Source organism: Fistularia commersonii, chromosome 25 (assembly GCF_037954325.1).
Source record: "Fistularia commersonii isolate RoL2024-O1a breed Wild chromosome 25, RoL_Fcom_v1.0, whole genome shotgun sequence".
In the NCBI taxonomy this organism is placed as follows: Eukaryota; Metazoa; Chordata; class Actinopteri; order Syngnathiformes; family Fistulariidae; genus Fistularia; species Fistularia commersonii.
The window spans coordinates 2,648,744-2,792,922 of NC_141308.1; the positions used below are offsets into that span (position 1 = coordinate 2,648,744).

At 39.2% G+C, this 144,179-nt stretch overlaps 5 protein-coding genes and 1 long non-coding RNA gene across 6 annotated transcripts; 1 reads left to right on the top strand and 5 right to left on the bottom strand.

Moving 5' to 3' along the window:
- Window positions 1-5,158: 5,158 nt before the first annotated feature.
- ptch2 (patched 2) lies at window positions 5,159-33,720 on the bottom strand. The gene is made up of 23 exons (XM_086173169.1): window positions 33,244-33,720; window positions 31,582-31,774; window positions 22,998-23,187; window positions 22,797-22,866; window positions 22,608-22,699; window positions 20,256-20,364; window positions 20,084-20,170; window positions 19,759-19,880; window positions 18,672-18,819; window positions 17,255-17,386; window positions 17,012-17,167; window positions 16,763-16,855; window positions 16,546-16,671; window positions 15,400-15,787; window positions 14,735-15,259; window positions 14,063-14,205; window positions 13,771-13,951; window positions 13,385-13,665; window positions 11,765-11,902; window positions 11,231-11,373; window positions 8,005-8,410; window positions 7,375-7,915; window positions 5,159-7,241 (listed from the first exon to the last, which is right to left on the bottom strand). Exons 1-23 carry the CDS (start codon window positions 33,391-33,393, stop codon window positions 7,207-7,209), a joined length of 4,449 nt encoding a protein of 1,482 aa, XP_086029295.1. The 5' UTR covers window positions 33,394-33,720; the 3' UTR covers window positions 5,159-7,206.
- A 7,173-nt stretch (window positions 33,721-40,893) lies between these two features.
- Window positions 40,894-71,425, bottom strand: eif2b3 (eukaryotic translation initiation factor 2B, subunit 3 gamma). Its single transcript, XM_086172546.1, has 12 exons — window positions 71,128-71,425; window positions 69,768-69,933; window positions 68,821-68,960; window positions 62,977-63,136; window positions 62,331-62,442; window positions 56,648-56,737; window positions 51,093-51,226; window positions 50,689-50,879; window positions 49,008-49,070; window positions 48,777-48,925; window positions 45,398-45,501; window positions 40,894-41,108 (listed from the first exon to the last, which is right to left on the bottom strand). The coding sequence occupies exons 2-12, from the start codon at window positions 69,913-69,915 to the stop codon at window positions 41,056-41,058; spliced, it is 1,344 nt and encodes a 447-aa protein (XP_086028672.1). The 5' UTR covers window positions 69,916-69,933; window positions 71,128-71,425; the 3' UTR covers window positions 40,894-41,055.
- Window positions 71,426-83,063: 11,638 nt separating this feature from the next.
- On the top strand, window positions 83,064-84,437 carry LOC147218823 (uncharacterized). The gene is made up of 3 exons (XR_015108741.1): window positions 83,064-83,261; window positions 83,689-83,795; window positions 83,934-84,437. It is a non-coding gene; the product is annotated as an uncharacterized LOC147218823 (long non-coding RNA).
- Window positions 84,438-121,160: 36,723 nt separating this feature from the next.
- Window positions 121,161-129,317, bottom strand: plk3 (polo-like kinase 3 (Drosophila)). Its single transcript, XM_086171950.1, has 15 exons — window positions 128,988-129,317; window positions 127,998-128,105; window positions 127,760-127,876; window positions 127,343-127,472; window positions 127,153-127,240; window positions 126,602-126,697; window positions 126,270-126,465; window positions 125,906-126,032; window positions 125,578-125,693; window positions 125,104-125,224; window positions 124,928-125,011; window positions 124,320-124,482; window positions 123,868-123,997; window positions 123,553-123,663; window positions 121,161-123,148 (listed from the first exon to the last, which is right to left on the bottom strand). The coding sequence occupies exons 1-15, from the start codon at window positions 129,198-129,200 to the stop codon at window positions 122,954-122,956; spliced, it is 1,995 nt and encodes a 664-aa protein (XP_086028076.1). The 5' UTR covers window positions 129,201-129,317; the 3' UTR covers window positions 121,161-122,953.
- Window positions 129,318-130,832: 1,515 nt separating this feature from the next.
- Window positions 130,833-136,483, bottom strand: cacybp (calcyclin binding protein). The gene is made up of 6 exons (XM_086172836.1): window positions 136,365-136,483; window positions 135,459-135,669; window positions 135,265-135,361; window positions 133,555-133,654; window positions 131,903-131,997; window positions 130,833-131,651 (listed from the first exon to the last, which is right to left on the bottom strand). The coding sequence occupies exons 1-6, from the start codon at window positions 136,380-136,382 to the stop codon at window positions 131,489-131,491; spliced, it is 684 nt and encodes a 227-aa protein (XP_086028962.1). The 5' UTR covers window positions 136,383-136,483; the 3' UTR covers window positions 130,833-131,488.
- Window positions 136,484-138,753: 2,270 nt separating this feature from the next.
- mrps14 (mitochondrial ribosomal protein S14) lies at window positions 138,754-140,984 on the bottom strand. Its single transcript, XM_086172394.1, has 3 exons — window positions 140,899-140,984; window positions 139,831-139,995; window positions 138,754-139,284 (listed from the first exon to the last, which is right to left on the bottom strand). The coding sequence occupies exons 1-3, from the start codon at window positions 140,965-140,967 to the stop codon at window positions 139,102-139,104; spliced, it is 417 nt and encodes a 138-aa protein (XP_086028520.1). The 5' UTR covers window positions 140,968-140,984; the 3' UTR covers window positions 138,754-139,101.
- Between the last annotated feature and the right edge of the window lie 3,195 nt (window positions 140,985-144,179).

The following is a 144,179-nucleotide window of genomic DNA, read 5'->3' on the forward strand; positions in this document are numbered from 1 at the left end:
ACACACACACACATATGGACACTAACACACATATGCACACATACAAAGAGGGTAATGAAGAGAAAGATCATGAAAAAGAAGAAATAAAGGCATTTTTCAAAGTACTACAGCACAATACGCCACATACGATACACCGTCGCGTCTGGTGCTCAAACTGTTATTCTTTGAACTAAACAAACCACTTATAAACATAAGGCCTTTGCCTTACGAGGCTCATATTTAGTCCCTTCTGTAAACAGCAAAGCACAGAATGAATCAATTAAAAGGGCATTACGCTGGTTCCTGTTTATTTAAAACATGTTTACACTATACAGGCCCTCCTGCCTGTCTGCATGATTGCTGTATTTCTCCTTCTCCTGCCACCCCTCAATGGGCCTGGTCACGGCCAAGGTATATCCAGTCCCTCAGACACACACACACACACACACACACACACACACACACACACACGGTAACGCATACACACAGGGCATAGATTACAAACACATTTGTTATATTGAAGAGCTCTTTCAGTAAATATTGATTTCGCTCTTCCTATGTTTTGTTGTGAAAGATGATTAGAAGAATGCAGCAGAGTAAAACTCTGGAGCAGAGCGCAATAAGAGTTTGGAGGACCTTTTCAGTTTGCATAAATGTGGATATGAAAGCTAAGGCCAGGGTTGTAATAAAACACACATATACTGTGTCTTTGTATAGATATAAAACATTTCAGTGATCACCCCATTCAGTACAGTATGTGCCACTCTTCGCTCCCCATTGACGTCTGAAAAACAGACTGTAATGATTTGCAAAAAGCCTTTTCATTGAATTTATGTATCAAAATGTTTGACTCAATTATTAGTAATCTTTGGCGCCAGCATCCCCTGCGATCCTGAGTGCAGGATAAGCGGAAGAAGATGGATGGATGGGAGAATGATTATGAATCTCTGTTATCAGTGCATTGTAGATGAAAGATAATCATCTCATGAGATTTGAGTGAAAAAAAAACTCATCAGATTTGTGTGTGGTCAACCTGAAGCTTTGATTGGTTTTTCGTCTTTTTCTGATTTTACAGTTGTCACACAGCTATTACAAGACAGTACTGTGCTCATCATGACTGTATCTACACATATGTCATCACTTCTTCACACAGACATACATACCGGCGCACTTTTCAAAAATCTGTCTCTCTCTGTCTCTCTTTCTTTATCTCTCTATCTCTCTATCCCTCCCTCACACACACAGACACACACACACACGAGAAAGCACACACTTTCTTTACTAATCAGCTCTATTGAATTCCAGCAACAATGGGTGCTCATCCTTGGGCCACCCAAGCAGTGCACACACATAAACATGCATGCATACCATTATCACGAGTTCAGCCCTTTGTTCTTTCAATGTGTTTTCTTTTCTTCAATTGATCTCACCTCCACACTCACAGGTCAGGAGTTGGCACACTGGGATCGTGCTATCTGGAGTATCAGCTGCCGTCAAGGCCCACACACAGCACTCACACTGAGGATCGAGGATCACACTGCAGAGGAAGCAGATGTAAGACATAAGTTATAGACCAGATTTTTCCCCCCATGGATGTATAATTCATTCAAAATAAAACTTTTTTTTCTGTCATCTTTTTTTATTTAGTTTTATTTACCCACTTGAAATGTTGATGAATTACTCCGATGATATATCGCCAGAACTTGAAAACTGTGAGAACCCACACAAAAAAAAAAATCCCAGTGAGATGTTAAAAAATGGAACAAACCCCAAGATAAATAACATGTCAATAAAATGCAATTTATGCCTTGAACATGTCACAGGAGTTTATTGTGTCCTTGGTTCACCTTTGGAGCGTTTCTGCATAAGCTCACTTTGCTACACTTATATCATCTACATCATAATAACAAAGCTGTTAAGATTAAAAGGAAAACATAATATAATAATATACAAGCCTTTTCATTTACATGATGTGGGATGGAGTGTATGAAAAATAATGAATAGAAAACAAGATTTGTGTATGTTTAGAAAATGTTGGTATTCCATTGTGTGGAGTGTACTGGAGAAGAACGAGGTAAAGCACTGATGAGCAGCCACTGGTGGTTTGATCTGTTTTTGTGAAGCAGATTTTGGCCAGTTTAATAATCTCCATATCTGTGACCAGGAAATGAAAGAAAGGGACATGGAAATCCAAATCCCCTCTACTAATAGACAAATTATCTTTGGAAATAGGCAGCTTCTTTCCTCTTAAACATCTATGAACAGAACACACCTCTTATCCTAAAATTTGGCTGCCTCCTCTTGTTTGAACAAAAGCAAACACACAACTGGAACGTCAACTTTGGGATGTAAACATATCCGATTGCCCATTAAAGGCATTTAATGTGTCAGTAAAATGCTTCATCTTATGCACCAACTTTAATTTCCCGTCTTCTTTTTAGATTAGTTTCCATGGTTAGGAGATCAGTTTTAGTTTTCATGCATTGTTTTGTACATTTTGAATGTGCCCGTGGTCATGATTTAATCAAAGGAATATGAACAGCAGGAGAACTTAACAAAATAAACTAAACACTATTTCCACCACTGCATGTATGTATAGTTGTCTGGTGTCACTCACAGAGGACCATCACCTGACTGCTGCTCCGGTTAGTGTTTAAATGCTTTATAAGTCTCACATCATTGTTTAGTTTAGCACCAGTGATTTATCTGTTTTACGTCAAACTTACACTAGGCAGAGTGTTTTCAGCCGCACCGAGCAGCTGTTTTCAGGGGAAATCTGTAAAATCCACTGTACACAGCCTGCTAAGACACAAAACAGACAGTTTGGGACTTGGTTGTGAACATAGTGAAACATCCAGGTGCTAAAAGGGCTGGACTTTACTGCCAGAATTTAGACAGCAAAAGCAGTGCTGATGGAAAGTGACTGTTAGACTTAGTCATTTAGCTTCATATTGCAGAATGCGTGAATACGCAAATGTTTGCTTTTTAGCTTAATATGACAATTGACTACACATTCATGTGTCACATTCATGGCACATGAATATGTGTTTTACTGTATGTGCAAACTATTTTTTCCTGCTGCCCCTCATCTAAAAAACAACTAAATACCAGTTTGGTATTAAAATGGCTTGCGTTTTTCTTTCTCTCCAAAGATCTATGCTGATTTGGCTATTCTGTCTTTAACATGGTTAAAAAGTCAGGTTTACGCATGCAGTTCAGATACGGTGGTCATGTTACCTTGCTCAAATCATCTTAGATTGTTACTTTCTCTTTTAGTCTGTGCGAGCCCAGCTGGGCTGCTCCCCCATGACCCACAATCGGAGAGAATGTTTTCATTTTCTTGCCACTGAGCCATATCAGTAAATGTGCTCCCTGAATGACTTTACTCAGCGGGCAATTTTATTCCAAAGAGTTTACAAATGTAATAATGAAATAATCGAACTATTTCTTATCAACTGTTTGGGTCTTTTGAGTAAAACTACATGTAAAAATAAAACCAAAGTCATTGACGATGAAGCGGATTTGGCTTTAAAATACCTCCACTTCTGCTACAAAGTTTTTTTTTTTGTCAGATATTGTTTGTTTCCATGGGGAGAGATGTGCACGACAGCAACTTCAAAAGCCTCCAAGTATCAGATTCAGACATGAGCGGCTTTGCTTGGGCTGACAATTGAGGTGCTGTTGTGTGGCAAGCAAAGGAATTTACAACATCCACCTTTTATCTACACAGGTGGGCCTGTTGAATGTGACTGCGCATGTGAGGGTGTATATTTGAGTATCGTTCGAGGGAAGTATGTGCATTTATACTCAAAAGTTTGATGTAGTTTTAAACATTTTGTCATTGACTTTTATGAGAAAATGTAGTGTATATAAAACAATACGGGAATACACAGGCTTATGTTCGTGTGCGTTTCTGTGTGTTTTATTCTTTGTGTATTTGTGTGTGAAAAATAAGATCAAGGCAGACCGATTTCAATATGTCATCCAGAGATTCATTAATCTGAGGGCCAAGTGGGTCAATTTCCAAGACTCTCACCACTAATTTGTGGCATATGATGAATTAAGAGTTGAAAAGTAACATACTGTTCAATATGCAGTCACCAAGTTCTTGAATCAATTTTCATGAAATGTCAAGAGATACATTTACAATAAATTCAATCTCTACAGAAAAATCGGATCCAAGTGTAAAATCTGGACAGCTCAGTATTGGTCTGAAAGGGATTTCATGGTGCACTTGTATTTGCAAAACACACACAAATGAAAAATGTGCAACATCTGATTAACATCCATTTCTGCAATGTAATAATGGAGAACCCCAGATTGGAAGGGAAAAGCAACAGTAAATATCTAATCATGCTCTTTGGCTTATATACAATGCAGAGCAGATCCATCAAGATAGCAAATAGCACCAAATGGTCAATTCGATCAACTGACTGAATGAAGACTTCTTGTTGGTACACACATCAGTCGCAAAGCCTGCTCTTTTATTTGGAACAGTGACCGCATTGTGAATTTCCATTTATGGAAAAGACTTGAATAAATTTGCAGGAAAATTGTGGGAACATTTGATGACAGTGGCATTTGTGATTTGAATAAGTCAAAATACATAACTCAATGCAGATGAAAATAAAAAATAGCTTGGAGACTCACACGGAAAGCTCTTATAATGCAGAGTCACTTCCAAAAGACGAATGCAAGTATGATTGTTGAGTTTATCGTTCGAAATTTTTTTTATTCATTGACGTTTTTACCCGATGAATAATGCCATCTACGGGCCACGAGAAATCTGTACTTGGTATTTTGCTTTGGTTTATTGGCTTTACTGGATCATCCTCTACTCTAAACATGATCGGGACAATTAATTTCCAATTGCTCCAATAGGGTTTATTTGCATGAACCAATGCTTCTTTTTAGTATTCAGATTTTTGAGACCAGAGGAGGCCAATTTTCTAAAAAAAAAAGAAACAAACAAAAAAAAAAAAAAAAACTGTAAATGCAGCTTGTGATTAGTCCACTACTAATGCAGTTATTTGGTGTGTCTTGCATATTCATCCAGCAACACTATCAGTTTGAAAGTCGGTGCATATCCTTTTGTGTTGGCCTCGATGATGTTTTCATTTTGCGCTTGATAACACAAAAAAAAAAAATTATCAGGAAAGACTGGCAAAGACCACATGAGCAGTTTTTTCATTCAATTTATTTTGTTAGTTAATTTTCTATAGCAGGTGAGAAAAAATAATGGTCACATGGGTTTTCTTGAGCATAGTTTTCAGAAGTCACAGTGTTTTAGACATGAAGGAGAACGTTTAAAAATGACGAAGAAGAAGGAAGGGCCAAGAGGAAAATGAGGTGTAACAGTGAGACATTCCTACACTCCTTCTACCTATCATCCTCCAACTGTCCCCAAAAAAAAACGAACAAATTAACAAAAACAAAACAAAAAACAAAGAAACAAACAAAAATCATGCCCCCATCCCTAAAACAAACAGAACAAATCAACAACACATCAAACTCAGCAACAAATAGATATATTTATATATATATATATATATAATATATATATTTACTCTTTAAAAATAGAACTTCAGTCTAGATACTAACATCTGTACAAACTACAAAAATAAAATTTTAATATAAATAATTTATATGGCATGAAATTTCATTAAACTTGAAGTAAACTACAAAACAATGCATGAGCTCCCCTCAACCTCCTCCCTATAAACAATTAACTGACAACACCTTCTGGCCATTGGGCCAGGTCAAACTGTAAAGGGTGCTTGTCCATTTTGCTTTATATTATTCACAACTGCGCAATAGCTATTTAACTTTTCTGTCATTGTTAGAAAAGACACTAAAGCTGCCACTTTTAAGAGGATATGAAAAAAATAGATCTGCAAGCTTTTTCCCTGCATTTTCACCTGGCAGTGATGAGACCATTTCTGAGGAACAACCTAAAGTCTAATGAAGAAAACGAAATGGAAATTTCAAGAATATTGAATGTGAAGGGTGAATTTTGAAACACTAGAAAGTGAGCAGAATCACTGAAAGAGACAAATTAACTGTCGAGAAGAGCTTAATTGTATTTTTTTGTAATGAAGGCAAATAATATGTTAGAGTTAATTGCACAGGGTCACAACAGCAACAAAGCAGCACAACCCTAAAGCAGCTAGCAAAGAAAAAAAAACAACTCCCTTTGCACTGGATATTATGATTCCCTTTCAAAATTATACAAGGTGATGACAAACAATAAACTTCACCTGCGGTAGCTTACGACGACAGCAAGAAAATGAAGAAGGAGAAGTTAGCGCGAGTCTTTCAAGTAAATTCAAATGCAGAAAAACTGGGGGAGGCATACCGTATGAACAAGTTGTGGAGCTCCCGAGACGTAGGCAAACCGATCACAGTAAACTGCATACAGGTGACAATCGTAGCAAATAACAAAACAGGTTAACTATTGCTCTGAGGCAAACATTGTGTCTGGCCAAGACTGTGACCAAAACAATAATACTGAGCTCTTAATGCTGTGATGTCAAGGGAAGGGGGACATGTTGAAGGCACTGTGGTTACTGCTGTTAAGAAAACAGTATTGGGGGGTTTCATTCTCTAGTTTTTTTGCAATGTACACTGAAAGAGGATGATTTCATATACAAAAAGTAAAAGAGTTTGTCAGATGCAAAAGATCTCACAGTATGATATTGTGTATAAAGTTTAAAGGTGTAGAGATGTAAGGGGAGGAAGGGGGGTTACTGCATTATTAAGGCAAATCACTTATAATGACTTTGAAGTGTAGCAGCAAGAAGAACACATACAGAAATAACACTGACATGTATGTTCATTAGCCTAATATCTTAATAAGATCTTACTTTCTGTGAACAGTTTTTACATATAGAACATTTTTTATTCTATACACTGCAAGGTGGGGGGAATCAACCAACCCACAAAAATAATCTTTTACATCTGAACTTTTACACAAGAGTATATATCCAAGTCATACAGTACTCTTTTAAATAGCTTCCCTCTTTTTTTAGTATTAAAATATATACTCATAGATTTACATGTTTTAAAAAAAAGGAATTAATGAGTCCATGAAATAAATCCTCCTTTTTTTGTGTGAACTTTATGTACAGTTATGAGTTCAAGACGTGATGTGACAGACACTATGTGAGAATCAAGGTGCTCCGGGTAGCAGCCAAAGGCTCAAAGAATGAAGGCACACGGTGTGAGAGTCTAGCAATCTTTGCCCCCCTGGACCTTCAACCCACCTGCAGCAGACAAAGAGAGAAGAGTATTACTGATTCCTAATCTGACAAAACAAAAAAACGAAACTAGAAAGTGTTTCATTTCTTGAATTGAAATATCACAATGTCTGTTTTCCATGAAGCCTTGTGGTCTCACCTTGTGTTTTGCTGAGCTCGTGCTCTGTCTGTCCCTGTGGTGCTTCCATGTCCTGGAGCTCTTGAGAGTCTCTCTTAAAGGAGGAAAACTTTGTTTTGTCCCCACAAGTCCTCTTAGCAGCCTCAAAACAGTCCAACTCGCTGTCTGTATCAAAACCTTCATGCATATAGCCTTGGTACGCTGCTCCAGGCAATGTCGGATGCAGAGCCACAGTCACTGAAGCGGTGGCAGTAACCATGGTAACGGGCCCATTGGAGCCTTGTTGCATTGGGTTAGGCATTGGGTTGCTGCTGATAAAGCTCGGCCCTTTAGTCCTGTTTGGCTGGGGTCCTCTGCCTTTTTGAAATCTATGGCTGCTTTGATATGTCCTTCCTGTAAACAGTTGGCTGGGCCTTGGTTGGCCCTGCTGCTTGTCCCGCTTGGGTCCATCCCAGCATGTAACCTGGGCGGCTTGAGGTGACTGTACATTATGTGAAGATTCGCTTGACGGTACTATCGTTCCACCAGTTCCTGATGCATTTTCTCTGAATGGCTTCACCACCTGAACACATAAAATTTGTTTCATTAACAAAGACACACAAGACACACAGCTTTATAGATTTAGATGAAAACGAAAATGTTTCTGCGTACCGTGAGCTTTGGAAAGCTGGGGCTTTTGCTGGCTTCCAGTAGGATGTGAGATGTTGCCGGCGGAGCGTTGTTATGTAATGCAACGTATGAATTCCGATCACAGTATTTATAGTCCTCCTCAGTAATCCCTGATGCAGTGGTCATCTCAGAATAATACTCGGAGTCTGATGACTCTGAAAAAGCTTGTTGGCGGGCAGAGCAAGGGTTGTGATGGCCTGCGAAGTAGCCATGGTGGGCCATGGGTGGAGGCAGTGGTGGTTCTGGGGAAGGTGTTGGCAGGCGGCTGGCATTGTCAACTGGGGTGACCTCGGCTGGCGGGCCCATCATGGACAGAAGGACCGGAAGTAGGACCAAGCCATTCAGCATCCCCAAAACAGTCAGGATAGCCAGGACAGCGAAAAAATACCTAAAGGGAGTAAGAAGTGACGAGGATTACCTGACTGAAAAATGGTTCCATTAAAATCACAAGTACATAAAATCATACATCTTGCCATGTTTGGGATGAAACTCATCAATGACTCGATTTTTTTACGTGAGAACAAGACAAGGTGAAATTACGGATGGCTAGAAAGGAACATTACTGACAGCTATTATTTGGTCCATCCGATGCTGACTAATCAAATTTGACTGACATCAGGCACTTTAATGTGTAATAATCTTGCAGCAGAGGTTAAAGTAGATTCATAGCATCCGCTGTGAGAATTTCACACAATGTGCATAATATGTGGGAAACAGTCGAGTTTTTTTGTAAAATAATTTTCACAACGACCGGGTTTGTCATACAGACATAAATACAAATAGATACACGTCTGTGCACAATGCCAAAAGTTGGCACATGAGAAAGGGAAGTAGCTCAAGGGAAGAAGTCGAGGAAAGCCCAGTGTTTGTGTTTTAAAGGCAGGGGGCAAATCTGATTCCTGCTCAGTCCAACGAAAACATGCTTTGATGCCTTTGCTGTTGCTACAGGACTTTCGTTCTGTTTTTCGCTGTGTGCGTGAGTGTGTGTGTGTGTTTTTTTGCATGTGCATGCATTGCAGTAGAGTTCTGAAGTGGCCAGGGGTGGAGGCAGGCCACAAGAAAGACCTTCCCAAGAAAATTAGAGAGGACTCCACTTAAACACTAACAGAAAGCAGAGAGAGAGAGGGAGACAGTGAGATGCAAACCACCAGCCAGACTTAAAGAGGTAAAAGATTGTTGGAATGAAGAAAAAAAAACAACAAGGACAAGGATAATAGCTGTGGCGTGTTCTCAAAGCATGCCTCTTCTCTGAATGGACTACTACAATGATTATTACTACTACTACTTAAATTGACAAAGGTCACTCTTTAGAACAAAAACAACTTAATGCTCTTTATATAGGAGTTGATTTAATTCTCTAGGATCACCACTCTAATTTGCATTTTCACCTGAGCACTGGCATATTCCTTCTCACTTTTCATGTACTTATTCTAACCCTAAATTCCTTTCTTCAGATGGTTAAAAAACAAGAGAAGACGGAGACAGAAATAAAGTGGCTGAGACATTAGTGGGACCTCCAACAGTGTCTCAGCTTTAGGAATTCTGTTGTTTATATAAACTGTAATCTTTTCCATTCGTTGCTTGGCCCTGGGGAGTTGTGTGTGTATGTGTGCTTCAGAAGGGTGTTTACATGCCTCTACATATGTGAATTTCTCCTTGTGAGTCTGTGTGTGTGCATATTTACCCACCATGTGTGTGCATCCATGCTATGTAAACGTGTGTAAGGGGACTCTATCTTGGATTAAGGGTGCTGTTTATTCAGTGCATTACAAGGCCGGGAGATGTTTACAGCAGTTTATTTATGTTTCTCCCTTGCTAGCTGACTCTGACGTGCCCCATACACCCAACCACAAGACCTCCACAACAAATAGTGGGACCCTCGTACTGTCTTTCTCAACCCTTCGTTCAAAAATTACATCTGTTCAAATGATAGAATGGACACAGCATGCTGAAGTTGTCCTCTTTGAGCATCTTAATTAAAGTCCAACTTCCCACTGGCTGATGGGAACTGATCATTATTTCAACATACCCAAAACCATCTTGTTCAATATTGTGAAGAACCCATTCATCCCATCTAGCTTCCCACCCAGTAGGGCTTCATGTCATAACAAGGAAGCCACCCTGAGAGTACTTCTCCCTCTCCACTTCTGTCTCTGTTTCGGCTGAAAAATTGTATTCTTTATGTCACGGAAGCCTGTTGCAGTCTGTGAGCTCAAGGTTGTGGTTTTTGGTTTGGGACCACATTCAGATGAAAAACATCACACTATTTGCCTTTTTTCCACTCTGACCATGAAAAAGTGGTTGAAAACACGCACACGGGATATATACACAATCCATGAACGAACATACACACACACACACACACACAAAGAGTAGCAAAGACTGTTGGTGGGCTTATGATCATCTAACTGGCTGACCAGTTCAATTTTAACTATTTTTATTAGGGCACCCAAAATGGAGGGAGAATGCCAAACAGATGACAGGATTTTTTACAGATTCCGGGGCTTGTGTGCGTGTAAGTGTATGTCTATGTATGAGTGTGTGGTAGGGAACGTGCATGCTTTTGTGTGAGTATGAATGTGAGTGTGTGTATGTGTGTGTGTGTGTGTGTGTGTGCATATGTGTATGTGTGTGTTTGTGCAGACGGAGGGAGCAAGAGTTAGGGGGGGAGACGGGGGACACACACCACCCAGTGGGTAGCAGAACACTTCAATGTTTACAAGCAGCTGCTACACACCCTTGATGTTTTCCCCATTTGTTGTAGACTTAGGTTGGGGAGACGGATGTGTGTGTGTGCCTAGAGTGACAGAACCAGGTGCATTTTTGTGATTAAGCGTTTGTGTAGGTGTGTGTAAGTGGGTGGGTGAGCATAAATAGGCTATGGTATGGCCACCTGCACACTCCTCTGACCCCCCACTTCTCCCTGCCTCCTTCCTCCCATCACAAAGGGAAGCTAGACAACTGTCTCCACACAATATAAAGAAGATGACACATGCTCAGACACCAGTGGTGTAAAACAGCAACAGTGTATTGTGTGAAGATAACATTTTGGCTGCAGAGGAAGTCAACGCTATTATAGCCAGAGTGTAAAAAAATGCTGACTTTGTGTACACGAGCTCCTAAGTCAGCATTTCATCTGACTTTTGAAACGCACATAAAGAACGCCCCTTGCCACACACACACACAGACACACACTACTGCGTCTCACCTCATGATGAAGTCAAATTCAGATCCTGCCAGCATAAGAACGCCCAACAGCGTGGAAATCGCTCCATCAACTACTGGGGCAAACATGTGCTCTAGAGCCACTGTCGAACGCTTGTTTCTGTTGCCAATCGCTGTCAGGAAGCCCTGCAGCAGAGGGAAAAGGTGGAAAAGGAGAAATGAGTTGGAAATCTGCCGATCACGCAAAACTTGCTCGTGGTGAGGTTTGGCATGCTTCAGAATGCCTGTATTTGGATTTGTTGCAGATCACTGCATTGCACTTTTTGAGAATATATAAAAGGCATTAAAGGTAGTTTAAAACTGCCAACATGGATCAAGACGTCAGAGTTATAAAACATTCATAGAACATCTTTAATCACATTTATTTAAAAACGACCACTTTCTGTTTTAAGCCATAGGAGCTAGTGTTTTTCACTGGATTTAAGGGAACTTAACATTAACATGTATGTTGGTGGATAACAAATAACTGAGAAAAATACATATCAGACCAAAAGCACGAAGTTTCAGTCTCACTTACAAGTGCGATGTGAACAGTGAACTCCACTCCGATGCCCACGGACGCAATTAGGATGACCACAGGGATGGCACTCAGCTTGATGCCAATTAGACCCATGATACCAAACAACTCCACAGTCATCATGGCCAAGATAAACACCTGGTGAGAGGAAGAAGTAAAACCCATGTTCAACATTGAGCATTTCTCATTCAGAAATAACAAAAGAAAGTCAGAGGAAACAAAAAAAAAAAAAAAGCTTCCATATGTTCAGGTATGTCCTTACTCTGTAACTGAGTGCAACATATTTTGCCTTTTCACCCCGCAAAATCTTTGAACCCTTGCTTGGGGTCTAAAGCAGTTGGCATCAAATTTCTTACCCTAAGGCTCATACCATCCCCTTCTCCAGTCAACTATCCTTCTCTTTCTCTTCCTCCCTCTCAAAGGTGGTCATAATGACTGTGTTCCATTCCACCTCTTTCATGTCTGTCTGTTTCAGGTCACCAGATTCTGTATTTTTCTAAGGTACATGCCCTTAATTCTACTTATCAGGGTTTATTACATAGTAAAAAAACCTCTAAATGATAGATTGTCATCATTTCGTGAGGTCTTAATGGAAAATCTGCGTCAGGGGCAGCATGGCTCAGGGTGGTTAGCGCTCCATGTCCATGGAACCAAACATTTCTGTTTTGATTCCTGGTTCAACTCCTAGCCAGTTGAAGTGTTGTTGAGCAACACACCGAAGCCCTGGTGCTGCTCCTTAGCTGCCTGTTGCTCATGGTTCATTCATGGGTCAAATGCAGTGGTCAAGTTGTGCCGTATATATAACTGAATATGACAGTAAATGTATTTCTTTATTTGTATAAACTGCTGTACAAACACTAACAAGTCTTAGAAAACACAAAGGAGATCCCGATGGGAGCACCACGGTTAACCAGGGAATGATAAAAGTTGTTTTACTGCTCAAGACTGAAAACCTCATAGGCAAGTTGATGGAAACTATATCTCTCTCTTTCTAAGAAGATTGTGTTGTGCTTCTGTCTCAATCAGTGCTGCTTGGGACCGCTACTTAAATTAAACACATTCCAACTGAAACTGGAACTGTTGTTGTGCTACCCTACAGTCTCCCCAGTGGTTGGGGATACCCATTTGTGGGGGCGGAGGTACTTGTTTCTCCAGCATGTGTGAAATGTTACACACACACACACTCACACACACACACGCACACACATCCCTGATGGATGGGTTGAGCAGGCCAAGGTCATGACTGGGCAAATCTGTCCTGTCCCCAAGTCTCTCCCTTTCCCTCTGACAGAAGCAGTGATGGACTTGGAGGTAGAGGCTTCAGGAGGGCAAAGCCTTTCTTGCTCCCTTGCATTTCCTTTTCTAAGGCCAGCCCAACCCACATTAAAATGACAAAGCGTCTTGTGTTAACGTGTGTGTGTGTGTGCCCGCGCCCACTGGCCCTCCATGGAGAAAAAGGGGCCCCCTAGTCTGTGTTATTGAGCTGTGCTGAGAGGGTTGACCAGAAAGTGAGAGGAAAACCAGAGAAAGAGGCTAATGATGTTGAAGAAGGATGAGGAAAGAAATATAACACAAATAGGCAAAGATGGAAAAAGAAGAGCAAGTTAACACTTGACTCACAATGATGCCAGCCGTCCAGGGATTGAGCAGGAGAATTGCGCACACCAGGAATGTGCACGCTAAAACCACACTGATTGACAGCAGGAACCAGTGCCTAAGTCCAATGTACTGCTCCCAGAACAAGAAGGGGTAGCCGTTAGGGTAGTTCAATACACCCTTTCGGTTAAATTCATCACAAATGGCTCGTATGCTCTCGATGGCCTCCACAAAGTCGCTGGCCTGCCGAAGACCGTTCAGGTAGAAAGGGAACTGAGCGAATTCCAAGGGTTCTGCGGCAGGAACTGTAAGGAGGAAAAGAAAAAGGAGATTTGATTCATCTGCATGGAGTGGAATGGTGCATTGGTGATAACTCAAGAGAGATATTTGAATATAATTGAGACTCTTACTGCGTAGATTCTCCCCTGTGGTGTCATACTTGTCATGGATCCACTCTCGGGGATGTGGATAGAAATTGGCTTGGGAGGCAGCATAGCCCAAGGGGTCATTACTGACCCAAACTGTCAAGTAAATGTAAAACACCTCTGGGGGGATGATTCCTTCTCCGTCCACCAGCCGGCGTGAGGTCAGCTAGAGGAGAGTGATTCATTCACAGAGTTAAAGAGACTAAAATTGCAGAAGCCCACACAAGCATGACATGTGGGTTCTTTTTTTAAAGGGATTTGTAGCTATTTGGCATACCTGGCTATAGTTAAAAGGTTCTTTCTTGGAGCCAGTCTGGATGAGAAGCTTGTAAGCCAGAGCTCCATCCTCTGTGCCATTGCGATAGCTGTCAGATGTAATCCTCCCTGCCAGCCAGTCAGCGTCAAAAGCAGCCTGAAGGCCTGTGTCAGGGGCAGAAAACAGAAATGACATAACGTGAGTCATTTATAATTATAATAATTCAGTAAACAAAAAATTACAAGACCTTTGTATTTGTGAAATGACGAAACAACACATTTCCTTTTCGGTCTCATTTTTACAGCTGGTTTTGATTGCCCTGTATGATACCACTTCCTCTTAACTGAGCCTCTAAGGTGTCCTAGCCTGAGGCCACACACACAAATACACACAGACACACACACACACACACACACACTCAGAAACACAAGCGCACAAAAAAGATAACCTATGACCCCACCCTAATCTGTCTACCCTACCACCCAAAGCCCAGGTGAACGGGGGTAAAAACCATGACTGAACTTTCACTCACCCTTAACACATTCTCATCAACACATGCACATTCTAGCCCATGATTCCTTAAACTACACCCGCCTGAATAAATAGGCTACACCATTGTCTTGAAATCCGTCAGCAATTTCAGGTTTTCCTTGCATGATCGGTAAACCAACATTATTAATCCTTAAGTCTTACCTCTAAGCCAGTCCTGGAAGTAATGCAGCCACATACGTGGCAATTTGTTGTTTCCATCTTGGACTACATATTTGACAGAGTTAAAGGCATTGTGCAGCTGTATCAGCAGCCTCTGTGACCAGGCATAATCAAATCCATCCATTGTCACCAGGTACATGTTGTAGAAGGAGAAATATGTGAACTGGGCATCAATGAAATCATACTCCTTGGTGTCACGTGGGACAATGTCAGTCAAGTAGAGGCCATCGTGCACCATTGTGGTTCCATATAAGCTGAGGCCCAGGAGGCCCAGGAAGATGACGACCACAACGGCTTTGCTCTTGGGTTTGAGTAGCATTGGGGCATATTTCTCTCGGGCAAAGTTGGACAGGTTCCATTGGAGGAATGGGAGTGGGACACACTTCTTTCCCGATTTGGAGTCCTCTACCTGGGCTAGAAGGTCCCGTGTAGAGCTGGAGGTAGGAGTGAATAGCTGGGAGCCATAGGGATCAAGTACAGAGGAAGTGGTGGGTGGTGGAGTGATGGCTGAGGGAACAAAAATATAAAAAGAGTCGATGAATAAAACCGGTAGTAAAAAATTGGTTGTTTTGAATTCAACTTCTGATAGTTACGAAAAACAATATGCATACAAGCAACTGTCAAAAGCTTCGGACAGCTTAAATCACCTTGTGGTTGGGAAGTTGGGCAAAGGATGATGGAAGGAGGACTAGTGGAGATCTGAGAGGTAGGTGGCAGAATCGTGACAATATGCTGGCCGGCTGCGTCACACTGTGTAAATGCCTGCACAGTGGTAGTGATTTGGGTGCTGGTGGTGATGGTCGATCCCGTAGTGTACTGGTGTGTGTGAGCTGTTGCTGCTGTTGGTGTATGTGGCTGCTCCCCAGAATCGGACAGCTCATGAGGAGAAAGGTGAATCACACGGTCAGAGCACGGGCTATACAGGCAGCAGAGTACATCCAAACGCTTGTCTTCACGCCGGTGGAGATCTAAACTGAGGATGGCTGGGAAGATGAGCAGCACCATGGCGAAGTTAAACACAACCACAATGGCCGCCTAGAGGGAGAAATAAAGACAGAAGGAAAGAAAAAAAAAAAGTGAGAAGAGACAGAGAACAGCATGTGAAATTACAGCCACCCTACCCCAGCTGGGGAGAGTCCATTTTTTTAGTATCACAGACCACAGCCCAGAAAGTAAGGAAAAGCTCTAAATCATCTGCCAGGAATCCTTAGCAAGCCAGGCAGAAACTGAGAGAAGAGGAAGAAAAGTGCCAGCTTAAAAAAAAAAAAAAACAACTAGAAAGAGTAAGAGAAAGAAGCAGGGGGCAAAATATATGTTGCGAATCCGAGCAAAATTATCAGCCTTCACCACCATCTCCCAATTCACCTTATCCCCTGAAGCTGACATTCTTACTGGCTGTGGTTTCCAATGTGTGTTTGACTGTCTGTGTGTATTTGTGTGTGTTCCTGTGTGTTGTGGACCACCCACAGTTAGTCACAGATTAGAGCAAACCGCCTTGACGGGGCAGTGATATACTGATCCACTCCTCCCTCCCTTTCCTTTCTAGTTCTCTCTCTGTCTGTTCATCATTCTCCTTGCTCTGATTATTTCACATTGCACAGACACTCAGACATGCACGTGCAAAAATGTTGGCTCTGTAGGTGCAGAGATAAAACTTGGAACAAAGGCTTTCCATGCTCTGAACAAACGTCACCTATCTGAAGCTATTTCTTTGATATTCAAAGTATCCTCTTGGTTTGCAATTGTACTTGAGCCTATTTCTACAATTGTACATGTGGGAGTACAAAAAATACCTGCAGGGAGAAAGCTCGTAAGGCTGGGATGGGCACAAGAGCAGCCATGAAGAAGGCAATCATGTTGTTGATAGAGGTCAGAGCAACGCTGGTGCCTGTGCGACGCAAACAATCTCCTGTGCGCTCCTTTAAAGAGAAGAGAAATACATGTTAATAGAGAAAGTGAAGGAGAGACATACATGTAGTAGACAGAAGACGGACAGTGTTGTAAAAGTACCTTGAGAGGGATGTTATTTCCAGCTTCTGTGAAGGAATGAGCCAAAAGAAACATGTCATCCACACCAATCCCAAGTGCCAGGAAAGGAAGCACCTGTGATGGGAGAAGAATCAGAACAGAGGGTCAGTTTTGCATTGAGTGTCTCGAACCAAACTCTGAGATTTAAATCAAAGACGATCCCCTTAAACGATGTGTGTCGTGTCATAATAATGTATGTCGTACAATTTATGTGTTTCCTTCGTGTCGTACCTGCGTAGTAGCAGCATTGAAGGAGAGTCCAAGCAGGGAGCAGAGTCCCAATCCAGCGGCTACTGACAGAGCCACCAGAAGCACTCCGGCCAGCCCCACTGCCCCCTGGGACTTAGCACAATCCCATCGAAGCATAGTCACACAGGCATAGGCCAGCTAAAGAAAACACAAGAAAAAAAAACATTATTAAAATAACAAATCATGAATGTTTTCATTGATTTGTCCATCAACTGCGATGCATACCATGAGCAAGTATCCTCCAGCCACTCGAATAACACTGACATCGGAGAAGGACTTCATGATGTCATTGAGGGTAGTGGTAGAGAAAGCATGAATAGACTGGCTGGAGTTAGTGGGTATACTCTGATGGACCACCTGAGGGATAAAAACAATAATTATTAAACATACTCCTAAGTAAGAGGAAATGTCACAACATCAGCGAATATTTGACCACTGCATTTATCCCATCATGGGTAAACCATGAGCAGAAGGCAGCTAAGGTCTAAGGTACAGTGACAAGGGAGCAGTGTCTTGCTCAATTTCCCTTCGGCGAGCTAGGAGGTACCGGGAATCGAACCAGGAATGTTAACTTCCTCGGACAACCGCCATGCGCCATGCCGCCTCATTAAATAAAGTAAAATGACTGCGTAAAATAAAATATCTGCAAATGATTGCATCTCAAACAGGTCAGTCACTCAAACAGCCATTCATTAGGTGTTCCATGCTAATACACCTTTTTTTCCTATCACTCAGAAATTGAAGATCTAGTGAAGCAAAAAATCTCAATATGTAAGTTTCACAACACCTCCCTTGTTCATTTTGACGAACCTTCAATATCCTCAGGCTTAAAAATGCCACATTCCCCTTGAAATATGGTAGCATATATGAAAAAAGTGTGTGAATGTTTTTATGTGTTTGCATGTGCATGTGTTTGCATGCATGTATGTATGACAACCAGGGAGTAATGAGCACAGATGCCAGAGGTTGTAATGTCAAAGGTGAAATAGGTGGGATCACATGGCTTTGGAGGCAGCTTTCTCCCTTCGGTGCTATGAATGGATGAAATCTCTTTACCTGAGGACATTTTGGTATCATTTTCACTCACCAATAGATTCCTTCTTGTTCCCTACAGTGTCTCAGGGAGTTTGTTCTCTGTCAGTTTATGTCTGAGTCTGATATCCTTCCTTTCCACTTATCCTTCCTTTCCTCCCTCCCTCCCTCCCTCTTCCCTTATCCCTACCATGGTGGGTGTCAGCTATCACAGCAACAGCTTGTTCCTATAACTAGGGCTCTGACAGAGAGACTGGCTTACCACACACAAACATATACTTGAGCACATGCACACACATGCATGCATGCACGTAAACATTAGCATGCACACCCTTTACAAAGAAGCTGAAAACTGAGGGAAGTCAGTCCAGCAAAGCATATGCAGATGTATGCATGTGTACATGTGTGTGTCTGTGTAGGGGTGCATATATGTATATAAATGTGTGTCTAAGTGTGGACACAAAGTGATGCCACGTAGAATCAAGGAAATCCCTGCTAATATTCCTAGTTCCCTCTGATTGTTTACAGTGGTTACGGTTTCTAAACTGCTGTCTAATTCTCCACCAAAGCGTAGGAATATAAGTATACATTGAATACATGATATTTGTACCTCCACAAACTTCCTTTGCCACGACTCCAGGATGGCAGTTGCTTTTTCTTCATTCCAGTTGATGTCATGGATTTCATAGTCATCTTTAAAGTGCTCATACAACTGCTTCGGACTCATCAACAGGAACATGGTTTGTAGAGCTTCCGCACTGCAAAAAATCAGATACATTCAAATTAGGGAAAAAGTTAGACAGACTTAAAACGTCGTGTTTGTATTCTGAGCATATTCTTTTAAAAACATCCAGAGTCATTATTCATAACATAGCTTTCTCTGAACGGCTAAGGATAGGTGTCATTCCTTCTAGGATTTTTCAGTCTGCCTGCCTCCCAGTCTGCCAATATAAACATCTAAAAGCAGGCGTTATCTTGTCTGTCTGTTGGTCTCTAGGCTGTGATCCCAGATGTCCAAAGGTTTTCTTGGCACCGGCAGAGTGAGCAGCAGTACATCTCAAAATGTGGAAGAAATGTTTATAAATCTCAAAAGGGAGTAAATGTGGCTCTAGCAGATGGGATGGAAATCTTATTTCATTCAAGATTCTGTTAGAACTTTGCTCGTCATAATCCAGGCTGTGACCCAGTACTGTGACTGACTTTGTATTGGTTGTGCTTTTAAATCAAATTAAATGAAATGACAAATATAAAGGTCAAAACACACAAAATATGGAAAACATCTTATCACAAGATTTGGGTCTGTTTAAAAAAAATGTGAATATAAGTGTTTTTCCTCTTTTTTTTTTTTTTCTTCCTTCTGCTTTAGTTCTTATGTGTAACAGGGGAGCTTTACATGGCTGTAAGTCATCTTTAATTGGCCAATCCTAGACTCGAGTCATGCAGGAAACTGATCCCTCTGGGTACAATGCATTCCTAGCATGTGTCTTTTGGGTTATTAGGGGTTACACAGATTCCACAGTCATGGTGGTTCCCAAGTTGATGGACTGACTGGATGCCAGCTTGGCCCGGCATTAATAACGCTTGCACTTTATACATTTTAGAAATCAATACCAATACCAAAAAAAAAGGAAACCTTTAAATTTTTATTTTTAATAATCATTCCCGATATATCTTACAACTTTTCAATACATACACACCTAAGCAGAGTGTCTTGCGTGGTTTTTGCTCGCCCTCCCAGAATCAGCTCTTCCTGCCAGTGCATGAATTTACGGCTGAAACCATGGCAACCACCCTGAAGGGTCCCAGCAATATCAAGACTCTGAAGCAAATGATAATGAAACAGACAGAAATATGATGAGTTAATTTGTCATTTTCATCCACTTCTTCAAACTATTTGCATAGACTCTTTATATAGATTTGTGTTTTATATGCATGTGCATATGTGAATATGTGAGTGTGTGCATGTGCATGTTTGAGTGTGTGTGTGTGTGTGTGTGTGTGTGTGTGTGTGTGTAAACTCACCTTTCCTTGTTCCTTGTTGGGTGCACTAGTTGGGCAGTCGGTATCTGAGGGGTCAAGACAAGGCCTGTTCATGTAAGCATGGCCCACCTACAGAGTCAAACAATATCAAAATGTGATTAGAGTCCAATAAATAATAAAATGAATCAACTGCATAATTCTATGACTGGCCAACCTGTGCTTTGTCCAACATCTCCTTAAATCCTTCCAGTGAAGTGAACTGACTCAGTTCCTCCATTAGCTTGACCGGATCTAAATTCATCCACTGAATATCTGGCATCCCGCTGGAAAGCAAACACATACAAATGATAAGCATCAAGCCAAACATACTCTTAAAGAAAATGTACTTGATGAAGTAGAAACTTTATGCCACGGGTACTCGGCTGTCGCTGTGTTCTAAGGAAGGCTTCCCACCATTGGCTATCTTAATGTGTGAAAGCTCTGATTCTTTCACTTTCATTTAATTCCGTCTCTAGGCAGGAGAGTAACAGCAGATACAGGATAATATAGCGTTTATTATCCTATTTCACGCTGCCACAATGCCCCGGGAATAGGCACGGTAGTTGGCTGCTCGCTCTCATTTCTCAATGTCCTGCACTGAGTCATAACAATTACCTCTGCCTCCTAAACATCTTGATAAGGAGGGAGGGAAGGCGGGATGTTAAGGCAGTGAAGGTAACAGGTAAATGTGAGGAGAACAAAACTGGGTATTTTATGGGTCATTTTTAGTCATTTTAACTGAAAAGAGATAGATTTAGCTTTTTATATTAAGTTATTGTATTTGCTGACTTATCGGAACAACCATCTACGCTGTTCCCAGGATAAATTAACAAGTTTGATGTCGTACTTTAAACCCAAGCCCTTGTTATTATTGTTTCTACTGATCTCCTGATGTTTTCTGAAACTGAATCTCTGTATTAGGCAGCCAAAAGTACCTTGGCATAGAAAACTTCAAATCTGAATGGGCCACAAAGTTTAAATTTTTACTGCTTTTTCACTACGACTTAACGCTGAAATAGATTTAATATATCCATTGAAAGGCTTCTAATTATAAGTGAGAGAGTTGTTATCACAAGTACAATTATTACTATTGAAGCACACAAAACCACTTATGGACCGCTGGAGAGAGGGAAATAAAAGAATTCCAATGTTTCTCAACTTAAGGCTCAATCTTCCCTCCAATGGCTCATGAAGGGAGCTCCTCTTCTATTCTCACATACCAGAGTCTTTTTTGCTGCTGCTTGCAAAGACACACTCCTTTATCAGCTACTTTTTGCTTGACTGAATCAGGCCTTGGCCCCTTTTGTTTTTTCATAGATTGCTGCTCTTTGTTCTCCAAAGTTTTCTTTTGGTTTCCCTCGCTCTTCCTCGGTCTCTTTCCCAATCTGCCTCTCTCCCCTTGCCCCATTATCCCTCTATCTCATTCCTTTTTTTAACATCTAAAACCAGCGCTGAAGTGAAGCGGAAGATGTCTAGAGGGACACTGGCCCCGGTGACCAAACCTCCTCTTCTTTGTGGGGAGTGCAATGACAGTAAATAAATAATGACAGATGTTTATCACTCTGTACAATTTAAATCAAGATATGAAACTCATCATAGACTCCGTTCACTGCTGTCATTCTATGGTCACATAAGTAAAGTGGAAGGTGTGGAAGGGTCTGTCCCTGTCTCTGTAGGGGTTGAAGTGTCAGGGAGCACAGTACGGTCCACTCTTGACAAAAATATAAACAGTTACTTTACTTGCAAAGAAACATCTGCTATGGTCTAAACAATCTTTTATAAACCAAGCACTCAATTGAAATATCACTTCTGACGACAAAAAACTCTTTCAGTGACTCAATTTCTCAAGAGAATGTTGTCCAAAAAAGGAGAAGGGAAAAATTTGAATCCCCAAAAGCCCAAATACGCCCCGACTCCACTTTTAACTGTCTTGTAGCCTCTTTCTGTCTTTCTTGGGGGACTTGATACTTGAATACTGCCCATTTTATTTGTTGGACAACTTGGGAGCTGAGGGCCCGAGGCATTACCATGAGAATGCTGAGTGTTAGCCGTGAGCTGACAAAGCCGGCCCCCCTCCTTCCTCCGGGGCCCCTGCACTGATGGACACTCACTCGTAAACTAAAAGAATGCTTACCATTGTCTGACCCAAAGGCCTCCCCTGCCACCACCACCACCGCCACCTCCCCGCCCTCCTTTCTACCAACTCACCACCTAGTTGCAGTTCTATCTCTTCCACACTGGCTGGATCTCTACCTCACTTTCTCTCTTTGAATTTTTCTGTCAGGACACCTCCCTCCAGTCCCTCTCTGGGCCCGAAAAGAACTCTATTACTGACCACCGCTGTCAGTCACGGCACCTAGTGACAGACTACTGAAAGCCCAACTGTATGTCTCCATTGAGCTTGCGTTAAAAATTGCAAACTCCCCGTCTTAAAGCAATTCAAATTGACACATGACAACAAAGGGAGAGCTCTATGAAATGTTTCAATATGAAAAAAGAAGTTGGGATTAAATTTTCCAAGACTTACGGTAAATACGCTGAGCCTCCCTGTAGTTTGGCTCCTTCCCAAAAACAGTCCAAAGGGGTGATTATCATACAGGGGAACAGCTTGTCAATCATCTAGGAGCAGGAAAAAGAAAGTGCGCCTGATTAACAATCAAAGAAATCATTAACATGAGTAAAGTGACAAGTTTATATGAAAAAAGTGATAACCTACCCTTTCGATCATTACGTTTTCTATAATAGGAACTCCAGACTTGTAGCATATTTTGTTTAGATCCCACGATCTATGAGAGAAAACAATAACACCAATATTTTCAATGTGAGGCATAAACACCAGGCATTTTTTGGAACAAATGTATAGTATCAATCTTTATTTTTCTTATGTAAGCCCTAAAAACATCCATTCTCCACTTACTTTCCATAAAGTGAAACCTGGACCTTGCTGGCCGACAGGGCGGCTTCCATGTGAACTAGCAAAGCCTCCTGGGTGAGAACATTGGTGCCTTCTTCTTTGGGGGTCTGTATGAGCATCTGTGAGGTAAAAACTGACTCTTCTCCCTGTTTCTCTCTGGTGTAGTGAAGTTCTTGGCTCACACGACTGCCAGCTGAAAAAGGAAAAAGAATCATACTGTAAAACAGGACAGACAGGATTGATGAATCGATAAAATGATGAATCGGTCGATAGCTAGGTATCTAGCTAGCTAGCTATCTAGCTAGCTAGCTAAATAGATAGATAGATAGATAGATAGATAGATAGATAGATAGATAGATAGATAGATAGATAGATAGATAGAGTAACCATGGCTACGCTCAAAAAGAAACACACGCATTGAATATGGTAGCAGAGTGTGTACATACGCGCGCACACTTACACAGGAACACACACATATATCGACCAACGCCCTTGGCCCCCGCCAGTGTTGGTTTTGAAGGCACTTCACACAAGCTAGCATCTCGCCAAAAGAAATGAGTAATACAGCTTCTCGTTGGCTCCTTCTGTGAAACAGATGTGCCCTGTTACAAAAAACAGTCTTCTGATGCACCAAAACCCTTCACCAGTCCACACAGGGTAGTAGATAATGCAGCCCTTCCTCTAGATGCTTCCTTTACCTTCGATGAAGTTCAGATGCCAAAGGGGATTCATTAACAACATTATTGAAGTCGATTTTTTGCGAATAGGAGGAAAGAGGAGAGGAGAGGACGACAAGTTACTGGAGGCGCAGGAGTGTTGATGTGGTGTGCAGTGTTTCGAAGTGACTTCAAGAACAACAAAGCACTTAGGGATGGGGGGAAAAGATTAAGTGATAAATATGGATGTAGACAATGATAATGAAGAGAGAGAGTAAGAGAGAAAGAGGATGAAAAAATAACAGAGAGTAAGTTATGTTGTGCTGTGCGGTAGACTCCAGCCCCCTAATTACACAAGGTTGCCCTGAAAAGGGTTTGCCAGCCGGGGGGATCTGTGCCTATGCCAAGTGGACATGAAACATGCCGCGTTGGATCACAGAGGGCCCGTCTGCCCCTTTTGCTGTCCCACTACATGACAATCTCTGAGAGAAAGAGGGGTGGCGGTGGCGGTGAGGGGAGGAGGGAGGGAGTGGATGAAGTTTAGAAACAAGACCTACCTCATTCTTAATTGTAACTCTTGTCACTCTTCTACTCACTTTTACTGCGCTGCACTCAATCCTGGCTTCACTTCTTTTGGCATCCATCTCTGTCTTCCTCTTAGTCTGTTTATCTCTCTCTCTCTCTCTCTCTCTCTGTCTCTCTCTCGCTCCTCATGCACTCTGCACCTCCCCCCAGCCCAAAGCAGGCTCTTATAATTGATGGGGAGAAAAGAAAAAACAAACTATTCAGCCTACGCTGCGAAAGTGTGAGATCAGGTTGGAACTCTGGGCCTTGGAGACACGTCCAATATTTCTAGGGTTTGGTTTCAAGGCTTTAATTACGTTCACTCCGTAGAGGCTTGAGGATATCAATTCACCTAGTTTATTTACACTTGTGGCACTCTTTGGCGCATTCTTATAGTAACTCAATTTTTTTTCAAGAGAAATTGTCATTTTGGCGACATAATACCATTAATTTGCTTCGTGTTTTTGGAGAACTTTGTATTTGAGAGACAATTAAGAGACAATTCTCAAAACCTTTGTAAGCTCAGAATGTCCTGCTGGACAAAGAACGCGATTAGATGCGGAGAGAGCTTTTAAGACAAGCGGTCCCCAACAATTCCTCTTAGTTTCAATGTCACACTGTTTTCCGATCGAAAACAGCCACTACAAAATAAAACCCCTTCCGGTCTTGGACCTCGTTGACATCTGTTAAACCTTTCTTGACATTTTGTATGTTAACCTCGGCAGCATGGGGTTTTGATCCCTACAGGAACTGGGTGGCTCAGAGAGACTCTGGCTCTGTAATTACAGGCCTCCTGGAGTAAATTACAGCTATTTGTGTCTCGTTCCTCCCATCTGGACCACCCAGGCAGCCAATCCTCTCTTTTCCCTCTCTTTCTCGCCTTCTCTCCTCAACCCCTGGTCCGGCCCCAAACACCCAACACGGAGGTTCACGGCTACTTTGCACGGCACTATTCCTGCTCCAGACATGAGAACGTGTCCTTTTTGTTTTGCCCTTCTTTACGTCCCTTGCTATTCCTTAACATTTTAGCCTTCTTTTTCTGTTTTTGCCTCTCGCGTTTTCTTTCCCCACACTTTTTCAGATACCCCTACTCACTCCTTGTGCACTCAGCCTGTGCTCCTCAGCCGCAGTCTTAAAGAGACAGTTCTTGGAAATGTTTCCAACCCGGGAAGAAAGCGCCTTTGAGTGAGGAAACCAGGGCTTTAACACCCAAGTGTCTGGTAATTTTATTGCACGAATTGCTTTGTAGAATTAAATATTAGTCCACCATGCTTTGCCAAATTATTAAAATACAGCAAAAAGAAATGAAGAAATGATTAAAAGTCATTCTAAATCACAGAAATGAGCATTACTGTGATTTGGCGAAACATGCAGATTCATTTACCCGTCATTACAACTAAACCAACATGTGATAAAAAGCCTTTGCTGTACAAGGACATGTATAAATACGAGTGTGTGTATCCACATGTGAATGCATAAACACTGAATGAACCTCTCCAACATGTCATTTCCTCTCCTAACCTTTTCATCTTCGATAACGCGGTGCTCTGAATTCCATAACGTGGGAGAAATATGCATGGCTCCTCACCTCAAGTGCCTGAGTCTCAGCCACGACCCCCTTCAAAACATGTCGGTTCTATTCTATTCTGTTTTTATGGTTTACAGACCTAGTCCCAGTTCAGAACATGCTAGGTCAGACCAGGCCACCTTCAAAGTTCAGCATGGTAGATTAGCTGGATTAGAGAGCCTCTTAAAGCCCCCATGCTGCGATGGAGGAAGACTGAGGATGACGAGGGTTGACAGTGACATGTATACTTTTTACCTACGTAGGCTGGCACTGCCAAGCAAATTGGAAGCTCCCTCTCACACAAAAAGACAATAAGGGGTTGAATGCGGGCTACACCTCTACACCTAAACTCGTTTCATCAGAGGTAGATTTAAGAGAGGCATTTAACAGCCGCAGAATAGCATTCACCCTAAAAAAGAATATCCTCTGGTTGTTATTTTCAATCCATCATGTTCTTTTTCTCTTCACAGTTTTCCCCCGACAATGCTCTGCCATAGCAGTTAGTTCTTTTCATTTTCAGCAAATGGACCAAATGAGGACTTCATTCCCTTGGCCTGGCATCCGGCATTACAAAAAACCTCTTAGTCCTTTTGTCATATGTGGACCCACCAGAATCAGGACTGTGCCCCACTTTGGGTCCACAGCCCTGCCCTGCCCTATGGCATTCCTTAGCCAAGGCACCTCTTAAAGCGGGCTGCCCCCAGCAGATGGGCTGTTCCACCATACAATCTTTCAGAGCAGCTTCAGACTGAATGCCCACCCTTTTGTGATTCAACCCTTCAATTTCTTTCAGATGTTTCCCAACAAACAGAGGAATAAAATAAAGAGGGAACGTTTCTTCACAACAAAAGCAAATGGACCAAAACTTTCCCAGCCTATAAAACAATGCTGGAGTTGCCTGTGGGAGTGTGTGGCTGGCGACAAGAAAAAGAAGCTGGCACTGTGGTATCTTACCTATAGAAATACAGTGTGTGCCTGTGTGTGTGTGGGGGGGTTGTCACTATGTTTGTGTATATATGTGTGTGTGTGTGTGTGTGTGTGTTTGTTTGTGTGTGTGTGTGTGCGTGTCTGATCTTGCGCGTCCGTGTTCATATTTCTGTTTGTGTATTTGTCATCATGTATATTTTCATCAATGCTCACCGACAGCTGGATTATATTAGTAGAAGGAAATCCTAATCAACAAGTAATTCAAGGAAATGATCATGTTCAGCGAGTTCCAATCCTGTAACTCTTGTCATTAGAAAAAAAAAAAAAACAGCCAGTCTGACATCACACCATACACCAGTATAAAACTTTGAAAACAACATTAAAAAAAAAAGAAAAACAGTTGCACTTACACTCTATGTGCCAGCGGTGTTAGCCACCACACATAAATTTCCACCAGGGCTGGCATTTAGGCACTTTCTATTTCCATATGTATAGGCTTGCCTCTGCTAATTATGCTAATCATGGGCAGTGTTGGCCACTGTGAAAAATAGTCACATTAGACACTCCACTGACCGCTAATACTGCTTAATGTGTGGTTGAAACATACATTCATCCCTCCCTGAAAGGCAAAATTTTTCCACGTTGCTGGTCTCATTCAGATGAGAAATGAATTTATTGAGACCAAGAACCATTTCTTCTTTTTCTCGCAAGTACCAAGAAAATGTTCTCCTTCACTTTTTTCCCTTTTTTTTTTTTTTTTTTTTTTTTTTACACTTTCATGGTGTAGTGTAACGACAGAGGCTAAGAGTGCAAATTCTAAGGTGAGTGTGTCACTTTATTTTGTAAACAACAAAATAAAAAAGGTTACTCCTTCACAAATGGGGATGATGGGGCCCCGCAATATTGATTGTGATTTTATCATCTCATTTTCAAATGCTTTATGGGTTTTGTCAGGATGATAGAGCTAATGTTGCAAAGAGTCGGACAGTTTGCCGCTCCAAGCCAATAGAGTGTTACATCTCTGATGATATCACTGTAACTATGACTGTAACATAAATACAATGAAGGCTTTCATTGTATAGCTATACAGTACAAAATTAAAAATGAAAGGCTGCAAGGTTCTAACCGATGCCTAATCATGGCAACAAAATCAATGTCCTGGTCACACATGTAAAGATGTTCTAAGTATGTTTTGTCTTTTTTTTTTTTTGTTGGGGGTTGTCCCGGCCTGCCTCTCGAGAGCGTGTGTGTGTGTGTGTGTGCGCCTGCAGAGGGGTGTGGGGTATCGAGAAAGGAAATGGAATGAAGGAGACTTGGATTTGAGGACGGAGAAAAGGGGTTGAAATAAACATTTAGAAGTGACCCAGGTTGACTCTGGTCTTGTTTGTTCTCTCTACCGGTGAGGTCCCAGGCCCTGAGCACTGGGAGTTTATTTATCTAGCTGGGGCACCACCGCGCACTATTCACCTCCAATAATGCCTCATAGAGCTCCCTTTCTCTGTCTGAACTGGGGCGCTGTGTGCGCTCCAATGAATTATAGCATTTACCTGCTGTGCCGCTCTGACGTTTGTTTGGAGAGACCGCTCCAAACACCAAAATGCCCATGTGTGCATTTGCTTATTTGTGAAAACTTTGTGAAGATTTTTCTCTCATTCAGAGTCAATAACATGATTATTAGTCCCTTTAGATCTAATTTCTCACTATTCTGCAATAAGAACACTTTGCTATTAAAGATATGTTTTTTTAAACTCGGTTTTCTTTTACACCCCTCATTTTCAGGACGTTTGGAGTGTCTGTCGTTTCCAGCTGAGTTTTTGGACAGCGTGTATTTTAGTTGTACCTCGGAAAGGTTCCGCTAGGACAGAATAATTGCATTGACATAAAGGTACACAAACATATTTATACGTAGAACATGTTTTCCTTTCTTTTAAACTTTACAATCTGAAATAACACGATCTTTCTGAGGAGGACGAGTGGGATACTAAAATGATGCTGGCAAAAAAAAAATGGTCAATGAGTGTCAGTAAGCCATAAACTTTCCTCCTGGTTCCTGGCCCAACCCCCAGTGTCAACTCCTATCACTCTCTTCTTCCTGAACCTCTTTTTACGATATCTCTTTTCTGCTGCTGGACAATACAGAACAGATCACACGTTGACTGGCTCTCACCGACTTTTACGCTTTTAATGATGGGAGGCTGGATGATTGAGACTGACTCATGTTTACATCATGACACTTTGTTCATATTCAAATGTGACTAATAATAAATTCAGTAACTTCAAATGTAAAAAGAAAAAGGAAAGTATCTACATATATTTGTCATGGGTCACCTTTTGGTTTATTGGCCTGTATTGGACTTTTTTTTTCTTGCCTTTATCTGTGGCACGAAATAATATATTGCCGAACAAGATCTTTACGAGCAATTCAGGGGTCGGTGAGTGATGCCTGACTCGAATTTTATTCGACAGAAAACCAGAATGGTCTTTAATCCCATTGTCAGACTAAACACCCTGAAACTGAGTCTTTTATTCTCACCTCCACAGGTGTGAGGACTGGAGGCCCTATTAACCCTCCCAATGCCAAACTGCATCGCCTCCTTGGAAATGCACACAATGGAGGGTCTAACGCTGAAACAAACATGGCAGGACAATTTAACCCCCCCCTCCAACCACCACTCTGCCTACTCTTCGTAGAAACTGACTGTGCTACGATACCCTGAAGGATGAAGGAAACATTTTTTAACAAGCCCTTGTGGCCTGACATAACAGGACTAGACAGAGAGACAGGTAGAAATATAAACAGAGACAGAGAAAGCATAAATTGGCACACAGACAGGAAATTCAGGCAGACAGACAGTCAGGCAGACTATACACACCAAAGCTGGCAAGTGCGTGTGTTTGTGTATGTGTGTCTGTGTGTGTGTGTGTTTAAGCGTAGGTAGTGTGAGGATAGGTTCTATTACAACTGTACTGAAAAAAGAGGGAATTCCCCTCCCGCGGACACAGCATTGGATCGCAGATTTGATTTTCACTGGGTTGAACACATCAGGAAACAGGTGGGAAAAATGTGTGCGCATTGTCATGTCACATGTCCAGGATGACAAAAAATATGTGTGGTTTACTTTTAAAAGAAAATCTCTATCTGGGAAAAGAACCTCATTTAAAGTGCGCTATTTTGAACTATTTCAAGATACTCAATATGATGAAAAAGATGTCTTGTCGACAAACACACTCCTTGTTCCGGTTTATGAGCAATTGTGCATGTATGAGTGTTTTCCTGTGTTTGTGTGTATTTGACAGAAACAGACTGAGAGTGAACTAACCTCTCCTTGTTACCAAGACACTTTACTCTCCATTGAGGCCCTAGCAGCTTTGTCAATGGACTATTGGTGGAAACAAGGCAGGCAGAAACTCTAGAAACATGGCGGCAGCCTCTTAAAGGCACAGCATTCACTTTCAGCAACCCCCCTTTACTTCTCTGTGTCCTACAGCAAAACAGCTGGCACAAAAACATCTAAACATCCACAAGCGATGGCTCAAAAGGTAATCCTGATGTTACAGAATCCGTCATGTGCAACCTCTTTTGGAGAATATTCAGGGGCCTCATTTTTAAACTTTGCATTTCAGACTATATGTTAAAATTATTTTAATTATGCCCTCCACATGAACATATTAAAATTCCTATGCAAGTCATTCACCTCCCTCCTCCCACCTCCTGGCTCTGACAGGATGTGATTCCTTCGAAACCTTCACCAGCCCCTATTGGTGCCGCCTGTCCCTGTCCTCCAGTGACATGGTGGGCTTCAAATCCCTATAGTCTGTTTATATTCACCAACTGCTGTGTCGCTTTTAGAGCGTGCAAAACAGGTGGGTAAACTTCAGCTGCATTCACTTATATTTTTTCTTCTTGTGTGTGTGGGGGGGTTTGGGGGTGGTGCCTGCCTGCCTGCCTGCCTGCCTGCTTGCTTGCCTGCCTGCTTGCCTCTTGTTGAATGGAATCCAAGAATAGTTAGGGACCACACAGGGAGCTGCGGGGGGAGGGGTCAGAGCCCTCAAAGATGGCTAACCATTCACACAGTCCATCTGCTGCGGGGATCAGCCCTGGCTCTGAAAGCCTGTGAGTTTAAAAGGAATTTGGCCATTGTGAAAAACCAAATAAAGCTTCTTCTGCCCCTGAAAACGCACAGATAACCTAAACCTAAAACACACAGGACGGAGAGAGAAGATGGTTTGTGACTTTGTTTAGTTTCGTGTACGTTCACGCATAAATAAAGCAAAAAAAGGTGTGACGCAAGTACAGATAACTAGGTGATGTATTAACATTGGTATCGCGTTTAAGGACAAGTCACTGAGAAATGAAGAGGCAAAAAAACAAACAAAAAAAAAAACCATCTTGTGAGCTACACAAACAAGGATAGAACTCTTTAGATCGCTTGAATTTGCAATCCGTTAAACGGGGTGAGGGAATTCTGAGAAGATGACTAAGTTTCATTTTCCATAAGGCAAACTTTAAAAAAATCAAAAGTAGTTCAGATGGCAGACATTCAATGGAACAGATACTAAGCCTGTCACTCTGAACACCTAGTGACCTCCCACGACACTGAGGTGACGCAAACATTGCCACACAGCAACATCCCATCAGCTACTGCTGTCAATCAAACTCCAGTTACACCTAGTGTACATACAGCTGTGAAATTCCACATAAACTGCATACGACTGACTAACGTGAACCAAATCAGTAATAGAGGAAATCAAACTAAGGACGGTGGTGTATAATTGTAGGACGTAGTTGATGTTATTAGCAAAGATAAAAAGTCGTCTGGGTGACTGATGACAAGGATCTGTCGTTATGGAAACGGAGATGTCTTGAACTTACCTTCCACCCATAACTGTTCAATGTCCGTTTCGATGGCCGCAACTCGGAGTCCAACAGACAGGGCCCCGAAAACTAAGAGTCCGATAAAGAGGACCTTCCCGCAGTGTCTCTGGATGTGACAGCCCAGAGAGAACAGGAGAGCCTGGAACCTGGCCCGGATCCACAGAGGAGCTTTCTGACCTACTGCCTTACCCTGGATTTGAAATAGGTGGGAAGCAAGAAAAAGAAACGATTATTGTCAGAGTCATGATTAGTTATATCACCATTTTTTGGTTACTGTTCCATAGAATAGAATAGAGGACGAGAAATAAACCATGAACAGTCGTGAGCAATATATGTATAAACAGGTAGGACAAGTTGCACCTAAATAATACGTTGACAATGTATGAACAGTATAAAAATGTGCAAAAGTGGCAAAAGTAGCAACCAGCAACAGCAATACAACTGAATCATAGCACAGCAGTCCAGAAAGGCAGGTTTCATAGCTCACATTTCTATCTATGTCGCAGGTGGGATGATTTAATGTCACACCCGAGGAATCGGCATTTCGAAACATAAAAAGAAAACGGTGGATAATGTATATATTTGTTAGTAGAACACTTTCTTTTGGCATATGAACGCTTAAGTGTGATGACTTCTACCACTAACTTGGCGAACCTTAACCTCACAAAGCGTGAGCCATCAAGGCTGACACACACCGAATCCAGATGTAAAGCACAGTGTGTGTGTGTGTGTGTGTGTGTGTGTGTGTGTGTGTGTCCTCTCCGAATAGAAATATTAAAGATGATTCAAACTTCTCTGTTTTGGCAACACTACACTGATGTCTTACTTCTAAGTAGTCTCTTTTTCCATACTTGAGGGGAAAAGTGAGGAAAGAAAGAAACACTTGTGAAAGCGATTCATCATTTTAATCAGCTAACTTAATTCTCGATAAGAGGGCAATTAGCGGTTGGGAATTTGAAGTCGAAAGATTTTTTTTCCACTCTTCCCTTTACATTTCTAAACCTTCAAAGCGGTCAATCGTCTAACGTGGGTTGACCGTTGACTTACTTTTCCTTGCTTTTACCTTACTTTTTTTCAAAAATGCAATCTATATAAGTAGAAGTGAATGCAAAGCAGGTTTAAGTGTATCCAGCAATCAACATTTTGCTCTAAACCCGCATCCTCAGGGCTCTCTGGTCTGTGCAAGTCTCCTGAAAGTCAGTGCTGCATACTGCACTGCAATGCTGCTGTGGATTGAAACACGTCCAAGCGTCCGGGCGGTCCAAAGATGCTTTGTCAGATCAAACTCAATCAGTGAATTCCTTTACAGGGACCCACCACATTTCCCAAACAGAACCCGGGGGCCGGTGCGCTCTCCGCTGGCCGCCCGCAGCCAAACGCACACGCACAGCACAACCGGGGGGGGGGGGGGGGGGGGGGGGGGGGGGGGGGGATCGGAGCATCCCTGCGCGGTGTGTTTCAAAAAAAAAAAAAAAAAAAATCACACACGATTACATTGGGGGACGATTTTATCAGCCGTCCCGGTCCGGGCACCCGGGGTTACACGCACCGTCGCTCGTTACGGGATTACATCAGAAGCTCGCGTTACAAACCAAATAACAACTTTCCATTCACGCCACGGAGGAAGAGGAGGAGGAGGAGGAGGAGGAGGGGGGTCACCTTGGAGATCTGTTTAAGTGCGAAAGCAGCGTGGCAGTAGCTGGGTCTCCGGAGCAGGTCTGGGTTCGCGGGCGGCTGAGAGCGCGTATAACTCGGGGGTAAATCTCCGAACGCGCCGCCGGCCCCTTGGACCCCGCGATCCGAGGCCATAGTCCAAAGAGGGTGGAGGCGGGGGCGCGGAGCGAGGCGGCAGAGAACTGGTGCGATTTTAGTAAAAACGACAATAATCCAACATAGAGGAAAGGCGCATCCAGCACCGCCGGCGACAAGGTAGAAGAACGGCTTCTATTCTTCGCTGGAGCCAAACAAGTCTCGAAACTCCATCCCAACATTATGCGCCGAAATTCGGATAGTTCCTCCAGTCTTCATTCGTCCGGACAGTTCATGGAACGACGTCTCAGAGAGGATTAGTAGTAGTAGTAGTATGGTAGTAGTAGTAGTAGTAGTAGTAGCCTATGTCTGAGGCGTCCGCGTCAAGTCTAACTCCGATCCTGTGGCGGTAACATTTGGAGAAGTTGGTCTCTCGGCAAATCCTGAAAAGGGAGGTTTGATGGAAAAGTTCTGCGGCTCCCATTGGCCGAGGAAGAGGCAAATTACTTTGCAAACATCGCCTATTATTAGCTGCTAAGCAACAGCTCACCAAAGTGGAGAGAGAGGGGGACCACCCAGCTGCTGCTGCCTGGGCTGCAGGGAGGGGAGGGAAGAGGAGGAGGAGGAGGAGGAGGAAGAGGAGGAGGAGGAGGGGAGAGGGTTCTTTCAATAAACTCTGCACAGCCGAGCGCGCCCACGCACACGCACGCACACAGTTTGTTGCTGCTGCTGCTGCTGCTGCTGCTGCTCGCTCCGAACATTATTCCTTGCGGCCCCTCCAAATCTTACATGCCATCTATTGATGTGACAGCGATGCGTGCACACACACACACACACACACACACACACACACACACACACACACACGCGGTCCGAGCCTTCCCGCAGGACAGCGGGATGCTCTAGTAAAGTAGAATGGAAACAGCTAATTTGATGGAAATTTAGATGTATTTTATTTGACCCCCCCCCCCCCCTTATTGTTTTAATCAGAGAAACAAAATACATTTTAACCTTGAAGAGACTGGAACTTATCTCTGCATCTTCATCCCCTGGGGTCACCCCCCCTCCCCCCCCCCCCGCCCACAGTGGTTAATTAGTTTTTCACATTTTACAAATGATAAGAAATATGTATCTGTGCATTTTTATAAAAAAAAAGCAATAAAAACCAAGAACTCAACATTCTCAAACACACCATAGGGTGACAAGGGAACCTTTCTGGAAAATATCCTGCCATGCATGATTTCAAGAACGCAAAAATTTCACTTACAGATTATTTATGGGAAAATCGAAAGAATATAGAAAAAAAAAACAACAACAGACAAAAATTTCTAAAAAAAAGACTATCTCCCAACCCAATCCCTTACACAGGTGATTAGAAGTGACATGGTGGTTTTCCAATGTTCCACTCATGACGGTATACAGGCTGAATGACACTCTAGCGGAAGATACGGCCATCATCGATCATCCGTCTGAATGTCAACCTTCATACATCCGTCTGAGGAGGGGTGATAAAATGATGTAAGTAGTGGAGGAGTGGTGGGCTCTGCCGTTCCAGATTGTATTGTTACCTGGGTCACCCCATCCTTCGACCGATGTCTAAAATCACAGATTCTCTTGTGATCCTTTCAATGTACCAGCACACAACTGCTTTTTGCATCTACGCGCACGTACCAATCCATCACCCCTCTCTCCCGACTGAGTCGACCGTGACCTATTATGATACACTCGCATTTCTAGTGTGGCACTTGACTGACTTTTTATGCACGTTACTGGAACCGGTTTGGCAGAGCTGGGTTGGGTCAGGTTGAGTGGTAGAGGAAAACAGGCAGCTGGAAGTGGGACCTAATGTGGAATGTGAGGAATTGGGTTGTGTGGTAGGGGGCCCCTTCAAGCCTAACAAACTCAGGGAGGTCCAAAGCCTGGTCTGGAGGCCTTGGATAAATAAACCATCCGAGATGACCATGCGCTGTGCAGATATCTGCCATCACACCGCCCCGGCCTCCATACACAAACCATCCGAGCCCTCTTTCCCCCTCTCTCTGTCCTGTGTCCCACATGGTGCCCCCTCCTTACTTATCTTCTCCATTGTTCAACTCGCCGCACTCTTCCCTTCACACTTTATTTCTGCTTTTCTGCTTAACACCTCCATCTTTCTCCCTGTTTCCTCTGCTACTCTACTCCCGCTCTCCCTCCGATCCCCCCGTTTCCATTCCTGTTTCATCTCTCCCCAGTGACTCCAGCCATCCATCTGTTCGTCCATGCATGCATGGCTGACTGTCCATCTGGGTTTCTGTGTGCGCTATAGGCAGAGCTACGGAACCATTCTAGCATTTAGCCGTCTCATAACAGCCGAGATGCCGGGGGTTCAGCACCAGAAAGTGTTTATTTATCGAAGGAGGGGGCTGCGAGGCTGAACACAACTGCGTTTCTTCTTTCTTTCTCATGAGGGATAAGTAAACTGAAAGGAAGATGAGATCAGAAAATATATACACACTTAAATGAGGTCCCGCAAAAGATGTGAGATGGAGGGAAAAAGAGGTGAAACGGTGCATCGACAGCAGTAAACGGTACATGGTTATGACAGTTCTGATTTATGCTCTGCATTGTTTTATTAGCCATTTCACACATCTCAGTTTAAACATGTGACTTAGCTCTACATAAGAATCGGACTGAACCGATTCACCTTAAAGCAGCTGGTCCTCATTCATCTTTTAAAAACAGAACCATTTTGCATTTACCTTTGAAAAGGCAAAAAGTTGCCCAAAGCACAGACTTTCTATATTGAGCAACTCTGTCAGTCTTAAAGAGTTGAAGCTGCCACCCACAGTTTCACACAAGATTAATTATGATAATGCATTTCTTTACCCCTTTGTCATCGTAATGAATGGTTGCCTTTCTTGGGGAAAAACACACAAAACACAGAGAGCGATGAAGAAATACACTTTTCTTTAACTCTTTGTTTGCGCAGTTGTAACAGAGGTATTGTCAGACACAGCTAGCAGGTGGCGACGCAAACCTAGACCTGTTGATTTAACAGAAGTTTCAAAGCCTCACAGTGTATGTATATATGTGTGTATATGACTATGAATATATATATATATGTATATGATATAAATCATTGTGCATAAGAAATTCCTCCATTCAAATGTTCAAAAACATCTGCTTGGTACAATGATTAAATTCTATAACGATCTTTCCACTACAATTAATTCAATGTTTTTTTTTCCATTAAAGAATCACTATTAAATCATTTGTGTGTGTTCAAAATATTTTTTGTGTTCTGATATCTCGGAGAGGCCTGTTAATTTTAGATGCAAGAAAAAGGTCACCTGAGTGCATAAAGCGAGCCAATTATCAGTTTATTCCTGTGAATTTATAGCCAAAGAGATTTCTAAGAGATCCCTATCACCCTCCAGTCAATGTTTAGTTAATTAGCTTGGGGCCTCCACAGTGACAGGCAGGGATATCTGGCTTTGCGTGTGTGTGTGTGTGTTTGTGTCTAAGGCATGTCAGTGAGGTTGTTTCCCCACACACGGGATCTTTGTCTGCGCACACAGTCATTGTTGGCTGAGCAATATAAGCAACTGTCGTATCTCTGCAGCCTGTAGAAAGGATGTTTGTGTGTATGTATTCAGATGTTTAAATTTCAAGATGAAGCATGGTTAGGGGCGGCGCTGCAGTGTGTGTGTGTGTGTGTGTGTGGCTGTGAGGGGATGGGTTGGAGGGTGGGGGGGTGGCATCTTGTAAGGTAATGTGTGGTAAGAAAAAAAAAGGAGGTAGGAAATTCATTTGTGGTCAGAGAACACAAGACAAATTGAGGAAGTGTTGTGCTAATATGTAGGGGTCAGCAGCAAACACACACAGGTTTCTGACTGCCACTTGGGTGGCCTGCTGTCTCTCATGCTCACCCACGATCAGCCCTGGAGCCATGAAGCCACCCAGCTTCTCAGCACCCCCTCCGAACCCTGACTTGTGAGACTGCTCCACCTCTGTGTCCATGCTATGCACATTTGTCTCCAGAACCCATCTGTCTCGCCTATGAATACGTTGTTTCGTTTTCACGTTATGCTTAGGTCGAGCAAAAGTAAAATTGAATCGAAATAAATAAATAAATGAATAAAAACAAAAAAATCTCAGCGTTCAAATCGTGTTGCTCTTTTCACCAAACAAAAAGCATAAATCTTGCTCAAGACAATGCACAGACTTTGATTCTATTGTATTTATAGCTAATCTAGTCTGTTGTGGAACAGTTACTGTGTAACAACTATTGTCGAACAGATCTACAAGGTGGATTAATGATAACATTCCAGGGAAAACAAATGCATTCCCATAATATCTCAGATATCTCTTGTAGCACCAAACAGATGTGAATTTACCTCATTTGTACACATGTGGTAGCAGGAATATTAAAAATCTGGTCCAATTTTCATGATAAATGTAATTTTTATTTTTCTAGTAACAGTCACTCGGACTGGATTTTACTCATTCAATGTCAGTTTGGATAGGTATAGGAGACATTAGACAGCGTACATGACTGAAAGTGTAATGAAGTATCTTGACTTAAGTTTTTAAATGCTGACACCCAGTTGAAACTTTCCCAACCGGCTCTGGGACCCTTTCCAGACTCTAATAAAAATGTGATATGAACAGGTCTGTCTAAACTCCATACATCTTTCAGGTCAGATGACATTAAAGTCCCAAGAAACCAAGGTCTTCATATTTTCAGTCCCCTTAGATCAACAAAACATTTTCATTTGTTTTTATCGGAAATAGCGATCAATGTTTCTGTAAGGTCAGTGACACGTGGTGCAATGGAAATAAACTTTCAAATTCATATTTAAACATGAAAAGGGACACCTTTTAGAATGTCACCACAGTTGTGCATCAGCGTTAACACGTCCTAACGTCTTTAATTTTGTACCAAATCAAAAAAAAAAACATAAAAATATAAACAGGTAACTGAGCATGATTATTAAAGAATACATTGCAACATACAGATGACCTGTCAACTCTTTGATGCATGATTTGCTTAGGTTTCATCAGATATTCGACATAAAAGTTCTCCAGAGATATGAGAAAAAAAATCCACAGAGCTGCGGAGTCAAAGATCAACAGACAGCTTGATATATTGTACGATCTGTTAGATTGACAGCTGATCCCCCACAACTGCCAAGGAAAAATGCATGCATGCCTGCATTCAATGATGTGACACGGCAGTGATTAGTTTGTATAACAGAGGATTAACAACGGCCACACAGGTAAGTCTGCGCACACACCAGCAAACATATGGGCTGGCAGCCATGCTGGCATGACGTTGCAGAGACTCCGGGGTCTTTGTAAAAATATACAAACCTTTACCCAAGCACACCCAGCTGCCAGATCTCATCATGTGGTTGAAGAGAGAGGTCAGAGTGTGAGATCACTAGAAGTGTTCACACAAAGACTGACTAAGAGCAGAAACAATGAGGACCTTAATTGTGGTTTACAGCTCCTTAAAGTTTAGATTCAGGTGACACGTGTAATAATGCGCTTTCAAATACAGTCAATTCTTGAATGACAGGAAATGAATGCGCAGTTTCTAGCCAAAGACTAAAAAAAAAAAAAAAAAAGGTTGTCCATTGTTAATCCATTTACAATTTGTGTAACATGTCAGAAATACCCCTGAGGAACTTGTTGAGGCAAGTATGGGAAAGCCATCTGGGAATAATCACTATTTAACAGGTGAGTTAAATCCTTCCCCTTTGGACACTTAGGTCAATGACTCAACCCCATTCATTTTGGCGCTGAATATCAGATAGTGTTGTATGAATTAACCACAAGATGATAAACAAATGTAAGACAATGGAAAACACCGCAGGCATAAATATTGCAGTGTTTGAGCTAAAGCTTTGATTAAGAGTTGAGGTAATCCTGTGGTGGGGCCCTGAAGAAAAATATTGATTCACCTTTGATTTCAGTCTGAAATTGATATTCATGTACCGCAGTTTAGTCAGTATTGGTGGAAAACCGAAATGTTAACACATATCAGGTCAAAATGTCATATCAGGTCACAGCAGTCATGGAATCCTAAAAGAGGTGAAATTAGAATCCTTGCTTTCAGCTTGTAGATAAGATGATGTCCTTTCAATACTGCTACAAACCTGGGGTGGACAACTATGATTAAATAATCATAAATTTTACATACTACATGTAGTATACTTTTGGATGAGTATAGAATGAACAGACTCTAATATTGGTAGTATTATTATAAGTTCTGTTGGCCAGTAAAGTCGCAGGGACAGCAGCAACAAAAAGTTTGTCTCGCGCAAACAAACAGTAACAGATATTTCCAGTCGGCAGAAGGCTTGCCTTTCTCGTTGCCTTGCTCAATGCATAAAGGGAGAATAACATTTAAAATAATCATTAAATTGTCAAACTCAACCTCAAAGTAACTAAAGAGACTAAAGTAACTCGAGTGGGTCCTGAGTCATACTGAAAACATTAGAAAAAGTTAAATAGAGCAATTCCATCGAAATGACTAGGTTCAACCCCACAAAAAGATTCATCCCAGTTCTGGTCAGATGCCCAGGGCTTTCTAATTTGCGATTTTTGTTTTCAAAAAATATGTAATAACCAGCATAGCACCACCTTTCCTATCAAATTCCGGTTTTGAAATCATCTTGCAGCCACAGAAGAGATTATTCAAAAGTGATGCAAGTAACTTTGTATTACTGTATAATTAAGCACCGCTGTCCCAACAGACACTAAGGTCATCCCTGTTATAATTTTAAAGGAAGAATGGGACATTTAGCGGCATCGAATGCTACCTGATGAAACGTAAAATGTAAGATGACATCGGACAGACATTCCTAATGTTCCCCCCCAAATTTTTTTCCCAATATTTTATCATATTTTAACAGCATTCTGCCTACAACTTATCAACTCTATTTTTATTGTAGAGTTCAATGTTGTCCTGGAGGCCACCGACATAAAAGAAACAAGAGGACAGCAAGTCACATTTAAACTCCTTTGAACATATGGGTCCTCATCTTTTTGCCTTGTGTGTAAATAACTTTGAACTTGTAATTTAAGAAATGCTATTAACGGAATGCAATAAATCTTGACACAGAAGGCAGCATAAAACGATAGAGGGAAAAAAGAAAATCAGGCAAGAGCTAGTTTCCCCTTGTGTTTGTGTGTGTCTCAGGGTGGAGTATCTTTGTTAACTGATACAGGATCAAGCTGGGTGGTCCAGAACCTACTTATACACAATTTTTGTGTACAAATAAAGTTAACCCCCACATCATTGCGGTCAACCCTCCCACTGTTATTTCTCTCCATCTCTCATCTTCACAGCTGCACAATGTGAGCTTGTGAACACTTGCACACTCAAACATGAGTTTGTACACCTCCCTCCTCCGCTTCTGTAATTGAGAGCTGCCACAGGAGACAGTCATGATTTGATAATAACTAGTCTGGAGAAATGATGAGAGATAATTTAAACCAAAACTCCCAGTGTAAGTCATTACAAAACGCATTCAGCTGATAATAAAAAAAAGAAAGACCAGAATAGCAGTGTGCTGGATTTGAGAAGACTCATTTTTATTCAACCCCATTTTATAAAAATGCCCAAGAGGAGAGTGTGTGGAAGTGTGTTGTTTGGTAAACCGGTGATAAGACGTTCCTCTGTGTCCGCTGCTCTCCAATTGGTTCATGAGGTGATGCCACTCGTCCCCAGTGCCCCTAAATCTCCATCAGCTGGTCTGTTCCTACAATGACCTCATTGGTCCTCTCGGCTGAAGGAAAAAGACAATAAGTCATGGGAGGTCAAATACAAAAATAAAGGCTGTTGAATGAAAACTGTTACATTTTAAACTTTTAAAAAGAACTGAAAGACTAATGATGTCAATTAAAAGAAAGGAACAAGTTAAAAATGTTCCGCAAGCACTAAATTGACAAGTTAGATTCCATAAGCATGTCACAAACAATCTTTTCATGGTGTACAAATATTGTCTACATAAAGGAATAAACCTCCAATATCTTTTAAACATTCATGTCACTGAGTAGAGGAGGTCCCAAACCTGCGTTGAAAAACGTTGTGCATATGTACTGTATGTGGTAGACAGATATTTTTGGATGGAGAGTATATTGAAATGTGTTGTAGGAAAAAGGTGATTCTGACATTAAAATACGCAAAAATGCGACTAACTTCTAACTCATCAGCAATTCCACACTGTGACTATTTTTCAGTTTGCAAGTTGAACTGCTGGACACAAGACCAAACCTTAAATTTAGGGTTTGGCTCGCTCTTTATGTTTGTGGACTGGTTGAATAAATTTTGGATGACAAAAGATGTAGAATGATCGTAATTCTAGGCTCACCTCTTAAAATGGGAACGTCAAATGGAAGATAGGAGAATTTACACTTTTGTCAACAAATGTGAAAACAACTATGCGGAGTTGAACCCTACACATACATCATTCTCCACAGCAAAAACTAGAATATTCAACTGACTGAAAATAAAGGAAAACATGTTTTTGACTGGAGGGTGCTGTTGAAGGTAACATAGAATGATTCCAATGATGAAAAATCTCTGAAATTTACTGAAATGAATGCAAAACAATGCCTGCTCGATAGCAAAGAAGTCCATCTACAATTAGTAGTTAATGGGCTACAACATGCATATCAACTTTATGGTTCTTTTGTTTACTTGACATCAATCCCAGAATCAGATCTAGTTTTTGTAGGACTTAGGTCATGCTGACTGCTACCTGACCCTCACAAAAGAAATAGATGATGTTTGAAGCAAAGTTTGCCAACTTCTTCCTCAGTGCAGCATGAGGAGAGAAGCCACTACTCCTCCCTCTATCCCAGAGCATCTGTACTGATCCAAAGCAAACGGTGGTAGAGAATAATGTTCCATTCACGCAGACAGGTTTTAGTGTGAAGGAATCTGCTCAGAATGTGTTTATCCCCAGCTGTGTGGATGGGAGGACAAATGGGCCATAGGACAGGAGGAGAGGGATTGACGGGAGTGAAAGGGAGGACGGTTGCTCAATTTGAGACTGATTTGTCAGTACTGTACATAGAATTTGAATGTCTTTAAATTTGATTTATTTGCACATTTTTATTGCCCAATAAGAAACTCCAATAAAGACACTGGCTAGACTAAAGAAATACAGAAAGAAAATAGTTAAATGTTACTTCATTTCAATATATCCAAACAAGTCAAGTCAGAATTTGTGGCTCAACCAAACATACTTGCCTGGGCATGGTGTTTTATAATTTTACTGAAGGGGCATTAGCGTCCAATGCTGCTGAATGAAATGCTAACTTCCCTTGAAGGAGCTGGGAGTGAAACTATAAATTTATCGATGGCTTTATGCTCCAGTGTTTAGCTACAATCAGCTTCGGAGAGGAATAATTGAGATAAAAGCAGTTCGGGGTCACCATCACAAGAGAAATTCTAGAAGTAGTAAACACTTGAATCCTAAATGTTAGGAGTCTTGCCTCCTGAATACAGTGACTTCATGGGATGGACCCTAGCTATTTTCATTCAGGAAAATTATCCCTGGAAGATTTTCAGGGAAGTCACAGTAGTGAGTGGGAGCCTCAAGTCTTTTAATGGAAATCTGCAACTGGCAGCAGCGACTAAGGAGACATGGCTGTACCACTGAGCGGTGTCTGCTCATGAAATGACAGCAACTCGGTGTCTTTAACCAAAGCTTTTCAACCTTCCCAATGCTTTCTACCGCTTTGGTGGGGTGTGATCATATTTGGCACTGTTCAAAGCATGTGAGGTCCCCATACATGAATCAATAAAAACACGGTGCCAAAATAGCTAATCTGTGCCAACTGGACTGTCACATTGTTGAGAAATCCGGATCAGCTCAGAATTTTAGAGAAGGTCTCGAATTATATGCCGAAAGGCGTGTCCCCACATAAATCTTATGTTGGCTAATTATTCTTTTTGTACAGGAATCAGTCTACTACTTTCAAAAGTTCCTTGTTTAGCCATTCCAAGAACATAAAAATAGCCTACGGAAAATAGACTTAAAATTGCCATTACTGATTTACAAAGACAGATGTGAGCCTATCGATCAGTCGTTCGTATTTGTATACACTTTAGAGATGTTGGGCTGGAAAAATTAGGGACAGCTGCTGCTTCCTGCAACGGATCCCGCAAAGATAAGACATGCTCTCTTCAATAAACACAGAAAAATTCAATGGAAGATAATCAGACTACACTCCTTCACTGGAAGAGACCATCAAATATGTGAAAAAAAATCTGAATCCACCCTCTTTGACCAATTGAATTTAGGCAAAGATCTAAAACTCTAGAGCTAGTCCGATATTCCCATGAAATTTAAGCGCTATACTGAAACTAACTGGTAAACAATGGATGCCAGTTAGATGATACAGGTTTGCATCTACATTCAAAGGAACCAACAATGTGTAAGATACAAATTGCAGAAAAGGTTTCATGTATGCATATTTCAAAGCAAACTGAACAGAGTGATGTATCGATTAAACATAACCACTTGGAAGATCAACGTATACTATGTGTGATACGAACTGTCAGGGTCGCCTTTAGCCATTAACAGCTTTAGCAGTGGAGTGGGAGTGTAATGTCTTCATTGGCCTATAGTTGACCAGCTTTACTCATGGAAGTGGTCATGACAACAGTTAATTAGACATATTCTGCTAATCTAACTGAGACATACTGATTACCATTTCTTGTGATTGTAGTATGTTGTTGCTTTGTCACAGAAAACCACAATCTATATGTTTACTTAAAAATGCTTGAAAATTGGTTTGCACTACAGACCTTAAGAGTATTCTGCATTATGAAAAATCCCTTATTATAATAGTCCAAGATAGTGAAAACTAGAAATAAACAATTAAAAATAAATTGTAGTTCTTCCCCCCCTTTCTCATGTCGTGTACTTTTAGATGTATTTAAACACAAGGATTCAACACACACAACCCATATTTTTCTACTTGCCCTGCTTGTTATATCTCCAGTCTAAATTGACAGATAAATGTCATTTACAAATTATTCAAAACTGATGTAAATAATTTCAAAAGGAAACACATCTACATCTAGACATCATTCCAGCCCATACATCAATGCAATACAATTGTGCAACATGGTTTCCTCTTATAATGAGTTGTAGAAAGGGACTCCTTGGATCCTCAAAAAGGCCCAACTGTTCTCAATATTTAGGGGAATTTAGCTCAAAATCAAACTGTTGTGTGCCCCGTTGTTCACTCAGCTATGCTTCCCAGTCTGGTAGCTGAGCTTGATCTCTGTCTATACGTGCGTGAGCACGTGCGTGTTGGATGTGACTGCAGGCTGCTGCTGTTGAATTCCGGGTGGTCCTGTTCTGGCCCTGCTCTCTAACCTCTCCATCAATGTGACACGCACGCACGCACGCGCACGCACGCACACACACACACAAACACAAACACACACACACACACACACACACACACACACACACAAACATACACGCACACACACGCACACACACACACACACACACACGCACTCCTCTCTCTCTCTAAAGGACAAGAGGATTAAGGAAATAAAAAAATCTCTATCACAGACTTCAAAATTTAAAAAACTTTGTTGGCTTGAATTCTTGGCACTTATCGACAGAGATACCACACACATACATCACATTTTATCTCAGTTGGTGGGGGGGGGGGGGGGTAGAGGCAAAGCTGTTGTACTAACAATACAAGTGTAGATTAAACCCTGGCTTTATTTTCTCAATTTTCATTTTGTGTCATCATGATGTGTCCAGCTGAGATCATTTTAGTGATAAAACAGTCTGTGACTGTTTGTTTTACTCAACTCACATTCCCCCAAATCACAAATATACTCTCAGCTGAAATCCCAGCCTTACTGATTAATGAGGCCAGAGATTGTTTAGCAAGGCATCATCTGTTCACAATTACATTAAATAAGCAAAATACTACAAGGGACCAATAAAGAATAGTAAAAAAGGTCCAATTTTGTTGTACTTTAGCAGGCATGCATTTGTTTGTGTGTGCACACTGTTGTGGTAGCAGGTCTGACCTTCTGGTTCAATCCGTTGTCCATTTCCCACCAGACAGTATTTAAGGTCCGCGCCATAACCAATCACAGCATTGCTACAGATGACACTGCCCTGGATATTACATCTGAAAAACACAAAAACACAACTTGTAGAAAATCCTGGTATTTATCAGTCCAGGTATAATGTTTTTATACCATACTGGATCACAAGGGTCAGGAATCATAGGAGTACACCATCCTTTAGGTCTTTTTTTTTTTTTCAAAAATCCAAAGCTGGCACCACTGCCAGGTTCTTCAGTGTAAGAATTTGAGGTGACCAAATGCCTACCTACAGATTAGTAGGTTTAAGGTGAATGAAGAGAACAGAGTGATTGTGTTGAAATGAGTTTAACAATTTTATCTATATAAATATATATATACATTAGCTTTTATCTACAACAGAAAGACACCTCAGCTGTTTACAGACATGCTGGCCAAGACAGACACCTACATACCATTTTGATATCTGTTGTGTAATACACCTATTATCAATCCTTTTAAAATTGAAGTGACATTCAGCTCAATAACAAACCAAGGTGACCAATCTTTGACAAGTCCCAAGCATGAACCGTGTGAAGTTGTTAATTCGAAGGACTTGGGACTTTATGAATGCAATGCTATTCTATTGTGTATAATGCTGCTATTATTTAATGTCTGTTTATAGTCTTACCTATTTATGGTGGTTTGTCTATTGCAGTGTGTTTGGTTTATCAAAGTGTCATACCCTATACTAAGGTGTGTGCTTTTTGAAGCCAAAGCTACCAATCAAAACGTTGGTATGCATACATAAGGACAATAACGATTGTACAAGTACAGGTCATGTGAAACACTTTAGATTGTTCAAGAATTTAAGGAGCCTTGAGCTCAGGGTCTTGTTTTGCCTATTTCTTTTGAAGCCTTAAAAAGGGCTTTTATTTTAAATAAAAACAGGTATGCAGCTTTCAAGAAGTCCTCAGCAAAGGCTTCCACAACAACTTGGTTTTCACGGCTATTATATATTATCTCACCATTATATTTATCATGGATGTCAGTGGGTGGCTTAGTTTTAAAACCTAATTTTCCTGCTCTTTTTAGGCATTTTGGGTCACACATATTTATGGTTCACACTATGTTTTTGTCCATGTACTTTAAAGTCCATTTATACTGGGAATTACCCAGTGCAGCTACAGCCTAACCCCCCACGCTTCTCTACATACTTTGTCGTGGGCTGAGCCCAACACAAGAGGTCAAACTCATAGTGGAAACAATGTGGCAGTTTTCACATGATGGATCTTCCCACCTGTTTGGAAGTGTCATACATGCATCGACTTAATGATGTGACATTAGCATATATATTAAAGAGCCGCAGCAGATGCAGTGCTCCCACATGTGCATGTTTTAGGACATATCTGGCGTAGTGCTAAGGTCCTACCTGAGGTGGCAGTGCCAACCCACCATGCAAGCTCACATTCAGCCAGACCATCACCATAAAATTCTTGGAGTGGAGACACAGACAGTCTTGTGTGACCTGTGTCAGCTAACCATGCAGGGTGTGTATGTATAAGTGTGTGGGATGGCAGAAGTGTGTGTGTGCTTCAGTAGCTTGGGGAGACCAGTGGTGAACACATGTTGGTCTTGCCCAGGTAGTGACGCACACACACTTGGCCCTCTGTAGCTCACAAACAGACAGGTTTGTATTGGCCCATTTTATTCAGGTGGTTAAGGCTAGAAGGAGAGAGAGAAAGAGGTGTGTGTCTGTGTCTACGTCTGTGTATGTCAGTGCCTACCTAGGAGGTGGTGGTGGTTAGTGATGGGAGATTACAAGATTCAGAGTTTGTAACATTAGTGGAAGAGGGAGAAAGAGAGACCACCAAAGAAGATTCGTAGCTGAAACGCCACTAATTACTAACACCAGGGCTCCTCCTTGCCATGACCACCCCATCCTCCCTCTCTCCAATACACACACACAAACACACACACGTCAACCACCTCCTCCTGTGCCAACCCCCCAGTAAAGTTGACCCTTACTATCCCCCTTCCCAAACACGCAGCGCTTTGTCAACAAGCTCTGGTCAGCTCCAAACAAAGAAAGCAGAAATGCGAGGGGTTTCTACGACATGGCCGGGGTCTGCTAATCCCCTCATACTGGCTCTTTCTTTCCCTCTTTCTCCTTCCTTCTTATGTCCTCAAAGAAAGAAAAGAAAGAATTGCAATTTCTTTCTTGCATGCTAGCTTGCTTTCCCCTCACTTCTTTCTTCCCTTCTACCATCTCTCTTGTTCTTTCATGCTTTTGTGCATGCGCCTACACAGGCATGATGAGGGTCCCCGTGCTGGCAGGTTGGGGTTCCTGAAAGGCTTAAGAAGAGATGGAAAGCGACGGAGGGAGAGAGGAGAGAGATGGTGTTGAGGCCTTGATGGAAAGAAAAGAGAGGGAGGAGTAAGAAATTGACATAAAAGAAAAGGAGCCTTTGAATGAGTGCATTAAGATCCGGACTTGAGGCCAAGATGAGTCTCTTTCCACCAGGATTTCTGGCTGAGAGACTGAGCAAATCAATCTACATGTTAATTCTACAGTAGCTACTGCTTCTTTCTATACAAGTCCTCCTTTGTTGCAGTAAAGCATTCAAGATTGACCACTTAAACCCCTGGCTGATCGTTAGGACTCACAAATCAGAAAGTAAGGCCAGCCATTCTGGGTTTCCTTGGTGACGTGAATCAAATCAAAATATTTGCAATTTAGGTGCACTGGCATGATTTTACTCAACAAATATGAAACTGTCATTCTCTCCAAGGTTTTTTTTTTAAATTAATTTTCAGTTTAGGGCTTTTGCAGTGAAATATATGGTTGAAATATATGGTTTCAATGCAATGATGGCTCTGGATGGAATATGTCTCCCATTTGAAAAAAATGTTGCAAGAAATGTATAATGTTAGGAATCTCCATAACTGTCAACTGCAAATATGCCGGAAATAACTGAAGGTCAACTGATAATTTGATGTCACACCTCCCATTAACAAAGCATCTGCTTTACCATGCCCAAAACTTAGCAAAAAAAGGCATACAAAAAATTGCAAAAATGACAATTGAAGACAGGACATGTCTGTTACCACATTTTGGTCATACATATCTTAAAAATATCCAGTCAGTTTTGAGTACTAATTGTGATTGTGATTACATAAAAACAAGTCACCCCAAAAACACAGTAACGTGGATTGAATTTGCAGTAAGGAGTGTGGTGAGGCCATATTCAAAACCGTGACTTCAAGGTGAAAGTACTTTTCACTAAAACTATACAATTACAAAAGCACTTTCAGGTTAAAGGCATCACTGAGTGTGTATAGGTGTGTGTGTGTGTGTGTGTGTGTGTGTGTGTGTCCTCACCCCTCCTCTATGGTCACACCATGCATGATGATAGAGTTGGTAACTTTGACTTTTTCTTTTACAATTGTTGAGTTTCCAATTGAAGACCTCTTTATTGAAGTTTTATCAGCTACTTGGCATTGTGCTCCAATGACACTGTCTGATCCTATCTGAAGGGAGATACACAGAAGAACACCAGTGAGTATTTCAATTTTCTGACATTTGCAGTACTGTTGTCAGTAATACGCCCACCTGACACCTCTCTGAAACAACAGCAGACGGGTGGACAGCAGAGTCCTCAAGCAGTTTTGGAGCCTTGTGAGAAAAAACATGACATCAAATACGTGAGAAAAATATAACAAATTGAAATACAATAATAAGTGGTGTAATAATGTACTATTGTCAAATCATATCATTGTTGAAAATATATTGTAAATTGATTCATACCAGCTACATCAATAACACAAATATCATCTATCATACTGTGCAAAATCCCCCTTACCTCTAAAGCTTTAAAAACATAATCATCAAAGGAATACACACTGCAAATATATGCATCCTCATTAGAGAGGCAAACTTTTCAAAATTGTACCTTTTGGTTATTGATATTGTAAAAGTAAGTAGGATGAAAACCGACAGCAAGTAACAGATTAATATTATCCATATTTATCAGACCAGAGTTCCCACTCTTTTCATGAAATTATTTTTCCGGACACACTAACACATTACTCCACCCCACTATGCTTAAGGGTTCAAAGCAGTCAATTGCTATCCAATGATTGGTTACCAAATACATTTTACTTTAACCTGCAAAATAAAAGGGAAAAAATGAAATAAATGTGAAAAATTTAACCAAACTTGGAAAATTCAAGTGTACCCCTGGTAACTGCAGTTTCAGTGTCTCCAAGTTGCTACTCAAATGAAATCAGACTGTTTCAGCTTTCACTGCACAAGAACATGATACATTGATTGTCGGTTACTGTCAAAGCTGTCCATTTAAGACAACAGGTATGCGTGCATAAACTTTTAACCAGTTTGTGTTAACTCAAAAAGGCAGAGAGAAGCAAAGGAAGGAGGTGACAGACTTAAGTTTATCAGGATATTTTACACATGATAATAATAATAATAATAATGATGTAGCCTTTATAAATCCCATGGGGAAATTTGCACTCCACAATGAACCGATCATGGATGAGCCATGAGCAGGAGGCTGCTGTCCACCAGCGCCAGGGGAGCAGTTGGGGGCTCAGTGTCTTGCTCAACAACACTTCGACACACGAGGAGTCGGGGATCTGACGAGGAATGTTCAGTTCCAAAGAAGATTGCGCTACGTCCTGTGCCACGCCTCCCTTTTTTCAAAATAATTTTAAATGTATTTAACTTTTTTTTTTTATATAATTAAAAAAAAAAATTCTTTCCCGGTTTTCCATGTCTGGAAAATTGATCAACCTTTATCCAGGTTTTACAGATGGCGTAGGAACCCCTAAAACACAAGCAGGTATTTTTATTGTTATCTTGATATTGTCAAGGAAATTAAGCTGAAGCTGTCTCGCCAACCCAATTGTGGGTTGATATTATTTGAATATGAGAACCTCTCATCAAATCTGATTGATTCCTTGCATCACAGATTCCTACTGGGAAGAAGCTACTGATGCTATATTACCTAAGTCATAAACTTTGTTCATTAATGCTTTTTAATGAAAATTCTGTTATAAATAAGGTGCCAGTAAGAGTGTTGTCATCAAAATATCTTTGCAGCAAATATTCCTTGGCTATAATGGGTACAAATCACAGTTTAAAATTAGTATATTAGTCCTGTTAATTTCAAGATAATAGATTTCCTTAACTTTATGGGTTTATTAATCAAAGACTGTTAGAAATGTCTCTAATGCAGTTAAAAAAGAAAATTATTAACAACAACTCTTGGACTCACCAGTCTGTTTGCCTCTATGTAAGCAGCTAGTGTGTTGACGCGGTAGCAAAGTCCCTCGTCCATGATGTGAACGTAGCAGCGAAGCTTTCCTCCGTGGTAAGCCTCATTCATGTCTCCACGATGGTCATTCCAACAAGAGCGCTCCTTAGCCAGCTGGAGGAGAGGTTCATCCCGCACAGAGATAAGAAGCTCTGGACACAAGTGTATATGATGTTTTTGTGTTTAGTTGTAATATTTGTCAGTCCTAATTCACACCTTTGCTAAACAGCTATGGTGATTAAGTTGTTCAACATTTTTTTCCTCCAATTCATAAATTGGCAAAAAAAACAGAAAACAAAACAAACAAACAAAAAGAAAAAAAATAGATCACCAAATGTGTGATATGGTATGTCTTAAAGACTGACCGTGGTTGGTCGGGTCAGCCTTATTCTGGTTCTGATCGCTTGTGTCATCTTTGATTTTCTGACTGTAGGCTGTTTTGGAAAACTGCTTACGCACCAAATATGGAACCAACTCACCACGGATTGATGAGATAGACCTGCAGAAAAAGAGAAGTTACATCAAAGATTTAATGGACAACAAATGCAAGCATTACAAACTACACAATATTTGCTAGGAAGCCGCTGACCCGAATATAATTTTCACTATTACTACAATGATGGAGACAGGATGATTGTGAAGGAAATTGTAAATAAACAAGTAACTCAATATGTGATCAAAAAGTCTTGTGAGAGCACACAAGAGTTTATGGATCAGTTAGATGCTTTGAATCCAAATTACAGAAAAGACAGAGCATATGGTAGAACCATTACTGTGACCTCATAATGATTTTACTTTAAAATTGTTACCACATTCAGTGTCTTTAACTTGTAATGTCATTGGAAAATGCTCAGCTACCATTCATACTGGATTCATGTATCAGGAGAGTGGAAATGCTTAGCTTGTGCCAGAAAACCTGACAAAGCCGATCAGTTTATTTAGCACATTTAAGTTCAAATACTGCCCCTTATCAAGTCAACAAGATGTGACTTCCCTCTTAGTTCTTTTGAAAGGGGTAAAACAGCAGAATAATGCGATGAGTAAAAATTTGCACTATGTAAATGTATCTGTATCTTATAACTGTAATTAGTTAATGTTTCTGTGGTTAAAAGATAAGTATTTAGACTATTATCACATCCAGAAATAATTCATTACAGAAAAACAGGGGTAAATGATGATGATGCAGATGTTTGATTGAAATAGTTTCAAAAAGGCAAAGTAATGAAAGCAAGGGCTTTGGTGTTGGATGACAACTCTGAAAATAAATTGCAGATTAAGCCGATTCATGCTTTCAACTTTCTCTCCCCACATAAAAGTGGCGGTCATGTCCCCATTTTTATTTCAGGTTGTTTTTTTTTTTTTACACTGTCTTGCGAAAACAGTTCCGATCCACCAACCCTGCACCCCCTTTCCCTTGCCCTCTCTTACATTCTTTAAAAGGGAGATTAGAATTTACATCTGAATAACAGGAGAAAAACAACAGTTACTGTGTCCATTTCTTCCTTGAGCAAGAAAGAATGAGATAGCATGAAGCAAAGCTGAAACAGAATTAAATAAGAAGATATGAAAAAAGGGCACAGGAAAGCCATGACATACAAACTACAGAGAGGGTTCTCATAATTTATGCCATATTTGGCAGATTAGAATTTGCTGAAAAGGGTGCAAGAATCCAGATTGAATTAACCAAGTGTGAATCGGGAATGGATATCTGTGAAACTGTTTATTTTTCATTTCTTTTTCAAAGCTGGCACACAAGTGAAAGAAACTGTTTTTTTGGCTTTGGAGTTTATTAATGGTGTGTTTTTTGGACTAGTCAATGTTTTAGTCATACATGGAGCTTACTTTATGGTTAACTTCCAAACTCACCTAGAGCTGTTTCGTTTTTCTTATTTTTCCAATGTTCTTGGCAGTTATTCAGTAGGTTTTTTTTCCCTAAATATTGTACATTATGTACAATGCAACATTCCAACAGCATCCAGACTTAATTTGGAAATTTGCTGCACCACCTGAATAATATGAGAGAATTAATTGAGATTTCTGATCATCCACAAGGAGTATTAGTTGAAAATAAAGTAAGTGGAATACTTGTTGGCAGATAAAGGTGAAATTTGATATATTAAGGCATAGACCTGATGGTGATTGTATGAACCATCATTGTTGGATAACTCATTCACATCTGCTAGTTCTTTATGAATGTTAGTATCTTAATAATAATAGTAATATAAATCATTATTAATAGTGATTTTTTTTAGTAGCACATCAGTAGTAATAGTACAATGGAGCCTCAGGGGAACACGGGCCAGTGTCTCCCGGAACAAGGTCCCAAACCCGGGGTAAAGGCAGAGGATATGCCAGAAAGGGCATACGGTGTAAAACTTGTGCCGAAACCAAATATGTGAATCAAACCTAAAAATCTCGTACTAGATCGGTCAAGGCCTAGGTTAACAACAGCCACCATTGGTGGCGATAACCTAGAGGGTACCAGTGGAAATTGGGCTACTTTGGGTCAAAGAAGGAGAAGAGAAAAGCATGTGCGTAACTTTGAATATTGGGACTATGACAGGAAAAGGTAGAGTTGGTGGACATGATGCTGAGAAGGAAGGTGGATTTACTGTGTGTCCAGGAGACCAGGTGGAAAGGTAGTAAGGCTAGAAGCTTAGGGCTTAGGAGCAAGCTTTAAGTTGTACTATCATGGTACTGACAGGAAGAGAACTGGAGTAGGAGTTATCTTGAAGGGGGAGTTTGTTGGGAATGTTCTGGAGGTGAAAAGAATGGCTGATAGACTTATGAGTCTGAAACTGGAAAATGAAGGTGTGATGCTCAATGTTTTGACTATGACTATGCCCCGCAGGTGGGATGTGAGTTAGTGGAGAAGGAGAAAATCTAGAATGAGTTAGATGAAGTGATGCCGAATATCCCCAGAGATGAGAGAGTGATAATTGGTGCAGACTTCAATGGACATGTGGGTACAGGCAATGGAGGTGATGAAAAAGTGATGGGCAGGTTTGGTATCAAGGATAGGAATGTGGAGGAACAGATGGTGGTAAACTTTGTGAAAAAGGATGGAAATGGCTGTAGTGAACACTTTTTTTCCAGAAAAGACAGGAACAAAGGGTAACTTGTAATTGGGGCGGTAGGACAACACAGGTAGACTACATCTAGATCAGTGACGGCAAAGTAGGTGGTAGGTGAGCGCGTCGCCAGACAGTATAGGTTGGTGGTTTGTCGGATGACTCTGGTGACAAGGATGATCGAGAGAACAAAGGCAGAGCAGAAGACAAAGTGGTGGAAGCTGAAAAGGGAGAAGTGTTGTATGGTTTTCAGGGAGGAGTTAAGAAAGGCTCTGGGTGGTCAGGGAGAGCTTCCAGATGACTGGACAACTACAGCTAATGTGATCAGGGAGACAGGTAGGAGAGGACTTGGTGTGTTGTCTGGATTGAAAGTAGATAAGGAGACTTGGTGGTGGAATGAGGAAGCGCAGGATATACAGAGAAAGTGGTTATCAAAGAAGTAGGATACTGAGAGGACTGAAGAGAACAGACAGGAGTACAGGAAGATACAGAATAAGGTAAAGATAGAGGTAGCAGAGGCAAAACAAAGGGCATACTATGACTTGTATGCTTGGCTGGACAGTAAGGAGGGAGAGAATGACTTTATACAGAGTGATGAAACAGAGCAATGGAGATGGAAAGGGTGTACAACAGTCCCAGGTGATTAAGGATAGAGAGGGAAATGTATTGACAGATGCTAGTGTATTGACAGATGCTAGTCTAGATGCGAGTGATGGGAAGAATAATTTGAAGAGCTGATGAATGAGGAAAATGTAAGAGAAGGAGGTAGAAGAGGTGGCTATTGTAGACCACAAAGTAGTAGAGATTAGTAAAAGTGAATGAGAAAGGCATTGAAGGGGATGAAGAGTGTAAAGGCAGTTGGTCCTGATGATATACCTGTGGAGGTATGGAAGTGTCTAGGAGAGGTAGCGGTAGAGCTTCTGGCTGGATTATTCAACAGGCTCTTAGAGAGTGAGAATATCCCTGAGGAATGGAGCAGTATCATGGTGCCATTTTTTAGAACAAGGGGGATGTGCAGAATTGTGGTAACTATAGAGGGATAAAGTTGATGAGCCATACAATGAAGTTATGGGAAAGAGTAGTGGAAAATAGACTGAGAGCAGAAGTCAGCATTTGTGAGCAGCAGTATGGCTTCATGCCTAGAAAGAGTACAACAGATGCAGTTTTTGCTTTGAGAATGCTAATAGAGAAGTAAAGAGAAGGCCAGAGGGAGCTGCACTGAACTTTTGTGGACCTAGAAAAAGACAGGAGGCAAAGCTGGAGGTCTCAGAGATGTAGATGTTGAGGTTCTCTTTGGGAGTGAAGAGGATGGATAGGATCAGGAATGAGTCCATCAGAGGGACAGCACATGTTAGATGTTTTGGAGAGGTGGTCAGATAAGCCAGATTGAGATGGTTGAGTCATGTACAGAGAAGGGATAGTGAATATAATGGTAGACAGATGCTGGAATTGGAGCTGCCAGGTCGGAGGTCTAGAGGAGGACCAAAGAGAAGATTTTTGGTCGTAGTGAGAGAGGATATGAAGTTAGTTGGTGTGAGAGAGGAGGATACAGAGAATAGGGTTAGATGGAGAAGGTTGATTTGCTGTGGCTACACCTGAAGGGAAAAGCTGAAGGGACAAGAAGATCAGTAGTGGTAGTTTATCATTATACTACCATTGTGCCAAGACAACAGGATCACTGGTGCAGCTGTATTTCAAATGGCATAGACCTTTATGCTTGTTTACCTTTTCCCCCCCAAAATCTACACAATATACACTGATTAATTAATGAAGGGATTTAGGATACATAGATATATACATTTGAAAAGTGTGTAGCACAACAGCCAAACATTTGGCTTCCAAAGTAGCAGGAGTCATTGAGCCACCCATGCCTGAATGAAAACTCTCTGTGGGGAACCTGCATGCTCTTTCTTGAGAAGCCATATTCAAAACAGATAGTAGCTTGCCAACTCTCCCTTTTTTTTGTTCACCAGATGACTTTTGAATATGGTTTAAAAACAACAAATGAATAACTAGTAAATTTGTGAACTAAAGAAAGACAGAGTTTCTGTAATAAGCCATGTTTTTTCATTTAGCATTAGAATGGACATTATGGAAGAATGGTCAAACTACACTCCTTTGAGCACAACAGGCAACATTTTCTGAAAGTGGCATCCATATATGCTTATACAAGAAATACTAATTATTTTGCAAAAAAAAAAAAAGCAATAACAAACCAAAACCAAAAAAACATGAGCTAATGTTAAAAACATTAATATGAACATAATGAAAAGCATTTGAATTTGTGTTCCATGTTAAATAGTTTAGGAAGGACAAATATCAAGAATACATGGCTGTACTAACTTAGAATGAGTGGAAGAGTGCAAAACTGTGAGGTTCACGCTGATTTACGCTAAAATCTCCAATTAAAACTTAAATCCCTAACTGGACACAATCTTTATGCCATGATTTAGAGGACAGACCTGCTGTTTGGGTTGGTCAAGCCACACATGTAGCGCTTGGGCAGCTACAGTGACAATGCTTCACTTCAGAGGGTAAAGGCCTAACTGCCTGCCTCAGTGACACATTGTAAAACAAATTAACACCTTACTGGAATACCCTGCCAACAGGACCTTTCAAAGCCTTACACACCATGTAACCCAGTTTAACATTTGCTACAGATTAAGCCGTGAATTTGAGTTTGTGTATGTGAAATGCATGCGTTAACTTGCATGTTTACATACAAACCTTTGGGTTGGCAGTGATATTGTAAATTCCTCCAAGCTTTTAAATTTTTTTTTTTTTTCCAATCCTTGCATTGTCTGGATAATAGTCCCATTGTATGCCAAAAAAGGAAATATTTTACTCACTTATTTTCAGCTAGGAAGTCAACTACAGCTTTTTTCAGGCAATAGAGGTGAGCATCTTCGAGGCCAGTTCGAATGTGCATTCGGGGATGTCTGAAGACAACAGAGACACAAAAAGAAACTACATTAAATCATAGTTTATACCCTTGAACCCATAGTTAATACATTTATCCCATTATTAAACATTAAAACAAGTATATCTTTGTTTCAAGTGACAGCTGGCAGACAAGAACCTGTGGTCAGAAACTTCAAATGGTTTCAAATGACCTGCGTCTTTGCATTCTACTCGTTGCTGGTCTTCAGTAACATTAAAAAAATGATAAAAACATCCTAGGATAAGATTAAATTATATGACTGACTTGGCAACTTTATTTTGTCAAAATAATTTTGCTGGTCATTATCTATGCATACACTAAAACTGTTCTCAGTTTTGCAGCACTTGATGAAATCAGAGCAGACAGTGCTGTACTTAATCGTCCAGGATTCGTTTTGCAACCTAAATCACTTTGTCAGTCATTAAACACCTGTGACCCATATCCATTTCCACCCATTCATAATAATACGTTAACTCTTCCCCCACTATGTTTGCCATGGGATGTGGAACTCTTCAGATGATTAGCTGTTCCTTTCCTTTCCTTTTCCAGTCTGTTCGTATCATTCAGATACAAATTGGTCTCATGGTAAGTTGTTCTCGCCAAAGAATTCCTAAATGTAAACTGTAGTTTGTGCCTTATTGTATGCACTCAGATGATCATGCACCTTGACAACAATGTGATCCCCTCTTGCAGTACTTGAGTTCACAAATGTGCCAATAGGGTGTTTCTTTACCAATTAGAAAGTTGTTAATCATCTACTTCAATATCTTCTTTCAAAGAATGAGCTTACTGATTTTACCTAATGGTATTCTTATCCCCACTCCATCAAAAAGTTTTTTGTCTTTGAGTCTGGAATACAATTACTTTTGATTCTGTGATCACAACTCAATCAAAATAACTAAATCCTCAAATACTTATGAACCTAGCAAACTGCATCTTCCTTATTCCACAGACGCTGCTAATATGACTTTCTATTTTCAAATGAGCAGCCAAATTTGTATTTATATAAATCCTATCAGATTGACTCAATGAAGCAGGGTTTGCTTTAAAATCAGGGACACTCTGGTTCCCAGACCAGCCCATGGGAAATTCACTTTCAGAAAATAAACTACTCTAACAGTTCAGTAGAGAGGTTGTAGACAGCAAGTTGTTTGTCTGCAGAACAGACCTTGGAGCTAAATACAGTATGGGAGCAAAGATTTGACAATGCTGGAGTCCCAAGCTGTAAGTCCTGCTGAGTCCACGTGAGGGGTATAATGAGTGTGAGCGGGCAAACTTTCATGCTCTGCTGCATTAAACTGACTGACTATCTAAAGATGGTATGGAATGTGTAAAGATTTGTCACAGCGATATCTGTAGCAAATATTACCAGTTCATTGAGAGACCTTCTGATGACTGACTGAATTCCTAATACTTTATTCATGACAGGACATCTTCAGACCTGTGTGACAGATCTGACTTGTGAAACAGATGATGATGATGATGATTTTAAAGGAATTTTCAAATTTTGCTATGTGTAAAAAGAATAATTTAATGAATAGCATACTTCCCAACATAGCAGTAAGTACGCAAAATAAAAGAGGGTCCTGACATTTACAATGAACCACACAAGGCTGAATTAACATGCATGGGAATGTTTTCAAAGATTCAATAATTTCTTTTGGAGGAGAATCAGTTTGGCTGGTCAATTCAATAATTAAATGACACGATGTTGAATTTAATTTTAAAACATGTTAAAATATAGTATTTTCCAAACTGGAACATAAAAGCACACAAACAGCTATAGGGTCATCTAAAAGCCAGAATAATGCCATGCATGTTAATTTTCTATTGTTTTCATCAATGACCATAAGTGTGAACACAAAGTTTTTGAGAAAGTCATTAGACAGCTGTGAGTTAGATTGGTTAATGATGACTGGGGCTTTGCATAGTCATATAAACACACCCTGATAAGGACATATATACTCACCAATTAACAGTAGCCAGAGATTCAGCATGTGACATTTATGAAGCGAGAACCAAAGAAAGCCATGTCATCCTTGAGGTTTCAATAAACAAATCAAACCTCACCCATTTATCCTCTGACTGCCTATCCACCTCTTCCTCTTCCCTTTCATTTATTAGATAGTAAAAACTACAGGGTGCTTTGTTTTTGAAAAGGCCATGCCAGACCATGCTTGCCAATTTACCACAAGTTATTCCATTAATGCTTGACTTGTTTTTGTAAAAACAAATTACAGGTATTTTGTTCGGAGAGGGAGGAAATCTATTTATTTGAAAGGACAAAAACTTGGGTTTTCTGTAGTTATTCTGGAGTCGATGTTTACAAATATAAAAATCAAGAATGGGGTTTTCTTAAAGGAGCAGACATGTACTGAAATTACAAGAATGAACTCCAACCCGAGCTTCAAATACACACTAGGATCTATTCAAAGCATATTACAATATTCACATCTGAATGAATATCATAAAAAAACTTTGCTCTAGAGTTTAGTAACAAGTGTTTATAAGAAACCAAACCTCAGTCACAGTGGATTGAGATTTTGTTCACCATGTTAAAAATATATAGTGTTATATAGTAAAAATGAAGTGCATGTACAAATGTGTAGTGACCACAGGAGACATAGAATATTGTTACCTTTGCAAAGCCTACTGATAAAATGAAGAACCTCTGCTGCCTACACCAAATACTGTTCCTGAGATATACAAAATACTGGTACTAAGACATCAAATACTAATTGTGACACACTGTATAAACAAGTAAGGCAGCCTTCCACCTTCCACTAGGTTCCACACTAGTGGAACCAGTGCAGAGACTAATAATGGCAGTGCCAACTTCTCCTTTTCAGCTTTTCCCTTCAGGGGTCACCACAACAAATCGAATTAACCTTCTCCATCTAACCCTATTCTCTGTATCCTCCTCTCACACCAACTAACTTCATATCCTCACTTACTATGTCCATAAATCTTCTCTTTGGTCTTCCTCTAGACCTCTGGCCTGGCAGCTCCAATTCCAGCATCCGTCTACCAATATATTCACCATCCCTCCTCTGTACATGACCCAACCATCCAGTCTGGCTTATCTGACCACCTCTCCAAAACATCTAACATGTGCTGTCCCTCTGATGGATTCATTCCTGATCCTACCCATCCTCTTCACTCCCAAAGAGAGCTTCAACATCTACATCTCTGCAAGGTCCAGCTCTGCTTCCTGTTTTTTTGTGTCATTGTCACTGTTTCTAGACCATACAGCAACACTGGTCTCACCAAGTAAACACTGTAAATTGAACTGTAACCGAAAAAAATACTTTTGTCTGCATGTGGGTACTCGGAATTTTTCTGTGGGTTAAAGGTGGACTTATGAGGACTCCTTGCATGTGACACCACTGTCTGTCATCATGATAGAAAGATGAGGGCAATTGGGCTTGAGCACATGGAACTTAAGAAAGGGCCAGAGTAGAAGCTGGTACCCTTATAGTGGAGGATGGAAGCAACCCGAGTAGTTCATGCTTTTCTTTCTCAACAGGGTTCGTTTCTCTTTCAAAAGGAATTTTTCCTTGATATCTAAGCAGCAGCTGAAATGTAAAAATGGCGGGTTCTGATGCAGACTTTATAATAGGTAATGCTGCAAAACTCTATTTACTGCCCAGATTCCAGATCCAGATTAAATTATGTTAAATGCTTTCATATAATGTTTGAAACAAAGTTTCACTTATATGTTTCAATATGATAATTCTGTCACTTGTGAAATCAAAACACAAAGCATAGGACAACCAGTATTTTGTGCATCTCTGCCATTGGGCAAAACCATGAACTTCTAATAGTGTTCAATATTAGTTTATTAAGGACTCAAAGATACACAAAAATAGACAGTTGTGCCATAGCATTTGCCTTCACCAAAATAAAACAGTCAATGAATAGTTTTTCTCCAGAACACTGGAATTGACCTGAAGTCCCCCTAAAAAGCATATCAAGCCAGAATTATTCAAACCCTGATGTGGATATTGACCATTAAATAACTATATGCTGGAGACATTGGTTGGTATAGTATAAGAGGGTATAGTGAAAGATTTAGTTAGAACTAATCTCTACAGAACAGAAGTTATGCACTGCAGGACACATGTTAATATTAAATTTTCAACTATAAATAAAGAACAAAACAGAACCACTCCAATACTTGAAATAGTTGGCATGGATAAGATTTTTCTTTTATGCTGTTCAATAAAGTAATGACCTCAACGGAAAAAAGATCAGAAAAATTGTCAGAATAAGGCCGGGGCTGCTTTGCAGCACCTGGCACAAGGTGCCTTGGATCTGCACAGGGTTCAATGAAATCTCAAGAAAATCAAAGCATTCTCAAGTGAAATGTGCTGCCTAGTGGCAGATATTTAGGTCTTAGTGGCAGGTCATGGGTCTTCCAACAGGACAATGACTCAAAACACTCAGCTAAAAACACCAAAGAATGGCTAAGAGCAAAACATTGGACTATGCTGAAGTGGGCTTCTATGAGCCCTGATCTAAATCCTATTGTACCTTTGTGGAAGGAGCCTAAACAAGCCATCTAGAGAAGGTACCCTTTAAACCTGAGAAAACTGGAGCAGTTTACTCATGAGTAGTGGGCCAAAATACCTGTTGCACAGAAGTCTCAATGACAATTACAGAAATCTTTTCATTACAAAAATGGTCTCAAAAGGTTGTGCAACAAAATGTTATGGGTACAATCAATTTCATTCAGGCCAGTTTCATTAGTTTTTTTGTTGAACAATTCAAAAGCAAAGTCAGATTTCCATTGGTGAATTTTCAGATTAATTCTCTAGCTGAGCATTTTTTTAACCCTGTGCTTATGTGACATTAGTCTGTAAGTCATCAAAGTTGATTTCATGGTTTAAAAACCTTCTATGTAAGCTTAAATGTTTAGCTGATGGGGCATGTGTTTCCCTAGCGGTGGGGCATCTAAGTTATCTCCAGCAATGTCTGGCCCAAGGGTTGGCCCCAGGGCTGTGTTGCATGCATCTGTATTCATGGAAGCATTTTTGTAGGTCAAAACTAAATAAGTCATAGTGTGTGGGGGTATGCGAGTACAGATGGTGTCTGAAGCTCCAGTTTTGTAGAGAAGCATGGAGGCAGCTCCTAAGGGCCCTCTTGCCGCCTTTATTTGCCAGAATTTACAGTGCCTTACTTTGGCTCCATTAAATATTTATGAGATCCCAAGACACCACTCTCATACATATAAGCAATTTAGGACTCATGACCTTGAGAACTTTTGCTGTAACAAAAATACCAAAATATCACCACAGACACTTAAAAACATTTACTCTAATTACAAATCAAAACATGTGCTCTTCAAATGTACAGATATTGAGAGCATCCAAACATCAGTCAAACCTCACTGCACAAAGGTGGATAAGAAACTTTGCATAGTATTCAACAACTAGGACGAAAAAGTGTGCTAAAAACTGATATCATTTAATGGGGCGGTAAGACAAGCAGGATGACAAGGTTAAAAAAAAATCATTATCAATAAAGATGTCCCATTAAGCAGATACATTAGAACAGAAAAGCTAAAAATTGGATAGCCTTTGTCAACCTACTTTTTCATGATGGATGTCCTTATTGATAGCCCATCCTCCAGATCAGCCTCATTAGCCATGAAAAGCAACCTCTTCCCAGACTGGTCAACGCCAACAAAATCTCTTTGCTCAGCTGAAAAAAAAAAAAACGCATGTATGCTATGACAATATAAAAAATAAATAGGGACAACAACAGTGAAATTTAAAAAAGTACAAACTAGATGTTAAGGTAAATTAAGATAAACTTTGATTGTATTCCTTGAAAATAAATCAGGACAAAAATGAGAAAAAAGTAGATAATCACACTTGACTTTGAGCCACAATTCAGATAGAAATCCCTTGTAAATAGTATCTGCTACACTCCGATATTACTAGCTTAATCCTGGGCTCCTCAAGTGCCAAGGGTCTGTAAGTGTAACTAACATTTAGCAATCAACTGTCCTACCTTTTTCAGTGACCTCACATCAGCTCAAAGTGCAATGCAAAATGTATTTCCCATTTAAATGCAAGCTTTTTTCATTTATACTCTTCAACTTACAAAAAGGTTTACTTGAAATAAACATAAAACCAGGGAAAATAGAAATATGTTGTTCAGAATTTTTTTTTTTAATATTTGTAATAATTTGTTGAGAGCTTAGTTTACTAAATACTTAGCAATTTCAGTTACCTGTTTTTTTCTTGCCCTTCTGGCCTGGGACTGTCTCTGTGAATTCATGGGCTTTGCTCATTAACATAGCCAGTGTTGCATTATGGGCTCTGAAAAGATCGACCACCTCATGAAGTGCCACATCGGTTATCAGGTCACAACTCAACACCAGGATGTCCGTCTGAAAGGGAGGTTGGAAAAAGAGAGAAGTAAGACCGACAAGTTGACTATATTTATAGTCTAGTATGGTGTGACAAAATAACAATAAACATACTGGACCAATGATGTTGTGATTATGGTTGCCTTGCAAAGAGAAAAATATCTGGTTTTATTCTTTGACACAAGTCATCCAATTTGTTATGGTTTACAGGGAAATCTCCTTACACACAGACTGAAAGATGCACATCAAAAAGGTACAAACCCTGGTTAATGGTTATAAAGTGAGCCTTACTCATTCAGCAGGTAGACTCAAAATAAATATTAAGGTAAACAATGCTCCATAAGAACCCCCCCCAGATCACAAGAGTTTTTAAGACTGTGTTCTTTTCCATATTTAAAATATCTGGGCAGATAGTTACATCCATTTATGAGGTCTGTGTTGATATGCAATGACATGCCTGTTTCTCTAAAGGGATTACTATTTGTTGTGTATTAACAAAAACAAGGAACAGAAATTTAAACTGAGTAAACTGACTGCATACATTAATTCTTCACATAGACTTCACTGATATTTCTATTTCTGCTTATGGAAATATATGACATTATGACCACCAGCAAGCAATTAGGTGAGCTATAAAGTATAGAAAAGCCACTGAATATTTTGTGTCTCAATTTGATGTGTTGGACTTGTGTGTTAAGTACAGGTATGTCAGTGACTTTCAGGGGCAAAAACATAGTGGGTTGATGGCAGGATGGGAGCATCTACAAAACTGCAGCAACTGTTCTGGTTTTCAGTGTTTGTTATGGTCCAAAATGACCATAAATTGGATCTGAAATGGTTTGAGGAAAATAATGACAAATTCAGATTGTGAGCCTTTAAACTCCCCCAATTTCTGTCCAACTTAGCATTTAGGAATGTGTTGGACGAACAAGTCTGATCCATGAAGCACCCATCTCACTACTTCCAGGACTTGAGGGAGCAGCTGGTAATATATTGGTGGTAGATATTATAGAACACCTATCCAGTTCTGATGGACTCAATGTGTCAATGGCCAATAACTGTTGGATTAAAAGGGGGACCCCCACTGTATCAGACAGGTGATCATTATGTCTAGCCTCCTTTTTTGTGCATTTCTTTCTTCTTTAAAGCGATCCCTGTCACACTCCCTCTTTCATGTCTTTCAAAGGTCTCTCTGTCAGTATGGCTGCTGGTGCTTATTTTAGGATTAGACTTGATAATGACAACCAAGATCACTGGACAGTACTGCAAAGCAAAATTAAAGTTCTGGTGCACAGACACAAGTTAAAACACATTCCCTGTTTACTGTATACACCTTTTCTAAATCAAACATCTTAATTCCAATTAGATAGAAAAGAATAGAATAGAATGTCAAACAAGTTGTCACTATATTTGCTACAGCGCATCATCAAAACTGTTAAGAGATAAAATTTCCTTTCGGTCTGTATTTGTTAGGAGGAACTAAAAAATGTCTTAGGACAAGATATGACAGGACGTGAGCTCTTTCTGAGAGGATGCCCACCATTCCATACTTTAAAAACTAAACAAAACCCTGAACATTTTAGAATTAAAAATATACATTTGTTTTTATTTTAATGGTTACACAGTTGTTGACTGGTGAGAGAAGTCCTACATGCAAGTGTGTGTGAAGGGTAGGGTAAAGGGTCATGAAGTTGACCTAGTAGCTGGTTACTTTGAGCATTAACTGGTCTGAAATCTGGAGCAGGAAGCTGTCCCAGCAAGTCAGGGGTGTCTGTAGGATATCTACTGACACTGAGACTACAAGGCCTTTCAACTCTCTTCTCCTCCCACCATGCACCGCCAGGCATGCACAGAGTATGCACATGCACAGACACAAGCATGTGGCTGCACAATCCTCACAAAGTTCAGCTGGAGAGACAGACACATTTTGGCTTGTCAACAGCCAAGAACTCTGGACAGGTCATGACCACACATACACTAGCACACTAGCATGCATGCATAGGCACATATGCACACAACCTTGCAAATTTTGATACAATCTAAAGAATGTGTTTTTCTTATTTTGAAATGGTACTGGCTGCTCAATTTGTGGCACTTGTTTCAATTCTCAGTTTTTACATCAATGTGTGCACACATGCACATAGCCACACAATTTGTGTGAAGTGATTTAATCAGATTTAAAATCAAAATGTCAAATGGAATTTAAGTACACATACAAAGCAAACAGCAATATCCAGGCCCCTTTGCACAACTTCACAGTCTGAAACCCAAACAAAATAAAATATGCTGCTTCTAATCTCTCTTTTCAATAATCAAGAGGAATTACCTACCCTGCTCACCCTGAATGCACACAGTCTTATAAGTATTTTGCTTACACCAAATCCCCTTTTGGGAGGGTGTTAGTATAAAGAGATGATTGAGTGAGTGTGTCTTTACTGTACTCATGCATCAGTTTGACAGTAAGAGTGATTTTTCTGCTGGGGGCATTGGCAGGCCATGGATATGGTTCTTCACTCATCACCCTCCCGAGCGTGAATGTGTGTAACACAATGCCTCTAATCTGACTGGCTGCACAAAGGATTAGGAACTCACCTATTCTCAATGGGAGCATGCTGGAACCTGTCCTCTTTATGTGTGCATGTGTAGATGTGCATCAGTTAAATACAGATCCTTAAACACAGTAATGGGAGATTTGCATGGATCCACTGAAATACCAGACAAAAAATACAATTGAAAGACTTCATAACGACCATAAGTTAAGAGTCATAAATCTATTTGTAAAAGAAAAACTAAGCCTAGCTAAAGGGACAAGATCTTTGATGTTAATATGCACATTTTGTGTAATGAATACAAATAAAATGCCTATAAAGCATTGGAGAAAATGAAAATGTGTGATTTTTTATTGTTCTTTTTTACTTGCATTCTCATTAAATGCTATTTTTATTTTTAAGTCACTAAAGGTCACTTTAAACAAAATCCCAACCAGATTTTTCTTAGTGACCATACTCTAGGTTCCCCCAATTGCTCCTCATAAGTAAGTAGAATAAGTGAGCTTATTCTGATTTTCAATGAATAACCACCACTCTGGAGTACATAGGTACTGATGATGTCCAACAATGACAATAACTTAAACAAGCTCAATATTAAAACTCAGCATACTATAACAAACTGGAGGTGAAAGTGTTTTATTTTTTACATAAAAATAATTAAATGAGGAAACACAGTCGAGTGCAAAACTGGGGCTTCATTGAGGTGAATCTCAGTTCATCCAAATCTGAAACAGTTTTCAATGTAGTTCAGATCTGAGGGAGGGAGACAAGTGGAAGAACTGATACAGACTGGTGTCTGTCTTCTTGGTTCTTTATAAATTGCACAAGATAGACTGATGGCACTATCACTCTATAAAGCCTAAACATGGCCACACTAATCCAATCTTAGGGCAAACACCGGTAGTCAAACAACTAAGAAGAACGACTATTTTGGAAACACATACTGTAATTCATAAATAATTACACAAAACCTCAGACAAATACATTGTCATAGTCATGGGAGGTCAGTCAGAACCATGCCATATACAGAAAGATGACACATACCCAAACACAAATATTGCACAGATGTGACTGACTACAGGATGAAAATAAATGGTGTGTAGGGTAAACAACCAGAGCAGAGCAGAGAGTCTAAACCATGACCTCATCTGTTTAGGGAAAATCAGATGGAAGACGGTTGTTGGGATCAGCAAGCAGGATTCAGAAGGTGTCTGGAAATTAGGCTTTGGGGTCAGAGATACCATCTCAGCATGTGCGAATTTCTTTTCCTTATTAGTGACAATATTTTAAAAAAGTTAAATGGGCCATTCAGCCACCTTGGCAATTGATAGAAGGTAAACCACGGATCAACAGTCACAAAGCATTACACTCAACACATCGCAAAATATCCTTCATGATCCAATTTTCTTTTGTACCTCCATCTCATCCAACAAACTTCTCTACTGAAATAGTATAACACCAACATGCATGATATGTCGCTTTAATAACATCATAAAGATTTGAATAAAACATGTTACATTTGATTATCGAGTGTCAATTATTTTATGTAACTGGTCTAGCAAAAGTGGCTATAAATTGCAGCTTTATACCTCTGCGGTTTTGAGATGAGATGAGAACAACTTTATTAATCCCGAAGGAAATTGTTGTGCCAGAGTTTCAAGTAAAAAAAACATAACAGTAATAGATAATAGCAGAAAGGAGGAAGAATAAGAAATATAATTATAATTTATTATTTAATTATATGATTATTAAAATCAAATAATTTATAAACTTTTTAACTAATATTACGTAAGAGGCAGCGTGGTGCAGGAGTTAGTCTTTGGAGCCGAACATTCCTGGTCCAATTCCCCAGCTCCTCCTAGTGTGTCCAAGTGTTGTTGAGCAAGACGCTGAACCCCTAACTGCTTCCCGGCACTGGTGGACGGCAGCCTACTGCTCATGGTTCATCCATGATGAGTTAATTGCAGAGAATGAATTTCCCCTTAGGGATTAATAAAGGATGAATTATAAAATTATAAATGATTATCTCCAGCATGACTACAAAGAATATACTGTATATGGCCTACAGGTATAAACCAGCAAAGGGGAAAGTGGCAGAAAGTTCCAATTTTTAACCATGAAGGGTTATCTTCTGTTACCGTAATGATACTGTTTGCCACAATCACCTGATTTGGCTTTTTTCACAGGTCAACTTTGCGCTCGATTTTGAATGTCTCTGTATAATTGAAGAAAATCAGCCCCTAGTCCTTTTTTTGTTTGCTGTGGATCTTCCGTTTCCCTATACCTTAAGGCTTGAGTTTTGGCAGGATTTTCAGCTGACATCGAGGTGTTACTCTTTTGAGGTTACTGTACATTTGTTGAATGCTCTCACCAAGTTTGATCGGGACTGGTTTTTACCTCTATTTTCAGTAATACCAATTGGAATGTCATATTTGGGATTGTGAACTATCAATTCTAGATCCTGTATGCGGCCAATATTCTTTCAACATGTGAAAATATTCTTTTCATATGTTGATGTGGCAAATTACTGAGCATGGGCAAGAATGCCTTACATTTCCCTTCTAGGAGAGGGAATGAGATGTTGCACGTTCCACTTGCCTATTAATACCCAAATATCATTTTATAATGCTTTCTCATACTGCTTCAAGTAATAGATTATCCGAGCTTAACCTCTGGCGAATGCAGTAATAGTAATTTATCCTTTATTAATCCCCGTGCGGAAATTCGTTCTCTGCAATTAACCCATCATGGATGGACCATGAGCAGTAGGGCTGTGGACCAGCGCCAGGGGAGCAGTTAGGGGTTCAGTATCTTACTGGCTCAACAACACTTCGACACACTAGGAGGAGCTGGGAATCGAACCAGAAATGTTCAGTTCCAAAGACGATTGCTCTATAAATAATATGAGTTGACTCATAAATTATAATCTTGGATGCTTGAACTTATCTGAATTTTGCCAAGTGGTGCTCTTAATATATTGCTGACTACAAATTTATAATTGCAGCAATGAAATGAATAAAACAATGAGAACTCTTAAAAGACAACTTTTAATCATACTGTTGGAAATTCAGTTTCACTCCATTAACAATGGGTTATACACTGGGACAAATAAATAGGATTTACGAAGAAAAAGCAGGAAAAAGAAAAGCAACACACCTTTATCTTTGGCTGTATAGCCCTAAGTGCTTCTGCGGTACCCACGTCTCCATCTTCTTGAAGAAAATGAAATTCCAATTTCATTTTCAAATCGAGCTTCATCATCTTCTGGATCTCTTTAGTGGTGATCACAATCACCTCTGAAATCCATATGAAACAATTTAGAATCATTCCTAGGCAAATGTTTCAGTATGAATGATTATAGACAGAAACTGAACACAAAATGGACTGTGCCTCTATTAATGTCTCATCATAACACAAGAAAAACCTATATTTTGCTATATATTTGTTTTTAGTCAAACATCCTTGTGGTTGTTCAAGACGTGTTCTTACAGGTGAGACTTACATTTTCCCATCATGAAATTTAAGTTGTTAGCATGATAGTTGTTAATAATCCTGTTGATTATAATGAAAGTGGTAACAGACGGTCAAATGTATTTTATTTCTACATAATTTAATGTCTTTTAAATCCCTTTTCAAAATAATATCTTGATGGAATTAGAAAACACAGTTGAATTACTGCATCTTTTTTTGGCTGTGGGAGGCAGCGACGCTGAAAGGATCAACAAAGGCAGGGTGATCATCCAGACCTACATCCACACAAAAACCTTTTTTTTTGGTGTGAGCGACTACAGTGTGCCAAATATTACATAAGTTTCTCCTCACAATAATGATATATAGAGTGTTTCCTGAATGTGTTTTTTGTGTACTTTTTTGTTTGTGCAAGCATTGTTAGAGAATCTCATAGAGTAATCCTATGCGCACACCTGTAAAGTCGAATTTGCTACTAGTATAATCCTCCACTATATCCCGTAAAAGCCAAGATGCAGCATTTCTATTATATCCACCATGATACCAACAGTAGAATTATTTTTTATGACAATCCTTGTGAAAACAACAGGGAGATGTAGTTGAAAAAACAAGGGTACAATTTTAAAAATTCTCACCCTCAAAACCAACTCTCTCCAACAGGTTGAGTGGATACCACATGAGGGGCTTATTACCAACTGGCAGCAATGGTTTGGGGGTATTGTAGGTCAAATCAGTCATACGAGAGCCCCCACCAGCTGCCATCAACACCGCCTGAAGCTCCATAACTTCTGCTGTTGAGGTCTGAGAAAAATATAAAAAAAAAGGTGAAACTGTTGCCCATATTTCATAAAATATGGTGCAAATAATGTTTATTTGCTGATAATTTAAAAATATATGTGCTTTTGTTCTATTATTTTGTCTTAATCATGCATGTTGCATTTTGCTCATCCTGTCTTCAGGGGCAGGTTGTATTCGAATGATGTTTGAAAATGTAACTAGCTTTAGCTCACTTCATAATTCTTGATGCAAGACATATACAACGCAATCTCTTTGGAAACACAGCACTCATCTAAATGTAATAAATATGTCTGTGTTCTTAAACAAGCACAGTTTTCATGTAAATGTTCATGAAAGCCATCATTTGTTTGTTAAAATGTTTTTTTGGTTAAGTTACAGAAGAAAATCTCAGTACAAAAAATTTTTAAATTTCACAACATGTGTCCTTAAAATCAACCACAAATGACCTAAAACGGTTGGAATATATGAGAAAACAATTGAGAATTTCAGTCAGATGTTACAGCTAAAGGCTTCATTGTGTTAATATTGAACTGAGTGACTGAATTTCCTTAGAAATATATGGTCAAATACTTTCTCAGAATTGAAAATACTTTACATTGTTATGTAAAATGGGGGGATAACCCAATCCTATGCTTGGTGTAGCCTTCAAACTAGGCTGAATATGTATAAAACGGTTACTGTGATGAAATAGCTTAATGGTATCAGATATACTGCATAATTCTCGATATGGTCTCTGTTGTCATTGTTGAACTATAGTACATTTCATTTGAGAACAAAATTTAATCCTCCTTCAGAGTTAATCAAAATATACGTTTAATAATTAAAGTGAAAGAGAGCCAATATTAGACATGAAACTCAGGGATGTATGCTAAATGCTTTGAATAATTGTTAGGCTACAAATTATTTCAACATAGGTCTGTGTATAAATTGCCAACTTAACTGTTCTATTTAACACTCATATTGTATTTCCCTTAAGTGAAATGATCAGTATGGGGCATTTAGGTAATTGAAACCTGTTTCCACAGTGTGTAAGATAGGGATCTCACAAACTCATAGTCAACCCTCTGGTTCAGCCTACGACATACTAGCTGCTCTAAGCTGGTCAAAGCAACCAGCGAGCTGAGCTCAAACTGTACAACAAAACGGATATGTGACAGAATAAAGAATAAAAATATTTGACTGAATGGCCCACTATACCTGCCAGTGTCTCCTTGCTGATAGTCCACCTCAGAAAATAACACTGACAATGTGCACATGTAATTGTGTTGGTACTGTCAGTTTTGTTAGCAGTTAGCTAACGATTAGCAAACGGATGAAAACCTCAGCTTTCTCCGTCTTCGATGACAAACTAGTATCCACTCAGTACTGCTCAAGTAACTGAAGAATATTTACTCTAAAATGTACTTTCTTTTCAATGTTACGTAGAATAAAAAGCATACGGCATCGAATTACGAAACTCACTTGTCTTCAATGAAATACTTCCGTGCTGGAACCCATATCAACGCCGAAAGGTTCCTACTTTAGAGAATACAATACAACACAATACAATATACAATACATTTCAATACAATACAATGCAATACAATACAAAAGTTGGATCATTTAAAACGGACGGTACGTTTCTCCACTTTATAAAATGTATCCAAGATATATTTAAAAATAAGAAATTTAAATGATAAAATGCCCTTTTTAAAAAGTTTTATGTATTAATTCTTGACAAAATCTTGTTGGACTTGACGTTTAACCTCTCACTTCTTCAGTTTATGTATTAATATTGACCTTGATTAACTGTTGAAGACTGTCTTTCATTTGTTTCAGCAGATAAACTTGTTTGTTTCACAAAACATGACTTTACCGTATTAGACAATCCAAAACTATCCTCCAATGTGTCATGAGATAAAATTTGTGAGAGTAATGTTTGCATTTCATATTATCCGCATCTATTTCATATATTGAAAATGTTATCACAAATTGTGATAACATTCTAATCAAATGTGTTAATTGAGTGAAATACCATTTATTCTTTATTCTTAAAATAAAACCTTTCCTAGAGTTCATGCAAATACAATGGGGTGTGCATAGATTTGCAGAGGCAACCCAGCTACGCCTCAAGACTTCAAGCTTGACAACTTCCAATTCATAGAGCTGAGACGTAACAGCAAATTGAGCTTCGGGAATGTGACTTTGGTTATGTTTGCTCTGGCCAGGAGATGAGCTTGACTGCTCCTTGTTGCATGCTGGAAACCAGAAGCGCAAGAAAGGGGGAGGAAGATGCAGTGAGTGGAAGACAACAAGTTTGTCCGTCTGTTGTTGCCTTTGTGCCAGAATTCAGACTTTACTTGATAGTGGAAGGTGGAAACCTGAGAGATCAATGTGTTGGAAAGGGATTTCAGGCTTCTGGAAAAATGATCTGCGAATAATAGAGTGGGGAAGATAGAAGTGAGAACGAAGAGCTGTCAGAGAGGGAAACGGCAGGAGAGTTGAGGGAAACAGCTGGGAAAGGAGAGATCAAAGAGTAGAGTAAAATAATGAAAATTATCATGCACAAAATCAGTTTCTAAAAAGCGAGGGGGGAGTAGATTTCTTCAAAAATATGTGAACAACATGGTCCTGTGATGCTTTTTGATAGACTGCTATAGACACATGGTTCACAAAAACATTTCTGTTTCTCCTCTTCACCCACCTAGTTTATGAGGTGTTGCCAGTTGGCATGTTGCATCCTCCTTTCTTCAGAGAAGGGATTCTGAATAGAAAAAAAAAGTTTCATTAAAAGACCAACAAATTAATGATGCTCAGAGCTCTGCTTGGGTTTTGTAGGTGTTAGATGTTGTAGGAGTAGATGTTGCTAAAAAGGAGGTACTGCAATGAAGGTACACCACTGGAAAGTTACATTTCAAAATGCACAGAATTTGTTTGGGGATGCAAGACAAGTTCTGAGCTCTTTTTTCATCTCCCAAGAAAGGAAAGTTTTGGCATCATAATCTGACAAACTATTTGCATGTCTTGTATTTTATTTGGAAGATTATGGATACTCAGCCAAAGTACAAAAGAATGAGGGATAAGAGGGACACACTTTCATCAAATTTTACCTCTCCGTTTTTCAAGAGTCATGGTCACAAGCCAAACTTAACCATATCAAGTAACAAAAAAAAAAACAACAGAAGCATTTGACGTGAAGGTCTATCTTTTTGCCTGTTTTTATAAATGTCTTCCTCACAGAATATATCTCTGCTGTAATTATATTTTGTGTTAAGGGAATGAGTGCTTTCCTGTGAGCCTCTGTTTTTTTTATTATTTTTCCAAGATGATTGGTTTGGCATGTAATCTGGTGGCTGATGATCAGTGCTGATGTTTTTATAACCTGCCCTGATGGTTGTGCTGAGAGAAATGAGAAATGTTAAGTTGACAAAATCTACCGAACCTTAGTATTTTAAACAGACCAATTTGCTAAATAAAGTCATTCATCTAAGTAATGAGCAGGGGCTCCATGAAAAAAAAAACAACAACCAGACCTGAGATAAAATCAGATGGGGATCAGGCTCTGAAACAAGTTTTCAGGTATGAGTGACTGAAAATGGCGCCCAACGATTTCCCCTGATTTCCTTGTCTCTCCTTGGCCCTGTGGCTACATCTTGTAAATCATTCTCAATTCAGTCAAACAAGCCAGTTGGATTAGCTTGATTTAGATCATAAACATTTTCAGCACAGACCACCCAGGCAGAGAGCAGAGCCAAATGGAGAGTAGGTGTGTCTCCAAGGGTGTGAGTGTCTGCACAAAGTGTCCCTCTGACGCACGTACACACTCACATATAGTGTGCACACATACATACAGTGAACTAATGCTGTGGTTGTGCCACTTTGAGGACCAGTGCACAAAGGAGCCCCACTGGTGCTGTAAGAAACCAAAAAAAGGTTAATTTGGCCAATGTCAGAGTTAAAGATTAGTGCACATGCACACACACGCACACACATGCCCTCAAATCCTCAAAAACTAGCCAATTTGTTAACTTTTCAAGTGTTATTTGATCCCCAGCTCAGCTATGAATGATGTATTTCAGGGACGTGTTGAGATTATTCATACAATCTGCATTAACAGAACCTAGTGAGCAGAGGTATTGCTTCTTCTATTTTTCTCCACATGGAGGAAGGATCTAAAAGCCAGGCCTGCGTCAGAACCAGGAAATATCTGGGTTGGGTTTTGAAGAGCCAGGGAGGGAAAAATTCTCCTTAAGGCAAGGCACTGTCACAGTTCTGTGTGAGCTGCTGTGTGTGGGTTTACATTTTTGTGTGTATTGTGGATTCACCTGTCGCTTTGGTTTATTTGTTCCTCTTTTTTAACTGCTCATCTGGATTTCCTACTGTTGTAGAAGATCCGATATCCCCAAACAATATCCCTAAAAATATATGATCACACTTTACCAACAATTTCTGAAAAGTGAAGCAGATTTGGCCAAAGACAAGAGCCAGAATGGTTAATGCCATTCTGGAATCATTTATAAGTTTAAGACAGACCAAAAGTTATACAATACCTCTTACAAGATTTTTTTTTTATTCCAATATATGTCTAAAATACAAAAGCAGTCTTTACCATGTTTTGTTGAAGTGTACAGATTGAAAGAATGAACATAAGAAAGAATATGTCTGGAACATGAACAAGAAAATAACACAGAAGAAAGTAAGGGATGACAGAGGGAAGAAAGAATTTAAAGAGTAGGAAAGAGGGAAAGGAATCCCAGCACAGCCTGACCACACATTTTCAACAGCAGCTTCCCTGTCTTCGATATGTGTGTGTGCGTGCTCGTGTGTGTGTGTGTGTGTGTGTGTGTGTGTGTGTCTGTGGGTCTATTTGTGTGCCTGTGTGTGGCTGTGTCTGTGAGTGACTGTATGTGTGTGCATGTGTTTTTTCGGTGGCCACTTTCTGTCTGATGGGTTGTCCACTATCTGGGAGGTCCCTTAAAAACATAGGGCAAACCAAGACAGAAGTTTGCGTGCGCACAAGTGCATGTGCACCACATACTGAAAGTTAAAACTTATACTGTATGTAGATGTCAGTGGGTCTTTCTTTGGAACTTTAAATGTTTGGGATTTATTCCAGATATATCAATTTGAATATGCTGGTTTTCAGATTTTAAATCAATACTCAGAAGTGGTTAGCTCTTCTGGGCCTCCAAATGAAAGCACATTTAGGATGTGATATTTTCATAAATGTCAGCTTTCTATTTTTTTTCTCCATCAGATGTGGTATAAGGTTAATCTGAGTATTATTCTACTTTATGGTCTTGGATAGTGATGTTCTTTATTCGGATAGCATGTTTGTTCTCAGGTGCCTTGCAGAATTTGGTCTTAATTAGATAAATCGCATTTCTCGATTGAAATGGTTTTTCTTACAACTTGAATTATATGATGTAGGAAATATAATAGATTGGAGGAAAATATAATGAAAGAAAAACAATGCAACACACTAGCATTGGGGTTGATTTCATTGGCAAGAAATGATAGAATGACATTCTGTTGTACAGACCATAGCATCTATGTTGTTTCAAACACATAACAAACACAAATCTAGAATCAAAATAAGTGAGGACTCAGCTATATATATGTGCACACTCATCTCCTTTCACGGAAAAAAACATGCCCAAAATATCTGCTAATGTTTCATTGTTTTGTATTTGGTGGCCTGTAGGCCTCATTAAACTTTTCTTACCCTCCAAGCAAAAACAGTATTTCCGCACACATATACACATACCTTTACACATGGGCATACACATACAGACACAAAATTCTTCTTTTCAGCTGAAAATAAATGTTTATAGCATTCCAAACATTTTGTGTGTGAGACAGTGTGTGTGGTCCTGTCTGCACCAAGCATGAGGTTTGAGGTTAAGGTGTCTGCTCATGTGTGAGCTGTGGTGTACAAATCTCTCTCTCTCTCTCTCTCTCTCTCTCTCTCTCTCTCTCTCTCTCTCTCTCTCCCTCTCTCACTCACACACACACACACACACACACACACACACACACACACACACACACACACACACACACACACACACACACACACACACACACACACAGAAGCCATAAAAGGATTACTGGGTCCAAAAGTCTGTAAGACAAAACAGGAGAATTGCATTTACAAAAACCTTAGTGTTAAAATTGATTCCAACTACATATCGCAAAATACTGATTACATAATACACCCAGATACATTTTTATATCTGTTCAGTTTTCAGATGTACTTGAACTGGTGACATGACAAGATCCTTGAAAAGAGTTTTTTCAAAAAATTTTTGTAATATCATAAAAATGAAAGAATTCGGTTATAATATATAAAAGCCAAGTTAAGAAGAGAGTGTATTTGGCCAAAACTTACAAAATACTTGTTAACAGAATAATTAAAATGAAAGAAAATGCCAAGTCGTTGGCCCAAAGACAATCAAACAAAAATAAAGATATAAAATACTTTCTTTAAAAGTTAAATGATCCAAAAACAAAACTTTTCATCATCATCTGTTTCGATTTCTATTTCATTTGATTGGTAATTTTTCAAGGAGGTTTCTGTTATGTAGCACAAATTCTACTTTTACATTGCCGTTATCTTACCAAGAAACTGTCTAGTGCTCTTAACACGTTCAAAGTGCACAGTTCTCAAACGGTAATAAGACATGAAAATTAAGTGTTATATGTGACACCTGATTTGATTGAGTTATGTTTGTGTTTGTCTTTGTGAGTGTATGCATACTGTCATCTGGGGGCAACATGTATGGCTGTATTTTGAATACAGGGTAATGGTGCAAATTCCACAGTAATTATCTAACTTGCAGCAATACACATAGTTTAAAACAACCAGATTTGTTTTCTCTGTCTTCCTTTTGCATATAAAACAGACTTGTGCTGTAAAACAGTAATGACCAGTCCAATAATAGTTAGGACATTTAGTAACCAATAGCACAACATGTCTTTCCAGTACTTTACAAACCTCAGTGCTGTTTCCCCAAAGCATTGTAATACATGTTGCTATAAAAATACATGGAAACTGCTTTAGAGACTATTATACTAGTAAATAGCCCAACAAATACTCATGCATATGGGCATGATCACACATAGTCAGGGCCACACACATGCCTGCAGATGCAAGATCACAAGTTATTGCAGCAACCATACCAGTACTAGCATTCACCGTTTTATTTGTTGCTTTTTCCTTTATATTCGCTGGTTGATGGAAACGTTGAGAAATATTTGCTTTCCTTGGAAGAGAATTCTCTGTATGATTAGTTACCCTTCATGCCAAAAGGTAAAAGAGTATAGAAGGTTTGTACCCACGCTGAAGCAAAGTAAAAAGCCAATATTTTGTAGACCAAGTAAAAATAATCATTTGATTATAGGAAAAGGAACATGTTTTCAGACAGTCTGTCGTGGTTGATAATTATGATCCTGAACTTTGTGATAAACACATAGAATGATGACAGAAGAAAACTGAGAGAAAACCCAGCTTATTTTTTTAAATTCATACACCAAATTTGTGTCAGAATAATGTCTAGATGTCAGTTTCTGGATCTTTTTGGAGGTGATCTCTATGAAGTTCCCATAGTACGCTGTGTTTGTTTTTAACTAAACCCACAGTTTTACAATGACAGAGCTGCAAATTGCCATTTTAAGTGATTGTGCTTAATTCAGACTTATGTCATATATCATATGCAAACTATGATAAATGATACATGATATACCGATGTCCAGGTACCACCTAAATTAGATCAGAGAAATAGTCACAGTATTTATGGTACTTCTTTTTTTTAAAGGTACTTCTTTGCTTTTCCCTTCAGGGGTCGCCACAGTGAATCAAACTCCTCCAACTCCTCTGTATCCTCTCCAATCACACCAACTAACCTCATGTACTCTTTCTCTAGATGCATAAATCTTCTCTTTGGTTTTCCTCTGGGCCTTCTGCCTGGAAGTTCCAACCTCAGCATCCTTCTATCAATATCTCCTTCTGTATGTGACAAAACCATCTTAGTCTGGCCTCTCTGACCTTATCCCTATCTACAGTATATATATGTCCCTCGGATGGACTCATCTCTGCTACCTCCAGCTCTGTTTCCTGTCTTTTCCTCAATAACACTGTCTCCCAACAATGCAGCATCACTGGTCTCACCACTGACCTGTATAGTTTTCCTTTGACTGATACTCTTTTATCACACATCAGTAACACTTTTCTCAAGCTTTCCAATCTGCTTGAACCTGTTTCCTCTCCTCTTTTCTGCACTCTCTATTGCTTTGGACCTCCACTTTTATCAGTCTATCTTCACCTCTATACACTGTACTATACACAGTTCCACTTGGTTTCCACACATTCATACATATCTATTCTGTCTTGCTGCAACTAACCTTCAGTCCTCTTCTTTCCTCCACCTCTCAAGATTTTCTTCCACCTGCTCCCTGCTCTCACTAAAGATCACAATGTCGTCTGTAAACGGTATCTGGTACAAAAAAATTAAATCCATATCCATATCCATATCCATATCCATATCCATATCCATATCCATATACATATACAAATACATAAACATACCTGTGTATTAAAATAATATATTTGCAGGACAGATCTGTTACATTGTGTAAAATTGCTTGTTTAAATGAGCAAGACAGGGTTTTGAATTCTGCAGCATGAGTTTAAAAACCTTTCAGAAGCTTAAAACAACGGTGATATGAAATTATTACTATTTTAACTTACTCAAAGACCCCTCAATCATACTTAGAAACTTTTGATTAAAGGATTAATTAACCAAGGCCTTATCATTTTGTAGAAGAAATACCTTTACTGTCACATTGAGTTAAACATACAGCACTACTTGACCACTGCATTTGACCTGTCATGGATGAACCATGAGCAGAAGGGAGCTAATAAGCAGAAGTTAGGGGTTCAATGTCTTGCTTAACAACTTCAACTGGATAGAAACCAGGAATATTTGGCTACATGGGCAAGTGTTTTAAGCCCTGAGCCACAACACCTCATGTACAGGTACTCATTCTCAATTAACTTACACATGCACAACAACTACGGTTAAATACTCTAACTTGAACCGAAAGGAAAAAAGCAAACTCCAAGTAAACTGAGCATTTGTTATGAGAGACCCATTCCTTAGACTCATTGCTGTGGGAAGGCTGTTAAGTGATCTAGGTAAATAGAAAATATGCCCGGTCTTGCCTGTTCCAGTAAATACTCTGGCTGAATTTTTTTTGGAGAAGTTTGAGCCATCCCTCATCTTTTTTGGAAGGCTATAAAAAGGAAAGAGTTCTTAAGCTCCAAATTGATGGGTTAACTTGGTAAATTACTTAGCTGATTGGTGGTGCAGTGGTTAGTGCGTCTGCCTCACAGCAAGAGGGTTCCTGGTTTGATTCCAAGTGGGGCCTTTATATGTGGAGATTGCACGTTCCTCCTGTGTCTGCATGTTTTCTGCAGGTTCCTCAGTTTCCTCCCACAATCCAAAAGCATGCAGTTGGTCAATTGAAGAGTCTAAATTGCCCAGACATGTGAATGCGAAGGAGGATGGTTGTATCCCCCTATATGTTATCCTGTGCTCCACTGGTGACTCTTCCAGGAGGAACCCTGCCTCTTGCTCAATGGTTGCTGGGATTGGCTCCAGCTCAGTACTGTACTGTAGACAGTGAATTCAAATGATGAAATGACTCAATTCATAATACAGTTTGTTAAGTTCATTTTCAAATAGCAGATTTAAAAGATGCAAACTGTGCTTCAGAGAAAAAAAAATGTGTTTTGCATTCTGAAGTCTAATACCCACCACAAATATCTATGTCTAATTTCAGTTCATTTAAAAGATTTTTGGTTATCCATATCATGATGGCAGTGCTGTAGTTCACACATTCCTATGTTTGGTTGAGATTATCAAATGAAGGGGGGGGGTAGACTTTTGATGATAAGGATTGTGGTAATATTCAATTGTGCTCCGATAGTTTTCATCGACTGACCAAGAAAAAGGAGATATAGATTACACAACAATCAATTTAGAACTCAACCATGCAGGATCCCAAGGCAAAAAGTTTCCACTTTTTTGTTGCCAAGAGGCACAGACATTGTCTGTCCTAAAATATTAGAACTAGTTATGACATGTTCATGTATGATACATTTCATGTTTTGCTCAAAACTGTTGTGCTATGTCTGAGAGTTAAATTGTATGGATCATTTATTATGCTCATATACGTATAATGATTTGTTCGAAAGCAAGCTTGATTTACATCATTCAGTGAGTCATCACTGTGTAGTTGTATATGACCTTTTCAGATAAGTCTGAATATGTTTCTTCAAATTAAGGCTTACAAAAACGCACACAACTACACACACCTGCACACACACACGCCCATGTTTGTGTCTGCTCCAGATGTTGGTATGAAGGTATTGTAGATTCACATTGGTGCAGAAGTAAATCAAAGCTTTTGGACAGCATTGAAGATACTTTTAAAGGCCTTTTTAAAGGCCTAAGTAAATCTTCTGTTTCCTTTTTTTCCCATGTGGCAATTTTCTCATATGTTGTTTGATTTGATACTTCTATGTGCAAAGTAATAGGACAGGACTAGTAAGACTGCCAATTATTTTTAATGCAGTTTTATGCTCTTTTCTGAATGGGAATCATTGAGTGATCTTTAATAGCTCGTTAAAGACACTATAGATTATATAAAAAGACAATATGTGAGAGGTATTCACATTATATCAAGTACTCATAGTCCTGGGGTCCATTTAGCGTCTCTTTGAAACAAATGTATTAAATTGAAAAAAACTTTGAATTGGTTCAAAATTGCATGATGTAGTGCATAGATTGCAAGGGACACACTGTGTTGGTGCTACTTGGCTGAAAACACTCTTGTTTTCACTCTGTGCCTTGCATACTAACATCTTAATAATTAACATTTTGAATGGGATTACAACTGCCCTTTACTTAAGAGTAAACCCAATATGGTTTGACTCAGTATTTGTCAACTTTAATATATTTTGTCAAAGTAATCATCTAGATCCACACATGCTGGAAAATGTGGATAGGTGTAAAATCACAGTAGTTCTCTTTCAAAGGTCGCCAAACCTGAGTTACTGCCTTCAAAATAATGCTCAAAGTTTATAGTCTGGAACAGTGTTATGCAAATTTGACATCAAAAATAAATAACTGTTTTTGACTTCTCAACCCAGGAGTGCAAACATGAAGTCCACTCATTTATTGAATCTATTTTGTTTAGACTGGAAAGAGGGGAACACATATGACACATGAAAAATGAAAAGTATTCAAGAGTTGGTCGATTATCTTGCAAAGTGTTGATTATTACTGTCCATGGAAAAAAGAATTCTGTGGCAGTTTTCAATTTATCTATGTGGGAACATGACAGCTTGACTTTAGCATAGATTTCATTGTATTCACTTCAAAAGTGTTGAATTTGCCTGCTTTTCAAAATGGCTTTCAACCAATCAATTTGGCCACTTGCAAATGTTAGACCTTCATTCTTATTAGTCGATGGTCAAAGGAACATTTTTTTAAGAATTGAAAACAGAAACATAAATATTGAACTAAATGACAAGCCAGATGACAGTGGTGATGAAAAAAACTTCACTGTAATTCCCAGTAAAGAAGAAAGTGGTTGTTTTTTCGCATGAGACAGTGGGATAGAGATAAGATATTCTAATAACTTATAATATAATCCACAAACAATAATATAGCTGATGCCAAAAATTACATTATAATTACATTTTAAATGCCACATTCCATTCTGGTTCTATCCAAATATCCAACTTTTTGAGCACGAGAAATATATAGCTGTCTCAAGTGGATAATCTGGATCGGACTTCATAGAAAAAGCTATGCCATCATTTATTCTTTCAAATGTATATGCCTTTTCAGTCATCTGACAAGCAGGTGTTATTTTCACAGGATATGCCATGAGACACTGTGATCAAATATGATTGCATACAAGCATTCCCAAACACATGCATGGAAACCTTCCATGTGGTCTAATTTAAAAAGGATATTGAAAAGATGAAAAGATTTCTCATCTCTCAAAACAATTATGAATGGTAGCTTTGAAAAGGGAGTCGACTCCTCGGGAACCTATCAATTAGTGTCCAGTTTCATTTTGTACCTAATTTTCTCAAAGACCTCTAATTTTTCAACAATTTAGATCCAAATGGATTGAAGTGGGTGAGCTTCCGCACCCTATTTAATTTTTGAGAGGTCTTTAATTTTATCAGAGGTCTTTTAATAGTAGGTAGACACTTAAATGCAGACAAAAAACTCAACCTCTGGTCTGTGACGATGCCCTGCTTTGGCCAGAGCCAATGAAAGATCCCCATCTGCTGGTGTCTTGGGTGCAGTGGCTGTGGAGCAGTTGTACATAAAGCTTCACGTTGCCTGTGCAGTGAGTGTGAGTGAACTTTGTTTGGGGCAATGCTGAAAATCCCTCTTAAACTAATACAAGTGCTCCCAAGCCTCGATAACTCTATTGGATTTAATGGTGTAATCATGTGCCTTCTTTCCCCAAATGTATGTATGGTTCATGAGACAACTTATTTATCAGGCACAACCACAAAGGCACACGTATAAAAAACATTATAACCAAGAATCTGAATTGCTAAATTATACATATAAGGTATAAATGTTTCCAAGCTGCACATGTGAAAATGATAGCATCCTCATATCAGTCGTTGGTAGAGGTAGAATGATGCGATTGCTATGTTGTTGTTGAGAGCCTTACTCCCTCCCTCTCACTCTCTGCTTACCCGTCCCAATCTTTCCCCTCAACCCTGCTTGCTGGCCCCGCTCTTTTCTCCTGTTGTCATGGAGATGGGTAACAAAGCCATCACTTTTACCAATTTCCTCAGAGACAGGTGCTGGCACAATGACTGCTTCCTCACCGGCTGAAAGGGGAAGGGGCAAGAGGGGTCCATGGGAACTCCAGGCGGACACTCTGAGGGCTGTCCAAGTGTCCTCCTCCCTGGGCCCTGCCGAGAAAAGAAGGCTAATTTGTTGTCCCTGTTTTCCCAGGGAGGGGGGATACAGAAAGAGGGGAAAGAGGAGGATAGAGGCTGGGGTGCGAGAAGGGAGTGCAAGTCAGAGAGAATGAGGGAGAGAGAGAGATAGTGAGGGAGAGAGGGAAAGAGAGAGACAGAGAAAATGGAAAGGGGCGTCCACAAGATTTCAAAACAGACTGCCTAATATCAGTCTCTTCTCATTTGCCGCTGCCAATGGGTGCCAAATTCTTCCTTTCCCTCGGTGTTTCTTCATCTCCTCTTGCTTCTCCCATTCTCCTATGACATGTCTTTGGTCCCAGAAACAATGGTGAGTCATGGCATCATGACTGCAAGATGTTTCAATTTAGCCTTCAGCCAGCATTCATTTCCCTCGCCGTGTAGTTTGATTGGTTTGTGTGTGTATCTGTGCCCCTAACTGCGGAAAAATAACCTATTGATATTTTGCTTTTGGTTTGGTGTAAAGCATGTTTTATCAAAGATTTAAATTGTTGGATCCTTGCAATAGGTAATGACACAAAGCATGAAGAAGAAACCATAGATGGCCTGGATTTGATGCCAATACCATTGTTACACACAAGTTTTTAACATGAATATATTTCAATTTTTGAGCACATTTGCCTTACTGTGAAAAAAATATTTGTGCATTTATTTTTTGAATATATATATTTTCTTTTGTGTTGATTTTCAGAGTCCTGCTTTATATCCTAATGTTTTCATTGAGCCATTGTTTGCAGGATCCCCTCTGAGCCAGGCTGACACTCAATGAGGGGCCGCCTGTTGGCACAACTACAAAGTATTTATTACCTCTCTAAAGAGAGAAGCCATGGGCTTTCAGTGTGAGGTAAGTGTCCATGTATGCTTTTACTTGTTGACATTTTCTTGTCTGCTTATGAAATAGTAGCCCCGAACTTAACCGCTCATGCACTGGTGTACACGTATGTGTGTGCGTGTGTGTGTGTGTGTGTGTCTGTGTGTATAGAGAGAAAAGGAAACCCTGGGACTGGTGACATTCTCCCCACTTGCCCATTTGTTTCTGTGCCTCTCACACAGCTGCTGCCAGAATTTGTTCCCCTATGACCATGATCAAATAAAGAATTATCTAATCCGTTAATATTTTACTATACATTGAGCCACCTGGTTGAATGACATATATTTTCGTTACTTCATTCACAAACCATATCAGATTATTTTTGAAAGCATTGGTGTTTAATAGAAATGATGTCAGTCCCAACTGTCTGAGCTGTGTGTCACTTTTGTCCGTTTCTCAAGTCATCTTTTGATAATACTTATGAGATACATTCTGGAAGCTAGTTACCTATTGAATGTCAAATTTCAAAGACATACTGAGATTCTGTTTTCGATAATGAGGTGACTTTTCATGACTCAGCAGTTAATTGAGATTAATAAAAAATTATCTGCCCTACACTCAACCTGTTGTAAAATGTGTTAACTGTGTTTGTCCATCTGTTTTTATTTGAATTAAACCTGCAGACAGATAGTACTTGACCATTGTGCTCATTCCAGCTGATTCAGGCGCATCTTCTTATAAACATTCTACGGTTGGTGCATGATATCTATTTTCCAAAGTAATTTCCCAAGAGGTATCATTTATTGCTTTATGTGCTCTGTTTTAAATGACTATCTCATGGGTGACGGTGAATGTTTATCTTAAAAATGAAACATGCTTGCATTTAAAATGTGACATGCATGCATTTAATGTCAGTATGCAAAGACAAAGTATTTGCATTATACACACTGAAAATATGAAAGTAATTTTTTTCTTCTTTGTCAAATTGGGCTGCCCTTGTTAAAATGATGAGGCTTGCGTAGGTGAAACATCAAAAACAGTATGCCCAACTTTGACATCTTACGCAAAGTGGCTCTACAGTTCAACACGTTATCTGGCTAAAATTTATGATGGGATCTGATTTTTTTAAAAGCGCAAAACACAAAACAAAATGAATTCATATCGGAAAGGCCACATATTATGAAGACAATCAAAAACAGCATAAAAACAACATTATTACATAATTTGTAGAATAACCACCAAGCATATTTGCTCATCTAATTTTCATTGAAATGAATGGAAACCATCAAAAAACTACATTCTGCTATGGTACAGTAAGCATACAGTGTCAACAAAAAACAGAATCTTCAAAGAAATCTTCCAAGGTGGTTGCTGCAAAATCATGTGGGATCATTTAGACTCAGAGAGGTCAGAAAACAAAATAAGATTTTGGTAAAATTGATCAATTTTCTAACTTACCGGGTAAATTTGGAAGTTTAAATGAATATTGTTGTTCAGTTAATGCAAGTTTTTGTGCAACAGATGGTTGAATGTGTCATTTAGAGGATCTTAGCCCTATTTGAAAAATTAGTCAAAACCCATTACAGCAAACCGAAATAAACCTAGACCTATAATTTTTTGGTCTTAGGCCCATTTAGTATTTTTCAGGTCCCTGCTGAAATATGATAAAATATTATAAAATTATTCTTCAAAATTCAGGTGGGCTTTACAATACCTTGTTTTCCAAATATATAATAAAAAAAATGATGTATGTGATGTTTGAGCTGAGGTTTGGGAAATCCTTTTGTAATACATGTAGCACTCATTACACATTCACTTTGCAATGTCAGGATTTCTGCAACATTAACGATACATTTGAATAAAAACAGAATAAGAAACAATTGAGTTACTAAACAAGATATTCATATACAAATATGGTGTACTGTATTGATTAGAAATCATTTCAGTGAGATTAGTATTTACACTGGTTTTGGAAAAATTCTGAATTGTTTGGCAGATATTGCACTTGCGTGACATTATGGTCCAATATCAATGGTGAACACAATGCACCCTCAGGGTGGCATGGGCCAGTGTCCCCCTGAGCCGGTCCCAATCCCGGGTAAATGCAGAGGGTTGCTTCATGAAGGGCAACTGGCGAAGAACATTTGCAAAACCAAAGATGTGAATCAAACCTAATAATCTCACACAAGACAAGGCCTGGGTTAACAACGACCCCCATTGGTAACGATGACCTACAGGGTACCAGTGGAAATTGGGCTACTGTGGGTCAGAGGAGGAGAGGAGGAAGGGATGTTCGGAAGCAGAGAGAGAAGAGGAAAGGCAAGAGTCTGGGACTGAGAGATGGGACTTTGAATATTGGGACAATGACAGGAAAAGGTAGAGAGTTGGTTGACATGATGCAGAGAAGGAAGGTGGATATACTGTGTGTCCAGGACACCAGGTGGAAAGGTAGTAGCTTGGGAGCAGGCTGTAATTTGTAGTATCATGGTACTGACAGGAAGAGAAATGGAGTTGGAGTTATCCTGAAGGAGGAGCTTGTTAGTAATATTCTGGAGGTGAAAAGAATGGCACATAGACTTATGAGTCTGATACAGGAAATTGAAGGTTTGATGCTAAATGCTATTAGTGGCTATACCCCGCAGGTGGGATGTGAGTTAGAGGAGAAGGAGAAAATCTAGAATGAGTTAGATGAAGTGATGCAGGATATCCCAAGAGATGAGAGTGAGAGAAATAAATGCCTGCCCTGATTTAGAGTTTTGTTCTCAAATATATATGTAAGCACACACACACACACACACACACACACACACACACACACACACACACACACACACACACACACACACACACACACACACACACACACACACACATATAGACATACTAACTTTACAAAACTGTATCTAGCCTGTTGCTCCTTATTTATTACATGTACATATATACATATAACACAGAGGAACACAGAGGGACAGATGATGGTAGACTTTGCAAAAAGGATGGAAATGGCTGCAGTGAACACTTTTTTCCAGAAAAGACAGAAACATAAGGTAACTCATAAGAGTGGAGGCTCTGGAGGTGAAAAGAATGTCTGCTAGACTCATGAGTCTGAAACTGGAAATTGAAGATGCGGTTCTCAATGTTGTTAGTGGCTATGCCCCACAGGTGGGATGTGAGTTTTAGGAAAAGGAGAGGTTCTGGAATGAGCAAGATGAAGTGATGCAGAATATCCCTAGATGATGAGAGAGCGGTAATTGGTGCAGACTTAAAAGGACATGTTGGTACAGCCAATAGAGGTGATGAAAAGGTGATGGGCAGATTTGGTAACCAGGATAGGAATGCAGCGGAACAGATGTTGGCAAACTTTGTAAAAAGTATGGAAATGGCTGTTGTGAAAGACAGGAACATGGCGCAACTTATAAGAGTGGAGGTAGGAGCACACAGGTAGACTACATCTTGTATAGACGAGGTAACCTGAAAGAGATCAGTGACTGCAAAGTAGCTGTAGGTGAGAGTGTAGCCAGACAGCACAGGATGGTGGTTTGTAGGATGACTCTGATGACAAGGAAGATGAAGAGGACAAAGGCAGAGCAGAGGACAAAGTGGTGGAAGCTGAAAAGGGAGGAGTGTTGTATGGTTTTCAGGACGGAGTTGAAAAAGGCTCTGGGTGGTCAGGGAGAGCTTCCAGAGTTGGACAACTACAGCTAATCAGGGAGTCAGGTCGGAGAGTACTTGGTGTATCATCTGGAAGGAAAATAGATAAGGAGACTTGGTGGTGGAATGAGGACGTGCAGGAGTAAATACAGAGAAAGCGGTTAGCAAAGAAGAAGTGGGACATTGAGGAGAGTGAAAAGAACAGACAGGAGTCCAGGGAGATCCAGCATAAAGCAAAGATAGAGGTAGCAAAGGCAAAACAAAGGGCGTACGATGACTTGTATCCCCGGTTGGACAGTAAGGAGGGAGAGAATGATCTATACAGGTTGGCGAAACAGAGAGATAAAGATAGAAAGGACGTACAACAGGTCTGGGTGATTACGGATGGAGAGGGAAACGTATTGACAGATGCTAGAAGAGTGACGGGAAGATGGAATGAGTACTCTGAAGAACTGATGAATGAGGAAAATGAAAGAACGCTAAGGGTGAGAGGTGAATATTGTAGACCACAAAGTAGCAGAGATGAATAAAAGTGAAGTGAGGAAGGCATTGAAGAGGATGAAGAGTGGAAAGACACTTGGTCTTGATGATGTACAGTAACTGTGGGGGTGTGGAAGTGTCTAGGAGAGGCAGCAGTAGAGTTTCTGGCTAGATTATTCAACAGGATCTTAGAGAGTGAGAAGATGCCTGAGGAATGGAGGCAAAGTGTGATGGTGGTCATGTTTAAGAATAAGGGGGATGTGTAGAAATGCGGCAACCATAGTTGGATGAAGTTGATGAGCCATACAATGAAATTATGGGAAAGAGTAGTTGAGTAGCAGAGAAGTATGTTAGACTGGTGCAGAACATATATGCTAGCTGTGACACAGTGGTGAGGTGTTCTGTAGGGGCAACAGAGAAGACAAGAATCTCCATGGACCATGATGTTTGCAGATGACATTGTGATCTGTAGTGAGGGCAAAGAACAGGTTGAGGAAAATCTTGAGAGATGGAGGTATGTGCTGGAAAGGAGAGGAATGAGTTAGGAGCAGCAAGACAGAGTATGCGTGTGTGAATGAGAGGAACCCGGGTGGAACGGTGAGGCTACAGGGGGTGGAGATCAAAAAATTTGAAGATTTCAGGTACTTGGGGTCAACAGTCCAGAGCAGCAGAGAGTGTGGAAAAGAGTTGAAGAGACGGATTCAAGCAGGTTGGAATGAGTGGGGAAAAGTGTCGGGGTACTACGTGATAGAAGACTATCAGCCAGAATGAAAGGAAAGGTGTACAAGACAGTGGTGGTAGCAGCGATGCTGTATGGACTAGAAACTGTTACAATGACGAAAAGACAGAAGTCAGAGCTAGAGGTTGCAGAGATGACGACGCTAAGGTTCTCTTTGGGAGTGAACAAGACGGAGAAGATCAGGAACAAGTCTATCAGAGGAACAGCACATGTTAAATGTTTTGGAGAGAAGGTCAGAGAAGCCAGACTAAGATGGTTGGGTCATGTACAGAGGAGGGATATTGAATACATTGATAGATGGATGCTGGAATTGGAGCTGCCAATCCGGAGGTCTGGAGGAAGACCAGAGAGATGATTTATGGACAATTATGAGAGAGGATATGAAGGTAGTTGGTGTGAGAGAGGAGGATACAAAGAATAGGGTTAGATGGAGAAAGTTGATTTGCTGTGGTGACCCTTGAAGGGAAAAGCAGAAAGGAGGAGAAGAAGAAGAAGAAGAAGCAGAAGATCAATGATCAACTCAAATAAATTCCACCAGGTTGCATCAACACTGCCGGGCTGGTGTTTTGGAAACAAAGCAGCGCCACCGCGTTTAATGTTTATAGTTTTGTGTTATTGAATGTACTGGGCTCTGACATTTCAGGACAGGGTAATAACTGCAGTTTCACAGATACTGTGACCAGCATATCCATCACTTTGACTGGGTGGATGTTTTCCTTTCAGTTTAGATTTTCCATGACTTTAGTAAATACTGGTTACTGTCGATTTGCTTTTGATCGGAGAGACATTAACAACATATTGAATTTGAAATCTGTTTCATTTTCTCCAGCAGGGGTCGGTAAAAGACCAAAAATCACACTTGTTCTGTGCTGCACAAAGGACCTGTAATAAGCAGCGTGAATTCTACTGTCCCCCAAACACCAACTGAGACAAACTGTAAATCATGCATTCAAAAGTGCTATTTATTGTTTTATTGTTATTTATTTTGTACAGAAGGGTGTTGCTGTTGTTTCTTTATTTTGTTTTTGTTTTTAAAATTTTGCTTGTGATATGGATTTTTCTCCGGCTTGTTGTCTTAAAATACACTTCTCTTGCTTATGTTGACGTACAGGTATATCGATCATTTGTTTATTGTGTTGAATGGTATAAATGGCAGAATTACTGATGCACTGGTGACAAGAGCTCTCAAACATTAAGAATACAGGTGATGGATAATTACCTTAATAATGACTTGAATAACATTCAATATGATTAATATGTTTTGAGGGATGACAGTGTTATTTCTGTCAAATTCATTTTCCAAAGTATAAACTTTCTCTTCAGATCTATGAATATCTGATATTTAAAAAGCTGACCCAGGAATATGATCTGATACATCCCAGACATTTTGAAGGCATTTTTGATCCCAAAAAAAGGCATAAGTTTGTCACTTAAACTCAAGAGTCAGTTTACATGTGATCAAGTTGCCTTTATGAACATTTTTTGTTCAGGAATTACTCTTCAGAAAAGGAAAATAAATGCAAATTATGCATCCAAATTATGCTCTATCAGAATCTCAGTCTGACATTTTCTTTTATTATATTTTGCATGAGGATTCCCACGCACACTCTCTATACAACGTAATTGAGCGAACATTTCCCCTCTAGAGGACAGTGTTGTGAAAGAAATTCGACCCCCCATCCAAATTTCACTTTCAATTTCCCTTTTCCTTGACTTTGCCCTCCCTTTCCTTTCCAACTGCCCTTTCTATTTAACTACAATTTGACCTGTTAAACACTTGTAGTTGCACAGTGATTTATTCTGATTTGAGTCTTCACACATATTCAGATAAATTTAGAAACCCAAGATCTGATAACTGTGATCATCCTCAACTTTTGATCCAAAACTGGTTTATTAGTGGAACCTTGGAGACAGTGGCATCAGTGTCACGCCATGGTCACCTCCTGTAATACATAATTTATTGTTTGTGAAACATATCACAATAAATCCTTTGTTTCTGGTGCCATGTCATCTGGTGTTATTTGTTATGACACGTGTTTTAAAGAGGCCCTTTAGTACATTAGACAACATACAGGCATAGTTTCGAAGTTTAATTATTTTTCAGTGAATGAATATTCCATTGCTCACAGTTTTCACCGGCTGACAATCGACGGCACAAAAAAGTTAAAAATATCACAGGTTTTGCAAGGATGATTCATATATTGCAAAAAATTCCAGATATTTGGCAATGTGTGGACTTAACAACCTGATCCAATCTTTCTTAGTTTCAACAGAGGGGATAGAAAGCAGATCTAGAGTAATAATGCAAGTGCATATTGTCTATATATGTAAACAATGGTCCTCACTGTGCAAAAAGAAGATTAATAGTCTCTTCTGGTACTTTGCCTTATAGATCAACAGTTATTGTCAGCTGTGTGTTTCCTTCCATGTTGACAAAATGGTGCCTATTCATTCAGAAAATGGAGCAAGGACAGAAGTGTTTTACTTTAGTCACACTGCCAATGCTGTAATAACCATTGTTCATTTTCTCTGATCCTTCAAAGCGAACTGCTGTCTTAAAGGATGAAAAGCTAAAAAAAAAAACATTCAGTCAGCTACTTTCTATAGGGATTATCTGGCTATGGCCCTGCAGACCAAGGCAGATGTAATGTTAAAAGTACAATTGCAAAGTCCAGATAAATTGTATGTATCTCTCTCATGCTTTCAAAGCACATAGACAATAAAAATGAAGTAAATAGATTTTTGGTTTGCTGGATGATTGAAAGTGCCTGAAATTACAATTGGCAGTGGATCTATTTATGGTAAATTGCCAGTTTGGTAAAATCCAGATGCTTTTATGCCCGTATCTTAATCTGCAGCCTTACTGTGCTGCGTGTGATGTAATCAGTGATGCTGTACTCTCTTCCAACCCTCTAATGTGGACTTGTGTGTCAATTTTGCCTTTCCTCCATCCTTTTAATCTATTAATATCCTGCATCATCGTCCTACTTTTTCTTATGCATTGTTCTATTCTAGTCACACACAAAACAGTAAAAAATAGGAGAAATCCGCACACCAGCAAGCAGTTAAGAACAAACAGGCCTAGTATACTCATAGACTTTCTCAGTAGAGGAGACTAAGTGCTGCAGACAGAGCAAAAATAGTGAAAGAGAGAGAGAGAGAGAGAGAGAGAGATAGAGAGAGAATGCTTTTTGTTTTCTCCCCATGTGCTCTTATAGGTAATGTACAGTCTGTTCTGTGCTCATCAAAACAACCCAGAAGCACTTGGTACTCAGTAAAAAGGCTGATTTGGGATGGCCCTCTTTGGATTCAATGATGTACAAAGACACAGACATTGGGTTCTTGTGTGAGGAGACTTTGGTTCTTCCTTCAAATGACATCTGTCCTCAAATAGCAAATGCAAATATAAGTTATCATCCTCAAACCTTCCACCATGCTGTGTCCTAAAATAAAACAAAGACAACATTAACCTCAACATGTTATTTCACTTGGTACGCATACTTATAATTTAAGTTTATAATGTATAATGTATAATATTCTACTAGACTTTGTAACACACCTATACCAGTTTTTTAGATATGTTTAGTATAGCAGACTTTAAAAAGGTGAATATTGCTACCAGACAGTACAAGGGTGTAAAGATTAAACCCAAACATTATTGGAGAGGCCCTCAGTAGCAGAACCTGACTTTTAACTATTATTAGTTCACAATTTTTTTTATGTTTATTTAAAAAAAACAACATTATTTAAATTGAATTAGTTCTTATTCAAAAACAACACAAAAAAATAATATGAGACAAAACAAAACATAATTCTAGAATTAAATTCCATTTTCAAACCTCTTAGTTTTCCGTTCAAAATTATATTATTGAGTGAGGAGAGTGTATTACTACAAAAACAGAATGCGTAAAGCTCAATACCAATACAGTCGACCCAGGTTGATGCTAAATACTAGTTGAAGAGGTGATACGGAAAAAGTTTTACTCTATGTTTTGCCCATATCAACAGGAAATGGGTTATTTTTGCAGTGACAAGTACAACAAGCAACAGGAAGTCAAAGTCTACTCTGGAAATTTTGCAGAATTTTACGCACTTTATGTCTCTCTCTGTTCATCATCAGTTGCCGTTTGTCTTACGAATTCTTAATTTAATTGGATATTTTCAAATGTATTTTGCTCTTTTGTTCTTGTACTTTATGGTTTCAAGATTTCAATAAAAAAATACAATGTAGTCCCAGAGCTATGAGAGTGCCATTCCAGGTGTTTAAGATATCATCAGTTATTTCTGACACTATCCTCTGACAGTGTCCCGGCCCTGCCAACTCTGTCAGGGAAACACCGATCATGTGGACGGGCAGAGTTTTCCCTGTAATCCAGTTGGAATGGTTAAAAAGACAATTGTTCTAGGTTGTTGTTAAGTTTGAATGCTTGATAAACAAAAACAAAAATATCCTTATCAACAGAAAAGGTGCATATTTTTAATTTTCTGCAACGATTAACTTTAGACTTCGTTAGGCCAATATATCACCTATGTGCTGGCAATGAAAAACAGCAACTTTAAAAAGTGTCTTAGACTCCACAAAACAATGATGTCCGCAGTGTTTACAGTGCAGGTTTTGGTGGTTGCTCTCCTTTCTTTTCACTGTCTCTGACCCTAACCCTCTGATCTCTGGCATTTTCAACATTCCAGCCATCTGCTGGTCTCTCATTTAGCTGGCAGCACCCCAGCAGCACTATATTAACAGACTGCTGGCAGCTTCATTGGAAAAAAAGAAAAAAAGAAAAAAAGAAAGACAGAGAGTGTTTGAATTTTAAAAATTCCTATATTCAAACACTGGCTTTAAACAAGAAACATTCAAGGAAAATGTAAAATACTCAGTTTAATTCAATGGCTGGGTGATCAGCTTTAAAAGAGAATATCAACTCCTCATTGCTGTTAATAGAGCACAATGTGTTTCCTACTGCAAAAAAAAAAATTAAAAATTAAATAAAAATCCACAAAAGCCATTTGATTGACGGCAGCGGTGGGCTCCAAAATGGTCAATTCCTCCTCCAGAGCAACTCCCCCTGCCTTGTTTTGTCAAGGGAGGCCCCTCAGTAGATCCTTGCAGCTCACACCATCACGATCTGCTGCCCCAAACAGGGTCCATGTAGAAACCGGTGGTGACTATGCCTTCGGGTAACTTCGAACAGAACCGTAGATTAGGTTTCTTTGAGCGGAAGACTTCTCAAGGTTGACAAAAAGGAACTTGGGTCAACTGTATCCTTGGGCTGGAGAAAACAGGACATGGCACAGGCTTCCATCACCCTCTCCTGAAGGAATGTGCCAAGTTCAGGTCTCCTCTCTTTCAGCAAGGACTCAGGACTCCATCTCCTTCCTCAACACTTTTAATACCATTTGCAAGATTTTCCATTACCTTTTTTACCCTATTTTGCCCATCGTTCACTTCCTCAAAAGTATAATGTATTTGTTTAAGCAGTGCCTTTTCTATTTGTCCAAAGGGTATGGATTTGCCAGCTTGCTAAGAGCATTGACTCATCTGATGATTTTATCAGTGTCACCAAAATAATCTGTAACTTAGATTTTTCCGGTTTTCCTATTCGGACAAGGTAACCATTTGCGGCCCACATCCCATCCCGCAAAAAACGTAATTTGACCTGAGCTGGAATAAACCACGTAGGAGGCATCTCCGAACTTCAACCTGAAGGAGAGCTCCAGAGTCTGTGACTGCGCCTCCAAAAACATTGACACTTGACTCCTCAGGTACTGGACGTGCTTCAGCCTGGGATCCCTGGACCCCAAGTTCACAGTTTTAAGGTCGCTGGTGAGCTCTCCAAACCATCTAAGTTTGAAATGAAGAACACCAGAGATGGTGATCTGCGTGGAGGTCATGGACAGGGGCGACACCCGTATAAAAGTACTGTTGCTGACTATGCCGATAACGATCAGCTGATGGACAAGGGTGTCAGTTGTCAAGAAAGCTACCACAGCTTTCTTCATTCTTGATGCATATTTCAGGCTTTCGTGTTCTACCGCTACTCCCAGCAGTGTGCCTTCAACTGTCAACATGCTGTCCAGAGGACGTCATTTACCCATTTAGCTCAAACAATTCAAAAATTTACTCAATTCAATAAATATTACAACTATAAATAATACAGAGTGATGAATAACTAAAAAACGAGTTATATGTATCTTTATATGTGGTTGTAGTTATCGTTATATATAAAGGACTGTCTCAGAAAACTAGAATATTGTGATAAAGTTCTTTATCTTCTGTAATGCAATAAAAAAAAATACTTTTGAGTTTTCTCAAGATTTAAGCCATAATCAGCAACATTAAAATAATAAAAGGCTTGCAATATTTCAGTTGATTTGTAATGAATATATATATATATGTACACACACACACACACACACACACACACACACACACACACACACACACATATATATAAATATGTATATATAACTATAACCACATATGTGGTTAAAGGTTGTCCAAAATAGCCATTCAATCGCTTCCTCCACCGGAAGACAGAAAGAATGAAAGAGAGAAGAAGATCCTGCTTGAAGTCTTTTAAAAGTATTTTTTGGTGATATTCTGTTCTGTCAACATGCTTGGTTAGTTTCTGAATGACAACAACCACAGAGTGTGAATTCTTTTCAGAGGACCATTTTTCAGTTTTCAGGGATCTTCAAAGACATTTTCTGTGACAAGCTATTCAGCATAAGGGCCTCTAATATGTTTTTCCTTGCTTAAGTGATGAGAGGGTTTGGCTATTACTGATTTTTTTGTGATCAAAAATTCCATTTATTTTTCTGTTCCAGATCATAATAATAGTATTTAATTGTTGAACTGCAATGAAGAGCATTAAAAATATGAATCCTTGTACATATAAAAGAGAATCTGAGACTTTCTTTAACCTTGACAGTAAACTAAAGATACAAATACAAAGCTAAGGCCTTAAGGATGACAATGTTTTTTAATCTAGGGAGCTTAAAAATAATCAATACATATAACAGAATTATAGCTAAATCCCTTCCAATGACTTGGAAACAGCTTGACTTTCAATCACATTTTCCATGTGGTCTCAACAGCAAACTGTTCAGTTTCCTTTTAACTCTGTAAACATCATACAAACTAAGACGACACAATACTGACGTGCAATTTACCATTATTGTGGCTTCGTTTTTGGATGGATGGAGGTTAAGCACCATTCCTGCTTGACGTAAAGCTGACGTCCAATGTTGTATAACAGGATGCTGTAAGGTCACACTGTGGTAGCATCACCTGAAAAATGTACTGTCACAAATGCTTTTATGTTTTCACTCATTTTCCTTCAGAAAGTTGTGAGGTTTGTCAGGTTTGAGGAGAATGAATTAGTCTCATGCAGAAAAAATATGGCATGGTGCTCCAGGATGACCAAACCCCAAATGTAAATAAAACATTGTCATGTTCTCAAGAGGAAAAGAAAAAAATATTTACTCATAAGGATATTACCTGTCTTCTTCCTACCTACTTTCTCATTTTCATCAGTGAAAGGAAGATGTGCCCTCGCTGTCTGTCCTGATCGTCACAGCTTAACTGGAAAAAATGGAATTTATGTTGCTACTCCTTTTGTCTGGAATTAACTATTGAAAAACCTGAAACTTCAAGACTTTGTCTCATTGGATGTTTTAAAGAGAATGCTAAATGACTTGGAGGCAGACACACCTGTTTGTAGATGTTCACCTGCACTTATGGGGCTTTTTTATGAATGCGTAAATTTTTCTGACTGGGATCCAAAATCTCATTATCTGAATATTTTGTGTTTTTATTTATGTCTATTGCTGATTAATGAATGTTTTAATTGTATCTGTGTTGTAACTACCTGAAATGTACAGCTGCCTGTCTTAGCCAGGACACTGGAGATTTGTTAATCCCAATGTGATTTTGAGAAAAATATAAATAAAACAGAGAAATGAGACGCAGAATCACTTGTCAGACAGTGACGTAAATGATTTTACAAGATTAATCTGCACTTCTGCTGTGTCATTGTCTGAATATGTTATCTCTTAAAACTCTTGGAAATCATTTCAAAAATCAACCCTTATAGTGGAATACATGACAATATATTTGACATTAAATGACAGACATGCTTATCAATACCAATGCAAAAAAGAAAAGAAGAAAGCTATATCAAGGGAGGAAGAGAGGGAGGAGGAAACAAGGGTTTGCCTATTTCCTCTGCAGTTTAGATTTAGGTAGTGACGCAAGAACAGAAGATAGTACAGAGGCCAACACACACACACACACACACACCATCATGCAATTGCTCCAAAGCCGTAACCATCTATTTGCACATGCAACGCCCACAGCTGCTGTATCTACTCTATGACTCTGCCCTGCTTTTCTTTTTACTGTAATTTCCATCACATATTTTACCTCCTCTGTGGATCCCTTTTTCTTTTGATGTCATTCCCTGACTTCCGTTTTTTGTTTTTTAGTTCCCATTTTTTCCCCTTTCCTCCTGCCTTTCTGCCAAAGGCATTTGTTATTCATTTAATTAGCCGTTCCATGTCCAGTAAACTAACTGTATCTGTATGTGTATGCATGTGTTTGAGAAAAGGACACACACACACACATTTATGGCTCTTTATTAATATATGCGCTGAGAAAGCTGAGTGTTCAATGAAAAGTGAATTTAGCATCCTGGGATTTGTATCCATCATTACTACACTGTTGAAACAAAATGATTCCTTGTTCTACATAAAACCGGCATATAAATGTTGAATTTGCTGACATTTGTCAACACCATTTTATACCAGACCACTAAATCATAACACATTTCCTGTATATGGAATAACTTTCACACTCTAAGAGTGTCATCTTTGGGTTTACCACCTGTATCTTACACCTACACTCATCTTGAATTACAGTGAAATGATGAGTCATGAATGGTAAAAGTGACATTTTTTTTTTTGTTGTTTGTTTTTTTTTGTAATGTTCTGCATAACAAACTCAGTCTTACTTCCACCCATGGAAAACCCAAAGCAGCTTATAACGCCATTATACAAATGATCTAACCTTCACAACAAATTGCAAATTGCAAATGGATAAATGCCATGTGAGTAGGGTAATGACCCTTTTTCGTCAACAGTAATTCAATGCAAGAGATCTATATTGGACATAATTAGCTTCTGAATTTGTTCTTTCTTCAGTAACCAGTCATTGTTTACCAAGAAGCGAACAACGGTCCTTTACAGCTTGAAATTTTCTGTGTTGTAACTCTGAGTCAGGAATCAAAAATAATGTGGAAGCAACTAAATCACCATATCAATTTTTGACATATTTCTCAAGTTTGGTTTCAGTTGTGTGATGCACATGGACCCAGAAACTTCCCCGCTGACTTACAATGAGAAAGAATAGACTTTACACAATGTATAGATACAGACCCACTGGATGAGCTGTTTAAGGATCACGATTTGATGTTTTCGGCCTAATAATATTTTAACAAAAAAAAAACTTTTGACTGTATTGTTTCCATTTGAGAGCCTGAGGGCTCACCCAGAGGTCACTGGTGAGAATTCTGTGGAAACCACAAAACAGAGCAAGAAGTCTCATGATTTTTTGAATCATGTGCCACTCACACGCTTTCATAGAAATGCATGGAGGGCCTCGTTCCAGCACTGTATTCAGAATATGCTCTACATTTACATATTTGTTTGTTTTGAGGACTATGTAGAAAATGTAAAATGAGGAAACAAACACTGTGGCGGCCTCTGACATCTTCTCTCTTAGCCAGAGAGTTTCATGATAATAAACACATCTTTTCCACTTTATTTCAAGTGATTAAATTAAAATGCAGCAATAGCTATTACAATTAATCTCTTCCAAAAGAGACTACTTAATCAGAGACCTAAATAATGTGGATGCTAATGTGGATAATTGTGGATGCTCATCTGAAAGCTCACACCTTAGGTGTGACATCCTCAGATCAGGTCAACAAACATTACGTGGCCTTTGTCTTGAGCAGCTTCTTTACAGCTTAAAATCAGGCAAGCAGTCTATGATGAGGACATATAAGATGTCACTCCTTGATCACTTTGGACTCATAGTCTTCATATTGAATACATTACATTACATCACATTACATTACATTACATTTGGCAGATGCTTTTATCCAAAGCGACTTACAATAGAGGACATAAGGACTGCAAATAACACTTGCAAATACAAGATGCACAGGAGATATACAGAACAGTAAGCTTGGGTTAGTGAGTTTTTTTTTTTTTTTTTTGACAAAGACGTACACAAGCGTACACACACACACACTGCATAGCCTATACCAAGATCTTTTTCAGTCCCAAAACTAGTTAGCTGCATGTCGGAAACAGAAATCAAAAAATTCTGGGATGGCTGAGTGTTCATATTCTTCTCAGATAATTGTCGGACTAGAACTTCAAGAGATGCATTGATTGCGACTGAACACCTTTTCCCATAGTCCTCCGACTGAATGTTAAATAATCAGTTTATCCGATTCTCTTTAAGTCTCTTGTCTTCTTTTTAAGGCAGTATTTTCTGACAGGCCAGACATGGTAGATTATGTATTTGCTGATCCTCAGTAATCACTTAGATTGCTTTGTTTTCGCCTTAAATCCTTTTATGTAACATTAATGCATTAATCTAAAAATCCCTCAACCCTTTTCATCACACTGTAAACTGGTTTTCTACAGACAGAATTTTTATTACCCTGCTAAATATGCTGCACCGTTCAACTGAATTTGACAGCTGCAAACTGACCATAGCCATATCATATGCATTTTGTAGTTCCCACGGACTATTTGATAATTTATGTGGTGAAACAGCATGAATAGAGAGATGGGGTTTCAAAACATAATATCCCCTGTAAAAGGAAAAAAAAAAATAGTCGAATGAATAGGAGAATAATTATGAGCAGGACAATAGTGGCAGATATTGCAAAATATAGGTCATGGAAAACCTATTCACTTAAGTAAATAGGTGAGATATCTATTGGTAATATTGGATATCTTAGCATAAAATTCATCTCAAAAAAATCACCAGAAATACTGTTGCTCTATCGATTTTCCTGTGAAATGATGACAGGTTGATTTTTTTTTCCCACTATCTATTTGATATTCTTTGGGGATTTTTGTCAAACCACGGAGTGAAGCAGGCCGGTTGAGACTGGTTGGGGGATTCCAGTCAAGATTTTGACTGTTGTTACAGTTCACTTCCCTTTTGGTATAACAGTGACCTTAATTTGGGTAATTACACACCCTACTGAGCTGAACACATGCAATAATAATAATAAAAGCCACAGTGACACACGTTTCATACAACATTGATGGAAGTGAGTGATGTCTGTAACTAAAACAGCCAAGTCCCTCATAAGTGTGCCAGAGACTGCGAGAACAGAAGAAATCCCCCCACCCCCCACCCAATCACTCCCCCACCCACACACACACACACACACACACACACACACACACACACACACACATAGCCTTGATCCCTGACCTTTGAAGGAAGACAACAGATGGGCCTTTTTCTCTGGCCACATCCCTGCTGACAGCTGTCCTAAGTTTGGGTGGGTGTGCATTTTGAGGTTGGGGGTGCAAGAAAATGATCAAAGGTCAAACATTCACGCTATTTCATATGGTTGTGTACAAAGCACACACATGTAGGCAGGCAGAAAACTAATCTACATTCATATAGACACATAAATATTCATAAAGTCCTCTGATTGTCTGTACATCTGTCTTCCTACTTGACCCGTCATCTCTCTCTCTCTCCCTATTGCTGTCTACTCAGCCTATTGTTTTGTCCCAGATAATGTCTGGGCTCCTTCTTTCAGCTCCTATGCAGGATGTTTCCCTGAAAGAGAAGGACTACTGACGATTAAAATTCAACCTGGTTTCTCCAATGTTGAATTACAGGTCAGTGCTGTAACATTGGATTTCAGGGTGTTTGCCCTCCATATGCTGAGGTTTCCCTCGCAGCCAGTCTAGACATGTCCGAGCATGTTTCAAGGCAGCAGAGAGAGAGACTGAGGAGACAAAGGGAGCGAGCCAGAGAAACGTAACCCTTAATAAAGTAAAGTCAAACTGCTGGTATTACTTGAGTTAGTGTTACAAAGATACAATGATATACAATTTGCTATTAAGACAAATTTGATCTTTTTTTTCAGGCTTTTTGACTCTTATCTTGATGAAATCTCCATTAATGAAATATTGTCAATAACAACAAATTTCTAAGCTAAAGGAAGTAAATTACATCTAAAAAATGAGCATCAATTGTTTTATTTTATTTTATTTTATTTTATTTTATTTTATTTTATTTTATTTTATTTTATTTTATTTTATTTCTGTTGTGTACTCATTTACCTGTAATTCAAATTGCAGTTTATGCAATTTGGGGTCAATTACTTCTTCCTTTCTGCATAAAAGTGTTTTTTTTTTTTTTTCATTTACCCACATAGTATGAGGTCATCTCAGCCAATTCAGATTAATCTACAGATTTTGCACAATCTTGCTGACTTTAACAAATACTCAGTAAACACAAGCAATAACATGACCTCCGTAACAGGTGTCAGGTGATAGGATCATCAAAGTACCAGTACTTGTCTTACTTAGTTACTCTAATAACATAATCAAGCCTAACCACAAACAGGTCAAACATGTTTATTTTTTCATGCTGTTTATATTTTCGGTCTTTCCAGTGGAACTCAGGCCTTGCCACTTTATTTGTTTTTGCATACTAGGTTATGGGATTACCTATGCAATGTTTTCACTCACTGTCACCATGCAAACAATAAAGTTACTGATAAACCCAACAAGAATTAAGTTGCTCTCACTCTTATATTTGATAGAGAGAATGTATATTGACTTGGACTAGGTACTGTAAGGTTTACTTTTCATTACATGAACTCTATTTCCCTTTTTTTTTAGTATCTTTTTGTTTTACCTGCTAAAACAATGCAGCCCAGTCTCCCATCAACTCCACTTTCATCAGCAGAAAGTGGATGTCTCTTGTAAAAACTCATAATAATTGCTGTTGTTGCTTATGTCATCATAATTCTTTCTTCAAAAAGCTGCAAAATCCCATCTCACACACCTTTGTTTGGTTCAGACTTTTGGCTGCCTTATTGCAACTCCATCCAAAATAAATGCAGCACCTGTCAAGGAAAAAAAATGAAATAAAAAAAAAAAGCATGTGACCTCCACTGAGAAAAGTACGGCAGTACTTTCAATTTATTTTCTCATGCGATGATTTGTGGCGCTTGTATTTTGCACTAATGAGTACAGTATTTGAATATGCTTTTAGGGTGAGAGTTTCTGTTTGCTGAGACAACAGGATTTTGAATTAAGTAAACATTATAAAACAGCAAGGTTACATAATAAGAAAATTGTACACTAAAGGCACAACCAACAGATAAGGGCAAACACTCACCACACAGCTGTTAATAAAACACAAGGACAACAGAGGCAGGAGTACAGGAAATTGACATTCCTCCTAGTAAAAGCTATAGCCATCAGATGTCAAATAATTGCAGATAAAACCGTATCTGTTAACAGATAACGCTCCATTTTGATACCATTTATTAATTATAACAGTCCAACACATTTCATTTTCAGGCTGATTGATAATTAAAAAAAAAAACAAAAGGGAAATTCATATGCTTTTGCAAGTTTTGGAACTTATTTCTTATAATTATTATCGGCTAACCACAATACCATATGATGTAATTTTGTTCAAAATATTGTTGAAACCAAAAAATATGAACAGAAATAGAAACTTTTGGTTGGCATAATAACATGAATGTTAAATCAAATGATCAAGGGAATCTTTCAGCTTATTTTGATTAATTTAATTCATATGAAAGTAGCAGAGATTAGTAAAAGCGAAGTGAGGAAGGCATTGAAGAGGATGAAGAGTGGAAAAGCAGTTCGTCCTGATGATTTACCTGTGGAGGTATGGAAGTGTCTGGGAGAGGCAGCGGTAGAGTTTCTGGTTAGATTAGTCAACAGTATCTTAGAGAGTGATTAGAGGCCTGAGGAATGGAGATGAAGTATGATGGTGCCCATGTTTAAGAATAAAGGGGATGTGCAGAAATGCGGCAACTATAGAGGGATAAAGTTGATGAGCCATACAGTGAAGTTATGGGAAAGAGTAGTGGAAACTAGACTGAGAGCAGAAGTCAGCATTTGTGAGCAGCAGTATGGCTTCATGCCTAGAAAGAGTACTACAGATGCAGTGTTTGCTTTGAGAATGCTAACAGAGAAGTACAGAGAAGGCCAGAGGGAGCTGCATTGTGTTTTCGTAGACCTAGAAAAAGCACATGACAGGGTGCCAAGAGAGGAGCTCTGGTATTGTATGAGGAAATCTAGAATGGCAGAGAAGTATGTTAGACGGGTGCAGGACATGTATGCTAGCTGTGAGACAGAGGTGAGGTGTGCTGTAGGGGTAACAGAGAAGTTCAAGGTGGAGGTGGGAGTCCATCAGGGATCAGTTCTGAGCCCCTTCTTGTTTGCTGTAGTGATGGACAGGCTGACAGATGAGGTAAGATAGGAATTTCCATGGACCATGATGTTTGCAGATGTTTACAGAGGGAGAGTGAATATATTGGTGGACAGATGCTGGAATTGGAGCTGCCAGGCAGGAGGTCTCAAGGAAGACCAAGGAGGAGATTTATGGATGCAGTGAGAGAGGATATGAAGGTAGTTGGTGTGAGAGAGGAGGATACAGAGAATAGGGTAAGAGGGAGAAGGTTGATTCGCTGTGGCGGCCCCTGAAGGGAAAAGGCAAAAGGGAAAAAAAATTAATCTGTCAGAAACACACTTGCCACACTCAATCTAGTGTGTGGCTTTGTCTAATCTGACAATCACTGTCAGGGGAATGTCATTTCCAGAGATAGATATGAGTTATGAATTAGTTACTCATAACTTCAAGAATCTGGGGCCATGAATTTTTGCTTTTTTTTCCATGGTTCCACAGTTTCATGGTTTCAAAGAGGTGTTTTTTTATTAGCAGAATGAATCAAAGAGACTACTGTAAAAATAATGGTAAATGAAACAGGTATCCACAAAAAGACTAATAATAGTACACGATATTATCATATTAAAATAACTACTCAAACAGTGGAAGCCCTTTGGGTTCTCTGAAAACCAACTATAAGCTTTGCTATCAAGGAATGTTTGGCTTTTTGAGTAGCTACTAGTAAAAATGTTGTTTTATTTGCAGAATAGAGAAAATAGATTGGTGAGAGATCCTTGAATTCATTGAATCAAGGTTTTTTTTAATGATTTTTTTTTATTGGGTTACAGTCTGCTCACGCTACTCAACCTATGTAAAATTCAGGCAGCCCTTACCAACTCTATCCAATGTAATAGCTGCAGAAAGTCAAGTAATAGTACTTTTTCTTTTAATTTCATATCAAAAGTTCAATTTAAACAAAGGAAATGAATCACACTTGGCAAAGAAATCCTATTTTACATCCAGCTCAGGGATAGCAGCTGTCTTGGTACTGCATGAACACATTCTTCTGCCCCCCTCTATCTTGTCTTCACAAGCAGGCATGCTAAAAAGGACAGGTGTGAGTCTATTGCCTCCCCACATGTACACAGCCAGGATTGGGATTTCAATAACGTCATTCTGTGAACTGAATAGGGCTCAGCGGGGCCCTGATCTGTCTTGCGACTCTGCTAAACAGATGAGCAGCCGTGTCTTTGTGCTAAACTGAGGGGCCCTGATTCACTTAGCAGAGAGGAAGAGGTGGAAGGTGGGTTCATGGTGGTTTCAACAGTCAGTTGAAATCCAGCAGAGCCTCTAAGCCTCTGGTGAAAACATAAGGGGCTGAAAAAGAGGTGGCAGTTGCTAAGGCTGCAATATTAGCAGCCGTTAACAAATAAGGTTATGTGTCAAGTTAATGGCTGCTTCTATTGTCCTGGCTATTTTGGGGTTTCTTTCTTTTTAGTTGCATAAATTATAGAGTCCATATCTTGACAGTAATTTCATGCAAACATGTGGAATGCATTGGATTTACTGGTTCGAGATCTACTGTAAATTTTCTCGGTTTTTAAGGTTGCTACAATGAACTTGTTTAAAGTGGGCTTCTTTGCTAATATCCATTAGAGTACAAGTGTAAATTTGCATGTCAGGGGGCAAGGGGGTGGTTGATACCACCTGCTGAGGGCCTTAGAAAGCTTTGCAGAGTTGACCAGCCACAATACCCCAAAGCTGCTCCTGCCTTGCAGCTTGCTCCCTTTTGTTAAATCCCTAACAACCCAAAGCAAGCCTGTAACCTTTATAAACACTCTTGTGCCTGGCAGGAATCAATGCCCGAGGCACAGCCATTGATTCTGTAAGGGGTCAGTGTTTTACATCACAACAGCCTTTGTGTTTTGTGACATGATGCAAAGTGCCATCAGTACACAGCATTAAAATGAAATCCATCTTTCAAGAAGTTCAATGTACATTACGACATTTTATAACTAATAACTTAATCATAAACAGTTTCTTGCAAAAAAGTATGCCAGATATATTGTTACTGAATTTGACCATTCCCAGTCAGTTCACCTGAAGTACCATTCATTGTCATTGTCATTTTTTGTAAGTCGCTTTGGATAAAAGCGTCTGCTACATGACTGTAATAATTGTCAATTTTTTGGACAAACCATATATGAACTACTTGACATAAAATGTAAATGATGCATTCTCAAAGGTTTTTTTTCTAGCAAATGAACAAATTAACAATAACATAGCTTGCTGTTTCATCACTAATAAACCTAACACTAATATTTACTTGTAGTTCAATGTGTAACTTAAATGTGTAAATACAAACAGTGTATATATTAGTATATATATGAAGCCAGATGTCTCTGTCCCATGTGATTTTCTTCACAATATTTATATTACAAAATAGGGACTTAATGATTACTGTACTGTCAAAAAAAAGCAAAATCATTTGCATGAACATTTTTTTGATTATACAATCAGCAGACAGAGCTTCCAGCAAAGTGAAATATTTTGTATTATAACATTTGGTTTCCTTTTCATTTCATTTTCTACAAAATATGTTTGCTCATACATGCATGAATGAACCTTTCCATTCACAAAATCCAGCCATGAAGACAGGTGTGGTTTAACCCCATTCTGTAATCAGATCACATCGGAGTTGTGACATCACTAACCCACTCTCTCTTTCCCTCTCCCCCTCTTTCTCCATCTTATGTCTGGCTCCCTACTTGGTATTCTGCTGCAACATCTCCTACAAGATACATGCCTTTGTTCCAAATCTGAATTAGGGAACAGCAGGGTGCATACATGAAAACTTTGTGTCGTACCAATGGCTAGTCAGTGTGCCACATTTGCCATTAAGAGAAGCGGGGAAATGATGAACAAGGAAAGAGAGACTGGAATCAACACAGAAAAGCGAGCGAGCAGAGATGGAGGAAGCATGTGAGAATGAACTGCCAAGCAGCACCTCTGGGAATGGCATGTCAGTGTGTGAATACATGGATGCATGGTTGGCAGCTTGTAAAGGAAACGATCTTCCTCTCGATGTTCTCCCCCTTGCCAAGGCAATTCTCTTCGCGGCGAGACGGATACTGTCACCATGTTTTACTCTATCATCCCTCCTCGTCCTTACCTTTTCCAAGAACCGCAAGCCCAGCTTCGGCACATCGATTGATTTAAGCACATTTTCATTCAGATGTCATCAGCCTCATTGTGACAACGTGCTTAAACTTGGTACGGACAAAGATACCATTAAGAATTGTGTATATCTGTGCAATAACAGGACAGAGAAATGTACATGTTTTTTGCAAAGCAAGGACAGAGTGTAGTATTATTTCTATTTGACAACATGCCTTCTCTGTATCTGTTTACTCAGAGAGCAAGGATGCTTTTAATTTTAGGAGTGCAGAAACACGGTACTTCCTGTTAAGGTATATGCAATAACGGTCAGGATGTATTCAAACCAAATCACTATATTGCATAAATCCAGAGACAAGATATGCATGACGCACTTCATCTTCAGATTGTATTGATTACACATCTGTGTTTCCCCAGACTATTGATCTGGGCAGGGAACCACACAGAGCTACTAAGTTAACATGTATTTCCAGAATTAACAGTATGACTACATCTTCAGTGGGGTATAGATGTCAAACAACTGATTGCCACAAAAACAAAGGAAGTGCAAAATAAGGTGTAGTGTGACCTAAAGTATGAAAGAATTTCTTGTGGCAACTGTACAGCTGATTGAAGTCTGGGGATTAAAAGTTTAGCGTTGAGCTTTATTTGGGTTATAGAATGGGAATGCTTTCATCACTCAAGCATGTCTTAAAATGATTAAGGAAATAAAACAAAGGGAGATTCTTAACATATGAGCTTTGGTGATTCTGGTTTGGGATTGTGATTTTTTTTAATTTTTTTTATCATTTATTCTTACTTTAATGTGGCCAGCCATTTAAAAAAAAATGATGAGTCAATAGATTTTTATGCTTGAACAATTCTCATATTTTCTGCTATTATTCATCTGTGAGAACCAAGAATAGTTGGCTTGTACTGTCAGCCAGGGGAATAGCACTAAAACACTGCACGCAGTTATGACATCATTGGGGCTACTCGAAACATAAGCTTGCATACAGCATGCTTAAGCATTCTGAAAATAATCTCCCTAATGATACATGGATTGATCACCTTGTGCCTGCTTGTTTGATGTAAAAAGTCATTATTAGATAATAGATATTGATTAAACAAAATATGCGGGTAACACAACCAAGTACGCTTGATTATGGTGTAAGTGTCATTGCATTTACTTAAAGTGACTATGTCAGTTGAGAATAGTGTCATATGAATTCATGCTGCACACATTTTCCAACCCCACTGACAAAATTAAAGCTGCTATGGCAGCTGGATTAGTACTCTCCTTTCTTCCTGTTTTTCCTTTACTTTTGGCTTTTCCCTTCAGGGGTTGCCCCAACAAATCAGCTTCCTCCATTTAACCCTATTCTTCTCTCACACCGACTAACTTCATATCCTCTTTCACTACATCCATAAATCTTCTCTTTGGTCTTCCTCTAGACCTCCTGCCTGGCAGTTCCAACCCCAGTATCCTTCTACCAATATTCTCACTATCGCTCCTCTGTACATGACAAAACCTGTCTTGCCTCCCTGACCTTATGTCCAGAACATCTAACATGTACTGTCTCTCTGATAGACTCCTTCCTGATCCCATCCTTCCTCGTCACTCACAAAGACACTCGCAGCACTGCTCGTCTCACAACCGTCTTGTACACTTTTCCTCTCATTACAGCTTATATTCTTCTATTGCATAGCACCCCTGATACTTTACACGTAGTACCCTGATACTTGTTTCAACTTGTCCGAGCCTAATCTAGGATCTCCTTATCGTAAGGATGATACTGAATACCGAAACTGGGTGGAGTCCGACTATATCTAGTGTATCAGCCTCATGCACCAGCTCAGGCTTCCTCCCCGCCAAAGAGGTGACATTCCATGCTCCAAGACCAAGCTTCTGCAGCTGAGGATTGGACCGCCAAGGTCCCCCGCTCCGGCTACCGTCCGTCTCATGCTGCACCCGACCCCCTTGGTCCTTCCTGTGGGCGGTGAGCCCAAGGGAAGGGGGACACATGTTGTTCCTTTGGGCTGTGCCCGGCCGAGCCCCATGGGTAAAGACCCGGCCACCAGGCACTTGCAGCCGAGCTGCGTTCCCGGGCTCTTCCAGGGGCATAAAGCCCCCGACAACATAGCTCCCAGGATCACTGGGACACGCGAACCCCTCCACCATGGTAAGGTGGCAACTCATGGAGGGGATCATTCACTTTATTATTGTTCTAATGTCTTCTTTAAGTTGCATTTGGTTTTTTTTTTACAACCACTGCCTCATTAATCAGATTCTTAAATCAAAACCTCAGCTTCAGACTAAACCAATCCAAGATGTTATTTTTTAAGATTTTTCACTTAATACGTTTCAGTATCCATATTTATCCCCATTTCATAATGACGAATACAGAAAACTGTGTTCTCAATGTAAATATGATCTCAGTATCAATCAATAATTAAAAAAAGGAGACACCAAAAGGAGGATGGCATTGCAGCAGTCTTAAAATTTAAGTACTATTTTTTGTTATTTGAGTTAAGCATCCATTTAGGAGCATTTGGTTAATGACTTACAGCAGGAATGACGGCATCGTCATCATTGTCCCGTCACATTTGCCTAAATAAAAATATTTCAATACATTTTAAAAATTCCGTTCCAAATGTGTTTTAACTTTGAGTGGTGAAAGTTGCTTTCAGTTCTTTTTATTTAGCTTCAATGTTCTCCGCTTTTAATGTTAAAAGAATTGAGGTTCGGGGTATTTCAGGATAGTGGGGAACCTGGTTTCTAGAAAACACATTAGCAAGGCAGAGCAAAAGTAATGTAGCTTACAACTGGATACAATATTGGCTATAATTCAAAACAGACCCTCACACATTTACGTGCAATGGACAAATATGATGGCCATGTGTTAACTAGCTACTTGCAATTAGCATTCATACCAAAAATATTCTAGATTTTATTGCATGTGAATGTTAACAGACCCTGGTCTGATAAGTCGAGGCCTATAGAGCAGAAGTAACCGCTTGGAATATTAATCCACTTGATGACTCACCAAAACAGTCTCTCACTGTGTGTTTATGTGTCATTGCGTTACCATGGCAACTCATCATACCATGTGTGTATGTGTTTGTATGTACTTTTTTTTTTTCCTGAGAGGAAGGTGAAAATAAAAATTGCCGAGTGCAGAGACAGATCACATTTTGTCATTGGTATATTTTTCAAATATGTTCAACAAACTCGGACTCAATAATTTAAAAGGGTGTTCAAAACTATTTGCTACCGATCCTTTTCATATCCATTAGCAAAGAGATGAGCGTTTGGATTTTTTATATAGGCACATAAAAGAATGATATCTGTCTTCTTGTGCACGTGTACGGTTCGTGTACGTGTGTGTCTTGTTCTCTGCCTCACAAAGAAACATTGCTGTTATAAAAGAAGATAATGATCATGCAGCTTGTCACTTTTTACATGTAAAGAGGGTTGATTTACAAACATGTGACCTATGGTGTACGACTTAATTTGCACTATTTGAATTCATAATTCCACAATCATTAGTTTCGATCAACTCCTATCCTGAAATGATTTACCTCACCCCTTCACATGTCCGGATTAGATTACGACAATTTCTTGTGAAACACATATCCACACACATAGAAAGCAAAAGATTCCTAACAAAACCCGAACAAGGCCTTTCATGCAGGAATGAATTATAGAAAAAGAGCAGAACTGCATTTCTGCTGCTCTCACAGTGGGATTGTTGAAAATTTACAGACAAAAGGGATATTTTAGATACTTTAGAACTTAAGAAACCTTTACTCCACTTGTGTCAACACTCTTACTCAGAATTAACTTTTTAGAGGGATCGATCAACATAGTTACAAATATGAAATTCTTATGAAAAAAATGTAGGATAGTGAGAATGTGTTGCAGTTGAAATTAAAGTCATTCATGTCATGGAAACAATTTTGCTATGGTTGATGTTGCTATTATAAACCGAATTCTAACAATGAAATGTATGTCACACCAGCTTATATTTGGGACTTTAAATGAAGGTTAAAGTAAGATTTTCCTTTTTCCCCTGAATGTGATGATTTTTTTTTTTTTTTTGAGTTTAAAGTTATTTCTTATTATAGCTTGAATAATTCAGCAACACAGCAGTGCAACTTTTTTGAACAGAAAAAAAGAGTCAAGTAAACAATTACGTTGTCAGGAAAACAACGTCAAGGGGAAAAATGTACTGCATTATAAAACCAATCTCAGAAACCTACACAAAGTTACAGCTAAAGGTTATGGTAATCTAGGATCTCCTTATTGTAAGGATGATAATGAATACTAAAACTACGCGGAATAAATGGGCCACCCCCACAGTTTCTTGTAATACACCACAAATGAAAGTTGAGGTGAGGATATCCACCACAGGGGGATGCTTATTAAAATGATGTCACTCCCCCATAAGACTCACCTTTTTGTGTGACATTTACATATCCTTAAATGACAGATTTTCCCCTGTGGGTACGTGAACTAAATATGTCACCAAAATTACAGTAACAGACTTTGTGTCTAGACTCATAACCCATTTCTCCACGTATGTAGTATCACCAGATGCTCGACATTTTCTAGATAGCTCATTTTCTTACGCCAAGAGACTGCGAATGTTTAAAAGTCATGTGATAACTTACTGTCAGAATCTCCAGTTAAACGCAAGTGTCTATAGTTTTTGCAGGTTCAGTTGTGAAGATTTTACCCACAACACAATAACATTCCTTGTTAATTAAAATATTCCATAACTATCTTGTTATTTTGGCATTACCCAAATTGGATTGAGTTGTTTTGATATCCTGCAACAACTTGTACTAATGTAAAAGACAGTTAGCCCCAAATGGATTAACCAAATCAATCCACTGGAGAAAATATTGATTGAAAATACCTCAAGATTAACAGGATTTTCCCGTTAATGATACAAGATTCTCAGCACACATATTGGCGACAGTAAAAATTCATTTTTTTTAATCAAAAGTCTTTCTGACATTATATTTGACCCTGCCCCGTGATCATTGACTATGACAAGCAAATATAGTCACATGTCATAATATGAAAAATATTTGAAATACATGTTTACTCTTTAAAAGTAATTAAAAGATCATCATTACCTTAAGTGCTCATATCAAGACTGGTTCCCTCAATGATTTTAGCTTACATGACTCAAAAGTAATGCAAATGTATATCTGTCCCAAAAGTGTATTTTCTTTACCAGTCAGCAGAGTAGATGTTTGTCAAAACAGAAGGTCTGTTTGTGTAGATACCCATAAAGACTTTCATTTATTTATTGATCTCTAATCATTACATAATTTTTATCATTAATTATTATTATTATTTTAAAATACTTTATTTAATGCATTTTATTAACATGAAGTTTCTAGTGATTTGTTGGCTCCTGTACGCTACATTTTTAAATATGTTCCTCCTCTGAATTAACTATCTTGACATCATTATTGTGGTTTTCAGTTCACACAAGAATTACACTGACTTACCTTGAAATAGTCAGTTCTCTATTTATATTTCAATATTAAAAAGAATGCGGGGATTTTGTTGATACAAGTTCTGTCTGTAAATCCTCTTCATTTTTATGTAACTACCTCTGTATATAGGGGTGTCACATTTCAGGTACTTCCCATATTGTAAATCAAGCCCTTTCCCCCCCATGTCTCCAAAAATTACAGTGGATGCTGAAATAAATCTTTTCTGAAAAGTAAGCAGTGGGAAAAAAAAAAACTTTTAAGATGAGTTTTCCCCTTGCTGCACAGCTCCAAATATGCATTTATGTGAGTGCCTGTGTGTCAAAGGATCTTCAGTGTGGGAATTCCCCCCTTATCAGTGGCCTAGAATCTCTTTAAAACAATGTTTATTTGGAATTTGTGAGGACAAAAAGGAGAAATATGGACAGAGAAATGAAAGTCAGAAAAAAAAACAAAAAAATAAAAGAGGAAGCATACAAAATGTATGCTCATCTTGTTGATATGTATTCTAATGTATTTATTTTCTTCTTTCTAAGATAATGTAAAGCCACAAGCTAAAGCATATACTGTATATTCTCACCGACTATGATCGAATTTTAAAACTTGATTTTAACTTGACTGGGTAATAACAATAAAATACATCTATATCTATATTCATTGAAATGACTTAGTACAAAGAGTCCTACTGAGACATATGAGGGGATCCAACGTGCCTTGCTCTACAACATGCATTTTCTAATTTTTTCTACAGCTTGACAAACTGGTGTTTAACCATACTTGTTTTGGCAGGGTGTTCATTTTTCTGATTGCCAATCAGAGAGTCTGATAATTCAAATCACAGCAAGGTTAGATTTGTTTCATTAAAATAATGCTGTTCTTGAAATTCTCACGTGATCACAAGGTTTTCTGCACATTTCACAATTGTTGTGTCATTGCAGGTCATGTTTCTATGTTTGGCTTCATCTCTATGTCTCAAGGAAGAACACCCGACTCACTAATCAGAATACCTTATTGATCCCAAGGGGAGATCGGTAAAACTCAATATGAACATAAAAATAAGGGTTTATTAAGTACATCCAAAGTACAGGCAAGTATATAAAAATTAGCTTAATTCATAATATTATACTATATTATATTATATTATATTATATTATATTATAATTAGAAAACAACATCGTTTGACAATTGAACAAGAAATGTCAAACAATACATTTCTAGCTATATTTTTTTAGGCTTGGAAATCTTTTTGTTCATGCCATCTGTAACTATATTTGGGGAGAATTTAATCAAGAAAAAAAACATGTGGCGCAACTGATGACGATGACAAAGACGACCACTGGCTTCATAGCAAGAGTTTTGCTTGGGTGATGTTGTCTGTTCATCTTTCCAGATTTGCCATCTGTCATGTGAGGAAATGGCCAAGCTGATGGATGACCTTGATTTGCTGTCATATGAGTGGAGGGCCTGCTGATCTGTTGACGCTCAATGATCTCATTCAGAACAGCATGTGTTTTTCAGCATCAGGCCTCCTATCACATGACTGTTGTTGACCATTATGGTTTGATTTCCCCTTTGTGCCTCAACCTCACATAAAGTAGTAGTGACAGTGTTTAATATGATGAAGACAAGACATCAGTTATTTTTCCATCAAACAGAAGCATTTATTAAAGTGTTTTCAATATATTTTGCATCTCAGAGAAACATTTTACTTGAGCTTACTTACTATACTTGATACGTAATTTGAACTGGCCACCCAGATATGGTCAATCATGAGTTTTCCTTACTGTTCCTGTTCCACCTACTTCAAAAAACTGATGCTGGATTTTGGTGCATCTTTGAATTGCAGTATTCTATTTATCAGTTTTCTAGCTTTGAATTTTCTGACTTGTTAGCAGTGTCTGGTTACCAAATACATTATTGCTTTAACAGTCTTTCTCAAAAAGTAACTACATAATTCAAACATGTGAACTTCAGCTTCGAACAGCACACCAACAACATAGTATAATCACTATCTTTTAGGTAAATACACTGCAGTTCTATTGTTTAGACCGTCACAGGATTTCCAGAAAATACCCTGATCATTAGTTTAAAAAAAAGTCGAGAGGAATTCCCCCTCCACCGTCACAACAACCAGAACAACTGATGTCCTCAGTGGTGAATTATGAGTAGTGCATTGTCCCCATTGTGTGAATTTACATTTGCTCCTTTATTTGAAAGAATCAGCTGTGAGAATAATATCCAAACACGTCTGATACTATGATTTGGGTTCGTGTTTTGGTTGCACATTTTGGCAATGAAATACTTTTTATTTGCCCTCTCTTACTAGATTGTTGTTGTGTGGGCTTTGCAGCTTTCTCTGCATCTGTCTGAAAGACATTTATATATGTGTGTGTGTGTGTGTGTGTGTGTGTGTGTTTGTGTGTGTGAGAGAGAGAGAGAGCGGGAGAGAGAGGACGAGAATGAGAGAGAGAGAGATTGAGAGCGAGAGAGACATAATCATAGTTGATCTTTCCACAAAGAACAACACACCCAGCGAAGCCCGCAGTGACTTTTCAACTCTATTTATAGTTGTTTTTTTTCTGTTTCCACATGCAAACATTTTTTTGCTTGCTTAAGTGAGCTTTGCTTTCAAGTGTGCGCCCACCCACTTTCAAGTTGTCAGTGAACAAGAGTCACAGATTTGACTTGGATCAGAGCTCAAAGGCCTGACAGCCATCTGGGCAGTCATTTTATCCTTAAAACATCATACATCAGAAATGAAACTGAGGAGCTACTGTAATGTTGGCTTATTGTTTACAGCCTTGCAGTCTGTACAAGTTATATATTTAACATTTGCTCTGTAATTGCACTTGCAGATAATGCCACAGCTTGGATATGACTGTATCATATGAGACAATAACTAAAAATATCATCTTTCATGTATTGTGAACACACAAATATACATAATTGGCCAATGTAAGTCTACAATGCTGGAATAGCATATTATTCCATTCTGTGCTCAAAGTGTACAAGAACCATATTCTAATGAGGAAACAAGAAGGCAATCTAAATAGTATTAAATTACACTCATAATGCGCAGAAAGACAAGATAATATGCAACAGTTTGGTTCTGTTGTAATGTGTTGTAAATTATGGCACTCAGAGTAGGAAATGCAAGATTCACTAATTCCTGGCAGCCCACCGGCATCAAAGATACAGTTTGTGGGAATTGTTAAGTGCTGAGCAACCTCATGTAGTTTTGGTTTATGTCAGTTTTCTGTGATGCAAATAATATGTTGTGTATTATAAAATAAAGAACAACATATTGGGTTTGAACTGCATGCAAATATTGCCAAACATGTAAGTGAAAAAACAGACAATCAGAGAGAAAGATGCGTAAATAACAAATCAAATGGAATATCATTCATAATAAATCAGTCTGGCTGCAATGGTCACCAGGCACTGTAATGTTAAAATGAAATGACTGACTAAGAAGTTGAGAGCGGACTTGTACAAAGCTGAATTAAATCACACAACCTGATTGTGTACAGCTTCCCTCTACTTTATTTGTTCTTTATCTTTACTGATACAGGCAAATATTTGCTAAATAATTTGTTATGCAAGCATGCATAGTTCAAGTTTTTCTCATGTCAATTGTACTATATTATAAAATGATGTGATTTGTAACTTTAATCACAATAATAAAATAATAGTAATAATTATAATAATTATTATAATATATAAGTATTTATATATAATTTGTAGGCCCCGCTGTCCCACTATGATTCTTTATTTATATATGAATATATAATTCTGATTATAATTATATAATAATAATTTTTATTCTTATTATTAATATCATAAGCATATTTTCCCTTGACAAAAAACAATTGTTATAAGGAGATGGATTCCATGAGAAAATGGAGTAGGAAATGAAGGTGGAAATCTAAACAATACATTAGGAAACATTATGTCTGAACTCAGAGACGTGGGAAGGGGAAAAGGTCCAATGAAACTGATGCTGAGAGGAAATGAGTATGAGCAAAAACAACCCTAAAAAGTAAAAACCCACCCACGGACACTCATGCAAGCCTTGGCTTGTGGCCTTGGTTGGAATTCACATGAGGAAGGAGAATTACAATGGTCTTTTACACACACATACACACACACACACACACACAAATGTACTGAGACTGGGGAGAAAAAAGACTTGAGAAAACAGAAGTTACTAATTACGTAAAATTGTACCACAGCAGTTAGATGTCTGGCTGAATTCTTCCCCCTTCATCCATCTCCCTCCAGATGTTCAACTTCCTGATGCACTGACTTCTGGGGTTTGTTTCATGTGCTGTTACCACAGCAGAAGATATTGTGGCTGATCATTAATGAGGATGAATAATGAGCCCTTTGGAAACACAAAGAAGAAAGAAAATCTGGAAAAGTATATTTAATTGACATTAGATACCGCTGAGATGTACTGCAAAGTCCTTCATGTGCAGATAGAATATCATGCAAGAACTGTCACACTATCTTCAGACGGATGTGAATTAATGATGAGTAACCCAATTGTTATGGGATCTGGAATGGATTTTATAAATATATTCCACAGCTTTACAAAGTTGATGCATTAAATTTGTTTCATTTATCATTTATTTAAAGACTTAGAATTTAAGTCATTGGGATTTGAAAAATATATCAGTTTCTTTTCAAGATTCCCCAATGGCCGATATACTGAAATGCGGCTAGACAATTTCAGTCCGGCGCTGCGTATGACATTATTCTCTGGGCTTTAATGAGAAGCAGAAGGAGAATCGTAAAAGGAAACACTTGTTTCCTGAAGGACCGGGTCTGACGTACACAAACTGTGTGATGCACTCAATGTAGCATTAACTGGCAGGAATGTGACATCAACAGCAGGCTCACACATGATGGATAAACTGCCGCCAACCCAAACACAGGCTCATGAACACCAAAGCAGAAAAAGAAGAGGCTAAGGGTCAGTGAAACAGTAACAGAGGGAAGGAAGGACATCCTATCCTGAGTTTTTTCTTTTTCTTGATGAAAGATCCTGAGGATAAGAGCATTCATGATGATTATCTTCCTGCTCATGTAAAGGAAACGTCACCTCACAAAGTTTGCGAATCCCAAGCAATCAGAACCATAATCAACTTTATTTAAACAAATATTTTGTTTAGTACCATCAACACTTACTTAAAATTAACATTTAATTCAAGGCACAAAATTTCCCTCGACAATAAGAGGAGCATTTTTATCCAACAGAAGAATTTGATGGTAATAAATACCATGGGAGGGAATGTTTGGAATTTTTTTTGCTTGATAATACATTTTAACTGTCAATTTGTATTTATTTTGTTGAGCTTCACTTTTTTAGGCTATTTGTTTCTCTCAACTCAATTAATCTTTATGTCCATAGAACAACTGTAAAAGACACATGACTAAAGTGAATTGGTTGACCATATAAGATAAAATAGGACAGATATGTCAGATAATTTCTACTAAAATGTCATATTGAGCATTATTGGAATTAAATCAAATGAAAAAAATATGTAAAATTTTGATTGAACAGCCAAAGACTTAACCCCTCTGAATAGGGATACAAATCTCGTATCTTCAGTTCTATAGAAGAACAAGACGCCTCTTGGATGAGAGGTGAAACGTCTCTAAGAGAAGAAATCAATTCCATGATAAGATCTGACCAGGAATTTGTACCTTAGATTTTTCTGGGGACATTTAGGACATAGTGACAGGTAGACAAGGAAAAGAAACTCATCAGACTCTACCGTATATCTACAACCTAACAGAAATGTCTGCTAAACAGCAACTTAGAAATTATTTCACATAAAATCCCTAAATTATGAGGGCTACTTGTGTATGTCGATATAAATGAAAGCAGGTGCAGAGTATTGACATACATGATCAGGAAGCTCTCACATTAAAAGGGAAAGGAATCAACAAAAAGCATTATAATGGCAGGGTTAATCCCATTTTTCTAAAATAGCATGGTCCTGGACTTGACATCATGGGACAAAACATATTTGTCCCATGATATCAATTTATCTGAGAAGCTAGATGCACAGCCTCACAGTCAATTCACTCTGATAATGTAATCATTGGATACATCACTGCAAGAAATATCTGTGACAAATGATAGTTCTACTCAAAGCAGTGCTGTGAGTACCCCTCTCTTAAATATACCTTTTACTTATTTTTTCCAAAGGAATATTTTCTCCATTATTTAATATTTTACATAATAGTAGTGTGGTTATCATATGTACCTGATTGGTGAAGTTAATCTGTTATCTCCAAACATTGCGATGATGCAAGGGATCTGTCAATACAAAGGTTACTATGAGCCATGTTTGCTTCACTTAAATAAAAAAGGAAACACATCTTTTGTGATTTACATCTTTGGATTATACATTCTGTATCCATCCTCACCTAAATCAGGGATGTTTGTCAAAGCTTCCAAAGAAATATTTACATGAAAAATTTCCTGGTATTATGTAAGCTACTCCCTGATTCTGTAGTTCTATTGTTTATGATTGATTTTGTCTGAATTGAGCAGACAATTTAATGCGTTTCTAGTCGTGTAGGTGGTCAAAACTTTATCCACATTGGGAGTATCATTATGCATTAACTATAGGCGTGGCTGATAATAAGAGATGATTATCTCTACTATTAGGGGCGGTTTGAGGGGTTGTCCTTGTAACAAAATAACAAAAAACTCTTTCTTTGTATTTGATATTTTCACTGATGAGGGTTTAGGTTGCTGAGATGGTTTGTGTTACTCATGGACTGCATTATTTAAAACCAATAAAACAAGGTAAAGAAAAATGACAAATCTACTTCTGCACCGAATTAAGTTACAGATTGCCGTGATATCAAAACTATTTTTGAACACAAAGTAGGTTTTACTAATGCAGAAGTAAAAGCCGACTCAATCCATCGGAACAGTCAATATCAAGCAGAAAACACAAATATGTGGAATTAAAGATAATCAAGCCGATTTTATCACTTTGCTTTGTGTGTTTATAAACTCCCAAATTCCAAAATTGTAACGCAAGAATTTACAAATAAATGATAAATAATGATAGCTGATGGTTAAAAAAAACAATCACAAACACCCCCACCGTAAGCCGCCACCTTACCGTGGTGGAGAGTTTTGCACTTCGCAGTGATCCGAGGAGCTTTGTAGTCGGGGGCTTTTTGCCTCTGGTAGGGTCACCCAAGGCAAAGAGGTCCCAGCGGAGGGACCAGACAAAATGTGGCTCAGAAGACCTCCCATGAAAAGGACAAATGTTGGATCCAGTTTTCCCTTGCCTGGACGGAGGTGACCGGGCCTCCCTCCTGGAGCCAGGCCTGGGGATGGGGCTCGATGGCGAGTGCCTGGTGGCCAGGCCTTCACCCATCGGGCTCAGCCAAGCACAGCCCAAAGGAGCGACATGGGTCCCTCTTCCCCTGGGCTCACCACCCACAGGAAGGACAAAGGGGGTTGGGTGTTGTGTGAGCCGGGCGGTGGCCGGAGCGGGGAACCTTAGCGGTCCGATCCTCGGCTCTCGGGACATGGAATGTCACCTCTCTGGCAGCGAAGAAGCCTGAGCTGGTGTGCAAGCTGAGAGATTCTGACTAGATATAGTTGGACTCACCTCGACGCATAGCGTGGGGTCTGGAACCAGGCCTCTTGAGAGGGACTGGACTTCTGGAGTTGCCCCCGGTGAGAGGCACCAGGCAGGATTGGGCATATTGATTGACCACCCCATCTCGGCACCTGCACGTTGGGGTTCAACCCAGTGGACGAGAGGGTAGACGGGTTCTGACTGTCATTTGTGGCTATGCTATCTAACAGTTCAGTTTACCCACCCTTCTTGGGGTCCCTAGAGGGGCTGCTAGAGAATGTTCCTACCGGGGACTCCCACGTTCTACTGGGAGATTTTAGCGCTCTTGTGGGCAACAACAGTGCAACTTGGAATGGCCCCACTGATCTGAACCTGAGAGATGTTTTGGTGTTGGACTTCTGTGCTTGTCACGATTTGTCCATAACAAACACCATGTTCAGGCATAAGGGTGTCTATATGTGCACTTGGCACCAACACACCTTAGGCAACAGTTTTTTGATCAACCTTGTGGTCGTATTGTTGGACTTGTGAGGGCCGTGAGGGTCTGCCTTGGGGACCCCCAGAAGATCTGGACCATATAGCATGGGCGAGGGAGGTCTAGGCATCACTGCTCCAGCTGGTGCCCCTGCGACCCAACCCGGATAAGCAGGGGAAGATGGATGGATGGATGATAAACACAAAACATCCCATAATTTCAGCAGTTACTATTATCTGATGCAATAAGCAGTAAAGCAGTGTGGACAACTGATTTTGCTGGCACAGCAACCTCATGTCATACTTGAATTTGAATGCTAAATGCTGTCATGCTTTCTGGGTGTGTCAATTAATTAAGGGAGACACTGTGAGGAAAACAGAATGCTGGCAGCTTTTTTAGACGATCCTCAAAGCTGCCGTGTGGAGCTTGCACACAAAACAAGTTTTAAACAATGGTATGAATGGAAACATCTTACTGATGTCACACTGTAAACTGCCATTCCAGTGAAGATGGAATTTGTCAGCTGACTCTGTATACTGATTTAGACCAAGATAAGAAAAGCAAAGGACCTGAAGCCTTTGTGAGATTAATTTTTTTCCACCCAAATTAATTGGATTTTTGACTAATTGGTTACACTTGGATTAATTGTCAATGTATTGATGAGGAATTCAGAGTGAAGGATATTGATTTTGGGGCTCAGGTTGGCAGAGCAGCACATAGACGCATTTTCAGAAGTACTTCTTCTGTTGATCTGCAAGAAATGAGGTCAAGGACTCAGTTGTGCAACACAACAACTAGGTTTCCTAGTGCATTTCCTGGCTCTTAAAAAAGCCCCTCGATCGTCAAAAGTTGAATTGAGTAAAGGGTGGCAGGACTTTGATTTTGAAATGTATATCGTGCTAATGGCTATATAAGGTGTCCCATATAAAGCCATGTTATTAAACAGTGCAGCCACAATTCCTGGAAAAGAGCTTTCATCAACTTAGAAGTTGTAGATGTTACATTCTTGTAATCACAGCAGAGAGGAATTAAACACAAGAACTCTGACTGATCCATAGAAACTAAAATCAAGCCATTGTAGGGTTACAGTGTCATACTGAGATTATTTTATTCACAATTAGGGATAGAGGTTAGAAATGAAGTGCATTCTAATTCTCAGCTTTTATTCTGTGAAATTTATAAATATCAAACTGAAAGCATTATTCATTAGACGGACAAGATCAAAATCTCAAGACCGTCCTTCAATAAACTTGTGCGACTGACCGGAAGCATAGAGAAAGAGAAGTGAAAATTAGTTTTCAATAAACTTTATTTTTGTCCCATTTTCCCCCAATACATACAAAAACGTGATCGGTTTTGAACATTTCCTTGTGTCAAGACCGTAACTTTTGCACAATAAATAAAAGAAAAACATTTATAAATAAAAAAATAAATAAACAGGACATTATGTGCCAAAAAATAAAGATTCTTCTCTATTGGCAGATGGCTTTCACAATGTTTTTTTTTGAAAAAACACAATACTTGTACATAATACTTGCATTCCAGGTCACAGTTTTTAGGATACAACTCTGGGTTGAGAAAGCAATGTAAACCAAATACAGTACAACAGAATACAATGTTTTCATTTTCTGTAGTAGATATTACTGGAATATACATTTAGGATACCAGTTAATTTAAAAGCTTATACAAGATTGTGAGAGTGTGGCGCTTTGGATTTACTTTTTTTAACATGGCAAAAATCCCCATAAGTAAATCCAACATTAAAAACCCATCTTGAATCTTGTTTGTGTCCAGCTTAACATTCACAAAGGGTTGTTATTGCACGATACGATATCCCTCAGAAAGGCACTTTTATCCCCACCACCCTCAATTGCCAACCAACAGCTGTTTACCAGCACATGTGTAGCACATGCATTCACCTACTCAGTGATTTTAAAACTGAATTTTAAAAGCCAACAAAAGAGAATGCCTTTTGGTTTATAGTTAAAAACAAATAAAACATAAGTGGTCATAAAATATTTTGCTATCTGGATAAATTTACAAAAAAGAAAATTGTGCAAAATTGTGTTGTTCCCATAGCCCCACTGTGTACCACTCAAGTGTAACGGTTTGTAATAACCAAGAAATTTGTGATGGTTGAGCAGAGGAAGCGATGGCTCTCTTCAAACTTTAGCATCACCATCATCAATAAGGCCAGAAATGTTATTTGTTTATGTGAGGTAAAGACCGTAGTGTAATCCTATAGCTGGCTAATATTTGTTTTGGAAAAAGGTTTCTAAAAAAAAAAAAAAAAAAAAAATATGGGTGCACCAAAAGTTCAAAGATGCTAGAAAACCTACTGAGGTTAGGAGGGTCTCTCTCCACTCAAAACAGTTCTTCCCAAAGCATCTTTGCTGCAAGATTACAATCCCAGTGCATATTAACAACACAAATGACCTTGCTGCAAAAACACTTTTTGGAAAACAAAAAAAAAGCATTTCAGTTCTAAGATCTTCAGCTGCAAGCATACAGGACAATTAGTGTTTAGATATTTTTAAGAAATCATGCCGGGGTTTTCAGCTATCAAGAGAAGATGAAAGCTGTAGGATGATTAGAGGCTTGGACACATCTAACCAATAAGCAGTGGTTTTGAGTGAGGGCAGGCATTATTATTGATATTTTAAGAATTTGGGTGTTAATTTAGGCATCTAACTATGGGGATCCATCATTCCACATCCATGAAGTCTCCATTTTCAGGTATTAGTACCAGATAGATGCCTTTGAGGCATCATCCATTGAGGCAGATGCTGCATCAGGCAACATTTCAGACTAATGTTTTCTTTAGGTCAGTCAACTGGAAGATCAGCTACTGAAGCACCCATTCAGACAGGAATATTGCTCTGAAACATGTAGTAGCCTCCCACCTGTAAACTGAACCCCATTTCAACTTCACCTTAAGAAAATATCAACTAGTCAGGTTGCCTGAAAAAAAAAAAAAAAAAAGAAAAAAAAAAAAAAAGAAAAGGGGGGGGTAGGCGCTAACCAGTTGGTTTGCCTTGGAGGCATCTACGACTGAGGCAGCCTGGTGAGCACTGAGCTGTCCTCTCAGGCATCAGCATGGTGTTGGAGCAGATGGACCACATATCTGAGCCGGTGTCTGAGCTCAGAGGTGCAGCCCATCTCATTCAGCATGCTGAGGAGGTAAGTATAGGAGACTCGCTCTCTGGTGATGTAGGTGAGCAGGTAGGAATCAGATGACTTGCACAGGATGATCTTTGTGTGGTCTGTGTAGAAATTGACCTGCGGGATTATAGGGAACATTATAAAGTTGAAGCATTTTGGTAACATAGCAATACAGTTTCTTGAGACGGATGAAAAGCGTAGGATAATCTGGATGACTAATGGTCTAAGTAATCCCAGCAATTGGTAGAGATCATTCCTAATTAAAGGCTATTATAAACAAGGTATTTGCTTCCACCTTAACATGAATCTGGCATTTATAGACTGCTTGAATGAGATGCAATGCAACCAATGTTAATATCAGAAATTGTGTTCGATAATACAACTTTCTGAAGTATACTCCTTTTTCATCTGGTATAGTTATTTAGGATGTCATAATTTCTGAACACAGTTTAGAGACCAGTAGCATGAACTCTTATGCATAAAATGAATCTATGATTTGATTGAATATAATTTATTCCAACCTGCAGAGTGCCATTGTTAAAGAGCATGACAAGGGCATGGTCAGTCTTCACCCATTGTAGCAGCAGAGGAGGAGGACCTGATATTTGCTCCTCACAGTGTAGATCTCCTCCCTAAAAATTAAAGCAGCACAATTTAAGTTAGATATAACATTGTACCTTTCAAAATATTTAGTTCTAAAAAAGGATTTTCAAAAGCCAACAACTAGATTTAAAAAAAGAAAAACAAGCCTTCACGATTACGACATGTAAAAAAAATTAACATTGAATTAATCAAAGACTGCATCATAGTAAAACAATTTATACATTTCCTCTTACCTCCATAAGATTTTGTTCCATATAATTGGCCATTAGCTCAACTATCTGCTTCTGGCTGCGAAGCTGCTCCGGTAGAGAAACCGCAGGGAAAGTAAAGTGTTTGTTGTTGGTCAAGCAGTAATGGACTGTCCTGTGGTAGCGGAAAAAAACAAAACAACCCAAGCATTATTTTTGGACACAAAGTTAGAAAAAAAAAAAAATTACTGAAATTATGGCAACAATGAACAATTTTTAAAGTTACATTGCACACAGTCCTGAATTTTGTACAGAAAGAAACCATATTTTCCCCTGAAGTGGACCCCTGCTGGCTTTCTTTTTTCCTTAACAAGAGGGGCCAGTACTTTTACATTATATACAACACAAGTAGTAGAAAAACAGTGGTAACACAAGCAAAAAAATAATAATTCATGTTTTGCCTCTATACACCAGAAGGTTATAAAAGTGATACTTACTTGCGTTGGTCACAAAGGCTAAGATGTGTTCCCTCATTGAAGAGCACACCGATGCTTTGGTTTGAGAGCTGGTATCCGAAACCGTATTTGTTTGAATAGTCGACCCATTTAGTCACCCACAAGAAGGACTGTGGCCTGGACAAGCAAGGTGGGTTTCTAGAGGCTGGAAAGAAGGAATGTCGAAGATTAGAACATTTGAGAGAAAATTGGATATCTATCTATCTATCTATCTATCTATCATGCATGTTAAAAAACATATAATGCACATTTAAAATTATTTCAAAGAATACCAAGGAGGTTCACCATACTACATGAGTCAGCAAATATTTTAAACATCTGGAGACTGGCAAAGATTTGGCTACTTAAATTTTAATGATTCTGCTACATTCCCAGTGCAATGGGTAGGGAGGAGGAGCAGCAGCAGCTTTCAGCCACTTTTGTGTGGTCAGAGCCCTGATCTCAGATAGAAAGATTATATAAAAAAAAAAAAAAAAAAAAAGGGGGCATTTCCAATAATTGTCTCAATATCTGACCGCCAGAGAAATTAGCCACTGGCCAAAGTGCTCTTCAGATATTTAATGCCCATGCTTGCTCTAAGTATCTCCTACCTGAAGGCATTGAGGCCAAGCAACTGCTGAGAACTTTCATAGCTGCTTCAGCCACAGCTGCTGGAGTAAGAACATCCTCACATGCTAGAGAGAAAACACGGAAGTGACATTTTGATTAAAAAGTGAACTCAACAGACAACAGAATTCAAGAAGTAAAGGGTAGTAGAGGGACCTACGTTCAGTGCTGCTGGCCACTGTGCCCTTGAAAGATCTGGAGTTGGACTTCCGAGACTCCTCTTCAGCCGGAGTCTGTTCCAAAGGCACTGAGCTGACCAACTGACCATTGGTAGAGGGAACCTGAGGTGCACAATCATCTTAAGTACATGTGATGAAAATTAAACCGGAGTCAAAGATCGCTTTAAAATTCAACCTTCCTTACAACAATTATTTAAGATTTGAATTCAGGCTGAGATAAACTGTCTGGCTTCGTTGTGGACAGCTAAATAAGACTTTCATTGCACAGAATGACATTTCCTGACTGTGCAGATGACAATAAACACTTTAAATCCTTGAATGTTAAAAAGAGGCTGCTGAAAGAAACCTCATACAGAAAGGCTTAGACTTGTATTATTGTTTTGTTACTGCAAATATAATGCTCATATTAGCCACTGGCTGTCAAGAAGGGGAATAAAAGAGGAAAAAGGCTGTACCTCATTGGGTCCCACGGTTTTATAGCTGATCTGTCGGTTGATAGAACATTTAACAATGCCCGACACCAGCTTGGAAATATCTTTGTCATCCTTTTCCTCACATGGCATCTTCTCCACTACAACAATATAGGAATATGGTTGTCACGATCATGCTTTTCCAAGAACTTGTAAAATCTCTTCAGGAGGGTCTTAACCGGGACTCCAATATTTTTAAGCCTCAATGCTCAAATTTAAAACATGACATATGCAACATTTAAAACATTTAGAAGAGGGTGGGTACAGCTAAATGAATGAATGGTTTCCACAAGAGATGACTGCTGCTGCTTACCTTTGGCTTTCCTTTTGCCAAAGAGGCTCTTTGCCATTTTAGTGAAGAATTTCTTTGCAGGGCTTGGGGGGTGGAGATCAGGCACCCCCTCACAGCTGCTGGGGGGAAGTTTATCAGGGGTGAAACCCTGAAAAGACAAGCAGACAATGAAAACATGGTCGTAAGGAGAGCCTGCATAAAATGGAGGAAGAGAGCTATAGCCCACAGTAAAGCACTGACGGGCTGCAAATATGCTACAGGTTTCAAACATTTCCTAAAATGCAACACCTCACGTAAGTGTTCTAATATCCAGGTGGATGACATAGTAAATCAAAAGACCTTATCCAAGGTCATTATTTGGAACATCTGTGCAAATTCTGCGTACTTTGAAGAATTCATGACTGAGGATTTGATCCAGGGTCAGTCTGTCATTGGGGTTTTTCTGAAGGATGCCCGAGATGAGTTTCTGTGCAGCAGGGGAAAGGGAGGAAGGCAGGTTGTAGCGAACTTCTTTTATACACTTGTAGGTCTCCTTTAGGTCAAGAGTCTCAAACGGAGGGTTCCCGCACATCAGCGTGTACCTGAATAGGAACAAACAAGGGAAGTTAGACTTTATTCTACTGTGATCCCAATCGGTCACGTTCCTAAACAAATCAAAAACCTGACAATTAACTGTAAAGAATGAACAGGTTACAACAATATTCTTGGAACACTCACATAACACATCCGAGGGACCACACATCCGACTCGGTGCCATGGCCCTGTCTGTTGAGCACCTCAGGGGCCAAGTAGTTGGGAGTCCCACAAATTGTCCTAGGAAAGATACATAAACAGATGATTAATGATTCACGCAAAATCAAGATGATTTGGTTTCTGTTTTGCAGTAGCTCATCCTGTCTGTGAAACAAACATTTTCCGGTTGACTCACTCTTCTGGTATTCCACAGGAGAGTGTCAAACAGGTAGTGAAACGCTACACTCAACTGCCACTTGGAAAAAAAACTGGTTTAGTGAGGTATTTACGGAGAGAGGGCAGTGGGAACAAGGTGCTTATCAGTGACGTAATGGTTTTAGCTTTCCGTTGTATAAGACAAGAGAAGGCGACAAGTTCAATTTTGACAACCTAAATACACCTCTGGAAGTAGTAACAAAAGACAAAATCATCTTGTCAAGAGCGGTGATCTTTTCGATAATTCATTCAGTTTGTGAACCTTGGTCCAGCGGCCAGGACTCTCACACGCTTTTAGAACACGTAAAATAGGAGCTTACTTTTTCCTCTGTTCAACTGTCTCCAGCTTGGCAGCAAGGCCGAAGTCCCCGAGCCGCAGCTCCATGTTTTCATTGACAAAGAAGTTGCCTGAAAGAGACAAACACATTTGTCCAGTCAGCAAAGTCACAGCAGATTCCAGGGATGCTTGTGTGTGCGCAGTTGCTATGTTTCAGGAATACGCGGGCATACCTAATTTGAGATCTCTGTGCAGGATGCCTCGACTGTGGAGGTACTTGAGGCCCGAAATGATCTGTCTGAGATAATATCGCACTTCAGGTTCAGTTAGTGTGTGTCTTGCCTTCCAAATGTGTGCTAAGGACTGTGGAGAGACCGATGTGCAAACAGTCAACCACTGCATCCTTTAAAAAGGACACGATGCAACACACATAACATGACGAGTGAACAAAAATGAGATTGTTAAATTAATTTGTCATTCATCAAGGTGCTTGGGAACCTTAGTCAATAGCAATTTGGCTGTCGGTAAGCTACGTAACATTCCGGAGCAGAAATGTTGGCAGTCCCCATTGCACCACTATAGAGCAACACAAAGCATGCAAACCACATAAAAAGCTGTTTAAACAATTCTAGAAATGTTACAGACGTTACCTTTCGACTGCACAGCTCAAGAAATATGTAAATGTTCTCTTGGTCTTCAAAATGGTGAGAAAATTTCACCACATGCTTGTGTGACAGCGTCCGGTGGAGTTCAATTTCATTCGTGATCTGGAAGATAGAGAAAACCGTCTAACTTCGGGCAAAATGTTGTGCACAGGTTATGCAATGGACTCTGCAAAAAAAAACAAACAATAAAAACGCTATGATACAAATATGTGCCATGATGTACCTTATCCCTCTGGTGCGGTTTGCACACCCTGCTCTGTGGAATAACCTTCACAGCATACATTTTGTTGTTGGAGAGGTCCGTCATCTCATAGCATCGAGCAAAGCCACCCTTGAGGAGGACAAACATGATTAACAGTTGAGTAGCAGGTGGAAACCCGACCACTAGGCTGGCAATATTAAAACATTGCTTCTATGATGAGGCCTTTTATGACAAACAGGGAGGGTGGGGGTGTCATTTTAACACAATCTGTTAATGATCCACCACAAGTAAACGTCCTTTGAAATATACCCAGACACACCAAGATAAGCAAATGTTTGCCATCATTTATTGCAGCTTCCCAGGGGTGATCCCCCTCCCTTATGAGATGCATTTTAAATAAAAAACCACGAACAATGATTTCCATCGGTGGGAATGACACTGTTGGTTTCGAGGAGGAGGGATGAGGCGGACGGGAGCTGCGGCATTTCATTAACCGTGAATTTGAGGAAAAGCTTTCCAGCTCTGCGGCAGGCGGGCAGCAGAGAAAAGATTTGGCCGGATGCCCGACGCAGCGTGGGGATGACGAGCAACATGTTGATGACCGTGGCTTCCACGCATCGTGGGAAGAATCGGTCGTTGAGTGGTCGGGGAAGGGGAAAAAGGGGGGTTAAATGCCACTCGATAGACAACCCGATCGCGCGAATATTCTTGCGAATATTGTCATTTTCTTCGGAGAGAAAAAGAGTGCGCACGACAGCCGGGCACACCTTGCGCCTGATTCATTCAGCCTGTGACGCGCAAAGTGGGGAAGAGGTTGGCCACATCCACCACGAGGTCACCCCCTTCTCCAAATATCAGGTGTTACTCAAAGGCAAATCACCGGCAAATTAACAAAAATCACACATTTTATCCGAAAAGGGAGCGGGGGTGGGTGGGTGGGGGTGACAACCACAAAATCGCCATGTAACGACGGACGATAGGAGGGGGAAAAAAAAGAGCAATTCGCGATACCTTTCCCAAAAGCTTCCCTTTGCTATAGGATCTCCCCGTCTTGGAGTCTGTCACCACCTGGGCCAGCTCTGGTTTGGTCTGCTCGGGTTTATTCCGACTGGTCTTCACCGGGGCGGAGGACTGTGGAGGTCCACGCTCCGTGGGTTTAAATACATCCGTATTCATGGCGTGGCATGAAATCCGCTGCGCCGCTGTGAAACAACCGGTATCCATTTAAGACAAATGTGCAAAGGACCACTTCGTATTCCCGTTCTCTTTTTTTTTTCTTAGTCGCTGATCTGATGGGTTTATAAGTTTCAGCGTCTTCCTTCTTAATCCATCTGGCGTGTCTGGACACGGCTCTCTCCGGCTATATAGGCGAGCCGTGACGTCACAAGGTGGAGGCGGAGTCAAGGTGGCGCCGCACTGGTGGAGAAACTCCTGACGATTTGTCCAGACAGATATTTCATGAAAAATTGATCAAGGATATAAGGGGAGACAAAAAAAATAAAATAACATCACCTTATCGCACATTATTTCTGCGCTGCTGTGTGACGTAGAAACAGCAAAGTAATAAATTCTAAAATTATATTAATTATAAAAAAAAAAATAATTTTAATGTTTAAAAAAACGCAAGGCTCAGACAGATTTTTTTAAATGAAAAATTGATCAGGGATATAAGGGGATACAAAAAATAACATCATTTTATCGCATATCATTTCGGCGCTGCTGTGTGACGTAGAAAATGCAATGCAAATTTATTCATTAATTTGAATTGATTATAAAATTATATTAATTATAAAAAATAATTTTAATACAAAAAAAACTATGCACAGACAGATGTTTCCTGAAAAATTGATCAGGGATTGGAGGGGGAAACAAAACAACATCACCTTTTTGCATATAATTTTTACGCTGTCGTGTGATGTAGAAAATCCAATGCAAATTAATTAATTTGTTTTGATTAATTATAAATTATATTGATTATAAAAAAATATTTCAGCGCTATGCTGACACATCCACTTATTAAGTAGATGTCTGATATATCTGATTTCGTTGTGAAACTGAACAAAACATCTAATTCTTGTCAAAATCTCAGGTCGTTAACCATGACCTGGATGATTAAGAACCTCCATGGGCAATGCTTTTACACTGACATCCAACAGGACATGCGTTATACTGTACTTGAACAATTTTCATGAAAAAGATATGAGTTTTTGAATACAAGACAGGCCGTTATCCTCAGAACCCTCTCAGAAAAAAAAGGAAAAAGAAACACTAAAATCACAAAATAATGATAAAATAAACCTCGAGACCTTAACTTAAAATCAATGTATTGCTGCTGCCACCTAGTGGGTCTCATTCTTACTGGTTAATGTCAGCAACCCTGAGGAAACAGTTGGATAAAAAAAAATTGTGTCTTTCCATTGATACCTTAGTTACACTATTTGTGGTATTCTGGCTTTGCCAGATTCATTTAGTCAATCTTGTAAGAATATACACCTTTTTCGGCAGGGCAAGAGTGTATTTGGCACGGTTAAAGGCCCAGGCTAATATATTCTCCTTATATTGTACCAAAATAAAGAGAATATCAAGGTTCGACAGTAGTATACCATTATATAGCTGCTCTAATACTGCCCCACTGTGAGTTTGTAGGTTGCTTCTAAAAACCTGCAAAATGGAAAAGTAGTGCAGCTAAGGACAGATACATATTTTTAAGCCATGCCGACAACGTGATAATACTGGGCATCCCTATAGGCATCCCTATTTTACAAAAAATACACAGGGATGATTGGTTTATTTGTTATTTAACAATGAAAATGTTAAGATTTGCAAACCAGAAAGAAAAAAAAAAAGGCACCAGACTTGGCTCAGACTTGGCTATATTTGTGAGAGCTGCTTTGGGAGGGAAACAAACATGTACTATTGTGACACATCTGTAAATAAAAGAAAATGATGAATAGCTATAACAAATAGTGGAGGGAAAAATCACAAAGAACAGTGTAACTGTGACAACAGTTTGTATAGAGGCAATGGTCATATAACAGGAATTACAAGGAATGTGTTCAAACGATGCAAAAAGTATGAATACCTACACTAATAAAGTTCACTGTAGGCACGTATTTTTACAGTGAAGACATTGATACATAGGTATTGCTGCGACCTACATCCCAAAAGTTTATGGAATGAAAAAACAAATAGCTGTGACTTTGCAAAAGTAGGTTTACTTACGGCGTAAAGGTTGCCACCTGGTGGACAACAATTGTATTTCTGTTTGAGATTTTTCCATTAACAATTTCATTGCTCTCTTGGGGCAATGAAGTCTCATGACCGATTATTGGTAGAATGCTTTCACATCAAAACACTCTCTACTGTGTGGGCTGCATTCCAAAACACCTTATTTAAGACAAATGATTCTCATTTCTATATTAGCAGGTATCAAACATGTTTGCCACTTTAGTTGCCAGTTTCTCTTACAGCTCTCCCTTGATTCAGAAGTAAAAGAATCGGTGACTGTAAGTTTATAAATCCATCATGTCTTCTCCTCTTATTTTCTTTTCTTGAGATTCAGTCCAGGCTTTGTTGATGGTCCTCTTCATCTCATCATCCCCCTCTGCATAGATTTTCTTCAACATGTTCATTAATCCCTCACTAGGATCTGCATTCTCATCAAGATTTGGTTTTCTGTTGAAAAAGTAACAGGAGAGGGGGTTTGAGGTTTAATCACAAAACACGCACATAATTTGTAGTATTGTAGTAGTAGTATTACTTGCAACAGTAGTAGTAGTAACAGTACTGTAACTTACCATATACATTTTGGAAGTTGTGCAAATCTTTTGTACTACAAATACATTTGTGTTGCCAATGTAAATATGTACTTAGTGCAAACTTTTTGGGTTAAAATGTATACAACCTCCAGATTTCTTGGAACTTACTCTTTGTCTTTACACTGTTTCTCCAACTTTGTTAGACACTCCCACTTCTTGGTGGACTGCTTCTTGCACAAGATCAGGACCATGTCGGTTTTTATCTGTATTAGGATGAACAGGTGTTTAAGGTTTTTTCGACACATAAGCCTGCAAACTAACCCACTATTAAAGTGAAAGTCAAGATAGATAGATTTCTCTTGATGCTCAAAGTAAGCAACTAGGGGACAGAAACCCAGCCTTGGAAATATTGCAGTAAGTAAAACAAATGTCCAGGTTCCACAGCAGAATTAATCTTGGTGGAAAATCACAAGGCGTGGGAGAGTGTAATTTGAAATTCTAAAGAAAAACATGAAATGTATAAATCTTGAAACTTTTTGATTTTTCAAGAAAAATGAATGAATAGAACTGAAACTATTTGTTTGGGGCCCATAGCTCGTCTGGTTGCTGACAGACCAAAATAAGGTTAATTCTATAGAAAGCAGAAGCTAAAAAAATAATTTGCAGGAATTCCTCTAAACATGTTTTACTACAGTGCAATACAAATTCGTATTTGACAAGTCTTATTTGTATTTGTTTGTTGTGGTGAATTTAGGTAAAACTAGTTACAACCTTTAAAGAAAGAAAACCCTAGTGAAACTAGCAGGAAATTACCAAAGAGAGAACATGTCATGCTGTGAAAATTTTCAAGACATACTGTGCAAATCGACACTGGTTTTAAAATTAAATCGGAAACTGATCTAAAAATTAGCAAACTTATGTTGTTGTATAGCACATCTGGCATCTGACATAAAATGGCAATGTTGATATCATGATGTATAGTTGAAAAAGAGCCCCTAATACCAATTATTTTGTTACTGGGAATTTTGCTCCATTTCACAGCGACTGCTGCAGTTTTCTCATTCCAGTGTTTACAAAGCCAATGTCTCAGTGATGTATCTGCTAGTGCTGAACATCCATTTCTACAGATTGCCTTTGACAGCATCCATTAAATGGGTACGTTTCTTCTTGAGCTGAAAGTTCCTGCCCTGTCTTTAAAAGTATGGATCACATTTATCTTCCACAATACAATCTAGCATATACTTTACAATACACTAAAGGGATTCTATGCACAGAAACAACAACCTGAAATATTGGTGATGGAAACACAGACATTGCTGAAACACATACAAGTGGTGATGTATGGTATATCTTACATATATCAGCTTTAAAACTACAGAGGCTGTAGAGGGAAGTCATTCGTATGATGATCAAGTGATTTCACATTTCACTATGTATTATGTGTGAATTGTGTACTTTTTCAAATGAATTTTTTAAAATATACACGCTTTCTTTCCTGAAATGATATTCCCATTTGACTTTCTGATAACAACGAATCATAAAGGGTTTTTAACAAAATTAAATCAATAAATATTTTTCTAGCTCTCGTAATCTTACCAGATTAAACTGCAAAAACCCTGAACCTCCCTACCGCTAAACTAGCATTTAACCATTATTCAGAAATAAACTAGTCATTTAGTGAAGAATATATATGGTTGGGCCATTTGTTGCTTCCCATTGTTGAAAATATTGCAGTTGAGTTTATTGGCTCAATGTCTATATGTTTTAAATATAACAAAATGCATAAAAATACAATCCAACATTGAATATGTTGCTGTCACCTTTGTGTAGCTGTTCTTTTCATCAATTGGATATAGCATATTGAGGACTGTCATTTGGTGATTTTTCCCAGCAAGATCCTTGACAAGCACAGTAAATGACCTGCAAAGACAAAAGTTAACATAGTTTCATGGTTAGTGAGGCCTGACCAAAAACAAGCACTGCATCAGGGGTTGGATGGTTGTAGGAAATAGGTCACATTTCATTTTCAGCTCAACAATTAGGGAAAATATGCGTTGCTAAGTTATTACAAATTGGCTTTTGTGGTCTTTAAAGATATTACAGGAAGTCTCATATCCAAAGCTAATTTTATACTCCTCGGTTTGCATGGAGAAGATCTTAATGAAGCAGTCATTCAGTAGCCAGTGGAAAGGAAGAAGTAAATAAAATCAGACATGACTACAGTATGTTCTTCTACATGAGAGAAATATGGATTTGGCGTTATCAGTGTGTGTCTACTTGTAGTATGAAAAATGTATGCTTCATGATGGCTTCTTTAAAAAAAGACATAACCAGCACATGGAGGAAAGTCACTATACTATACAAACAACATTTCAACAACCTCTCTATGCAAACTCTCGAGAGGCGGTACAGTTATAGTTAAACATATGCTGTGGAAGGTTTTACCATATGATTTGATTGTCATGGTGTGTTATAATACCACCTTTCAAAACCCTCTAAGGCAGGGATCAGGCACCTTTTTGAGTGGGAGAGCTATAAAGCCAAATATTTCTAAATATATTTCATTGAGAGCCATATAGTATTTTTAACGTGTAATAAATTAAATATGTCTTACTTTTAATGCGACCTTTGGTGCTGCATGAATTTGTTCGAAGTGTCGCTTTATATTTGACCGCTTCATCGATGCAATTTTATCATTGCATATTAGACATATCGCAGATCCTGCTCTCCCCACAAATGCAAATTCCTCTGTCCACGCAGCCTGGAATGCACGGTAATCATTGTCTTTTTTTCTTTTTGCCATATTTTCCGCTAAAAGGGTTGAAGCGGATAAACTAGTTGGCTATCTGAAAAAAATTGATTTCTTCACCTTTACAATGACCCAGACATGCTAGGAAGCCATCAGTTCCTGACCCGAACAACAGGTGACCCGTGAAATTTATCTTCAAAACTCATTTCTGTTAACTTTAAAATGACACAGTATTATGAAGAAATATCACAGGTATTTTAAAATCAGTTCCAAACTGTTTTTTTTTTAATCTCAAAATTGTCTGGGACCCATATGTGTCAATGGAAGAGCCATAGGTTCCCGACCGCTGCTCTAAGGGAAGGTTTTTTTTTTTACTTGGTTTGATTAAATAAAAGCGATTCTTAAAATTCATCAATCACAAAAACATGTAGTAGAATTTGAAGACCCATGATAAAAATCTTGGGTTACATGTACTTGATAGTAAGATACTTTGTTTACAAAGAATCCATTTTAATATACCAAATAAAGAACCCCTATTAATGCCAAAGCTTTTTTTCAAGTTGTGCCAATTCAAACAACACAATTACAGGATCTGACACAGAAGACTTTGCTTCAAATATTCTTGGCCAGAATTCTATCAAGATAAAATTTCCACAATTATCTCTTCTTTAACAAATGTTCATCAAACCATAAATTTAGGGGATGATCCTGGCGGTGACTTTTGTGAAATGTATAAACCCTTCAAGGTACCTGACACTGACCTGGTTGGCCATGACCTTACCTTTCTTCAAAATTGACCTCCACATTTTCTGATGGAATCTTATGCACATCTTTCAACGTAAGGTAAATTTTCACAAACTTCTCGGACTGGTCCCAGGCTGCAATTCAGATGAAAAGCTATTACTAAAAGTTGTTATGTAAAAGGAATTTGAAAGAACAAAAATGCATCAACTTAACAACAAAATGACATTTCACCATAGTTTGTGATCTTGACGGTGTATGTTGTCTTGGAGGTTACAGCAGGGGCTGCCTCTCTCTTCTCCTGTTGCTCTTTCTGTTGTCTCTTTACTGTAAGCTCTTTTTCAACTTTCTTCAGCTCCTGCCTCAGCAGCTCCTGCACCCTCTTCCTCTCTGCCTTCTCCAAGAGAGAGCTGAGCTCCTGCACGTCTGCCTCCAACTGGTTGATCTGTTACAGAGAAATAAGACACTTAAAAAAATCTCTGGATAAAACATCCTACCAAGAGTTTGATTGAAAATTCATGCCAGAAGTTTTCTCAAAACCAATTTTCTTGCGGCATTATATGTGGTTAATATTACACGCGGATTATGATGCTCAACCACCCATATAGAATAATATAACGTATGGCATGCAATGTAGTAAACCATCATCTGAATTAACATTGTAAAATGGTCAAGTCAAGGGTATTATTATACCTCAATGGCAGCCTGTGCAAACAAGAGATGTCTGCCTGATGCAATTTAAAACGTGAAACCACGTTTTCCTTACAATCATCTACAATTTGCACCGTCATATCCGCCTGCATATTCCCTGATGATTTAATATAAGTGACACTTCCAGTTTCTTTGGATCTGTTCTTTTGTCATACTTGATCTAAGATGATAGGAGTTAACATTTTATTCCCAAGAAGTGAATCTGATGGCCATTTAAACCCAATTATTCCGAGGAATGGGATACAAATAATGTCTGAGAAACCGATAGCTTTCTTCACATCGACCGGGTGTAACCTAGAACGTTCTGGTTAGTTGACCAAGTGGTTCCCTTCACATTGTCTCTATCTAACGTATGAAAATGAAAGTGTTGCACAAATAGCTTCATAATGTTTCAATTTAAATTTAAAAAAATTAAAATACACAATGTACCTGCTCGGTCCGATCCATTTAGGCCGTGTATGAATCAATTGTGTTTATCCGTGCTCCGTTTTGATAGCTTCTTTGCATGCTAAACAGCCTCTCCGCTCTGACGCAGCATCGTTTTCTTCTCTTCATTACAAAATGTGGCGGTTGGCGATGAAGCCTGTGAGCTCAGTACCGCCACCCACTGGACGCGGTTGATGCACACAAGCAACCAGTCATGGAAATGTTATGAACCCGCCGTCCACCACTATTTCCGGGATTGTAGGGTGAAGAACATAATCTACAAAAAGTGATTTCTGTTTTTTTTTTTTACCTGGATGACGTTGATTCATATCAATGTACAGTGAGGCAAAAAAAAGTCAGCCACCGATTGTGCAAGCTCTCCCACTTAAAAAGACAAGAGGCCTGTAATTGTCATCGTAGGTACACTTCAACCGGTAGAGACAGAACAGGGGGAAAAGAATCCAGGAAATCACATTTTAAGTCACATTTGTAATGAATTGATAAGTAAATCCTGGATAAAATAAGCATTTGGTCACCTACAATCAAGCAAGATTTCTGGCTCTCAGATGTGTAACTTCTTCTTGAAGAGGCTCCTCTGACCTCCGCACGATACTTGTATTAATGGCACCTGTTTAAACTGGTTATCAGTATATAAAAAATGCCTCCACAAACGGAGTCACACTCCAAACTCCAGAAACAAAATTGTAGACCTGCACCAGGATGGGAAGACCGAATCTGCAATAGGTAAGCAGCTTGGTGTGAAGAAATCAACTGTGGGAGCAATTATTAGATAATGGAAGACATACAAGAACACGAATAATCTCCCACGATCTGGGGCTCCATGCAAGATCTCAACCTGTGGGGTCAAAATGATCACAAGAACCGTGAGCAAAAATCCCAGAATGACATGGGTGGACCTAGCGAATGACCTGCAGAGAGCTGGGACCAAATTTACAAAGCGTTAGTGTTAAAATAATCGCCTCAGTCATTTGTTCAGATTTTTCAGGAAACACAAAAAATTGAACCATTTGACACACTCTTGAAATAGGCAATTTCTACTAAAGGGGTAGAATGGCACAATCTGTGTAACTGAGGATGTAGGCAATGTTGCCAGAGGTGGTCTGCATCATTAGATGATTTAGGCAAAAAAAAAAAAAATTGTAAAAAAATGACCTGGGCGATTATTTTAAGAGGGTGACGAAAGGCTGCCAACAGTAACACAGTACGCTGCCAGGGACTCAAATCCTGCAGTGCCGGACGTGTCCCCCTGCTTAAGCTAGTACATGTCCAGGCCCGTCTGAAGTTTGCTAGAGCATTTGGATGATCCAGAAGAGGATTGGGAGCATGTCCTATGGTCAGATGAAACCAAAATAGAACATTTTGGTAAAAATGCAACTAGTAGTGTTTGGAGGAGAAAGAATGCTGAGTTGCATCCGAATAAGACCATACCTACTGTGAAGCATGGGGGTGGAAACATCATGCTTGGGGGCTGTTTTTCTGCAGAGGGACCAGGGCGACAGATCTGCGTAGAGGAAATGATCAATGGGGGCAGGAATGGTGAGATTTTGAGTGAAAGCCTCCGTCCATCAGCAAGGGCATTGAAGATGAAATGTGGCTGGGTCTTTCAGCACGACAATGACAGCATGACAACATACCGCTGCTCGGGCAACGAAGGAGTGGCTTCGTAAGAAGCATTTCAAGGTCCTGAAGTGGCCTAGCCAGTCTCCAGATCTCAGTCCCACAGAAAATCTTTGGAGGGAGTTGAAAGTCTGTGTTGCCCAGCGACAGCCCCAAAACATCACTGATCTAGAGGAGATCTGCATAATACTATAGTGCCAGCAACAGCGTGTGAAAACCTTGTGAAGACTTACAGAAAACGTTTGCTCTCTGTCATTGCCAACAAAGTATTGAGATGGACTTTTGTTATTGACCAAATACTAATTTTCCACCATCATTTGCAAATAAATTCCTTAAAAATCAGACAATGTGATTTTTCTGGATTTTTTTTCTTCCTTCTGTCTCTCATAGTTGAAGTGTACCAACGATGAAAATTACAGGCGCTATCATCCTTTTACGTGAGAAAACTTGCACAATTGGTGGCTGACTAAATATTTTTTTGCCCCACTGTATATAGTTGTGAATCTTCAATGTGTTCTGATACCAGACTTATGAGTTATGATTAATGCAATAATTCTTTTCAATTATGTGTACAGGGATTTGTTGAGAATCATTTTTTAAATGTACAACTTTCAAGAGTATTTAAAAATGCCATGGCATTATAACAATGCCTCATGATTTTGTATTGATCTACGCCAAATATCTACTGTACTGGCTTGTTTCCCATTGCACTCTAAAACAATAAATAAAAAAATCACAATAAACAGAACAGTCATTTACTTTTAAATGTATTAAATAATTTTGTGAGACGTTGCATGAACATTTCTGAAGTTACATCACATTTTCTTGATCTTACATATTTATAACATAGCAACATAAGGTGAACAGTACTTGAATAAATCAACAGGGCATTTACATTCATTTCAGGATGAAATAAAAAGCAGTGTTTTTAAAAAACATAGAATATGATGCAATGATTGTGACTCATACAAAAGAGCATCTCAGCTGTCACCTGGTTCTGTAATCCCCCCTCTGTAAGACCCTTGACATTGAATGGTCATAAGACAGGGTATGATAATGTTTTGAAAATACTCAATGAAACCAACATCCGCTGGACCACAAGTCACCATCTTGCCCTGAGAATACCAGACATCTGGTTGTGGTCAGCTAGGTGACGGAAGACGATACGACTGAGGCGCCACCTCCGCTTTACTCCTCTGGGGCGGGATGTCATCACACACCTGTTGCGAATTCTCACAGGACAGCTGTCTCGTGGTAATGCTGCAATTTCTTTATCTGCTACCTCCTGTGGACATTTTAGAGGTGATCATTTTTTATTTGTAAATAAAGATTCTATAAGTACATTTGAAAAACTGCCTTAAAGATATAGAACTGCCTGATTTTTTTTTTTTTTAAATTAGGCGGATTTCCAACTACAGGTTTTCTGTAAGTCAATCTATTGCATTCTGTCCTCTGTGACAAACATCCTGAAACTGTTACCAGGAATAACAAACAAAAAAACAAATAGAAATAATAGCAACACATGTAACCATGCATTTAGTTGTGGACATAAATTCAATACCGTACACAACTGTGCCACTCTGTCATCTAAGTTGATAGAGGGAATATTCCCCATCATTGAAATGTGCCAAATACAAATCATGATATAACCGCACAATCCCTTGGAAATTTTATCACCGTTGAAATGAGTGCCAAACTGGAGACTTTATTGACCCACTCTAATGGTACCTCAGTGAATGTATAATAATACATTCATTCATATACAGTCATATAGAAAACATTACACAATTTGTAACTCACAAGTCGAAGCCAAAAAAAAAATGCATTCTACCTGAAGCTCTTTTGGTAAGATTGTGTTCTTCCTCAATGCATTTATCCGTAGCCGCTCATCAGCGTAATCAAAGGCAATTTGCCTTCTCTTGACATCTCTCAGCATTCTCCAGTCGACGTAATACCCCCTAACCTGCCCAACAGCACCCTGGCATGTCCTCAGGAACTGCAAACAGATTTTCAGATGTTAATCTCAAATTCAATACCAGAATGCTGACATCAAGTGTGTTGCACAGTGCTGTTTCTGCTATTTGTAAAACACCCTGATGGATTCTGAACAGTGGTAACATCTCTCCTCCAAAGTGTCTCTCTTACAAAATGGATGGCAAAACTGAATTAGGTTCAGTACTTAAATGGGTTCTCTACAGTCAAACAAATATGCCACTTTCTTTTGTGCCTCCCCTTTTGTAGAACAACTTTGTAGAGCTTTAAAATGGCTAGAAAAACCTGAAGCATATTTGCAAAGACAGAATATTATACAAATTAGTCTTATATTTTCCTTTTGGTAATAAAAAAGGAGGCTTAAGAGTGATTGTATTGTTATTTAATAAATATTTAAATAAAAAGCCAGCTGGAGATCACGCACAAAGACTGCACAGCAATATTACAATCCCATTAGATATTTTTTTCTCTAAGAAAAATTAACAGTATTCTTCAAACTGACATCTACCAACTAACTTTCTCTGACAGTCGACTTCCATACAGGGCATAGTGACGCTCTTTAACCTCGGACTAGCAATGTACTTCAGCCAATGCCATCATATTTCTACAATTAAGACATGTATTTGTATAACTTGTGTCCCTTCTTAGATAAAACACACCTCTGGACTGAAAAGGACATGCAAAAAAAATGTTTTTTTTCTTTCACATATATTTCGTTCACGACGGTCTTTAAACCAAGATGCGTTAGCTCAGCATTAACTTCATATGGGATTAGCAAGGGGAAACAAAAGTCAACAACCTCATTGTTTCTTCCTCCATCATCGTCAGTTTACTTTGTAAAGCTCAAACACACAAACCCGCGGTGGTGTGGGATGATAGGGTTGAACAAAGTGTAATTTCAAATTACCTGCTTCGGAGCACAGACCGCTGAATAAAGCGTCTTAACCCCAAAAGTCGCAATTCTGCAGGCTGCCATGTTGAGTGAGTCGAATTCATTCAAGAGACAACGAACGATGACGGATAAGAAACCATGACGCCGCCTGTCGACCGGGAGGAGAGAACTCGGGACATACCGAGTGAGTCACAGTCAAATTTTGTTTTTAGATTATTTAAAAACTAGCTGAATTCTCTATTGAATATAATAATCTAAAATTCATTATGTCGTTTTCACTCGCAATATTACTTCATTGGCGCTGAGACTTGGTAATGAATATCAAATAGCATACGCAACCTCTTGAGGAAAACAACAACTCATCATTCATTTGTAGATAGAAATGATGTTGAAATGATAGTATGTTCGAACGCTAATTTTCACAAATTTAAAAATAAACCATTAGGGTATTTGAACCGACATTTAAAAACCAACTGGTTTGAAAAAATTGTAAGCCTTTGCTATAGCCAGTAGGTGGCATTGTTAACCTGTGGAAATCAGCTTCCGCAGTCCCTGGCACTGACAAACTATCACTCCCTCTCATGGAACAGGAGCCTGATTTCGGAATTTTACTTTTATTTGGCTGGGTAAAACTGTTTAGGCCTCAGTATTTTAATTAATCACAAACACATGTGATTACGTGCATTATTTAGTTTGATGGTTGTTATATGGGCTATTTGTGGCAACATGTGGCTGAGTACATCAAACCTAAAAACACAATACTCAAGATGAAAATATTGATCGTTTATCATTATCCAGGTTGAAATGTCACAAAAGTCTTTCAACCCCATTTAGTTGTATACAAAGTCATCAACCTCCAAGAAGTGTTCAATTCCATTTGCCACATTTGGAATATATGTAGTGTTTGACACGTACGGACAGAACTCATATTATGACAAAATACATTTCCGTCTTAGTGCTGGATAGGATCATTGTTTAAAGTCGCTACAAGACTATTCAGGGAACACTATAATTTCTTCTTTATATTCCCTCCCTTATTTAGTAATGTCAAAAGTTTTAGAAAACTTGAAAGGGCACCTTCACTGCTTCCATATTGTAAAATTTATGATAAATGTCAGGCTGTCAGCTCCCTCTAGCAAGACAAAAGGATTCGCTTTAACTGCTAAATAAACCTTATATTGTAAATAATGGCTCATTTTCTGCATAAGTTGTATAAATTTCAGTTACTCTAGATCAGTCAACCATGACACATGCATGTATTTTTAAACACTAGAATCCTTTATTACACATGAGTCTTTGATCAAAGCATCTATCATCCTAATTCTTAGTATGACTACTGCTGCAGCTATGTTGTTTACCACTGCAAGAGACAGCCAATATTGTGTGTCATACCAATTTAATTTAATTCACAATGGCAATGTGGAGCACTTGTTAAGATTCAAGATTCAAAGTGTTTATTGTCATATGTGCAGTCTGGAAACATGTTTCCCTGTACAATGAAATACAGAAAAAGAGCATTTGTGAGAAATGTCCTTGAAATACATTACTAGTGCTAAAAACTGCTGAGCCACAATGCAGCCTCTTGTGACAAAGCCTCAAAGAAGCAACTAAATATAACAATGTTGACACTGTGCTTTATGGAGGGAATTAAAACCTTTGACAGGATTGTTGCAAATGTCTATGTGATTGATAACTGATCTGTAACTCAGTGACACAGCAGACAAGCCCCTTCCATAAAACGAGCATGATCAAGGGGGCGAGGTTGGGGGAGTCCAATTTTATGGTGGCAAGTTCACAAAAATACACCAGAATCAGACCTATCCTATTGACTTATATGAATCCTCTTAAATATTTGATGATTAGGTGGCTGAGATTCTTTTGTGTGATGGGAAAGGTTCTATCTGCATTTTGTCACTGTAAATTAAACGCAATGCTAACATGACAGAAAACATTTGAGAAGCAACAATTAAGTAATTCAAAGCTGACATTTTAGAAGTTGTTCCATTTTTAAAAATTCTATTGGGAGTGAAGTAATTTAAAATTACAATTTGCAATCAATGCCACTCTAGCTTTCATTTTTCAGGAAATACTCAAAACTTGCCGGAAAATTTGCGAAAAGGCTTTCTGTTTTTCTGATTTTCATTACATAGTGTAGAGGACCACAGTAAAAATAACATGATTTAGATGTCACGATGTACAGTATCTCAAGTTCCTCAATCATAATAAGCGCTATATTTCATATCTATTAAAAAGAACCAACTTACTAAAAATATTACACTGTAGATTGTGCCTCAATCCAAATATATCTCTAAAATTAGACCTCAGTCTTGCACAAAACCCCATTAAAAACATTTTATACATTTATAGAAATTTGGAAAAACCAAAACCGACACCAATCACATACACCAAGTACTTTTGATGAAGATCATCAACCAGAAATAGGTTCTGGCACTCGTATAGTGCCTTTTTCTTAAACTGTGGTATTGTTTTGTTTGAGTCAGACAAAAGTAAGCTTCAAGGCAACAGGAAAAGAAGTATCATGTCCTTGCTGATATATAGTACTTTAATGTTTGTGTCTTACACCTTTGACATGGATGACAACCTTAAGGTACACCTGAAGAATAAACAGTCTTTTTTTTCTAAGAATGTCACCCCAAAGCCAACAAAGCCTTAGCCATTATGGTGTACCACTTGACCGGGGACACGGATCAAATAAGACACTTATAAATTGATATGAGACACTAAAAGAAATAGAAGTTCAAAATGTGTCAGTAAAGATGAACAACCCCCCAACTTTGCCTCTTGAAATAATTCAATATCATTTCAGTGCCAAAGTACTCAAGGTGACTCTGATTACATTCACAAATCTACCCCTTTTGTATGTTGGACTATTTGAAGGGCTTTTGAGCTCTGTTTCCCTCAACTGACATATAGAATATTCTGTAGAAATCTATACCTTATAATACGAGGCATAATTTGAAGGGAATTTGACATGGAAAAAGGAAGTGCCTCATTATAGAGGAATACTTTGCTTATGGTGGCCCGGATTTTTTAATTTTTTTTTAGATCATATAACTTTTTCAGGATTTTATACAAAAATTTATATTATTTATATTTTTTAATATTTTTATCATTTTGATACAAATATATGTTATTCTTTTTAAAGTAATAATTTGAACTATTTCCATTTTACGTTTGGAACTACAGTAACATATGAGGGTTGTTTGATTGTAAGTTTACAACAGTCAATAAGATGTGTTCTATGAGAAATATATCAGATATTCCATTCAGATCAA

Coding starts and splice junctions, on each gene's coding strand:
- ptch2 (XM_086173169.1), bottom strand. CDS start 33,393: ATGGCCTCGGATCGCGGGGTCCAAGGGGCCGGCGGCGCGTTCGGAGAT. Junction 22,700..22,796: donor AAAACGTAATGATCGAAAGG/GTAGGTTATCAC, acceptor TCCTGCTCCTAG/ATGATTGACAAGCTGTTCCC. Junction 19,881..20,083: donor CCAACAAGGAACAAGGAAAG/GTGAGTTTACAC, acceptor CATTTGCTTCAG/AGTCTTGATATTGCTGGGAC.
- eif2b3 (XM_086172546.1), bottom strand. CDS start 69,915: ATGGAGCTTCAGGCGGTGTTGATGGCAGCTGGTGGGGGCTCTCGTATG. Junction 50,880..51,092: donor GGCTGACCCGACCAACCACG/GTCAGTCTTTAA, acceptor ACTTGTGTCCAG/AGCTTCTTATCTCTGTGCGG. Junction 41,109..45,397: donor ACAACGGATTGAACCAGAAG/GTCAGACCTGCT, acceptor TTTTTCCTTCAG/CCGAGAGGACCAATGAGGTC.
- plk3 (XM_086171950.1), bottom strand. CDS start 129,200: ATGGATACCGGTTGTTTCACAGCGGCGCAGCGGATTTCATGCCACGCC. Junction 127,473..127,759: donor TTGAGCTGTGCAGTCGAAAG/GTAACGTCTGTA, acceptor GTCTCTCCACAG/TCCTTAGCACACATTTGGAA. Junction 127,241..127,342: donor GCACAGAGATCTCAAATTAG/GTATGCCCGCGT, acceptor TGTCTCTTTCAG/GCAACTTCTTTGTCAATGAA.
- cacybp (XM_086172836.1), bottom strand. Junction 131,998..133,554: donor AAAAGAACAGCTACACAAAG/GTGACAGCAACA, acceptor ATCCTAATACAG/ATAAAAACCGACATGGTCCT. Junction 131,652..131,902: donor AAACAGTGTAAAGACAAAGA/GTAAGTTCCAAG, acceptor CTTTTTCAACAG/AAAACCAAATCTTGATGAGA.
- mrps14 (XM_086172394.1), bottom strand. CDS start 140,967: ATGGCAGCCTGCAGAATTGCGACTTTTGGGGTTAAGACGCTTTATTCA. Junction 139,996..140,898: donor CGGTCTGTGCTCCGAAGCAG/GTAATTTGAAAT, acceptor ATCTGTTTGCAG/TTCCTGAGGACATGCCAGGG. Junction 139,285..139,830: donor TCTTACCAAAAGAGCTTCAG/GTAGAATGCATT, acceptor AAATGTCCACAG/GAGGTAGCAGATAAAGAAAT.